Source organism: Corylus avellana, chromosome ca7 (genome assembly GCF_901000735.1).
Source record: "Corylus avellana chromosome ca7, CavTom2PMs-1.0".
NCBI lineage: Eukaryota > Viridiplantae > Streptophyta > Magnoliopsida > Fagales > Betulaceae > Corylus > Corylus avellana.
In genome coordinates, this window is record NC_081547.1 from 10,118,581 (window position 1) to 10,235,354 (window position 116,774).

Below are 116,774 nucleotides of genomic sequence, written 5' to 3' on the forward strand. Positions count from 1 at the left end.
GCCAACCCATAGGGGTTGGGGGGGTGGCCAGGGGTGGTGGTCAATTTTTTTTTTTTGATTTAACTTTTAAAATTAATTTAATAAAAAATTAATATGTTAATAAGGTAAAACGGGGAGTTTTGAGTGGCCCTAACGGGTGTTAAAAATTTTTAACAGTAAGGAGTTTCTTGTAGTTTTGATTGACCTATGGACTAAATTTTCGAAAAAAAAAATACCTAGGGAGTTTTTAATGAATGCGCGTTGACCTAAGGAGTTTATATCTAAATTCCCTTTAAAGTTTAGAGATGCAATTAAAAAATAAGCGATAGTTTAGGAAGTCAAAGTATATTTTCTTGCGAGTTAAAAATGTTTTAGTTTTTTCTGTCTATGAATTATGATGTCATGAGATTGTGAGTGATATAAATTGATTTGGATTTATTGCCTTTTTAATAGGTTACCTTTATATTGCTTGCTGATTAGTGATTGTTGAGTGTTGATTGTTGTTGTTGTTTTTTTTTTTTTGGTTCTAATTTGGATTTGCTGCCTTTTTAATAGGTGATTTGTTGACTTGGTGATTGTTGATTTTGAAGTGCCATTTGGTCACTAATAGCCTGTTTGAAAAATAGAGATTTTAAGTCAAAAAGTACTTTTTGGCAAAAGCTTCATTTTTAAGTTTTTGCCAAAAGTACGTTTTGACAATTTTTAGGCTTTTTAGACCTTTAAAAGCGTTTTTATTTTTTTTACCAAATGAATATTTTTTTCTTCAAACGGACTTTTTGAGTGTTAAAAACACTTTTAGGCATTTCAAACGCAATCTTAAAAAGACCCTAAGTCACAAACCATGTAAGTTAATAATGTTTAGGTGTTTTTGGTAATGAACTTATGATGGTATGTTGTGATATGAACTGTCAAATTGACTTTTGCATTTGAACAAATCTGTGTTTAACAGGTGCAATTTTATTTGGAGAATTATGTTGTAATTATGACTTGTAGACTAAGGTTCGTTTGGTTTGCGGAATAGACCTATGAAATGGGATGACTTCCATAAGAATAGTTATTCATTTGTTTGGTGAGAGCCTATTCCTATGAATGATTATTCATGTGAGAATCACTAATCTCTTACACATAGGAATAACTATTCCTCAAAAAAATTAGAGGAATAGTTATTCCGGAAGGAATAGGCTGCACTTTTCAAAATAATGCCCCGGTTTTTTTCTTTTTATTTTAAACTTACAAATGAAAAAAAGAAAAAAAAGAAAAGCTCCACTTAAAATATGTGTTGTTACCAAATTAAGGAATATGAATAATTATTCAATTTCACTATCCTCTATTCATAGTAATAGCTATTCATTTTTCTAATGAAATACCAATTTTGCAAACCAAATGAGGTCTAAGAGTAAATTTTGAGTAGTTGTAAATTGTAATATGTAAAGTTGTAAATTAGCTCCTGTTTTCAAATTGATGTTCACGTCTAAGCGCTATAATTTGTAAGTTATAAGCTTTAACTTAATTGATTGAAGTTAGCATTTGTATAAACTTGCAGTTGCTTATTCTGAAATTTGTCAGGATTTATTTTTTGATGGATGAATTTGATCACAAATTGTGTAAAAAAAATTAAGACGAGCTCGAGCTTGGTTCAACTTTGACTCGTTTATTTGGCTTTTGTTTTTCGGGTTTGAGCCAAGCTAGAATTCTTTGAGAGAAAAACGAGTTGAGTTCGATTAGGAGGTTCCAAGCTCGAATCGAGATCGAGCTTGGCACGACTTCAACTCGTTTATTTGGCCATTGTTTGCCGGGTTTGAGCCAAGCTGGAACTCCTTGAGAGAAAAACAAGTCGAGTTCAATCAGGAGGTTCCAAACTCGAATCGAGCTCGAACCAAGTTAATGCCATATCAATTTTCATTCAGACCATGCGAGTAGTCTACGATGTACATGCTCAGTTTGGCCCGGTTCAGTTTGAGTACAACTATGTATGTATTATATTTTCAAGAATCCGGCTTACATGCTGTTATTAAAATAACAGCACGTAAGCCGTAGTTTGAGCAACGGTCAATATTAAATCTCTCAAAATATTTCTTCATTTTATCTATTCTATTAAAAGTTTCTCAAAGTAATTCAACTTTGATATTTAATTTTAACCGTTGTTTATACTATAGTATACAAATAACAGCATGTGAGCCATATCGTATTTTCAATGTCCTTTTAGTTAATTAATGAGAAAAAGAAAAAGAAAAAAAGTACATATATCTCCCTCAAATTAAAAGGCAATTTGCAATGTACCCCCTCCCCAAACTATCAATTGAAGTAATGTTCTTCTCAAACTACTAAAAACTTGCAATGTACTCCAAATGACTAAAATACCTTAATAAAAAAAAATAAAAATAAAAACATTTTAAAAATATATTTTTATAAACAAAGCAGCCACTATGGGTCTCGTGGTACTCTGTTTATTTATTTTTTACGGAATTTATAATGATATTTTTGTCTTATTGAAAACTATTTAGTCTTTTTTGTCTTTTTGTAAGACAAAAGGGGTTCAGTCTAATTCCCTAGTAGATTGAGGGAATATTATTTCAATTAAAAGTTTGGAGATGCATTACAAATTGTGTGGTAGTTTAAGGAATATGTATATTTTTCAAAAAAAGAAAAAAAAATTTTAAACCATGATATGAGATTATTTCATATAATCATACCATATGAATCATAAATGAGTTTTAAATTTTTGTGAGAGAAAATTAGAAAACAATTAATTAATAACGTGATAAAAGAAATTTTGCTTTAAAAAAAAAAAGAGGGAGAGAGAGAGAGAGAGAGTCGGAGAGAGTTGCCATATATGGCAAAATTCATAACAAGGATATAACTCATAAGGCCCATTAATGGTTTGCTTAATTAGTCAACAATGACGATGTAACGTCGTCTTTTTGAGTTCACGGAGAAACAATTTAGTGGCGCTCTGGGGCCGTGTGTAGCTGAGTGCTGTTTGCTCGCCACTCTTTGGACATTGCAAACCCTCTTAGCCAAAGTTTAGAGAGAGAGAGAGAGAGAGAGGTTTGGGAGGGAAGAAAGTGTTTTTGTGAATGTATTTGAATTTGAAAGCTGTATTTGATTCAGACTCTCATCTCTGATCTTCTGGGTTTACTGATTCAGACTGTTAGTGCATTGCGTTTGCTTTGGATGAGTTGAAAAAGCAAATGGTAAATTTGCAAAGAATGCTTGTTCTGTTGACTTAATTTGACCCCTCTCTCTCTCTCTCTCGCGCGCGCGCGCTCTCTCTTTTGTGTTGGTGTGCTTGCTGAGGTTCTGTTTTATGTGACTCTTCTTGCTGGGTTTCTACTATGTGTAAATGGGTCTGTTTCTTTTTTGTTAGTTTTGCTTCGTATACCAATTTGTTATGTGCACGAGTAGCTTTCACTGCAATCTCTTATTCATTTCTAGCTTGCTTCTCTTGTTTTTGTTGTTGTGCTTGTTGAAATTTGTTTTCTTTAACCACGTCTTATTGGGTTTACATTTTTTTTTTCCTTCCTTTTTCCTCCTTTTGCTGTTATTTTTTTGGAGTTGAATTTTTGTTTACTTTATGTCGTTTGCGTTTGAGGTACTGGCTTTCTGTTATTTTTCCTAATTCTACCTTGAAGGCTACTCATTGCGATATCTGGGAATATGGTGATAATTTCAGTTAAAATTTGAATGTTGGGTAAATTTCTTTTTTGGGTGAGGAATGTTGGGTAACATTCATTGCAAAGCTTGCTCTGTTTCATTTTCCGAAGACATTTAAGTGACACTCTTGGGTTCAATGTTCTGAAAAATAGAGCCTCAGTTGGCGAATCTATAAACACTGCTGAAGTTTTTGTGGTTATGGTGCTGGTTACCGTTGTGTAATATTGATTATTGTTCTGTGAATGTCTTGAGTAGTAGGTTTATAAATAAATAGGTTTTCTGCTTGGCTATTGCAAGCTGATTTAGGTTTACTTCTTGGCTTTAGGGGTCAAATAAGAAGTTGATCAAGATATTGTTCTACATGGCATGCTCACTCATGAATCTTTGATGAAATGGTTGCTCTATCCCCTTTCTTATGATTCTTTGCAGCAATGTATGTTTTGCTTTCTTTTTGATAAAAATTTCTGTTATGGGATGTTGAAATTACTTTTTGGTGCTCTGTCATGGTTTAAATTTTCCTGTTAACATCATTTTTCATGAAACACTTGTAATTTTCTCTGACTGGTCTTCATTATTTTTCAAAATTTGATGTTTGTTCTGCATTCTTGCTATATGCAGGCAGCACCTGTTAACATAGTTGTAGGTTCTCATGTCTGGGTTGAAGATCCAGTTGTAGCATGGATAGATGGAGAAGTTACTCGGATCAATGGCCATGAGGTTCATGTCAACATCGCCAATGGAAAAACAGTAAGGGCTCCGTTAATTAGTTATTTTTGTATGAATGGACCCTTTCCATTTAATCAACTACTTCAATATGCAAATGGAACTTTCGAGAACATTCTTGGCTTAGGACATCAGTGAGAATGATAAATGTTAAAACAATGTGAAGTTCTAGCAAATCTATTGTACTAAAGTTCTGTCTTAAGAATAGACCTAAAGTATATTGCAAATCCATTGTCATTTTTGGTTTGCATAGCCCAAAGAAAAAAGAAAGCAGTTTGCTTGTCTAAATTTAGGTAATTCCTCCTCTTCCTAGCAAAGACTTGTAAAACAATGTGATGGTAAGAGTGCAAAGAAAACCTTGATTCAGAACATTTTGCAAGTTTCGCTATGTCATGTAACATACTATAGAATACTATATCGAGAAATCTATTCTAGTTGTGCGATCTTATTAAGTTGAATTTGCCAATATTAGCTTCTAGGATTTGCTGTCCTAGTCTAAGTTGAATAAGCAAACAAATCTTATAGAATTTGTCCTCGTGCTTCCTTTTAATTTCATGTTTTTCTTACATATAAGTGTGGTCCTAATCAGCTGGATGGATTTGCACAGGTCATCACAAAGATATCAAAAGTGTTTCCAGAGGATATTGAAGCTCCTCCTGGAGGTGTAGATGACATGACGAAGCTTTCCTATTTGCATGAACCTGGAGTGCTGCAAAATCTGGCTGCTAGATATGAACTCAATGAAATCTATGTGAGTTATTTTACTTCTTATCTTTCCCTTATGACATGTCAATATGCTGAAGTAACTGCTCCTGAAGAAAGGAAGATCTTTAAAGTGTGTTTTTGATGCTAATACTTGTCATTACCTACTCAGACATACACAGGGAATATCCTGATAGCAGTTAATCCATTTCAACGATTGCCTCATTTATATGACACACACATGATGGAACAATACAAAGGAGCTGCTCTTGGGGAGCTAAGTCCTCATGTTTTTGCAGTTGCAGATGTTGCATACAGGTGAAATTCAGAGTAGTCTTCTGTATCTCACAACTTTTTTGTTTCCTTATGGGGTAGTGTTCTTATCTGATGTTATGATTAAGAAAATAGGGCGATGATTAATGAAGGAAGAAGCAATTCGATTTTGGTTAGTGGAGAAAGTGGTGCTGGTAAAACTGAGACAACAAAGATGCTCATGAGATATCTTGCGTACTTAGGTGGGCGATCTGGAGTAGAAGGTCGGACAGTTGAACAACAAGTTTTGGAGGTATGATTAAGTTATTATTAATTGTATTGTATTTCTGACTCCCAAATTTCCCTCTACAAGTGTAGCTTAACATGCTATCTCAAAAATTGAGTAAATCAAGGGTTATGTCCATATTGACCTTACTTTATTTTTTATTTTTATTTTAATATACAGTCCAACCCAGTTCTTGAAGCCTTTGGCAATGCCAAAACAATTAGGAACAACAACTCAAGGTGTGTATCGGTTTGGCATGGTTCATTCCTCATTGAAAGCTGTCTTAGTCATATGGAAATTCACTTTATGGTTTCATTCAAAGTAGGGCTGAGCAAATTTCCAAAAAACAGACTGACCCGACTTGAAACTAACCAACATTGGTTGGTCTTCTATGATCGGGTCGGTGTCAGTTTCAGAATGTAAAAAACTGACACCCGTTAGTTTGTGTCTCAATGGTAGGTGTTAGGGTTTTAACCAGTACAAACTTGATTGAGTCCGTTATATAAAAACCTGTCTCTTCTCATTTCTCACTCTTAAGTAGAACCCCCCTGACTTGACTATACTGACCCCAAAACCTAGCTGTTTTGGTCAATTTTCAATAGCCCATGTCAATCGACGAGTACAAGCGTAGGGTGTTGGTAAAAACTATTTTCAGACCAACCAGCCAACTACTTGAATATATACTCTTTTTTTTTTTTTTTTTTTTTCGGGTGTTACTCATGCTCACACACATACTGCCTCTATTTTTAAAAGCCTCTCATCTCTCTTTCAATGGCATTGACAAGTCGACAAAAAGCAGAGTTAATCTGGAAAATGCTGGGAGCCACAGCCTGTGGTGGGCTCTATGGTTGAAGAACCACACCCATTGATGAGGACGATGATCGCTTGCCACCATTTTGAAAATCCTAAAACTCATTTCAACCTTTGGCTAGCTTAAGTGTTATCTAGTATAGTGTTTGGATGGGAAGAAGATTTTGATTTATTTATTACTCAGATAAAAAGGAACAATGAGATTTGATTTGATTAACATGGATGGGCATAGACCTCTATCCTCCGGATACTTTTCCTCTCTCTCTCTCTCTCTAAACTTACTCAACTGTACTAACTGCCTGAAAACTGATTGGCCCCTGTCGGGGTCAGTGCAGTTTGGTGGCCAGCCACGGTTCGGTCAGCCTTAACTATTAGTGGTCGTCGGTAGTGGTTGAACACCAACTCACGGGGTGGTGGGTGCTAAGCCTACTCCCAACCTGCCAAAGTCATCGTTCAAGACAAATAACGTAGAGTTGTTCACGAGTTCCTCGTTCCTAGATACAATGAATTCTCCCTCCCCTCCCCCCCATTTGGTGCCTATAAAATGCGGGAAAACGTAAAGAAAATCAAAATGGTGTTGACTTGTATACACTTTTAAATTGTTTGGCTCAATTAAATTTTTCTCTTCATCTTACAAGACAAAAATTTCCTCTCTCTCTCTCTCTCTCTCTCTCTCCATTTTGTTAGTTTTTTTCAATAACCAAATGGGCCACCACTTCATGTGATGGGTCCAAGTGGGTGAAGTGAAACTGAAAACCTGATCCAACTGATTAACCAAACCGAAACCAACTGATGGCAATCGGTTTGGCTTGGTTTGGTTTCTAAGGCTGATTGGTTTGGTTTTGGTGGCTGGATTTCACCTACAAATATAGTCGGTTAGGGCACCAAAATCTGGTGAACATTGACCAATGCATGGGAGCTCACCTGGAATAGAAAGTAAAACTTTAAGTAATCTTCTTCATTTGAATTATACTGCATTTTATTTCTTATCATGCATATTTTGTTTGGTATCCTCTTTGAAGTTCTCATTTTAATGTCTCTTTCGTGTCATCGTGACATTATTGTGTAGTCGTTTTGGTAAGTTCGTCGAAATCCAATTTGACAAGAATGGGAGGATATCTGGGGCAGCAATCAGAACGTATCTGCTTGAAAGGTCTCGTGTTTGTCAAATTTCCAATCCAGAAAGAAACTACCATTGCTTTTACCTCCTTTGTGCTGCACCACCTGAGGTATTTTACACAATACTGCTTGTCAGTTCGTGTCTCACAGTTTACTCTTTAAGTCGAGCAAATTAATACTGGTAGTTGCAATATGAATGCTACTTCAAGATTTTTTTTTTCCCACATGTTTGCAGGACATTGTGAGATATAAGTTGGGGAGCCCGAAATCTTTCCATTATTTAAACCAATCAACTTGTTATGAGCTGGATGGTGTAAATGATGCCCATGAATATCTTGCAACCAGAAGGGCTATGGACATAGTTGGAATTAGCGAGCAAGAACAGGTTTATCTTTCTGTAATTCCAGACCATGCATGTTCTTGATGAAGGTTTAGCAAAATTTCTGATCATATATAATTATTTTCAGGAGGCAATATTCAGGGTTGTAGCTGCAATTCTTCACCTTGGTAATATTGATTTTGCCAAAGGTAAGGAAATAGATTCCTCAGTCATTAAGGATGAGAAGTCTAGATTTCATCTTAATATGACAGCAGAACTTCTTAGGTATGTTTCTTCTACTTCATTGTTCAAACCCTGTGTCTTGTTTTGAAGCTATTTAATAGTCATATTTTGCTATTACTCATAATTGTTACACAGGTGTGATGCCCAGAGCTTGGAATATGCTTTAATTAAACGCGTAATGGTGACACCTGAAGAAGTTATTACAAGAACTCTTGACCCTGATAATGCAATTGCTAGCAGGGATGCATTAGCGAAAACAATATATTCTCGCTTATTTGACTGGTAAGGAGACCAGTTGACAAATTCTGTTTTCCCTGGGATGTATTAATTTGCATCATTGTTTATGTTTGGTTATAATGGATTTTACCACTTTTCTTTTTTGACAGGCTTGTGGAAAAAATTAACATTTCGATTGGACAGGATCTGAACTCGAAGTCAATAATTGGAGTTCTTGATATATATGGATTTGAAAGTTTTAAGTGCAATAGGTACAGTGTTACAAGCTTTTTATATCATTGGAATAAGAAATTTAATTTCCTTTAAGGTGTTGTTGGGTTGCCCACGGGGGGAGCACTATGCACATGCGATTTATATCATTATACGTCAAAGTCTACACATGAAGTTTTGCTCTAATAACACTACTAACCACCCCCAGCCCTAACAAATACCGCCAACAAACAAGACTTATTGGTTCTGTGTTGACATCTGTTCTCTTAAAACAGCTTTGAGCAGTTCTGCATCAATTTCACAAATGAAAAACTACAACAACATTTCAATCAGGTCAGCTTATGAATTAGTAATCAAGCAGGTTTGGCTCCTAACTTTTGAGAAGATTATAGACTAATTTTGATTATTTTCAATTGCGCACTTGCAGCATGTGTTTAAAATGGAGCAGGAAGAGTATTCCAAAGAAGAGATAAATTGGAGCTACATTGAGTTCATTGATAACCAAGATGTGCTTGATTTGATTGAAAAGGTTTTTAGCTGTTGCCTTAAGCAATCTTTCAACTTCAGAATTTGGTGTTTCCCATTTTTGGATTGCTCCAAGGGACTTCATGGATTAGTAGTTAGACTCAGACTCATATTGGGATTTAACATTTGAACACTTATCATTACCATAATATGTTGTATGCTGTTTGTATAACAAATGAGTAATTTGATCTTCTACAGAAAGCTGGAGGAATTATTGCACTACTTGATGAAGCCTGGTAATATGTTGTTTGTGCTTAATGTACTATGTTAATTCTTAATTTCTATCTTGATCATAAAACCAACAGATATTTAAATTTAACTTTGCTTATATGGCCGGTCTACTGCATTCTATTACATCTGGGCGTTTCTTCCTTTACTCTGCTGTTCATTTTTGTCTGATTCTTCAATGCAGCATGTTTCCTAAGTCTACACACGAGACATTTGCACATAAGTTGTACCAGACATTCAAAACTCACAAGCGTTTTATCAAACCAAAGCTTTCTCGCACTGATTTTACCATATCACACTATGCGGGGGAGGTAAACACATCTTGTTTTGTTATATTAGCTGTTTTGCCTTGAGAAGGTTTAGTGCATTTTCTCTAGTTTCTGAAAGCTTTCCCAATTTCAAAGGTAACTTATCAAGCTGATCAGTTTCTGGACAAGAACAAAGATTATGTGGTGGCTGAACATCAAGCTTTATTAACTGCCTCAAAGTGCTCCTTTGTAGTGGGTCTGTTTCCCCCACTTCCAGAAGAATCATCAAAGTCATCCAAATTTGCTTCCATTGGATCACGCTTCAAGGTGTTTACATGCATTTCCATTTCATTATCTCTTGTTTGGATGGGGTTAAGGTATGATGTGTGTGAAAGCACGATGTGCAAGTTAATTTAATGCTGTTCTGTAAACCAGCGTACTTGATGTCTGTTTAACTGTCATATGTGATGATGTAATTGAGCTTAATTCTGTCCATATATTTTCTTTTGGCAAATTGCCTCAATTTCTATATTTGTTGGGCTTGTGGTCAGTCTCATGTTTTTTATGCTTCAAATTAGCTGACAACATACCCAGGTCAATTTTTTTCACCGCATGTTCACAATTTTCTTTTGACGACCTAAAGGTCTAGCCTTTCCTTTACAAGAGCCCTTTATCATATATCAATTACTTTTAGTAATGGTATATTGGATGCTTATACAAGGTTATTGATTTTTATGGACTAGTATGCTCTCTTGTTGACGAATTTTCAAGTGTTCATCATGAATATTACTTTGGATTGTGATTATACACCACAAGAAATGATTCAATGGATCAGATTCTGTTAATTGGCAGCTACAACTTCAATCTTTGATGGAGACCTTGAGTGCAACAGAACCTCACTACATCAGATGTGTGAAGCCAAATAATGTCCTGAAACCTGCTATTTTTGAGAATTCGAATATTCTTCAACAGTTACGCTGTGGTGTGAGTATGATTTTGTCGACATGCACCATTTTTTTTTATTACTTTTTTTACGTTATTTCTCATTGGAACTTATGTTATTTTCAATTTTGTATGATGTGAATTTTTTATTTCTACTAGGGTGTTCTTGAGGCAGTTCGGATAAGTTGTGCTGGATATCCTACGAGACGCACATATTATGAGTTTCTTAATCGTTTTGGTATTCTGGCTCCAGAAATTCTAAAAGGAAAGTAAGTCTAAATTTCATTTTTTTTGACCTGAGAATTTCATAATGAAATTTTATTTTTATTTTTATTTTTATTTTTTATTTTTGTGGTACTTACTATTTAGATTGATATAGATCTCTAATGGTACATAAATGGTGCTCTCTCTCCCTCTTTACAGTTATGAAGATAAAGTTGCTTGCCAAATGATTCTTGATAAAAAGGGATTGAAAGGATATCAGGTGATTTAGCTTTTATATTTAACTTCTCAACCTCACCATGCACCTTTTATGATTTTTTTTTTTTTCTTAAAAAAAAAAAAAATTAATGTCCTGTGTTTTTCAGTGGAATCATGTACATTTTCTTTGTATCTGTATATAACAATTATTTTCTGTAATACGTACCGGCAGATAGGCAAGACCAAGGTTTTCCTAAGAGCGGGTCAGATGGCTGAGTTGGATGCTAGAAGAGCAGAGATACTTGGAAATGCGGCTAGAACCATCCAATGGCAAATTCGTACATACGTTACTCGTAAAGAGTACATGTCATTGCGCAAAGCTGCTATTTGGTTGCAATCTCACTTGCGAGGTATCTTTATGTGCTGTTTTTCAAATCTCTGCACATAACATTATCAGTAAGAAATGAGGTTTTATCATGCTCAACTGGTTTGTTTCTTCAGAATGCATGAAACTTGAGCCCATATTAGAAATTAGAATGCACTGAAGTAGCAAAATATGTGATTTACGTAAAAGCAGCAACAGTTGAAAAGAATAATGTGTTAATATTTGTGACATGAAAAGTGTTTATTTATGAAATTATGACCGTCAGACGGAAATTTCCAACCAGGTCTCGTGCATGTGGATTTGTTAGTGAGATATGTGGTTTCTTTACATACAAATAAGATCCAAAAAAAAAAAAAAAAAGGAAAAAAAAGCATAATGTTGAAGCAATCATCTTTTGAAAGTGCTTAATCAAATAATCATATATTTTACAGACTGACTCCTGTCCCGAAACTCTGACGTTTCCAACTTTTTGTAGGTATAATGGCCCGCAAAAATTATCTGCAGTTGAGACAGGAAGCTGCAGCCCTGAAGCTTCAGAAGAACTTCAGGCGATACAGTGCCAGGAAATCCTACCTAATAGTACTGTCAGCTGCAATCACATTGCAGACAGGCTTAAGGGCAATGACAGCATTCAATGAATTCATATTACAGAAGCAAACTAAGGCTGCCATCATCTTCCAGGTATTATCAATATTCAGTGGCATGATATTTTATTCATGTACACTATTATTCAAAGGGCTTGATGCAATTTACCACTGAAGACAAGATTGTGATATTGATTGCTCTTGTGCAGAATCAACGCCAACACTCTTAACTTATGGCATATGTTAAAAGTAATGTCTAGATACTCTTCTATTTGTGTTTTACAGGCAAATTGGCGGTGCCATCAAGCTTATACCTATTATAAGAGTCTTCAGAAGGCAGTTATTGTTTATCAGTGTGGCTGGAGATGTAGAGTTGCAAGAAGAGAGCTCAGACAACTCAAAATGGTATGATCTTATTTGTTAAATATAATTATATCTTTTCAATTTTGTTCAACTCAATGGAAATTTGTGGTGTATAAAGAATTAGAGCACGCGCTTACTGTTCCTTTAAATTAATATAGGCAGCAAGAGAAACTGGGGCTCTTAAAGAGGCAAAAGACAAATTAGAAAAGCGTGTGGAAGAACTTACATGGCGCTTGCAATTTGAAAAGCGATTAAGGGTAGTGATTTTTACTTTTCCATCTATCAAAATATAAAACTTTACTTTGTTTAACTAGTATTTTGGATGCCTACTGAAGGTGCCGTCTGAGTTTACTTGTTTGCTGTGAATACAGACTGATCTTGAGGAGGCAAAAGCCCAAGAAGTTGCTGAGTTGCGGGATGCATTACATGCAATGCAAGTACAAATAGATGAAGCAAACTCCATGGTCATAAAAGAACTAGAGGCAGCCAGGAATGCTATTGAAGAAGCACCTCCTGTCATTAAGGAGACTCCTGTTATAATACAAGATACGAAAAGGGTTGATTCATTGACAGCTGAAGTTGAAAGGTTGAAGGTACAGCTACTTTGTGGGATAATTTTTACTGGTTGTTTGAATGTTCTCTTTTAAAGCATTTTTGGTCCTATTTTATACAACTTAAAAAAGTGTAGAGTTGCTACAATTAGAGCAAGACAAAGACACTAATAGAGAAATAGCAATATTTTTATCTTTCTTATGTTTGCTTCATTCAGTCGAGGAAACATATGCCATCAAGTTGAATGTTGAATTCAAATTGACATGTAGAGTGTTTGAAACCTTTAGAAGTAAATTATAAATTTTCACACGTGGGCACTCTAACCGAACTCAATTCTAACCGGAATTAAGTGGTGTGGAAATTCCCATGGTTGACAATAATTGTTGATTTTATCATAACTACTGGTTGAGTTTATGGGGACAACATATGATAATTTTTTCTCTTGTATAGGCCTTGTTGCCATCAGAAACACGGATGGCGGAAGAGGCGAAGCAGGCTTACGCTATTGAGCAAGCCAAAAATGAGGAATTGACTAGGAAGCTTGAAGAGGCAGGGAAGAAAGTGGATCAGCTTCAAGATTCAGTGCAAAGGTTTGTAACAGAATTTGTGGAAGTTCTCTTAACCTCTTAATTGAGAATTAACTGCCTGGAGAATCTGAACAACTTTCATCCAAATTCCATGAATTCCACCTGTTCTTATTCTTTTAAGTACATGCATAGTATGGAAGTGTTCGAATCTGTGATTTCCATTTAAAGTTCCTTATTACTGCCTTAATATGAAAGTAGGAGCAGAGGCTTAGACAAATAGGGGAAGGCATGGATGAATATAGAGTCACTCATGATGTGTAAAATTTTAAATCATTTTGAAACTTTTCTTCTATCTTTGGTCCAGGCTTGAAGAGAAGCTCTCTAATTTAGAATCTGAGAATCAAGTACTTCGGCAACAAGCCCTAGTCATATCACCAACTAGTAAAGCTCTATTTGCAAGATCAAAAGCAACAATCATTCAGGTAATCTCGCCTGAAAAGTTATTCATTTGTACCACCACATATGTTTCATGGAAATATTTGTTGAGTCGTTAATGAATTGCAGAGAACTCTGGAGAATGGAGATGTTCAAAATGGAGAAATGAGAAAAGCATCGGTAATTTTATTTAGCATATGTCAAATTTAGGAAAAGCCATGTGTATTTGTCACATCATCTTTTAAATGTTTCAGGATTCAATTACTGCCGTACCTAACTCACAGGAATCTGAAACTGAGGATAAGCCACAGAAATCTCTAAATGAGAAGCAGCAAGTAAGTAGCTGCAAGAAATTTATCAGGCAAACATTAATCACAAAGATGTGCTTCACATTTTTTGACATTCCTTTTTGGATTTGTTCTCCAAGACATCTTATTAATTTGCCTAGCATTTGGCTGAACTAACACTGGATTATGGCCTTTTTTGTTTGTTGCCTTTCTCCTGAGTGCAGGAGAACCAGGACCTGCTAATAAAGTGTACTTCACAAGATCTAGGTTTTTCTGGGGGCAGACCTGTTGCTGCTTGTCTGATATACAAATGCCTTCTCCATTGGAGGTCTTTTGAGGTTGAAAGAACCAACATTTTTGACCGTATCATTCGAACAATAGGCACAGCAATAGAGGTATGGCTAAACTCTGTTTTAGTTGGAATAATCTTGTACAGGTTTCATCATTTGCTATTGATGTTTGGAAACAAGGACAATTGCATTAGCCATTCAACAGTGAGACCAGTTTAATAAATGGGCTTAAGTCTTTTGACAGGAGCAGTTAAGAACCTTATAAATTAATCTGTGCTTAATGATTTTGATGTCTTATGCCACTCACTGAGTTCTCTACTGCACTGAAGGTCCAGGATAACATTGACGTTTTATCTTATTGGTTATCAAATTCATCCACGTTGCTGTCACTCCTTCAACACACACTGAAAGCAACTGGAGCAGCAAGCTTAACTCCACAACGGCGAAGATCAACATCAACTTCTCTGTTTGGAAGGATGTCTCAAGTAAGGAAAGAGTCATTTTATCTTTCGTAGTATTGTGCAGTTTGATGTACTTTTAACTGTTTATGATCCTTCGGTTTTTATTTTATTTTATTTTTTGAAATGTCAATTTTAGGGGCTTCGAACGTCTCCACAAAGTGCTGGGTTCTCATTTCTTAATAATTGGATGCTTGGTAGCCTGGATGAAGTACGACAAATTGAAGCCAAATATCCAGCTTTGCTTTTTAAACAGCAACTCACAGCCTTCCTTGAGAAAATATATGGAATGATAAGAGATAATTTGAAAAAAGAGATCTCCCAAGTCCTTGAATTGTGTATCAAGGTAACTGCTAGGCTATTTTCTCTTACCTTTTTTAATTACTTCTTTGTACTTCCATAAATTAGTTATTTGGATATTTCATAATCAACAAAATGACTTTATCCTAACAACAATGCATCTGCCGACAAATGGACTGCTCACCACATGCTTTTCTGTTCCATTTCCATGATTCTCTGGAAAATAATTTATTTTTCATCAAAATTTTGAGTTGTTTCCTGCTATAAACTTATCTCTGGCATAATGAGTAACAAATGAACCATGTACAGATTTCAAGAAACTTAAGTCATGCATCTGTTGATAAACACTGTTTCTTACACACCTTTAATGCATTTTATTTCTTTTTTTCAATTTCTATGTAAAGGAAATATGTTTCTGATAAAAAAAAAATTGGACATCTTCCTCGTATAAACTCATCCAAGTTACAATGGGTGATAGTGTAACCATGTGCAAGTCTTGAGGCATTCCAGCAGGTTAACCTGAGTTCGCAAATTGCAGGTTGATATACATTTGCTTATACTATGTTGTATGTCATCAATGTAAGGGTGCATGAGTACCAAGAGGAAAAAAGTGTGCATGCATGTGTATATTCGTTTTACAAATATTTCACATCTACTATCTGTCTGCTTTGTATTTCACGTCCAAATTATGACACAGGCACCTAGGACATCCCGAACTAGTTTAGTGAAGGGACGTTCTGAAGCTAATGCTGTGGCTCAACAAGCTTTGGTTGCTCACTGGCAAAGCATTGTGAAAAGCCTAAATAACTACTTAAAGATTATGAGGGCCAACTATGTAAGTGGAACTTACAAGTACGATGAGATAGTGTCATTATTTTGATCTTTAAACAGCATAACTCTCTTTAAAATTGTGACAATACAGGTCCCTCCATTCCTAGTTTGCAAAGTATTCACTCAGATATTTTCCTTTATCAATGTTCAGTTATTTAACAGGTAAAATCATCACTCAAGGTTTCTGGAATCCTGCAACTTTGACCCTAAAGTATCTCACTCTATTTTTCCTGAATTTAAAATCCAATTTTGCAGCCTTCTCTTGCGGCGTGAATGCTGTTCATTCAGCAATGGGGAATACGTGAAGGCCGGGCTGGCTGAGTTGGAACAGTGGTGTCATGATGCGACAGAGGAGGTAGGGGCCATCAGTCGCCTGTATTCTTTCTCCTTAGCTCTCTTTCAGAAGACTTAAGTTTAGTACCTTCTTTACATTTAGTTTGTAGGTTCGGCTTGGGATGAGCTGAAGCACCTCAGACAAGCAGTTGGCCTCCTGGTTTGATTCATTTATCTGGTCTTCCATTCGTACTAAACTTTTACTACCGGTTTTTTCTTATTAAGTTTGTTTTCTTTGCAATTTTTTTCTGCAATATTAGGTCATACATCAGAAGCCAAAAAAGTCCTTAAACGAAATAACAAATGATCTTTGTCCAGTGAGTTTGTGCCACCTTTTCTCCTTCCTCTCTCCCTCCCTCCTCTTCTCTCTCTCTCAACTATACTTTGCTGCCTCTTTCAGGTGCTTAGCATACAACAATTGTACAGGATCAGTACAATGTACTGGGATGACAAATACGGTACACACAGTGTATCTACAGATGTAAGTTTGTGTACCGAACTTTTAATCGGTTTAAAGTTGTGTCAGTCTTAATTTACCACTGGGGCCTGTTTGCTAACGAGATGCTGATAAAGGAACATCTTTGGAAGTATCAATTCCATGTAAAAGTTTTATGGAGACTTTTATACACTATTCATTAGCTGTATTTGAGAAAAATTGTTGGACCCAATCTCTTTTCAGCGGTTACATTCTGAATTGGTTTTGGCCCAAGTGCAGCTTCTATACAGTCGCTTGTTGTGTTTACAATTCAATTTGTTTAAAATTCAATCCTGTTTATGTGATTTGACATTTTGAATTTCATTTATCTGTAAACGGTCGATCAAGCTGCGGCAGATTAATTTCTGTCTAAACCTCACTCAAAAGTTTTCACTAAGTGCAGGTTATTTCGCGTATGAGAAATATGATGACTGAGGACTCCAGCAATATTGCTGCCAGCCCTTCTTTCTTATTGGATGATGACTCAAGGTACAAAATTCTAGCAATTGCATGATTTTTTTTTTTTTTAATCATTTCTTGATTTCAAGCCTCCTGTCTGTGGCTAAAACCAAGACCCCATGTTTTCCAAATGCAGCATTCCATTTTCTGTGGATGACATTTCCAAGTCAATAAAACAAATAGAAGTTGCTGATATTGATCCTCCACCTCTTATTCGCGAAAACTCAGGCTTTACATTCTTATTACAACGCTCAGAATGATATCAAGTGGTCTTTTCCCATGTTTTCCAAATGCAGCATTCCATTTTCTGTGGATGACATTTCCAAGTCAATACAACAAATAGAAGTTGCTGATGTTGATCCTCCACCTCTTATTCGCGAAAACTCAGGCTTTACATTCTTATTACAACGCTCAGAATGATATCAAGTGGTATTTTCTCTCCCCTAGCATTACTCTTTGCACCTCCAAGAACCAAGCTTGATGTGCTGCAAAACCCTTGCATGCATTTTATTTCCTGTAGCTCAATGTGTAGTTATATACTTATATTAATCAATTTTTTCACCCAGGCTATAATTTACTGTCTGGGCCAATCCTTTTCTTTTCTCCTTTTTTTTTTCTTCATTGACGTAGCTGGGTATTTGCTCTAGTCTTCTTACTAGTTACACTACATTAGGCTTCTTTTTGTTATTTGTTGGCCCTTTTAGTTTTGTAATATATTTTTTTTGGGCTAATATTTGCTGTAGAATAGTTTGTGCTAATATCATGTAAGCAGGCTTCCTTATGGTCTATTTCCAGTATATATCTTTTGTTATCAAAACACTCAAATACAATGAAAATCCCTTTGTTTTTACTACTGGCTTGTGCAAACTCTTGCTTGCTATGGTTCGTATTCTACTTTCCAAAAAGGACACATTTTTTTTTTCTAGACGATAACTCCCTACAATTGTTTGCCAGAACTGCATACAGTCCAACCGTAGGGGATTCATATCCTTCTTTCTTATTATGATATATTATTATTTTGAATAATGCTATTTAATAGACTACTATACAATTGCATACAATTGAGATGATGTGATAGTGAAATTCAACCTTTGATTTTTCTTACAAGTGTTGATCCAAGGGTTATCTTTACTGCCATATTATCAAGTTGTATAACAGTTTATTAAATAACATTACTCTATTATTTTATACAATTTTTTTGAAATATGACCGGTAAGTTAAATGAAAAAAATTTCTACTCAATCATATGAGGAAGCAAAAAAGTTTTCTAGAGACTACTTAAGAGCAGGGTCGGCTCGGTAGATTTTGAGGCTTAAGGTGATAAATTTTAGTGAGCGTTTATCTTATATTCAAATATTAATTATATATTTTTATTTAAAAATCACTGTTCTCCCTTTTTGGAATGCAAAATTACCAAATTTTTTATATTTTTCTTACATCTTTTTAATTAATAGGGAATTTTTTAGATTAATCTTGGAGTCAATGTGCCATACAAAACACACCTCATTTTTTTATTTTATTTTTTCAGTTTTAACTGCAAAAGTTTTTTGAAAAGGTAAAATAGATCAGTTTGTTGATTTCCGTTCGAAATTGTGGCGTCCATTTAGTGCTATGTTAATATTTTTACCATATCACATTAAAATAATAATTTTAATAATTTAATTAAAAAATAAATATTTAAAAACAAAAACAATTTTTTTATAATGTCTAAAAATCTTATACATGTCTAAAAATCATTAAACCAATATTAAAATCTTATATTCCCATAATTTTATCATCCTTGATAACAATTTATTTCATCGTTACCTTTATTGATTCAAAACCCTAACTAGGGTTTACTTGAATTGATACCTATCATCATGTGGGTAATGCCCACTGATCAGTCTTCTTATTAGGTAATTAAGTTGGGCTATCATAGCTGTCTACCCCTTGGGAGTTTTCGGGGGTGGCATGGGGGTAGGGGTGTATGCAGGCATATATTAACCACATGCGGATGCATATATCGATTTTAAAGTATGCGGATCCGGTCATCCATATACCCTTTATATATATTGTAGTTTTTTTTTCTTTCTATAATATATTTTCAAAACATTAAGTCTTAAAAATAATTTAACAAGCCAAAACACTAAAAATCAGCCAAACTTATGTTCAAAATTGTTTAAAATAGGCCCTAATAGATATCCAAAGAAGGTTCACGAGACTAAAATAGGCCCAAAATGCTTTTTATATAATATACAGAAAACAAATAATAATCTCAATAACTGCGTGGATAGTGTTAGTAAAAACATGATGTAAATGCGAATATCTAAAAGTGATACTGACATTTTGTGAAATAACCACATTTGCATCCGCACGTACACCCCTAATGGGATGAGATACCCTAAAAATAAAAAGCGAGTATTATAGAGAGAATCATACAAATAAAGCACATAGACCCTTATATTAATCCAAAAGCCAATTTAGTTCCATAAAATTTCAAGGGTCTCAAAAGTCAATTAAGGAACCCCACAAGAAATAAATTGAAGAACTCTCTCTCTCTCTCTCTCTCTCTCTCTTCTTTAAAGATAGAAAAGTTAAAAAAGAAGGTTAAGAAGGCCTGCACCAAATTTATTAATTTAACATCGATTTTGGATATTCTTTTATTGATTTAATTTATAAAATTTTAAAATGAGTGTAAACATGGAATTGTAAGCTCATATGTTTGTTGAATGGATTAGTGGAAATTTTTAATTCCTATTTTTTTTTGAATTAATAAAGGAGTTGATAAAAATGTTAATCTCAAAAGACTAAGTTAAAATTTTATTTATTTTTGTCCATGAAATTTAGATGACTGTCATTCTATAATTAGAGCATGTTTGAGATTGCGTTTGAAAAATAGAGCTTTTAAGTCAAAAAAAGCTTTTTGCCAAAATCTTTATTTTTAAGTTTTTGCCAAAAGTACGTTTTAACTATTTTTAAGCTTTTTAAACCCTTAAAAACGCTTTTAATTTTTTTTAACCAAACGAATACTTTTTTATTCAAAAGAACTTTTTGAGTATTAAAAGCATTTTTAGGCTCTTTAAATGCAATCTCAAATAAACAATTAAAAATTCAACTATCACCACCACCAGTTCACCACAAAAAGAAAAGAGGGGTACAAAGTTACAAACATTGTATGGTGAGGGATGTAATGATAACATTTAGGGAAAAATATTAAAAAGCCCTCCAAACTACCAGCCGTTTTCGATTTAGCCCCTTAATATTCTAAAAGTGATAAAGTAGCCCCCCAAACTACCAAACTATTGCATTTTGGCCACTGCGTTAGTCAAAACCGTCAGTTTGAACGAAAATTGCAAAACGACGTTGTTTTGTTACGGGTAAGTTACTACAATGCCCTTTTATGAAAAAAAAAAAATTGGAAAAAATATAAAAAAGCCACCCAAACTACCAGCCGTTTTCATTTTAGCTCCCTATTGTTCAAAAAGTGATAAAGTAGCCCCAAAACTACCAAACAGTTGCAATTTGGCCACTCCATTAGTCATTACCGTCAGATATGATGAAAAATTTTAAACTACGTCATTTTGGCAAGGGTAAGTTACCAAAATGCCCTTTTTGGGGGAAAAAAATCATATTAAAACAAGCAAGCAAAACGACACCGTTTTGCTTGAAATTAAGGTTTCCTTACACTTACCAAAACAGCGCCACTTTGGTAAGTGTTAGGAATTAAAAGAAAAAAACCCTAGACCCCACGCAGCTGACCCACGAAAAAACTCCCACCCCAGTTTATCTCTCTCCCCCAAAACCATTTGCTATCACGTCGTTCTATCTCCGGCACCGGCAGCCTGTAAATCTTACCCATAACTCAATCTTTTTATTGTATTTCATGGTATAGCTGTCGGATCGGTGTTGTTTATCTACGAATGTGGCTTTTTTGTTTGATTTCTACAATGGGTAAGAATTTTTCGGTGGCACTTCGTAGCCATTGGATGGTGTGGCCGGTGGTGGCAAGGGCAGCCAGTTTGGAGAGAGAGAGAGAGAGGGGCATTGAATTTTTTTCACTTGATGGAGAAGGTTGCTAGAGATAGAACGACGTGGTGGCCGGTGGTTTGGGAGAGAGAGATAAATTGGGGTTGGGGGTTTTTTCTGCGTGGAGTCTAAGGTTTTTTCTTTTAATTCCTAACACTTACCAAAACGGCGCCGTTTTGCGTGCTTGTTTTAATATGATTTTTTTTTTCTAAAAGGGCATTTTTGTAATTTACCCTTGTGAAAACGACGTAGTTTTGAATTTTTCATCATATTTGATAGTAATGACTAACAGAGTGGTTAAATTGCAACTGGTTGGTAGTTGGTGGGCTACTTTATCACTTTCTGAACATTAGGGGGCTAAAATGAAAATGGCTGGTAGTTTGGGGGGCTTTTTTATATTTTTCCCAATTTTTTTTTTTTTTTTTTTCATAAGAGGGCATTGTAGTAACTTACCCATAACAAAATGACGTCGTTTTGTAGTTTCCGTTCAAACTGACGGTTTTGACTAACAGAGTGACCAAAATGCAATAGTTTGGTAGTTTGAGGGGCTACTTTATCACTTTTTTAACATTATAGGGCTAAATCGAAAACGGCTGATAGTTTGTGGGGCTTTTTTATATTTTTCCGTAACATTTATCTTAAATTTTTCTTTGAGTTTTTATTTTATTTTATTCATCAAGTGTCAAGTCAAGTTGGCATTTTTGTCGATGTGACATAAATGACTTTTTATATGCATGACAAAAATTTTGTTAAGTTTTTAAACGATTGATGGACAAACATATCAAATAATAAGGGAAAAATTCACTTTACTCTCATGAAGTTTTAAGGGTTTTTCAATTTAAACCCTAAAGTTTAAAAATTGGCAATGTAACCCCCTAATATTTCAAAAATTTTAAATTTAAACCTTCCGTTACTAATTTCCATTAAATTATACGAAAATTAAAAAAAAAAAATGTCTGAGGGTAATTACATAATTTTATAGATTTTCGTCAAATTTGACAAAAATTAGCAACGAAAGGTTTAAATTGAAATTTTTTGAAACATTAGGGGGGTACATTGTCAATTTTTAAGCTTTAAAGTTTATATTGAAAAACCCTTGAAACTTTAGGGAAGTAAAGTGAATTTTTCCCAAATAATAAACTTAAAAAGTATAGGATCACATACAATTTTGTTTTTTTGTTTTTGTTTTTTTTTTTTTCTTTTAAAGGAATGAAACCACATGTCTCAATTATACGTTTAACCCTAATAATAAGGTTGAAAAATTTAGTAATTAAGGCTTTGTTACTTTTGTATATTCGGGTTCGGGTCGATTTCGATTGACCTGAATCAACACGTGTAATAATAAATGGGTAAATATTAGGTCAATTTACTTAACTTATGGGTGATCCGCGTAATTCATCTAAATTAGATTATATTTTTATATAAATTCATAAATTAAGGTGAATTAACAAATATATATTTTTGCATTTAAATTAAATGTCAAAATGGGTTTAAGCATATTAACTCCACCTCCGGAACCTTACTTGGGGTAAGTTGCTTTGTCGGGGTATTGTTTTTTATAATGTCTATTCATAACAATCAACTGTTCAAAAAATAAAAAAATAAAAAAATAACAATCAACTATTAAATATTAGGATTAAATATCTTATTGCCTTCTGGGGTTTAAACTCTTTATTATTATTATTATTATTTTTTATCTCTAGAGTTTCATTGTTATTACAAGAGGTATCTGTAGTTTTTATAAAGACGGAGATGGTATCTCCATTAAAATTATGTCCAAAATTAAACGAAACGCCACGTCAGCACCAATAAAAAATTGACACATGTTATATAATTAATTTTTTGAAAAAAATATATTTTTTTTTAAATTAAAAAATTATATATTTTCAAAAAAAAAGAAAAAAAAAATTTGGGGTAACTGTAGCCATCCCCTTGGCCATTAGGGGGTGATTACGGCCAAGCCAACCCAATGAGCCAAAGAGGTGACTGAAACCACTCCCAAGAGAGTTTCTCGAAACAATATAAAAGAGAATTCTAACTGAAAATAAGCGTTCGTGGAGTAATGATACAATGCACGTGGCGTGCCCACGCACGCCAGTGCAAAATTATTATTATTATTTTTAAATAATAAAATAATAATAAAAAAAATTTTGTGCCTGGCGTGCATTGTATCATTACTTAGCGTTCGTGTGTTCGTGTGTATCTAAATCATTCTCTCGTAACTCGTCTAAGAAAAGCATGAGAAAATCAAGAAAGACATAGTCCGACCCGCCCCGCAAACCCGAGACCCGGTGAATTTTGTTTTAAAATTTCTACCATTCAATCTCCACCATCCATAGCTTCACAGCAGATATACGGTACTTTATTTCACAGCATAGAAGCCGGATCCCCTAAACCCCTAAAACCCTAGGGAAACCCCTGAAAACCATACATCTCATTCTCGTCTGCCACAGAACCAGACGAAGAGGCTTTAATGGCTTTTGGGTTGTAAATTTGCCATTAATACCTATCTTTACAACAATCGAATATCTATACTATATATTTATATATATATATTCAACGAGTAGTGCACTATTGCCGTCGTTTCCTGATTCTTATACAACTTATATGCTAGCCACAGAAGAGATGACCATGGATGGGAGTTTTAGTGTTAAATTTGCACTAGAAAGGTTTCTTGCTCGTTGCCCAAAGCTTCTATCTTTTCCACAGTTCGATGCACTCGCTAAAAAGGTATTCCCTTTGTTTGGTTTCTGAGAAAATTTGAATTACACTTGCAAAACTTTGCTTCTGTTCATGTTGGGTTCTAAAGTGGTGTTTGGAAAGGAAGATAAAGATGATGAAAGGTTCGGATTGGCTTGGGCAAAAATTGGTATATGACTAAGTTTAGTTGTAGGGAAGAGTAAATTTAGTTTCAGAGCAACCAATAGGCAACAGATTGAATATATCAGCTTCAAGTTTTTTCCCTCACAAAATTTAAATATTTGGGTTTGGGTTTGCGCAGGAACATATGTTGACAGAAGAGGAGGTGGTGAATGTGCTGGCAGAGGTATTTCTGCACCCAAACTATACTATTCCTTTGATGGGGTGTTTTCGGCCTATAGCCCGAAAGATAGTTGACAAAGCGGTGGCCTTGCTTCGGATTGTACCCAATTTAAGATCCAATTCGGATGATACATTAGCGGAGGCTGAAGAAAGAAATTTTTTGAATGATGTTGCCAGTGTAATTGAGCTCTACAATCGAGGTGGGAGGGGTCTGGATCTTCATGAGCTTGCTTGTTTGGCAGCATGCCGCGCCCTTGATTTGGCTCCTTTTTTATTGAGGTAAGCTGATGTGCTCACACGAGGTTCTACCTTTGGTTTATGTTATCATTGATTTCCAATACTATTATTAGTAAGTGGCTTGTTTTCTCCTTGTTTATGTCATTCTTTCACCATTGGACTTATAATGATTTTTTTTTTTTCCCTTTATGGCTAAGTATCTTAGTGGATCCTAGTGTTTGGAGAAGCAAAATTTTGCATGGAATATGGGATTGGCAGTGTATTTATATTGTAGAGTTCATGTTATGTGTGTGATAATGTTGATCATGCGTTGTGAATGCATTAAGAGACACCATTTCCTGTGAGTTTGATGTTTCCTTTGGACGCATTTATATCAATGTCCTCCCTTGATTTCTGAATACTATTGAATGTGCCACTAGGTTTCTTATTGGAACTTAGCTAGACAAGTTTAATTGTCATGTATATATGCTTAAGATATGTGTTGATTATTTGGTGCAGGCCTATATTAAATTATTTCAAATTTGCTCCATCTCCTTTTGAACGCATTTCGATGGAAGGAAAAATTTATGACCTCCGTGGTAAGGTATGTGAATGCTTTCTAATTGGACTTTCTTAGAGGAACCACTGTTGATAGTCTTTTCAGAATCTCTGTCACTCTGTGAATCAAACATGCATGTGAAATAATTTGGGTGAGGAAGGGGTCGGGACTATATATGCATCAGTATTCATGCCATCTCTTATGAGCTTCATGTAGGATAGTTTTGTGATTCCAATCTTGTATATCTTTCTTTGAATTGATGGTGCATGTATTTTTTTAGGTCAAATTACATGAATGGATTTCCTGTTAGGCAATGAGGGAGCAGCGGGGAAGAATTTATCTTCCCCCACTTGGATTACATTTTTTATAGTGATCAAATCCTAGGATGAGTACATATTGGCTTGTAATGTTGTGGATTATACCTTGTTCTCAAGTCTTGACGTAGTAATGTTAGCATATTGATTTGCTAATTCTTTGCCATTTCATTTCACCTCCTTTCGTCTTACTGTTCTTGTTACCATTTTTTTTTTCTTTTTTTGGGTAAGGAACCTCATAAATCTATACATTACTGGTAGTGCCCCTCCTTTGACTTGCAATTAGGACAATAACGAGAAATAGTCCTGGCCCTATGTTAACCTTTTTAGGCTCTTGCTTCTTTTTATTTTTTGTTTGGGAGGGGGGAGGAGGGGGCAGGGATGGGTTAGTCCATGTCTGAGAGTCATGTTTGTTGTTTCCACTCTGTTTAGTCAAAATAGAGGATATATTGCATTTTTTTGTCAATCAACATTGACAAATAAACTTATAAATAGTTATAATTGTTTGAGATCAATAGTTCTCATTTGAGCAAAAAACTCAAATATACATATGTGTGGTGTGTGTGAGTGGTGCTAGATTTGTTGATGTATATGGTTCTTATTTGAGTAAACATACCAGCAAACATACATATCTGGGTTGTGTATTTGGGGGTTGGGGTGTTATATAGATATGTGTGGTGTTTGTGGCCGGTTACTAGATTTGTTGATGTCTATGGTTCTTACTTGAGTAAACATACTAACAAACATGCATATCTGGTGTGTTTGTGTGTGAGTGATATTATGATTGGCATGTCTTTGTGCCAGATTTTTTTTAGTTGGTTTCTTTTTTTGGCTGGTGCACTATTCTATACTTCCTGTGTTCATGGTTTGTATCCCTTTGGTGGGTTTTCAAATAACCTTTTTGCCTATCCAAAACCAAGGAAACGTATCTTTGGGAGTTGATGCTTTTAAGACCGTATCCTTTTTCACGCGAGTCAGTCCATGGCATATTACCCATTTTCTGACCATCTGGAATAATTCACTTCTCTGTCATGCTTTCGTTTGTTGTCTTTTCTCATTAAACATCAGCTTATGCGTCGTATGGTGGGACTATTAGCTCCTAAATGGTATTAAGAAGATTCATAAATTGTTTTCTTAAGTTTTTTTCCCCATATTTTGCGCGGCATATGCCGTTGTTTTCTTGGATTCTCTCATTATAAATTTCATGGTCATATATATATATATATATATATATATATATATATATATATATTTTTTTATTTTTATTATTTTAACTTTATGTAGATTTGATTTTGTTTGATCAGGTTGGAACTCGTTTACTACGTGCTGCTCAGACATCTTACCGCCTCCTGCTAGTGGACTCAGAATTATTTTCTAAACTTTGGGACTGGTCCTGTTTCTTGGACCTTGTAAAGCAATCTGCCAATCTTGACCTTAGCAACAGTGGTGGATATGCAGATATTGTTATTGCAGACATTAGATGGTGTGGGATACAGATTTTGTCAGTTGTTCTCAAAACAAGCTGCAGACCAACTACAGACTTTAGTATGGAGACTGAAGAAGCATTTACATGTTTTTTGCGGTTGGTTTTGTTTACTCCTCTGAGAAAATTGCTGTTCTTAAATTAAAATTTAGACAATTTGTAGTCATAAATATTCATCTTGCTTTTTCTATTTTTAGCTGGGAGAAGTTCTGTCAAGATACATCACTGGAGAAGGCTGGCTGGTTTATCGATTCATCTGAACAATATAAGTTGAGTTTTCCCAGTACAAGTATTGATTTCAATCAAGAGACTTGTCTCAAATCTTCTGGCCTTTTAGCTCTGGAAATTTCCTCTTCACAGTTTCGTGAGACTGAGCCGCCAACTCGGAGTAAAAGGCTTGCTACATGGTAGGATTTATCATATAAAAGGAAACAGTCTGTTACAAAAAATTCCTGGCATTTTTTTGCACTTCACATTGATGTTTCTGATTTTTCTTGAGTATAAATTTGGGTGATGTGTTATTGCTTCAACCTAAAACATCCTAGGAAGTGTTTCCACCTACTTCACCAAGATTCTTTTGGCTTTCATATTTATAATCAATATGTTTTTTTTTTTTTTTTTTTTTTTTGTGGTCTTCAGGGATGATAAATCAGTTGGAAATTTGTTTGTTTTAACGTCAGCTGTGAGGAAAAGTTTTGAGATGGTCGTGTTGGCAGTAAGTCAAAAGTGGCCTGTTCTTCTATATGGTCCTGCTGGTGCTGGAAAATCTGCTCTTATTAACAAGTTGGCCATTGATAGTGGGAATCAAGGTATTTCTTTTCTTTGCCTATCCCTTCTTCAGTTTAATGGAACACCTCCTGCATATACCTTTTGGTTAAACCCTTCCCAAGTTTCCAGTAGTGGTTTGGTAAATTAGAAATTTTTTTTTTGCAAGTCAATTTGTACTTGCAACCAATTTGTTCAATTGGACTTCTTTTTTCACCTTTTGAATTTGTTTTAGGAAAAATTACTTATTTAGTCCTTTGGGCGATAAATTGAACTTCAAAAGTATCTTAAAGATCTTTGGGGTAAGTTACCTGTCTACAATAGTTCTTACCTTCATTTATTTGATAGAAATCATTAGATGTACACGTGGATCCACACCACAACCAATTGTCGATTGACGTGTGGCATGGCTGGTGATTCTACCTATTATAATTTATTTATTAAAAAGAGGGTTTGCCTCTCACCATATGAGGGGCAACACTAGGTGAGGGATGGTCAACCATGCCTCGGGCGTTACCAAGTGAGGGGCGGCCCCTTTTCTTTAATTTTGTTTTTGTTTTTGTTTTTTGTTTTTATTTTTATTTATTTTTTAAATTTGAAAATAAAACTGTAGTTTTACTATAGATTGAGCCATTGGTTATACAACATGTTAATTGGTGAATGGTTGTGACATGGATCCACGCGTGCATCTCGTTCAGGAACCGAATGAGATCAAAAGCTCTAATGGTTTATGTCAAATGGCGGATGGCAGTGACCACTTTGGATAAATGTCTTACCTCATGGTTTGTGTCAAATTGTGGATGGCAGGGACCACTTTGGATAAATGTCTTACCTCATGGATGTTTAAGATACTTTTGATTCCCTGGGGATAAGTTCGGTACAATTGTAAACCCAAGGGACCAATTAAGTAATTTTTCCTTTGTTTAATTACGCATATTCATTTATTTATTTTATCAATTAGTTTGCTGTTTTATGTTGCTCATGGTTCCAATGAATGTAGATTTGGCTAATTGTTAAAGAAATTCTCACATTGGCTGGGTGGGCTTGGTTAATAGTTGTTTATGTATGTACAAGTTCTGCCTCATGCCTATTAGCTTACAATTTGGGTTAGATGCTCTACTTTGGTATTGAAGTCTGGTATTTTGTCGGTAGACTCCATGTGGTTGGTCCGTTTGTTTATGTCTCAGTTCAGCTGGGTTTGTTGAGCCTGTTTGGCTTTACTAGATTTCTTCTGTTTCTTTAGTGTCAGAATGTGAGAGGGGTTGTTAAAAAAAGAGCTCCACATTGGTGGGTTGTGAGCTCCACACACACAGAGCTAGAAATAACGTGACTGTTAATTTACACACACACACACAGCTACACATACAACTAGAAAGAACGTGACTGTTAATTTACACACACACACACACACAGAGCTACACACACAGCTAGAAAGAACGTGACTGTTAAATTTACACACACACACATATCTCAGGTAGAAAGAACATGGCTGTTAAATTTATAATTGAGTTCAACTTAATTAAAAAAAAAAAAAAATTTAATTGAGTTCACTTTGATAATATGAAATGACGGAAATTGCATATTGTATTGTGAAAATTCAAGTACATGCTCAAAAAAACATGTTGATGATGCCAAATGTTTGTATTGTATTGTTGATGCCAAACCTCTTTTGTTGTTTTTAATTTTTACTTTATTGCTTATTAAAAAAATCTCTTTCTCTCTCTGTTCCACAGTTCTGTTTATTCATATGGATGATCAAATTGATGGTAAAACGTTATTGGGAAGTTATGTTTGTTCAGAGCGACCTGGTGAATTTAGATGGCAGCCTGGATCACTTACCCAGGTTTGTTTTCTTCTGGATAATTCATGCATACATATATATAGTACAAAGAGTGATATACTCCCTCCGTCATATATTGTACTTTTAGAATATCAAACTTATTAAGGAGAAATCATTCAATAGATTGTTTTCCAAACAAAGTATGCGAGTTTCCAAAATTACCTTGAACTTTAACTCAAATAAAAGAAATGAAAATGGGACATTTACATTGCAAATGAAACAAAGGGTATGGTACGTTATTGAAATTGTATTTATTGACACTTTAAAATGGACGATATTTGTTGACATCTCAATATAGAATAGATGACCAACAATATGGGGTGAAGGGAGTATTTCTATACTACTTTGACTATTAGCATCTTTATGTATGGTTTTGTAATAACATCAGTTTTTCTTTTCTGCAGGCTGTTCAGAATGGGTTTTGGGTTGTATTTGAAGATTTTGACAAAGCACCATCTGATGTGCAATCCATCTTATTATCTTTACTGGAAGGTGCAAGCTCATTTTCAAATGGACATGGGGAGGTAATTATTTGTACTTAGTGTTAAAGTCGCTTGAAAAGATAACATGTAGCACTTCTCTGCTTATGTTGACATTGTAACCCCCACCAATATGCACAATGTGATTGAACCAAACTTAGTGTTTTTGTCACAATATTTATGCCACTAAGCTCTTAATCTGATATGGTTGGTAATAGTCATTGTTTATTAGGTGCTGTTTATGCTTGATTATTTTTACTACAACTTGTGTTTTCCTTGTTGAGTATGTCTGCATAATTGCGTGCTGAATTCTTTCCAATAAGTAAATTAAGTTGAAGGCATAGACGTTTGCTCTGTGGAAGAGTATTTGGAAGGTGAAGGCTTCCTCAAGAGTGGCTTTCTTTGTGTGGACGGCGACGGTAGGAAAAATCCTCACCTTGGACAACTTACGAAAGAGGAATGTTATGGTAATGGAGTGGTGTTATATGTGTAAATATTGTGGAGAGTCCATTGACCATCTACTCCTACATTATGAGGTTGCAAATGAGGTATGAAATGTATTATTTCAACTCTTTGGAGTGAGTTGGGCTATGCCGCGAAAGGTGAGTGATATCTTGGAAAGTTGGAGGGGTCAATTGGGTAATAGGCATGCTTTGCGTATGTGGAGGCTAGTCCCATTATGTGTGATGTGGTGTTTATGGCGAGAATGAAATGTACGCAGCCTAGAGGATAATGAGAGTGGCATGATTGAGTTGAGGAAGTTGGCGTTACATACTTTGTTCTCTTGGAGCGAGACTTGGTCGAACTCGCATGAGTCCACCTTTTATGATTTCTTAGAGCTCTGTAAATCTTTTTCTAATCAATAGGGGCTTCCCTATATATCTCTTGTATACATGGGTTGCGCCCCTCTGCGCATTTTGATAATATACTTATTACTTATCAAAAAAAAAAAATGAAGGTGCTGTAGAGGGTTAAGTACTAATAGCTATAAGATAGAGGTTGTCAGTTGGCAGTCAAGGTAGTTAATAGGTATGCAGAGTCTTAATTCTCATGTATACTTCAGCCAGTCACACTTCATTTTTTCTTATTTATTAACACTCCACATCATCTTATTCATTCATTTATTTATTTCTAATTCTTGCAAGAGTTTTTGGCTTATTTACATAATTTATGGGATCACTTACTGCATAGCTAATGTATTTTCTTGCTGTCTCAAATCCACTCCTTAAAAGATGCAAGGTTAGAATTTAGATTTTGGCTTCGTTTGGCAACAGCCTTGTCCTAGATATTGTTTACTATTTGATTGGTTGACCATAAACTTTGAACTTTCAACCTCAAAATTTCACACACTTTTGACCATATTGCCCCCCTGCGCTCCATCCTTCACTTCCTGAATTTTTTTCCTTGAAAATCTCCAAAGCACACAACCAGCATCCCCCCTGTGCTCCATCCTTCACTTCTTGATTTTTTTTTCCTTGAAAATCCCCAAAGCAGTGAAAGCACAGAACCAGGCGTCCTCCCCCTGCTCCATCCTTCACTTTTTGATTTTTTTCCCTTGAAAATCCCCAGAGCACCGAACAGGTGTCCTCCCCCCCCAACCCCCTGCGCTCCATCCTTCAACGTCCCCCACGCACAAGATCACGATCGAAGGTACTGCATATAGATTTTTGGCTTGTGTACTGCATATAGATTTTGCCTTGTTTGGTTAGATAGAAAAAATGAAAGAAAATTAGAGAAAGAAAGGAATTGAACAGTCTCTACAAGAGACCGGCCACCATTTTCCCATTTTCCCTTTGTGGCCTTCATCAAATTTCACTTCTCGTGCAAGTGAAATTATAAGGAAAATTTGGCTTTCTGGGATGGATTTTTCATGAAAGGGTAAACATTTGGGGTTATTGTTTGAGTCTGGTACTTATCAAAAAAAAAATTGTTTGATTCTGGTGGTGTCGGTGGTAGTGGAGCTGGGGGACACCCCCCTCCCCAAAAAAAAAAAAATTAAAGAGGCGAAGTGTGAATTAATAATTGATGGTTGGATGATTTGGGGGTGAAAGTGTGATGGGCTCGCAGGGGAGATTGTGTGATGGGCTCGCAGGGGAGATTGTGTGAGGGAGAAGAGTTCGTGCGCTGGGAAAAAGGGGATGAAAACGAAGGCTGGTGGCAGAGTTCTTGCCTGGGAAAAAAAGGAAAGAAAACAGAGGTTAGGCAGCCTTCGTGCGCTGGAAAAAAAAAAGGGGAATAAAATGAAGGACAAGAGTGTAATTTCATAAATGGGAGACTGATGAGTTGTGTTGACAAAGCACTATTATCGAGAGTGTACAGTGTCTAGGCTGACTCCAGCCTGTTGCCAAACACCCCCTTTATCACCCATGGACACAAGATTCATATATCATCACATAGTGAAATTCTTTATCTGGATAAAATAAAATGAAGCTTGCAGTAAGTCACTCAAATTATTGAAGTTTGTAGTGGATAGAACTTGAGATTTTGAATAAAAAAGCATTCCCCTACCGCCAAGCGCTTTGGTTGGGGGGGGGGGACATCCGCGAAGAAGAGAAAGGTAGGCTTTGGAGAGCGCTGTCTGCTTGAACAATCAATTTGTTACTTTTTTACTACTGTGTTTTGTTTCATAACTTTTTGTTTTTCTTGATTCATGATTTCAGTTGTATTTTTACTGATTTGGGATTTTTGGGTATTATTTTGTTTAAAAACTCCATTGCTGAAGTGGTGGTTAGATGAAATCTTGTACTACATAAATTGTCATCTACTCTGCTTTTAGTTTAATTGAATTCATTTATTGAAGCATTTTCTTTGCAGGAAATAAGGGTAGCAGAAAGTTTTCGACTATTTTCCACAATTTCAACTTCCAGATTTGATATTTTGCACAGTACAGAAGGTTTGTGTCATCATTTGCAATTCTTGTCTTTGGGTACATGTCTTGGGAAATGTCCTTATCTGTCTTGGTGTTATTTTGCGTTAATTATTTGTGGTTTTTACTTGAATTCTTATGATTCTTTTACCACTGGATACTTTTTTGTTCTGATAAATAATTGATTTCATTGATAAGCATAAGGGGCACAACCTTAGCATACAAGATGTATACAAAGAAAGTTCCCCTTACATGCTAAAAGAAGAACAAAAATCCACTGGATACTTGGTTTAGAAAGAGAGGAGAACCCCATTAAGGAACATATTTGGGCTGCATTTGGGTTTTATTTAATTATTATAAGCTTATTACAAGAGATCATTACTTTTTTCAATTTTTCTCTGCAGCCTGTCTTCTCTACTTTTCATACCCATGTCTCATTGTATGCCATGTTTTGACCTGGTGCCATTGAACTGCCACCATAACTTTTCTCCCATTCTTAATGCAAAGATGACATAGCAGCAGGTGGAAAGGGGGAAGAACACTTTCTTCTTCCTAGATTTCTGTGAATCACGTGAAGAGAAAGACACATAGGAAACCAAACATTCATATTGGAATAATGATATGACAGCCAGCACTGCGGTGCTATTTGTTTACAATCTTTTTGGGTATCTTTCTCTTGTATACTCTTTGTGCTTGGGTTGCGCTCCTTGCACTTTTTAATAAATTGCTTTACTTTATCCCAAAAAAAAAAAAAAACAGAAAAAGAAATGACATGGAGGCATACTCCAAAGTATTACATATTTATAGTCTCAAAGCCCTAGGCCCCTAAATTTAAGAGAAGAAAAGACATAAGAAAACCCTAGCCATTACTTAAATATGGGGGGATAACTTGTCCTACATCAGAAGATTACTTCAACATACTCTATTTCGTGATCCCTGTCAGTTCATTTTCATATTTTTTTCTTCCTTTATCAAAAACCGAATTCCTACAAATACAGATCTGGTATTTGTGATTTTCATTCCTCCCTCATCTCTTTATTGTTCCCAGGGATTACTATTTTTATAGACTGCTTCATCTTGGTCTTTTCAGTTCATTTTTAATTACTATCAGTTTGCTAACTTAATCTTTTGGTTCGTCAATGGGGTGATGTGAGTGGGGGATGGGAGATGAAGGGTTCTTCATGGGGGTGGGGCAGGGATAAATGTACATCATTCTCTTGAGTATGGGGTTGGAAATGGCTATGTGAGGGTGGGATGGGGATAAAAATCCACCCAGCCCCGCCTATTGCCTTTCCTTGTCACTTGATATTTCTTTGTCCTCCATAGTATTTTTATTTTTATAGTGCCTACTGTGTAGATTATTAATAGCTCTTATATTGCTTAAAACCAGTGCAGTTCATATCTGTTAGAGAATGCCTTTCTTTGGTTTCAGGTGGAAAAATTGGTGTTTTTTGGAGGAAAGTGATGATTGTGCCTCCAAATAATGAAGACTTGCAAAATATAATAAAAGCTTGGTATCCGAATTTAGAGCCAATTTGTGAGAAACTCATAGGTGGGTAATATATGTTGTTAATTAATAGCTTCACATAGCTTGATCTCTTACCTATATATTGACCGATTTCTCTGGCAGAAACCTTTGAAAGGGTTAACTCTTCTCCTGTACACCAACTGGCGGGATTTCAATCCAGAAATTCTGCTTCTCCTAGTTATCTGAGCAGGTTCTCGTTAAGGTAACCATAGCTGTTACGGTTGCTATTGTTATGTTAACCTCTGTTGGATATAATAATTGTATCATTTTGTTATGCTTCGTGTGGGTTTCGAGCTTGTGGGCTTTTGGTTTGTGGGTTTCTTTTTGGGTTGTTGGGTTGCTTGTGGGCATTGGGTTTTCCTTTGTTTGTCTTGCTTTTTTCTTGTGTTTGGTGTCCTTGCGTATACTCCCAGTGTACTTAGGAGCGCCTTACGGTTTTTATATTATGCACTTGATTACCTATCAAAAAAAAAAAAAAAAAAAAAATTGTATCATTTTGTTCTTTTGGCAGGGATCTTCTTAAATGGTGCAAGCGAATCTCAGGTTTAGGCTTTAGCTTCTGTGGAGATGGTTTGTCAGCTTACGAGTGTCATTGCATTTATCAAGAGGTATTCTTCTTCTTCAGGCGATAAAGTTTCTCTCTCTCATTTGCTTTCCCTGTCTATTTGATAACTGAAGCATTGTCTGTGTTCCCAGGCTGTTGATATATTTGCGGCCTTTTCAACTTCAGCTGAAAATCGGTTGATAATCATGAAAGACATTGCAAAGCTGTGGGCGGTGCCAACTTCAGAAGCAGAGACGTTATATCCTCATAATAAACCTATGATTCAGGTTATTTTTGTGATTGATTGTGATAAAATTTTATATTTGATTAGTTGGCATTTTCAGTATCTCATTGTCGGAAATGAACTGCAGGATTTGCAAACAGATTTAAGAGTTGGCCGAGTTTATCTTCAACGCACTCATAGAGTTGTCAGTGGGAGACATTTGTCATTTTTCTTTATTTTCTTCTTTGACCTTAGCTAGTGTATTAATATTTTCATGTCAATTTTGCAGTTACACGACCAAAAGAAACCTTTTGCTGAGATTCGTAGTTCTCTGCATGTGCTTGAGAGAATAGCTTCCTCAGTCAAGTGTAAGGAGCCTGTTCTCTTGGTTGGTGAAACTGGTACAGGAAAGACTACACTTGTGCAGTATCTGGCCATGAAGCTTGGTCAGAAACTTACTGTTTTGGTATATTTACTGAGTCCTCTTTCTCTCTAGATGAATTATTGTATGCATGGTACCTCTTACAAGCAATATTGACTGTATCAATTTGATTTTTTGTTGCAGAACTTAAGTCAGCAAAGTGATGTTGCTGACTTATTAGGGGGATTTAAGCCTATGGATGCACAGTTCATATGCTTTCCCCTTTATAAGGAGTTTGAGGATCTTTTCTCCAAGACATTCTCCATGAAGGTTTTCTTTATTTTAAAAAAAATTTCCAATGCTTGCTTGTCCTGTGTTATACATTCTCTGGAGATAACTTATGCTTTTATATGCTCTTATCTTCAGGTCAATGTTGACTTTCTTGCCCGTTTACAAATGCACCTTGGTGGTAAGAATTGGAATATGTTACTATCTGGGTTTCAAAAAGGTGTTGATTCTTTCCAAAAGTTGGTTCAAGAGGAAAGATCTGGGTCTGGAAGAAAGCGCAAGAAACCTTTGGATGAAGAAAGGCTCAAAGCTTGGGAAAACTTTTCTTTCAAGCTTGAAACTGCCCGTGGGCAAATTGGTGCTTCATCTGGCATGATATTTTCATTTGTAGAAGGAGTTTTTGTAACTGCACTTAGAAATGGTGAGTGGATTTTGCTTGATGAGGTGAATTTGGCACCACCAGAGACTTTGCAGAGAGTTATTGGTGTTCTTGAAGGAGAGAGTGGGTCACTCTGTTTAGCTGAAAGAGGGGATGTTAATTATATACAGCGACATCCTAATTTTCGTATATTTGCTTGTATGAATCCTGCAACTGATGCTGGGAAGCGGGATTTGCCCTTCACTTTGAGGAGTAGATTTACAGAATACTTTGTTGATGATGTGTTGGATGATGAAGATCTGACCATATTTATTAATCAGTTTATGAATGACAGCAAAAGTAGTCGAGAATTAGTGAATAAAATTGTACGCTTTTATAAAGCAGCCAAAAAGGACTCAGAAGAGAGGTTGCAAGATGGGGCTAATCAGAAACCACAATACAGTTTAAGGTCTCTCTACCGAGCATTAGAATATACAAGGAAAGCCGAAAGGAAGTTCGGATTTCAAAAAGCAATACATGATGGGTTCTGTATGTTTTTTCTCACTCTGTTGGACAGACCCAGTGCTAAGATAATGAATCAAATGATCTTGTCATATTTGTTGGGGGGAAATATGCCTTCACATGTACCTTTTGATGGTTACTTAACCTTTAAAGAGAACTCCAAGTCTGATGATTTTCTGGAGAACTATGTTTTAACTAAAAGTGTTAGGGAGCATCTTAGAAACTTGGCACGTGCTATTTTGATTAGCAGGTATCCTGTTCTCCTACAGGGACCCACGTCTAGTGGGAAAACTAGCCTTGTTCAGTATCTTGCTGCAGTAACTGGTCACGAATTTGTACGGATCAATAACCATGAACACACTGATTTACAAGAATATTTAGGTACCTACATAACCGATGCTAGTGGAAAGCTTGTATTTCATGAAGGTGTGTTGGTTAAGGCTGTACGTCATGGTTATTGGATAGTTTTGGATGAGCTTAACTTGGCCCCAACTGATGTGCTAGAAGCATTGAACAGATTGCTAGATGACAACAGAGAGCTTTTTGTGCCTGAACTGCAGGAAACTATACAAGCACATCCTGATTTCATGCTTTTTGCCACTCAAAATCCACCTACTTTCTATGGTGGGCGTAAAATGCTTTCTCGAGCGTTTCGCAACCGTTTTGTGGAGATCCATGTGGACGAAATCCCAGAAGATGAGTTGAGCTCAATATTAGAGAACAGGTGTAAAATTCCTGAAAGCTATGCTAAGAAAATGGTTGGTGTCATGAAGGATTTGCAGGTGCGCAGGCAGAGTAGCAAAATTTTTGCCGGAAAGCATGGGTTTATAACTCCACGAGATTTGTTCCGTTGGGCTGATCGTTTCCGGACATTTGGGAGTTCCTATGAGGACTTGGCTAAAGATGGTTACTATCTTCTGGCAGAAAGGTTACGAGATGAGGATGAGAAGTGTATTGTCCAAGAAGTTTTGGAGGAACATCTTAAGGTTAAACTTGTCAAAGATGACTTGTACAAGCAGGTATAATGTGCATGGGCAGTTGTTGCAAGTGCATGTGTTGTGTGATTATTTTCCGCTTTTTTTTTGGATCATGTTTTGGCATATTGGTTGCATCTCCATGCATCCAAATTTATGTGCATGCTACATTCCTTGGCATGGTGGAGGGAATGTCAAGCTACTTCCTATTCTATTCTGCCACAGAAGAATGATAATCATAGTCGTGCTAATGTTGAATAATGAACATAATATCCTCAAGTTTCCTTTTTTTCAGGAACCAGTTGGCGGGAACCTTTCTTTCAACCCTTGTGATGCTGCAGGAGTTTCGGAAAGTCTGCGAAAGTATGAGCTGAGAGCCTCAGATTTTTTTTCCCCCTTACTGTTGGTAGCTTGTAATTTATCTTACAGTCATGTACACTGACTAATAAACCGTTTATTGCAGTGTCGTCTGGACTAAAAGTATGTGGAGACTGCACTTTCTTGTTAAGCGTTGCTATGAATTGCGTGAGCCTGTACTTCTTGTTGGTGAAACTGGGGGTGGGAAGACTACGGTCTGTCAATTACTGAGTATTGATATGGGCTTGAAATTGCATATACTGAACTGCCATCAATACACAGAGACATCTGATTTCCTAGGGGTTGGTTATTTTTTATGGTTTATCCGTGTGTGCTTTCTCTTCCTGCTACAATACCTTCTGAAAATCCTTTGGAAGTATTTAATTTTCTTTGAAGTGACAACTTATGATTGTTTCGCAGGGTTTTTATCCTATTCGAGAGAGGTCAAGACTTGTTGCAAAATTTAAAGAAAAAATTGAACAAGTGATGATATCGGAGGCTTTTATGCACTATCCTCAGGACTTTGTAAGTATTTTATTGTTTATCTTGTTACTTTTGATACATAGTTTTCTGATAAATCTCTTTTGCTCTAGACCATTTCTTCAGATATTAGTCAAGCGTCTTCGACTCTTGATCAGCTGACTAAGATGTTAACTTATTACAAACATGGCCTAGCTTCATGTTCCATTGTCTCTACAGAAGATGTTGCTATTCTTGAGAAAATGGTAACAGAACTCTTAGAGCTGCATCAGAAGTGGCAGACCATTTTTAAGTGGCAAGATGGTCCCCTTGTACAAGCAATGAAGGATGGTGATTTGTTTCTTGTGGATGAAATTTCCTTGGCTGATGACAGTGTACTTGAAAGACTGAACAGTGTCTTAGAGCCTGAAAGAAAACTTGTGAGTAATTCCCTTTTCTGAAAAGTGAATTCTGTTATGCAGCTCAATTCATTTTTGTTGCAGTTGTTATTAGAATACAGATGTTTTAGTGATGATGGAATTATAGCACTATTTCCCCTTTCACTTTGTGGTGGTTGTTCAATTTTTATTGCTTTATTTTGCAAATTTTGATTGAAAAAACTTCACAGGACAATTTTATCTTGCACATATATATACAATTATTCACTTTACGCATGTTCATGTTTGTATGTACATGTTTGTATGTACGAGTGCTTTTTGAAATGAAACTTGTGAGATTTCACGTTAAGAGGATGCTTATCATTTTCACTTACATAATATTATTTTTTGTTTTTAGCCTTATTCATAAATATTGCATTTTTGTAGTTTCAGTCAATTGGTGATTTTGAGATTTTGAATTTGATATTCTTTTAAGTATATGCAACACTTTACATCTTCACAATGTGTGTCGTACACTGGGGTAGTGTTTTGGGATGAATTGGTTGGGATTATGAGCTGGTGGTAGAAGCCATGGTAAATTGGGGGAGATTTTAATTTTATTTAATGTCAAAGTGAGAAATCAGGAGAAGTGGTCGCAGGTTTGCACTCCGATCAAGGAAGGAGGGTTGGGAATTAGGAATTTATTGGTGTTCAATCGCGCTCTTTTAGGGAAATGATTGTGGCGATATGGGACGGAGAGAGTTGCTTGGTGGAGAGTTGTGGTAGATTCGAAGTATAGAAGCTTATGGGGAGGGTGGGGTTCTGTTGATCCTGGAGGAGCATTTGGGGTGGGGTTATGGAAGAACATTAGAAAAGGGTGGGAAACTTTCAAAGGCTTTACGAGATTTGTAGTGGGGGATGGGACTAGGGTTAGCTTTTAGCATGATTGGTGGTGTGGAGATACAACTCTCAAGATAGCTTTCCCGATTCTTTTTAGTATGCTTGTGCGAAGGATGCCTCAGTTGCGGATAATTTGGAGATGCTAGGTGGGTCCAATCAGTCGAATGTGAGTTTTTCTAGAGAGGCGCATGACTAGGAGGTGGATGTCTTTGCCTCTTTCTTCCAGGTGTTGCATGCAGCTTGAGTGAGTCGAGGGTTTGAAGATAGATTATAGTGGAACCCCTCCAAAAGAGGAACTTTCAAGGTCAAGTCTCTCTTTTTCTCCTTGGCGTGTTCGGAAGGGAGGAGGTTTCCCTGGAAGAGTGTGTGGCGGACACAGGCTCCTCCAAGGGCAGCATTCCTTGCATGGTCGGCGGCTTGGGGCAAAATTCTGACCTAAGATAATCTCAGGAAGCGACATGTGATTGTGCTGAACAGATGTTGTATGTGCAAGAAGAGCGAGGAGACGGTAGATCATCTTCTTCTGCATTGTGAGTTAGCGTCTGCTTTGTGGAGTGCCTTTTTTGGTTGTTTTGGGTTATCGTGGGTGATGCCTGGAAGGGTCGTCGAGTTGCTGGCATGTTGGTGGTCTTCAGGTAGGGGGGGGAGTGCTGCAGTCTAGAAGATGGTGCTTGTTTTTTTTGGTGTTTATGGAGAGAGAGAAATAATAGGTGCTTTGAGGACTTGGAGAGGTCCTTTGAGGACATTTTATCCTATTGTTTCCATACTTTGTATCTTTGGACTGTAACGTTTGTCTTTTCGGTGTTGATTAGCTTTGATGATTTTCTTGTACGTTTTTCCCCTTCTAGTTAGGTGATCTTCTTTGTATACTTCCAGTGTACTTTGGGGCGCCTTACGCTTTTAATAAAGTCTGCTGATTACTTATTAAAAAAAAAAAAAAAAATCAGGAGATACCTGTCATTCTCCAGCTATGATGAATTTCTTAGATTTCAGTTTTTTTAATAAGGAATTGAAATTTTGTTTTGGTGTCCTTTGTGTATACATCCTGTGTGCTTAGGGGTACCTTACGCCTTCTTAATGATATTTCTTTGATTACCTATCAAAAAAAAATAATAATAATAATTGAAATTTCATTAAAAGTGTAAGGCGCCCCTAGTTACGCATGAAGTATACAAGACAACCCACCTCTCTAGTAGGAGCAAAAAGAACAAAAAAAATTATGATAGATATAGGGTGTTTAAAAAAATACTTAATCTCCTCAAAAGTCCTCTCACAGCCCCCCCCTAGATTTGATTTTTGAACAGGGTATTATGGACATCATTCTCTTGTGGGTGGAAACTTCACATGGTCCAGCAATCATGATGACCAATGTTGGTCTAGAATTGATAGGTTTCTATTCTCTAATTATTGGGAAGATCATTAGAGACTTCATAGACTCTTGTTAGATCACTTCCTGAAGATGCTCGATTGTGGGGTTCCAAATAGGAGAAGTTGGTATTTTAAGTTTAAGACTGTGGTTGAAGTTGGTGGGCTTTGTGGATCAAGTGAAACACATGGTGGAAGTCATACAATTTTCAGGGCTCCCCTAGTTTTGTGTTGGCACGTAAATTGAGAGTTTTGAAAACTGATTTGAAAAAGTTGAGTGAAGAGATCTATGGCAATGTAGGGAAGCGGAAAAAGAATTTAGTGGATGGAATTTGAGAGCCTGATATCATTGCATAAGGTAGAGCCTTGATTGAGAGGAAAGGTTGAGAAAGGTGGAATTTTCTAGGGCTTTTGAAAGGCTGATTCTTTATGAAGTGAGCTGGAGGCATATATCTAGGGTTGTTTGGTTGAGAGATGGAGGTAAGAACTCAATTTTTTCATTAGGTAGAAGATTCGAATGGTGCTGGAGTCTTCGACGGCTAATGGGTCTATCCAGGTGAGGTCTACTGAATCATTTGTCTTGACCCCGTCTTCTTCTATGTCTACCTTTGGCCCAGATTCTTTTGTGCCAGAAAAATTTGTTGTCCATTCATCAGGGGCTGTAGCTTTGAGAGAAAGATTCCGCTCGCTTCCGGGGATGTCGAAGAATGGGACTTCCTTAGTTCGGTCAGTGTACACGCAGACTTCGAAATATTTTCAGAGAGTTAAGGAAGCCAGAGGAGCTCCAGTGAAAGATTCTCTTCTTCTTGAGGCAGTGGAGTCTCTTAGTGCTCTGTTGGTGCAATATCAATCCACGCCAGTTGCTGGGTTCGTTGCACAAATTTCGTTGGAGGCTACACAGGGCCAGGTATCTGCTTGTTACGTTGGCCGGAAGAATACTTCGTCAGAGCAGGTGCTCTTGTTGCCTCCGCCTTTTTCGGGATCAGTTGGTGTAGAGAAAGCTAAGAATGTCACTTTTTTCGGGGCTGCACAACATTCTACTCTGGTGAGGGGTTTTCTACAGTGGGTGTTTCTTAATCCAAGTCTGACTGTGAAAGGTAGTCCTCCTCCCTCGCCCAGGTTGCCGGTCGCTTCGTCGTCGATTATGGTTGTTAAGGATGATTGGGTAAAAGGGGCTCCCCCCCCCCCCCCTTGTGTGGCTGCACCTCTGACACCATAAGTGCTGAAAAGGTTGAGGACTTCAGGTCGACTAGATTGGCCCAATCTCAAAAGTGGCCAGTAGGCTTCGGCCCGTCTGGGGAGATTGTTGTGTCGGATCAGGGCGGCAAAATTTGGGATGAGGAGGATGGTGTTTCCCCTTTCCCCCTAGATTCTTACTTCCCAGACATGTCATTGGATTGGTTGATGGATAGTGAAGAGGACAAGGATCTGTCTTTGGCGATCTTGGAGGACATTGAGGAGGATTATCATCGGGTTGTAGGGTAGCAACCATTAACTATTAAGGGTAAGAGGGAGCTTTTGAATTTAAAAAGTGCCATTAACTATGGAGTTGCTAGCTCTTCCTCTCGGCGCGGGAAAAGAAAGGCTCACGTCATGTAGTGTAATGTTTTCTTTGTGGGTTTCAGGTTTGAGGGCCTTTGGTGGGTTTGTTGGTTAGCTTTGATTATTCTGTGTATACTTCTTTTGTACTTAGGGGCGCCTCATGCTTTTTAATAAAATCTTCTATTACTTAAAAAAAAAGGGTCTTTATCTTCAGATTCTACAAAAATAAGGGGGCACATAGTGCAACTTTATACCCAAGTTTTTTCAGAACAGTTTAGTTAGAGGCCAAAGCTGGATCGTCTTTCATTCAATTCCATGGGTGCGTATGAGGGTTCTTGGTTGGAAAGAGAATTTGAGGAGAGTGAGTAGGAATTCTCTTTCCTCAAATTTAAGAGATAAAGGATTCTTTAGTAGTTCTCGTGACTTGAGACATGGGATCCTTTATCTCTTCTTTTATTTGTGGTTGTTATGGAAACTCTGTAATCTGCTTTGTGTCTTTTTATGATTTGAAGCAATTTCCAGATTGATTAATTTATTAAAATTAGAGATAATTCCAGCCGGTGAAGTGGATGATGTAGAAAGTTTGGCTAGTATATTTGGGTTTAGGGTGGCTTTGCTATCTGGATTATCTATGGTTATAAGTGCATAGATGGCTTGTTCTTGACATAGTTTGAACTTGCATGAGATTCTGCTTAGATGGCTTCTTCTTGACTTAGTTTGAACTTGCACGCAGTTTTATGACCTCTGTATTATTTATTTATGGAACAAGTTATTTTATCTTAGTTGGTATTATTGACTTATGACTTCATGGTACTGATATCTTGCTACATTTTTCATGTGTAACATCTTCTGATCCATCTGTCACCTGTGCACCTTTTATTTAACATATACTCACGGAGATTTTTTTTTTTTTTTTTTTTTTTTTCCTTTTAAGTCTTTGGCTGAGAAAGGGGGGTCAGTTTTGGAGAGAATTACTGCCCATCCGAATTTTTTTGTTCTTGCAACGATGAATCCAGGGGGGGATTATGGTAAGAAAGAACTTTCACCGGCTCTTCGTAATCGGTTTACAGAGATATGGGTTCCCCCTGTTGGTGACCTAAATGAGCTTAAGAGTATTGCTGTGCAGAGGTATGTTATGTTTGAAGTACCCGTTCATATAGGAGATGTGTTAATCAGCACTTTCTTTCTTGACTTCTCTTAGTTGTTATCTTTGCAGGTTTGCCAACCCAAAACTCTCTCACATTGTGGATGCTATGCTAAGTTTTTGGGAAGTATGTTCTTTTCTAACTTGTCATTTCTGCTTAATCAATATATTGTTTTCTGTAAAATAATGCACTCTTGAGATTTCTGTAGTAGAAGCATGATTTGGCAATCTTGATTAGTAGTTCACTGGTGGATGCTGTATCCATTTTGTAAACTTTAAGTCTTTAGTATTCTCACACATTCTCCCCAGCATTTTTAGAGGAAAGATACCATGAGGGCATCCCTTTTCACTTTTTAGAACTCCTTTTATTCAACATACATAGCTTGTTATCATTACTATTGGCTCTTGGTAATATTTAAGACCACGTATAATACTAGTAGTCACAACTACTAACAGTATGTTTCACCTTCTGTGCTCTACAGTGGTTCAACCAGTTACAACCAGGGCGAATGCTTACTGTTAGAGATCTTCTCTCTTGGGTTGCTTTTATTAACATGACCGAGAGGAGTTTGGGGCCTGAATATGCATTCCTCCACGGGGCATTCCTTGTTTTGCTTGATGGAATAAGTTTAGGTATATTCTGGCTTTATTATAGCAATTCCTTTCCTTATAGTTCTCTTGTTTATCAAGAAGACCTGCGCATTTTTTTGAAACAGTTTGCCAACGTATTCTTGCTATGAACACACACACACACAAACACACATATATGTATATGTCTATATTTCCGATGGTGATGAAGAGTTTTATTTGTTGTCATTCCTAAGTGGCGAGTCATTTTTTTTTCTCTCATTTCAATCTCCTTTTCTAAATGTTTTCTCAGGGACAGGTATTTTCAAAAGTGATGCTGGAGAGTTGAGGGAGAGATGCTTGTCTTTTCTTTTGGAAAAACTTGAGGTGTGTTTGCTTTTATGCACAGTGTCCTGTTACTTCTGGTTAGAAGCATTGTGTACTTTTATTTTTCCATTCTGTAATGCCTAAATCGTGGGTCACATTCTATTTTTGCTCTTTTTTTTTTAATCTTAATTTCTAACTATTTTCTTCGAGTTGTGGTGTGTTTATATTTCTACAATGTCATGAAAACTATCAATCATAATCTCTGATGTTCTAAACACATTTTTATTAAATTAATGTTTGTTATGACTTGTATTTTGGTATAAGTGTGGATAGTACACATGGAAACCTGAGGGAAAGCACATAGGAGTCTTTTTCCTTAAGGGGTTGGTAAACATTGAGAAATTACTTTGAAATGGTTTTAGTCACATTGTTTTAGAGCACTGCCTCTTTGTGCAGCATTGTAATTGTGGACTAGAAGATACATTTAAATTTCTGAGCTTGTTTTGGCATTCGTGGACGAAAAGATACATCCCAACTTTTGAGGGTGGCAATATGAGAACTTAGTCAGCCGTCTTGTGTTCCATATATGTGTAGATTCTATTTTCTCTTGTTAATTTTTGAAATGCTGGGTTTTGTCATTAGAGGTCTAATCTTTTATACTTCATGTATCCTGCTGTTCCACCCCATTCAGGTCTTTAAATAAGTGAAACATATTTCTTTAAGCGTGACTTTCGACCTATCCCAAATAATCCACTATGTTTTCTGCTTGTCTATCCTTTCAATACTACTACTATTTCTTTCCCTGTATTTCAATATAATTATGGTGAATTTTTTTCCCAATTGAAGTTCGTGAACTTGTCCTTTTACTGCGAGTTTATTTGTATGGTTTTTGGAGATTTCCATTAGAAGTTGAATGTTTGCCTGAGTTCATTGCTTGTATTGGCCTTCTCTTGTAAGTGACAAGCTGTCCATTCTCAAGATGTTATGTGTCCAATTATGCATAAGACTGCTTTCTATTTTTGATGCAACAGGTGGAGACTACTAGTTTGACACACACACAACTTTCAAGAATGGAAAATTATGGTTGGGGTCATCTTGGAATAACTGCAGATGTTTCATGCAGTGATAATATGCAATGTGACAATATCTTTGGTATCGATCCTTTCTATATTGAAAAAGGTAACTATATGAGAGTGTAGTGTGTAATTTTATTTTGGATAGAGCCTGCTACTACTAACATCTTCTTTATTAGCTCTTAAGGGTTTTGGTTCTTATCTTAAGCCAAATACCAACTGTTTGCTCATGAATGTTAAAAACTTTTCATATACTTAAATGTTTTTGTCCGTCACTTTAGGTAAAAATTATCTTGTAATTATACTCTTGCAAAGTAACCATAGCATCTTGGCATAGTTTGTAGTCAGCAACTTATACGTTATATCTATAGGCTGTGAAAGTTGTGAGGTTGGGGGATTTGAGTTTTTGGCACCAACCACCCGCAGAAATGCTTTGCGGGTACTGAGGGCTATGCAGCTTCCAAAACCTGGTATGGTTCCTTTCTATTTGACCAAATTCTACCTGTTGATGTTCTGGAATTTTTTGTTTTAGCATTCTCAATTGACCTTTTTTTTTGGTCCAGTTTTATTGGAAGGTAGTCCCGGTGTTGGGAAAACAAGTTTGATTGTTGCCTTGGGAAAATTTTCTGGACATAAAGTTGTCCGCATAAACTTATCTGAACAGGTGAGTAGCTCTTGGTAGTTCCCTATGTCCTTTTTTTTTTTTTCCTCTGTTCTTTTCCTATATATTTCTCTTCCATGCTCTCCTTTATTGATGTGCCGGCGATGTTTTACTATCAGTAGTAGTAGTAGTAGTATTAATCAAGCCTCTTATGCAGACTGATATAATGGACTTGTTGGGGTCGGACTTACCTGTTGACAGTGATGACGGAATAAAGTTTGCATGGTCTGATGGGATCCTATTGCAGGTTAAAATGTATTATGTTAAAGGTACTATTGTCTCTATCTTGCTTTAACATATACTGAATTTCTTTATTCTTTTGCAGGCTTTGAAGGAAGGCTGTTGGGTTTTGCTTGATGAGCTTAATCTTGCTCCTCAATCTGTGTTAGAGGTACTGTTGTGAACTTAAAGGCTTTGCTGAAATCATCTCATTGATGCTTCCATTTGTTTCCATGATTTACTGCTTCAGCATATTTTTCATTTATGTATTTTAGTATCTAATGAGATGAATGTTGATCATTAATGGAAATTCTCTCTTTTTTTAGGGTTTAAATGCAATTCTGGATCACCGAGCTGAGGTCTTTATTCCAGAGCTGGGTCTCACCTTTAGGTGTCCCTCATCTTTCAGAGTTTTTGCATGTCAAAATCCTTCCTGTCAAGGTGGTGGGAGAAAAGGCCTTCCGAAGTCCTTCCTCAACCGTTTCACTAAGGTATAATTGTCTAATCATCATTTCTGCTGTGGATTCATATTTAAAACTGGTGATTGTTAACTTGAAATGCAAGGCATCAACAATGATCTGTTTCCTTGTCATGGGTTTCAGGTTTATGTTGATGAGTTAGTTGAGGATGACTATCTTTTCATCTGTAGTTCACTTTATCCGTCAATTCCCAGGTCTATGCTATCAAAACTGATATTATTTAACAAACGATTGCATGAAGACACCATGTTGTACCACAAGTTTGCACAGGATGGCTCCCCTTGGGAGTTCAATCTTCGTGATGTGATTCGGTCATGTCAGATCATACAAGGTTTATATCTTATTTCTTCTTTTATTTGATTGATGTTTTTTGGAATTTATATATGTATATCTGTTTGTGATATAGCTGGTTTTGTAAGAGTTGGTTTTCATTAATTTAGGTGCACCTGAGAAATTGAGAGATTATTCTTTCCTCAACATACTTTACATTCAAAGAATGCGTACAGCAGCAGATCGCAGAGAGGTCCTACGGCTCTATGAGCAGGTTTTTGAGATGAAGCCATTTATAAATCCTTACCCACGGGTTCAGCTCAATTCTCGGTACTTAATTGTGGGGAATACTGCCATTAAAAGGAACTATGTTCAATCGTCGAAACTTTCAACCAGCCAGCTTAAAATTATGCCTGGAATTCGTCAATGCTTGGAAGCTGCTGCACATTGTGTACAGCGTCAATGGCTGTGCATCTTGATTGGTCCATCATCTGGTAAGACTTCATTGATAAGGTTACTTGCTCAGCTCACTGGCAATGCACTAAATGAATTGAATCTTTCGGCTGCAACTGATATATCTGAATTACTTGGATGCTTTGAGCAATATGATGCCTTCCGAAATTTTCACATTGTTGCCAATCAAGTTGAATGCTATGTTAATGAGTATTTTAGTTTGAAATTGGAGTCCTCAAAGGAAACATATATGAGTGAAAGAAAAGATCAGTTAATTACCAGATGGATTGCGTTTTTATCTAGCATGGACTATGACCATGTATCAGGCTCTACTTGTATGTATGTGGAGAAGTTGAAGAGAATATTTAATTCTCTTAGTTTGTTAGTTGAGATCATTGAACAACTAAAGTTGGATCAAGAGAAAAATGTTCTACCTGTGTCATGGTCAAGCAGGGATCTTGAAGGAGCCATGAAGACAGTTTTAAAGTTGCAAGATGATTATCAGAAAAGGGCTGTTTCAGCAAAGTTTGAATGGGTTATGGGGGTGCTGATAAAAGCTATTGAACGTGGAGAATGGATTGTTCTGGAGAATGCAAATCTTTGTAACCCTACGGTATGTGACATGTTCTTAATATGATGACATTTATTCTTCTGATACCTTGTTATTATGTCTGTGTTTGTGACCAATTTTCCAATTAATGTCTATTACTTAACACAGGTTCTTGATAGAATCAACTCTTTGGTGGAACCATCTGGATCAATCACGATTAACGAGTGTGGAATTGTTGATGGAAAATCAGTGGTTCTCCATCCACACCCTAATTTTAGAATGTTCCTCACTGTTAACCCGAACTATGGTGAAGTTTCCCGAGCAATGCGAAATAGAGGAGTTGAAATATTTATGATGCAGCCAGGCTGGTTACTTGATGAGGGAAGCGGTTATGGTTCCCAGCAGATTGAACTAAAAGATGTGGAGAGATTTCTCATTCTATCTGGTATTCCAGGTGGTAGATTGGTTGAATCAATGGCCAGAGCCCATGTCTATGCTAGGGATGAAGGTTCACGCCTTAATATTTGCATTACATATCTTGAGCTGGCACGTTGGGTTCAGCTACTCCAGCAGCTTCTAATGAATGGCAATCAGCCTCTGTGGAGTCTCCATGTGAGTTTGGAGCATACTTATCTTTCTTCTTTAGGTGAGGCTGAAGGAGGGAATATTATTAGTCATGCTAAAAGTGCTTATTTGTCAGTTATAGAATTGTCTGACTCATTACTGGCACATTCTTTGTGTTTGCCTGGAGGATGGCCAAAGCCATTGAAATTAAGAGACTTTATATGGTACTCAAAAGAAGCTTGTGTGAAACAAAACTGCATGTATCTGGAGTTCCTGGGGGATCAGTGTGCCTCATATGAATCAGAAGTTGCTAGGATCAGGTGCCCTTTGGATGAGGCATTAACTGCTTGTGGCCATGCAGATACTTGCATTATAAATGTGAAGAAGTTAGAACAGTTAATGTTTCCCAGGTCTTCAAATGTTACAGTTTCAAACTTTGATAAGAAAATTGAATTTGATTTGGCATTGGCTAATAAGATGCTACTATTTGCTGCAAACTGGACCATTGAACAGGCCACTGAAAGTGATCTTGAGCTTTATCTTCTCTGGTTTAGCTGGTTCAGTAATCACTTGCAGCCCTTCTGTCAGTTTTTCAGTTCTTTTCTGATCTTAATCAAACAGGTCATGCAGCATCCTATTTGGAGCTACATTTCTCGCCGACACCATGAGGTTGCATCTCTTCACTTGGTAGATTTTGACTTGCAGCCAATGCCAATGCTGTCGTTGGAGTTAGTTGATTTAACTGCATCAAGGGACATGTCTCAGTCGTGCAGTAAATTTTTAAGTAATGCCATTAACTGCCTAGGTCTACTAAAAGTTAGTTATCAACAATGGAATGCGGAGAGCTGCCATGACTATAGTGATGAAGTGCAATGTTTTATTCCAGTGTTGAAATCTCTGCGAGTAATGGAGGAGGAAATCCTTCATAAGTTTGTTGATTCGTCATATATGTTTGTTGAGTCTCCTTGTTTTGATGTGCTGATTCGGTTATACACTAACCTCATTGAAGATCACAAACTGTTCTGGAATGGTGTTACGTCATCAAATGTTGAGCAGTTGCTAATTTCTTGGCGTTCTTTAATGAAAGATGCTGCAAAATTTCAGGAAGTACTGAATGATATCTGTCCAGAAGCAGTTGATATTGTGATGGTAAGCTGACCATCATATAATCTACGTTTTGCCTTCCTTCCTTGTGTCTCATTTTTTTAGCCAGTTCCTGTAATTTGCTTTGAACTTCACTACTTTTTACTTTGTTCGGTATAGAGTGAGAGCAAGAATCTGGAGAATTTGGCTAAAGTTTCTTCTTGGCGTATTCATTCGGAGAAGTCCTTGCTTTGGGTTCATGGTGGTCATCCATATTTACCTTCTTCTGCTAATTTATATCATAAGCAGCATCAGCTTTCATCACTTTGTGAGTTGATTTGGCCTACAAATTCAAAATCATGGGAACAGGGTATGGCATTCTGATCTACTATTTGGGTCTTCTTGTCTATAAGTTTATGACATGTACTTATCGGGAAAGAGATCATTAATATTTTAAGCTGTTGAATTGACTGTTTTCTCCTTCTTTTTTTTGAAAATATGTGCTGTTACAGTGAATAGAAGTCTGATTGAGGTCGTTGCATCGTCAAATCCTGAACTTCGCTTTCTCGCAATGCAAGGTAGACTTTTCACATTATTAATTATATTAGGATATTTTATTTAAATGTGCTGGTGTTGTATTTTAAAGTTTAGTAAGCATTAATATACTGTTTGTTTGATGTTGGGTGTATTAATATACTGTTTCTTTGGTTAGGGTTTATTTTTTATTTTTTATTTTATTTTTAAAAAAAATTGGTTTGTTTTTGTGCTATGACGTGGGGAGTGCCCAAATACTTGGGTGACTTGGTGCTAAAATTACATATCTCAAAGCCACGTACAAGTGTAAGAATAGTTTGCTTCAGCAATTATTTTCTTCTCGATGAAATTTCAGATTACTTATAAAAAAATATTCTTCATTGGATAATCATTTTCTGCAGATTTGAAATGCTAAATTTGATGCTAAAGTTTAATTCGCATAATGTTCTCCAAACGCTTTAGAAGAAATTGTGAATTCTAGGCTCCATTTGCTGGTCATTATTGATGTTGACTCCTCCTAGCAATCGTGGAGGCACTGACAGTGTGATTGTATCATTGTTGTTTATCGATATATCATAGTGACCTTTACTCTTTTCATATTTTCTGGTGATTTATTTATTGTTGTTATCTCTTGCTACTGGCAGTGACTATCATTGTTAAGTTTCTTGTGTTGTTTGCCATATGTGATGTGAGCTATTATGTGGTTCAACACAAATTGTTGCCTTTTTAAAATTGTCTGTGGTATCAGATTGTTGTATAGCACAGCCAAATAGGAGTTTGCAAAAAGTGTGCTTTTAGTTAGAAAGATTTTGCCACTGACTAGGTGATATTACCTTTATATTTTACTTGAAAAGTAGTGGCATCCTTCAGATCCGTAATTATACTGTAGGGATAACATCTTCCTCCTACTATTTTGTGTCTTATTTGTCTGTAAAAGTTCTCATATGGGAAACAGTTTCTGGGCAGAAGAGGAAGGATTTGCTAGGTGAAATAGTTTTTTTTTTTGTTCTCCAAACTCTTTAGAAGCAATTGTGAATGCTAGGGCTGCATTTGCTGGCCATTATTGATGTTGACTCCTCCTAGCAATCGTGGAGGCACTGAAAGTGTGATTGTATCATTGTTGTTTATCGATATATCATAGTGACCTTTACTCTTTTCATATTTGCTGGTGCTTTTTATTTATTGTTATCTCTTGCTACTGGCAGTGACTATTATTGTTAAGTTTCTTGTGTTGTTTGCCATATGTGATGTGAGCCATTATGTGGTTCAACACAAATTGTTGCCTTTTTAAAATTGTCTGTTGTATCAGATTGTTGTATGGCACTTCCAAATAGGAGTTTGCATAAAGTGTACTTTCAGTTAGAAAGATTTTGCCACTGACTTGGTGATATTACCTTTATATTTTACTTGAAAAGTAGTGGCATCCTTCAGATCCGTAATTATACTGTGGGGATAACATCTTCCTCCTACTATTTTGTGTCTTATTTGTCTATCAAAGTTCTCATATGGGAAACAGTTTCTAGGCAGGAGAGGAAGGATTTGCTAGGTGAAATATATATATATGTTTTGGGGGGGGGGGGGGGGACATGAGCTAACATGTTGTATAACTGCTGTAATGAGTGAAATGTAGTTAATTTTTTATATTTGATGTTTATGTTTATCCTGCTTCTGACTTCTTTTTTCTTTTTTCTTTTTTTTTTTTTTTTGCAAATGTAATATACTTTTGCAGTTTATTTCTCTTTTACAAACTCCTATTTCATTCTTTGATATTAAATGCAATTTCTTTTTCGATTTCATATTTATGCAGGTGTTTCCATGTCAGTACATATTATGGGCAAATGTGACTGTGATAAAGATGTTAGCCCTGTCGTTCAGCAGTTGGAGGAGATGCATAAGGTTTGTCCTCCAGCTTCTGTACAGTTACTGCTATGGAATTCTTCTCACACTTGTTTGGGGAATAAATTTGATCTTTGCAGATGCTTTTGGAAAGATTTGAATATGAAAAACAAAAATTGGTGGCAAATTTGGGGTCTAGCGAGCATGTGAATGCTGGGGCAAATTCTGCTGCTTGTTGTACCTTCTTTCCTGAAATATTGTGTAGAGAGTCTGGGTTCGAAAGCTGGCAGGACACTCTTGCTCTAAGTGACAGTACAAGTTTTTTCCTTGATATGGAGTTACTTCAGGGGCTATCATCTATCCTTTTGGTTGATCCCAAAGGATTAGAGACGGTAAATTGAATTAAATTACACCATTCTTTGTATGACTTTGGTACTTGGCTGCTGAATATAATAGAATTGTATCCTATACTTCTAGTTTTGCTGCAACTCATTGAATTTGAAAGGATCTAATACATACTAATGTTAAAGTAGAGTCAATTCATAGATTTTAGAGCCACAGAAAAATGTATTATGATTATGATGTTCTAATTTTTTGGTCCTATTCAAATTATAATATGCACTTCTGTTTTTGGAATTCATTTGATATATTCTGCTTTTTGTCAACAATGTTAGGATCAAATGATTTTCAGTAGAAAAAGAGGCCAGTTGGTAATTAAAATTGTTTTTCTTCCTTTAGACAATTCCATCCTGCTAAATTAGAATGCCCTTATTTTTATTTCTTGCTATTCTTTCTTTCGGCATTCTTTATTTTTTGCATGAGTTCTTTTAGTGATCTTCCACTTAATTTTTATATGATTCGATCTGCTATTTATTTTCTTTTTTCTAATGACATTGCAGGCTTTGGGGACTGTATCCAACCTTCTGGAATATGGATTGAAATTTTCATTGGACTTCTCATCAAGACCCCCCCAAAATTTTTTACCTCATCAAAAGATCTTGTGGACACTAGATGCATGGACTTCAGTGGATGCAGGTCAATGCAGTTTTGTGTTACATATTTATGTATAGATATATGTACCGAATATATATGTAGTAGCATGACTGTTACATGAGCCATAAGCTTATCTCATGTATTTTCTTTTAATGCAGTGAATGCAAGGATTGCTAGTTTTGTTATTGAAATGTGGTCTAGGTGGCATCATTCTTTGTGGAATCATCGACCTGTATTTATCAAGGTATATATTACTTATAGTTTGATCCTAATGTAAGACAATTTTGCGTTCTGAACTTTTTTTGGGAGTGAGGAGACTCCAGGTTTTAAGACCTGCTGATATACATGCAGAACTTCTCAAAGATTGGTGATTACGACATTCCACTACCAGATATGCTTGTTCAGCCTGTGAGGACAGCAACAGTCGTCAAGATTCTGTAAGATAATTAGTGTCTATATGTTTCCTGATGACCATTTGAATTTGTAAGAAGTGTTTATTCCATTTCACTACTGAAATGTATAATCTCATCACTCAAGAAAAAGAAAAAAAAAAAAAAAAAAAAAAAAAAGGCAAATGAAAATTAGGAGACATGGTCTCTATGGAAGTTTGGTCACTAGTGCCTTGCTGGAGAAAAGTTGCCATTGATTTGAGCATTCTGTTTGCACCACAGACTGCTTTATATGATAAGAATTTGAAAAAAATGGAAAAAACTGAGGTGCCTCAGCTTACTAACACTTTGTTGTTATGTGTTGTGTAGTGTGTACATTTTTCAATTATTTACTAAATTATTATATTTTTGAGATGTGTTCTATTATTTGTAAAGTTTTAATTTTGGTGAAAAACTGTATTTATGACTTGATACTTGGATGCTCATTTTTTTTCCCTCAATTTTTGTGCTTCATTCAGGCAAAGTAGATCCACTATCCGTGAATATTTTGTGCGCTGTCTGACGCTTAGAGTTGCTTCTTGTAATATTTGGCGGAGCTCTCCTACAGGGGCAAATATACCTGGTTTTCTTTTATCTATGGCTCGCTCTCTTTTCCAGCAGGTGGTTCATTTTTTTTTTTTTTTTTTCCTTCGAATTGGAGATGCTTTTATTGTTTTTCTAGCATTCATGGACTTCATTCTTTGTGTTGGTCTTCTGCTTCCAGATTATATATGCACATCAAAAATCTTTTCATGCGAATGAATTTGAGGCGATCAAGTCCATTCTTTGTGCATTCCAGAAGAATATGGTTAAGGTGCTCTTTTTAAAGTTTCTATCTCTGTAATTATCTTTTGAAAAATGACTCTTACTGAAAGACAGGTTTTCTTGCCAATCTCATGATTTTTTGATCATTTTGTATTTTAACTCGATTCCCCCCTGGTTCGCCTTCTCTTCCCCCTCCCAAAGAAAGAAGAAAAAGAAACACTTTAAGAGAAGGGAGTTTACCCACTTCCACGCATGGTTAGGGATTGATGTTCAAGCTTTTTGGTTTTCAATGCATTATATTTTGAAAAGAAAAGAAATGTATGACATCATAAACATAGTCTATCAGATAGAAAATAGAATTGCAAATAACATATGGTCATGATTTGTACTATTTGGAAAACTGAATGTGCTGTTTTCTAGATATTATGCATTTCATAAGCAGCAAAATCTCATCAGTGGCTTATTGCCCCTTTTCCTATGCTCTTACTGTGTGAAACAATGGTCTGTATCAGTTGTATCTTAACACTACTTGAAGGAAGAATTCCCTAATAGTTCACATGTTGGTGAATGGTCTGCATCTAAGAAGCCAGAGTACGAAAATTTCTGAAAAGCATTAATTTCCATGTGCCTTGTCCTTCTCAGCACCCTGTGTTTCCTGTAACGCCTTTATGCATTTCTGTCGCAACTGTACTGGTGGTGGACCTTTAAATTATAGTTGGTTCTCTTGCTCTGTTAGCTTCATAATTTACTTGAGAATTGAGGTGAACATATGGAAATTGATAATGTGGCCTTTTTAAAAGATTAGTTCATCATGCTCAGTTTTGGAACACTTGAAAAACATTGAGGCATCCTGTTATGTCCAATGTCATATTTCATCATTTTATTCATTTGTCTTTCTCTTTGGTGACAGCAAGAAAACATCCAGCAAATGAGCTCCCTTCTTCTCTCATCAAGCCATTGCAGATTGAAAGAGTCGGTGCACAAGTTCATTGAGCCGCTGCTTAGAGAGCTCTACCTTCATTGCACATCTACCGGTGGTTATATACCTATTGATCATTTTCTGCTTACAAACTATAGGAGTTAATCCAAATTATTGTCTGTCAATAATTTTGTGTTTAGAAATACATGACTTTATATGAGTGTCTGATTTTTGTTTTGATATAGGGCTATTAATATTAATGGTATTTATTTTTGTTCCTAGCAATGGTCTCTATTTTGTTTGGGGGCTAGCAATATATATTTCATTTCTTTTTCAATTTTGCATGTTGTCTTAATTATGCAATTTTTTTTTTCTTTTGCTTAGACTTCCACTATATCCTTGGTTGTGCGTGGTTACGGATTGGGGGATTGCGCTTTCATCTCTTGCTTAGCTGTGATGATTTGGATCCTGCCATGAAATACTATTGGAAGTCTTCACAGTTATCAGAAAAGATAACTTCGCTTAAGCTTGAGATGCAGGTATCTTGCGAATATACATTTGTTCGATTATCCAGCAAGTCTTCAAATGTTTTTGTTGTGGTGTTTTGTGCCTTAGGTTTGTTCATGTATTGCTTTACTGTATATTTTATGAACCACTAATGCAATGGTTAAGACAGCATCCTTGAACTCATCTGTTCACATCTAAAGCTCGTCAAGCCACCTCTCATCAAATTTATTTCTTCTAACCCATTACTGCTTACTGAGTTCACATATTTGTTTCTTTATGAATGCCTCATTAATTATCAAGTACTTGAACACCACAAGTTGACTGCAGAGTAAATTAACTTTAATATAAGCACATGGAATTTCACTTTGTAAAATCATAACCATAAAGCTTTCACTATATGTGATTGAAGATGCATGCTCACGTGCAGGCGCAAGTGGGTAATTGAGCTTTTTCTTTGTAGCCGTGAGATTAGTGTTTGCAAGATGATAAACTTAAAGCTATTACTATATTGCTTTTTGTAGGTCCGACAAGAATGCAACTATCTAGCAGGATGGTTTTCTACGAGAGAAGCTGATAATAGAGGAGCACATGCATTAGAAAATCTTGAAGTAGAGCTTAGAAGGGCGCAAAGAAAGGTCTAAACATATAAAGAGTTTTACTTGTGTCATTGGATTACTATTTTCCTTTGCTGATAAAGTATATTTTTTTCCAAATAGTTGATAGCATATATGGTCTGCTTAAATGATCAATGAAAATCAAAATGGCATCATTGCCTTATATTTGATTAAGAAAATCAACTATCTATGATGATTATGAATATGAATGGTGCCTCTATTGGTTAACCTTTTACTGGTTCTGATCATATTATTAATTCTAAGGGCGTAAACAGGAGAAATTTTAGGCAAAATGGTTGTAGTGCACAGAAGTGCATGTGCTTGGTAACCTCCTTAATATAGTGACAGTTTTCTACCTATTTTCTATTTTCATTGATGTTGAAATTTCAACCTCCATAATTGTGTGGGGCAGAAGTGGCATGTCTTTGATCCTGACACTTGGAATAAACTAGCCAAAAAAAAAAAAATGAAACACAGAAATCAGGATAAATTAGGATGATGGCAGTATGGTGCAATATCTTTGTGATGGAATTCATCTTTGTAGTCTAAAAAAGAATGAGTTCACTTGCGGTATCCCCCTATCAGGTCGGATTGAAAATCTTAGATGGGCATATGCATCAAGCCCCACATTAGGTGTTCGCTATGTAGAATTGGACTATATAAATGGTTATGGTATCACATAGATGTAGCATGTTCCCTGGTTGTCACAAATAGCATCAAAGTCGACCACGCAAGGCCATCTGGAGCAAGGGCATTGCAATGCAACATGAAGTTTGAGGAAGATATTAGGGATTTGATGGGGTAAGATTGTGGTACATTATATTAGATTTGAGATGAAGGGGTTGTTTGGGCAAATGTATTAAGTCTCAATTTAGTGTGTACTTGATGGCACTAAACTATATAAGTGATTACGAGGTGCCATAATAAGGATTTTTTTTTTTTTTTGGGGGATACTATGTGACTATTGTGTCCCTTGTCTTGACATCACATTTTGTTATTAGGTCTCATAAAAACTCTTTTACTCCAAACTATAAGTGATATACTTCTTTTAATTAGTTAAAAAAACTGTAATCAATAAAATACATTTGTGTGAGATGTACAAACTCATGTTATCGAGCTTGCTTACAGAGGAGAGTTAGAAGTTTTAAGTGTTCTATCTTATAGTGAAGATGGTTGTTGCCCTACTTATTTTCTGCTTTATGTGTTCATTTGTTAATGTGTTTGACGTTACTGCTTTTTACTGTTATTGCAGAATATTTTCTAGAAAAGCACACGATTTGGCTTCCAATATTGTGATGCTTGAATTTTTTTCTGATGACAGCTTTAATCAAATAGCTGTTTGTTAAATAATTTTGAAAAGTGTCCCATTCCCACCCACCCCCTCTCTCTCTCCAAGTCCTTTCCCCAGTTCATTAATAATTTTGCGCTTGCTGGCTAATTTGGGACTTCCATTGGTGGAAGGTTGGTGTCATGGCATGATAGATTGTGGAGGATTGGACTAGCTGTGGAGAAAGAAGATGAAGTGGATTGGGGAGAGAGAGAGAGGGAGAGTAAATATTTTGTTTCGTCTGAGATTTGGTTGTCAACACTAATATCAGAAGTCATCTTTCCTTTTCTATTTATTTTATGATAGATTTTGTTTCCAGTTATTTATCTTATTGTCTTTTGAATGAATCTCATATCTCACTGGTCACCATGGGCGGACAATAAAATTGAGCTCAGACAAAGTGGTTTATAAATAGCACTTCATGCTTCTAGTTATTTCTTCTCTTTTATCTGATGAAAAAAATTTCTTGTGTTCAGATTGTGTTCCGCTCTGATTCTGGGAAATTTAAGAAGTTAAAACATGAATGCAACGACTTTCTTAAACAATGTGATGATTTTCTGAAACTTGTTACATCTTTGGAGGTTATGGTGAGTAATGTTGAAGCCATGGACTTACCACAGATTGTTGACCAAGTTTGCAACTGGCAGGTATGTTAGTCATGCCTGACTTGATAGGCAAAAAGTATTTTGATGATAACCCTTATTCGCTTTTCCATTCCTCACTGCTGTACCATTTCAAGTTGTTATTCTAAATACCTGTTTTTATTTTGGTTTCCAGAACACTGCAACCTGTTTTGTTAACCGATTATCAGATGAATATGCTGCATATATTGATGTAGTCCAGCCAGTTCAAGTTGCAGTATATGAAATGAAATTGGGCTCAGCGCTAGTTTTGTCTAGTTTCTTCCAGAAAGCATTTTTTAGTAGGGTTGAGCTGGATAATATGGATCTTGTTATGGTATTTTCTTCTTAAGTTTTTTAGATATCTGTGCTTTTAGATGTTGTCTTATTGATCTCATTGGCTGACTTGGAGAGTCTGGCAGGGAACAATATATTCATTCATGAGATTTCCCCGTGGATATGCATCCAATTCCATTTCTGTGAACTTGAATAGCAAGCAGCCTGAGCTTCCTTCCTATGATATAAGTATTCCTGCAAACTTTTGTGCAGCCGATATGAGATTGCTAGAAAAGTTGGTTACATTCTCAAGAGATGTTGCTGTTGATAAGAAGGTCCACACTTCATCTGAATCTATCCTATGATTATTCCATTTCACTAGATGTCCATAATATTGTCTTCTTGTACAACTCTATGGAACTATTTGTTCCTTTTTATTATTTACTGTAGAAATTGACATGCATATAGAATTTATTTCCTTTCCCATTTGTAACAGGTCTGTGTTATGCAACTTGAAGCTGCTCTTAATCACAACATTCTTGTGCGTGTAGCACATTCTGTAGCGAATTCAAGATTGATGGATATTGAATCCTTTAAGGTGAGAATTAATTTGAATTGCAATTAACAGAAAGGAAATTACTCACACAGGATTACCATCTGATGTTAAGTTTTATCTTCTGAATCAGCTCTTGGCTAAGATATTTAATGAATTTTCAAATCTTTGGATGAGAATGAAAATTCAAGCAAAAACCAAAGAGGACTATGGTTCTCAGCAATACAAGTTCAGGCCTCGTGCCTTTCAGATCGAGAGCATTATTGAAGTTGATATATCAACACTTGGCGAGTCAATAACAAATGATAACTTTTCAGAATGGAAGGAACTGCTTTCTGAAGAAGAGTTTACTACAACGGTAGTACTTCTATATAATGTTATATTTGCAAATTATATTCGCGAAATATGTGCAAATTTTCGCTTTTTCCATGTTTCATGTTTGATTATTTGGTACTCATAAAATCCCTTCATCCTTTAGGAAGCTCGTGAGGATCAAGAAAGTTCACAGGAAGAATGGAATGCTATAGAGGAGTCCATCCTGGACAACATGGTCCACATTCACAATCAATTATTTGGTTCAAATAATCTTGTCCTTGCTGTAAGTTATCTTCACATATTTACTGGAGATTTACTTAAAGTACTATCATTCATAATGCTGATATTTGGTTGGAGCCTTATGGTTAATATGCAACATTTCACGTTGTACTTATCACATTCTTCTTGTGAAGTAGCTTAATCACATGGTTTAAATTTCATTTTTTGAAATTAAGATTGCAAATTTTAAATCAACAAATAAGTAAATAACATCATAGGAATAGGAAATAATTTCTGTATTTGTTAAAAATTAGTTTGAACACAATGCGGTTTTGGAAAACTAGTTCATTCATTATATCCTTCACTACAAATTGATGCATGGAGAGAAAGTTAAACTGGTCTTCCTGCATCACAATTCCAATACTTTTGGGGATATCTTGTTTCTTTGTTTCTTTTTGGTTGACTATGACTTGCTACATGAGTTTATGCCGTAAACCCTATCCATATTTGTGTCTCTGCTTAAAGTTCTCATGCCTGCACTAATGTATTGTTTCTTCAATTCAGCCTGGAACTTTCCAAATATCTGATGCAGACAGATTGCTTTCCTTCACCGACTCCTACAGACTGGGAGTAGGGATGATTAGTGGTATTTTATTGATATTCTAATTTTTAGATGAATATTTGGTATTTTGTGCCTTCAAGAGATTATCTATGACCTCTTTTTTTTTTTTCCTTCCCTTCAGGTTTAGGAAGTTTGTTTTTGTCCAGTTTAGATGCTAAACTCATGCCAGAGCACTTATTACGTCTTTGTTTGGAGCACAAGCAGACAATTGTTTCATCTAGCAAATCAGCTCAAAAATATAATTTTTACAAGGTTTTAAAATTTTTGGCTCCTTATTATTACAATGTCTATTTTCTTTTTATCTCATTGTATTCTAACCTTATTTACATCCCTTTTCTAGGATTCAAATGCTCCTCTTATGGCTCAAATGGTGAAATTACTTACTCCTCTTCAACAGAAGATTCTTTCCTTTCTGAATGAATGGGAGGATCATCATGGACTCCAGAAAATTTTGGATGTGGTTGGGATGCTCTTGAATATCCCTTTGAGCACCCCCTTAGCTAAGGTAGTGATATGGCTATTTTTTACTGTTTCTTCAGATTACCTTTTATAGAGAGTGATAAAGAAAGATTAAACCGAAAATGGGGCCATTCATTTTTACATGGTTTGTATGATGCAAGAAGAGAATATAGACATTATTAGTCAACAGAATAGGTCCAACAATACTAGTGCACCCATTAACCTCATCATATTGGCCACTCAGCAACTCAAGTTGCTCAGAAGAGTTAGTATTAAATCTATGAAGCAGAATGATTTTCCTGTTCATGCAATTCAATTGTTAGGTTTAATTTTGGATTTGGGGACCAGTCTCATGTGTGTCTGAGACTTGACACTTTATAGGTAGTAAACATTCTCTCCAATAAATGTCTAAATATATGTGCTGTTTCTTCTGGAAGGCTCTTGCAGGATTGCAATTTCTGCTTAACAGGGTCCAGACGTTACAAGAAAATGGCTCAAAATTCTCCCTCTCTGGTAAGAACTTTCCTTCATTGATCCTTTTGTTATGTTCTTGCTGCATTTATAATGAGGGGTTTATGTTTTCTATAAATGGTTATAGATCAATTGGAGCCTATTCGTGCTCTGGTGTCCTCTTGGAAAAAGATGGAATTTGGCTCATGGCCTGCCCTGCTTGACGAGGTGCAGGATCAGTATGAGATTAATGCTGGAAAGGTAAATCATAGTTATTCATATTTGTGAGGACTGAATCCAATACAGTGCAAGGGTTTAGGGAAAATATTGAACATTTGCAGAGGACTAGGGGAAATAACAGCCATAAATGCAAATTATTATAGCCACTTAATACTGAGGAAAACGAATGTCAAAGCAAACCGGCTACTTCTGTTCCTACTTGTATCTTAGTGTATCTATTTCGAAATTAATTGTCTTTTGTAATTTTTGGATCTAATTTCAATTCAGTAAGCTCGTTCCAGTATATATCTATGGCATAATGAATTGTGCTGAGGTACTATCAAACAAGCACAGTCTTGCTGATGCAACTACTGAACTCTAACAATTTGTAACATTGGAAAGCGAACTCCTTTTGTTCTTTTGATTAAATCGAATTTTTAAAGAGTTACAGTATATGTATTAAAACAGCTTGCGGAGTGATATTATGACACAGGTGATATAATACAAGTTTACATATTGGCTGTAATTTCCTTTACTTCTTAAATATAGACCCTCTATGTGATCTTTTGCATAACTAATTTGGTATTTTTTGTCTTCTTATTGTTGCAGTTATGGTTTCCTCTGTATTCAGTTCTTCAACGCATACATTCTGCTGATGTAGTTGGATATAATCTATCCACCCTTCAAAGGCATGTTGTAGTTTAGTCTCTAGTCGGAATTCAGTTTAAGATTGCTTCACTAGGGGTTTTGTAAATTCATCTTTTCTGAGTCACTTTTTGTGGATGGAACTTGCAGTTTGGAGGAATTCATTCACACATCCAGCATTGGTGAATTTAGGAAACGCCTTCAGCTTCTATTTGCTTTCCTTGGTCAATTCAATACTGGTAGATGCCTGAATATTTATTCAAGGTAAGGCTAAAAACCATGGCTTCTCTATCATCCTCTTATTAAAACTAAAGAAAAAATATAGAAAAAATTATTACATGCAAGAGATTATCTGTAACTTTTTCCGTATACATCTCTTCTGGAAGCTGATACATCAAAGCTAAGTGTAGTGCTCCCCACAAAATGTTCATTATCTAGACTTTTTGTTTGTTTTAACTGTACTAATTGTTAATTGATTATGCCAGTTCTTCTGACAAGGAAAATCTGAAGATCTTATATAATGTAATCGGATTTCATGTGCAATTTTTGCCGATGTGAGTTCTTTTCACTTTTTACACTTTGAATATTCATTCCCTCATGAAGATCTTTGAGGTCGTTTCAGTAGGTAATAAAGTTTTTTACTTCAGCGTTTTGGAACACATAAAAGATAATAGAAGAAATATTGAGGTAGAGCTGAAAGAGCATCTCAAACTGTGTGGATGGGAACGTTCTGAGAATTTGCTGTCAATAGAAAACTCAAAAAGGACCCGGCATAAGCTCAGGAAGCTTATTCAGAAGTACACTGTGAGTAACATGCACTCTAGTTTTGTTCACATATCTCCTTGTTTGCCAATTGCAATGTTTGGATCCCTCACTATGGCCAACTGTGTAGGATTAGAGGGACTTACTGAAAAAACAAAAACAAAAACTATTCTTTTTTAGAGGGGAAACTCATGGAAAGCATACTCAGATCCATCACGTCTTTTGCATGGCCAAGGTCACAGCCTTTATTTGTCAAATGTTGTCTAAGATGGAGGATTGTTTGTAATGTCTTACTTATCAAAAGGATTGTTTGTAATGTCTATTTCTGTGCCTAGGTAGCCCTTTTGCACACATACGCAGTAGTAATATGCCTCTGATGTATTTGTTTGTATAGGATTTTCTGCAACAACCTGTAATGCTTTTCCTTAACCAAGATGCACTACAAAAGGGAACAAAAGCTCAATCTCTACATGGTCAAAAGATTCGTAATGAATTTCCAGACAAAAAAATAGGGATGCTGAGTGGTCCTTTTGATCCAACATTGCTTCATGATGAAGACAGGTAATGTTTTCGTCCATTCAATGCTTTTTGTATGCTTAAGTCTTTCTTAAAATACATGATTCTGGAACTTTGGCGTGATTTATCTGGTATAGGTCCATCTGGTATCCTGACTGGAGGAAAAAAGTAGAAGATGCTTTGCAAAAGTTGCACCTTGAGAGAGCTCCTGAATTTAATACTCTATTCTTACACTTCAGGGGTGCTTCTGAAGGTTTTTCTTTGTCTCTTTATTTTCTAGTTATTATCCTTAATTTGTTGTTTCTTCAACTACAGTTCTTTGGCAATTTACAGTCTTATGAACTTGTACTTTATACAGAGCTGACAAGTGTTTTAAGACAATGCTCTGCTTCCCAGTCTACACGCCTCTTGTCTCAGGAACAATGGAAGATTGTGTGGTGCACAATTGAGAAAATATATAGAACTGTAGTGGATTGTGGTGATATATGGAAGGATTCAAACAAGAGTCTGGGGAAGAGAAGGGCCTTTTCTGAGCTTCTAAAGCTGTTAGAAAGCAGTGGATTGTCTAGGCACAAGTCTATATATATGGAGGTAATATCAATTGTATGCTAGAATATTAGTTTTCATAATCCATAATTTAGATTCTTCGCACATTATTGTATAAGCTAAATGTTGGTCTTCTTTCAATGACTGGTACTTTATAGGATCATCATAAATCTTGGTGGTTCCTTGAGCCATCATATGATGTACAGCATCTGCTGCTGACACAAAGTAGACTGGCTTCTGGAGCCTCTGATATTGCTGCTGCCTGCGAATTTCAAAGTTTTCCCTGTGAGACTTTGGTTACTGAATGGAAAACAGCCAATGAATACTACTTTAAGAGCATAGCATCAATGCTGCTTCTGCAGCAGATTTGCCTGAACTCCCACAAAGACATTACTCGTGAACAGGTAGATGTCATCAGCTAATTATCAACTGAAGGATTTTTTTAATCATAGACCAATTTTTCTCATGTTTTTATTCAATTACTTTACTGGGTTGTGTTGCCAAGTTCATACAATCCCCTTTTTTCTTTTCGGTATATCCTGTCAATTGTATTGAATACGTCTCAATGTGAGGGTTCCTTGTATTATATAGAAATTGTATAGCTAATTACTATATCTCAGTGATTACAGCAACCTAGGAGTACAAATAAGGCAACTAAAATCTACCTATTAATTACAAGATACTATAGCTATAATACAAAAACATGTGCCATAACTAGATAGACTAATTATGGCTAAATATATATGATATATCTGCCGTATCTGACTGACATATCCTACTTGACAAGTGAAACCTGATTCATATAGCTACTGGGTAAATACTACATTCCAATTCTATAATTTGGTTGCTTTTCCAATGAGTTCGTAATTTATCCTGATACTCACTAAAAAGAGCAGCATTCTCACACTAGGGGTGCGTTTGGGGTTGCGTTTTGAGGGGAATAACCTGTGATTTCTTTAAAAATACAAAACGTGGAGTGTTTGGTATTGTGTTTTAAGAGAAACAACGTTTTGAAAATGTGCAAAACTCATGTTTTTGTGCAGTAGTACCTTCGGTGCTTTTTTGAAATCTCACCATTTTAAATCCTAACTGTGTTTTCACTTAACAAAATCATAAGCATATGTTACCAAGCAGATTGTCCTCAATAAAACAAGAAAATTCCATACATACCCACCCAGAACAAGAACAAATCTCTGTGGTCTTCTTCAAGCTAAAAGTACTTGGTCAGTTTGGATTCGAGGGATGATCTTTACGTGATGTTACAGAGTAGTAGTATACAATCCTTGCTGCGGGCTAGGTTGAAGAGATCTGTGGGGTCCTCAGTGAGCAATCCGGTGCTTGCTAGGGAGTGGAGGGAGGCATTGGGAAGGATCTTACGCTGATTGTCACCGTTTTAGCACATAATATATGATAAAATGGCAAAGTGAAAGGAGTTTGAGCAGCAAAATTTGGTGCCCAGATCGAATATGGTGCTTCTGCAGACGCTATTTTTCACCAACAAGGAGAAGACCAAGGCTGCCATTTGTGATTTGTTACTGCCGCGCACATGAAATCTTAGTCCTTCCAAATCAATGAAAATCTCTATTACACCATTGACATCTCTAGGGTGTCATGTGTACATCTGCATTAGATTTAAATGTAATTGATTATTATGTCCTTATTAGTAATTTGTGCATAAAACCATACTTATCACTAAACACTGACTGATTTTACAACATTGCATTTTTATAAACTACATTATGAAATCACTATTTTTTAAAATCGTACTTTTTAGAACCGCAATCTCAAACGAACCCTAATATTGTCTTTGGGTGTGCTTCACGCTTTTATACTTCTTGTATACTTAGGTGGACCTTAAGCTTTTAATGATATCTCAATTACTTAACAAAAAAGATATTCTCTCTCTAGTTGGGCCATGCTTACCTGTCCATTTTCTATGCAATTGTTTGTGCATTTGTGAGTTTCAATTTTTTGTCTTGTTTCCTGTAGGTTGACAGGTCTAGCGCTTTTCTCAACCAGCTTGTTGATATACAACAGAAGCAACAGGTTGCTGCCAACGATTTTGCCAAGGAATTGATGCACTTGAGGGAATGCATATCTACTCTGGAAAATCTCTATCCAAAATCCCCAACTTCTGATATTAAAACTGTGGGTGTATGCTTTATTGTTCAAAATCAACATGCTACCTTGAAATGCATGTGGCAGCAGAAGGTAATTTTTCATCCTGGAATCTAATGTGGCATATGTTTTCTTTTAGCTTTCTTATAAGATTGAGATTATAAAAATATTTGTTGATAATTTGTTTTACCTTGCTCTTGAGTCACATGATAAATTTTCATTGCAGCAACTCTTTGATAGTTTGTGTGCCATGCTGTATGAAGAATCGCTTTTGCTAACAACATTTGAAAATACGCATTTGAACACTTGTGAAAGTTTCAAAGCTTCAGCAAATCGGGTTCTTGCTTTCATCGGGAATTGTTTTCCAGATTTTCAGAAATCTAAGGTGCAAAATTTTTGTTCTTTGTGTTTTATTTTGAGTACGGTATTTCCTTCACTGTAGTCATGTCAACTCTGTATTAAAGCCAACTCTGTAACAGGAATCCTTAGATTACTACCTTCTTGGCCGAAATAGAGCGATAACGACACTGGCTGGTTCCTCGCACTGTTATATTGTTACAAAACAAATGGAACAGCTGGTGTCTAAGAACTTCCAGGCCATAAAGGAGTTTGAGGAGCATCTCTTAGCTTTCCGCAAGCAAGATGTGGATAGAAGCTCAGTTAAAGAGGTTTTGCTCAGTCATTTTGAAGAATTATTTGAGAAGGTGTCTGTCTACTTTTTATCCCTTTGTTTTTATTTTTTTTTCCCATTCTTCTCACACTTTCTATTGCTCTTTGCTTGATCTTTGAATCTATCCGTTAATTGGTGCGACTTTTTACTGTCACTAGTATGATGAATAAATTCTTTGGAAATAGTGTCTGATGTAAGAGTGAAATAACTATATCGTCCAAGCTTCCATCTATCCAACTGTCTGACAGAGAACTTATAAATGTTACTTCTTAAAATTTTGTAGGGGAGAATGATGGAGGAAGAGTATAATTCCATGCTGTCAATAAATGCACATAGGGACGGCAATTGTTTTGGGTTTGGTGAAGCCCTTAACAGTACTTTTGAACATATTACAGATGCATTGAAGAAATTAGGTTCATCAAGTACTGGATATAGCCTTCCAGAAGAGTCAGTGGAGAATATTACCTCATGGAAATTTCTGTTTGACTCATTTGTAGCGGATCTGAGATTGGATCTATTATGTGAAAAGATTCTTAAAACTATCGTTTGTGCGGTAAGTTATTTGCTGCATTCTGATTTATTCGCTTGCTGTTCTGTTGTAATTACTAATCTGGTGAATCATTTGACATGCTGTGCTCAGGAACAACTACTGGGTCATTCTGGCAATAATACTAGCAGTACTTTTGAAATTGGAGTACAATTTAAGGATCTACATGTCCTTCTGAGCCTAATTTTGGATTTTGGTGATGCTCTCCTGCAAGATCTTTTAGCTATGAATAGAACAGTAAGATTACATATATACTTCAACTGTATAAATCTTCTCTTTTCTATTTGTGACAAATTTTACATTTTCTTAAACTCATGATTTATTCATGGCAGTGAATTTTCAAATTTGTTAACCACCATGACTCAAATCTGTATCTTGCTATGCAGGTTTCTATGATAACCCATATCCTTGCGAATGTTTTAGCTTCTTTATATTCAAAAGGGTTTGGCATCTCAGCCGAAGATCAGGTGGGTGATGCTACTCGTGATATATCTCAAGATGCAAGTGGGACAGGTATGGGGGAGGGTGCTGGAATGAATGATGTCAGTGATCAGATAACTGATGAAGATCAGTTGCTTGGTGCTTTGGAAAAGGTAAGAGTGCTGAAGCATATTTGAATTTGCTTAACTTGGTATTGCCATTTCTTTGTAATGGATTGATGCTTCAAGTATGTCATTCTTTTCAATTATATGTTTCTACAGCCAAGTGAAGAACGGGATGCCTCAGATGAAGTCCCTAGCAATAATGAGAAAGGCATTGAGATGGAGCAGGATTTTGCAGCTGATACATATAGCATTAGCGGGGACTCTGCAGAAGATAACAATGAAGATAGTGAGGATGTTCAGTTAGATTCTGCTATGGGGGAAACTGGAGCTAATGGTGAAGTAGTTGATGAGAAACTTTGGAACAAGGATGAAGATGAAAATCCCAGTGATACAAATGAGAAGTATGAATCCGGATCTTCCGTCAGGGATCGGGATGGTAGTACGGAGCTTAGGGCCAAGGAAGATTATGCTGCTACTGCTGGTGAACCTGGAGAGCTTAATTCTGATGAAGCTGGACAGCTTGATTCTGATGAAATTGATAAACAAGATGATGAGGTTGGAAGTGAGGACAACCTTGGTGACAGAGACAACACAGAAGACATGAAGCTGGAGAAAGAAGAAGCTTTTGCTGATCCTACAGGGTTAAAGCTTGATGAGCTGAATCAGAGTCCAGATGAAGATATCGAAATGGATGAACAAAAGGGTGCAGATTCTGTGGAAGAAGCAGATCCTTCAGAAAATAAGGAATCTGATGAGAAGGGAAAACATGAGGAAGAAAACACATATCCAACGGATGAAACTATTGGAGAGGCTGAGACAGAACAAATGGATGGAGATCCTGAAAAGGATCTTGGGGGGGATCACGAAGAGAATGTTGAGATGACTTTAACTGAACCAAGTAACAATGCATTCAAGCCAGGAAGTTCTGACTTTGTTACTGATCATGTGCCCAACGCACAATCTGCAACACAACCAAAGGGTGACTCTCAGACATTGGATATAAGAAATATAGCACCAGAATCGAACTGGTCCAGCGGCAATGATGCTCAGAATGACCTTGCTCCTTTGAGAGGCCTGCCTTCCAATAATACCACTGAAGTGGATTTTTCTGTGGCCGACTTGTCAAATAGTGGGAGATTTACTGATGATCAATCAAAAAGTCAGTTGCCTCAACATGAATCTTCATCTACTCAGAAAACCCAACCAAACCCTTATCGGAATGTTGGAGACGCATTAGAGGAGTGGAAAGAAAGAGTCAAAGTGTCTGTTGATCTTCAGGCCGATAATACAGAGGCGCTGGGTGAGATTGAGGATGAGAATGCAGATGAATATGGCTATGTATCTGAGTTTGAAAAAGGAACGGCTCAGGCCTTGGGACCTGCAACATCTGAGCAGGTTGACAGAAATGTCAGTGGCAATAAGCCAGATGGAGATAGTCTCTCAGCGCATAAAAACGACCTGGCTGATATGGAGATTGAGAAGCAAAATTCTGAAGCGCCGCCTCTCAGGAGCTATGCCTCAATCCACAAAAATAAGATTGAAGAACTTATGCATATCTCAGATTTGGAGAAGTTACCTAATGAGGGATCTGAAGAAGCTCAAAGTCATGATGATGGTAATCCTGAAAGCCTATCCGAGAGTTTGGTCTCTGTGAAGAAGTCTTTCTTAAGTGAAGGTATACATCAGTTCAGTAAACTCTCTGTAGCTGAAGATGAGTTCGGAAAGGCCCAAGATCCTGGGGAAGTTTCCAACGATGTGAAAAATAATGCTACTGTTCTATGGAGAAGATATGAACTGCTGACAACAAGATTCTCCCAGGAATTGGCTGAACAATTGCGTCTTGTTATGGAGCCCACTCTCGCCAGCAAGCTCCAAGGTGATTATAAAACTGGGAAGCGGATTAACATGAAGAAGGTAATTCCTTACATAGCGAGTCATTACCGGAAAGATAAAATATGGCTGAGGCGAACCCGACCTAACAAACGTGATTACCAAGTTGTTATTGCTGTGGATGATTCCCGTAGCATGTCTGAGAGTCGCTGTGGTGATGTTGCTATTGAAGCTTTGGTGACAGTATGTCGTGCCATGTCTCAACTGGAAGTGGGAAACTTGGCTGTTGCAAGCTTTGGAAAAAAGGGGAACATAAGGTTACTGCATGATTTTGATCAACCATTTTCTGGAGAGGCTGGGATCAAGATGATCTCTAGCTTGACATTCAAGCAAGAGAATACCATCGTAGATGAACCAGTTGTCGATCTGTTGAAGTATTTGAATAACATGCTAGATGTAGCTGTTGGAAAAGCACGACTCCCGTCTGGACAGAACCCATTACAGCAGCTTGTTTTGATAATTGCAGATGGCCGGTTCCATGAGAAGAAGGAAAACTTGAAGCGCTGTGTTAGAGATGCCTTGAGTAGAAAGCGTATGGTTGCATTTCTGATTCTTGATAGACCACAACCAGGAGAAGATTCAATCACGGAATTCAAGGAAGCATCTTTCGAGGGTACCAACGTTAAGTTTTCGAATTATATGGATTCTTTTCCCTTCCCATACTACATCGTACTAAAGAATATTGAAGCACTTCCAAGGACCCTTTCTGACTTACTGAGACAGTGGTTTGAGGTTATGCAGTACTGGAGGGACTAAGTTTGTTGGATGGAAGAGCTCATGTCTCACATGGTTTTACTTGCAATATGTGCTACTTTACTGAAATTCTTGATCCGGCATAATGGAGGGTTCGAAGCCAGAAAGATATTGATGGCACCTCCTAATCCAATTGAATATAATGCCATGTGCAGTTGCTTGTAATTTTGTCATATGTATATACATATAGGTCACTTATAATGTCGAGTTGCTTGGCTATTATTTTGGTGTTCAAGCAATCTTTCCTTCCTTTTTTTGGGTGAATTTGAAGTGTCCTTACCAAAGAACAGGGTGAGCTCGATGTAATTATGCGGCGGATTAAGTAGTGTTTATTCTTTTTATAAAGTGCCCTTGACTTTCCCTCCAAAATCATGGCATACAACATTCATTTCTAATAGTACTGTTTAGAAATATATCGACATTAAGATGGCAAATTTCTTATTTTAATTATTATTATTTGTAATTTTGGATTTAACCCACCAAGTTGCTGCTGCAATGGTAACTTTGACACAACGAAATTAGCTCCCAAATCAGAATTTGGAAACCCTAGCATTTCTCGTTATAGATTGGGCTTTGTCACTAAGGAGTAATTCTAAATACTCAATTCTTTTTTCATTCACATCCTACTGAGCTGATGTAGTAGTGCCTATCAGCTCAGTGAGATGAAAATATGATGAAAGTTAAATATGTAGTATTACTCATTTATGATACATATCACGATAATGTCAAGACTATAAGCAACAATATTTAGCCCAAAACTGTATATTATAAGGATAACTTTGAAAGTTTAAATTGACTAATGAGATTCTCATGGCTTTCTCATTACATCAATAGGGATGAGGAAGGTGTAACCGAAGTAAATAAGTAATTTTAAAAAATATGACCGTTATGGTAGGATAAATATTCAAAAATTACTGTTAAGAAAAGATAAATATTTAAAAATATGAATGTTAAAGAAATTTGTCTTTTTCTAATGGTCATATTTTTAAAATTACTTTATTGTTTTGTTTTAAGAAACCTTTTTTCTCTGAGTTGTGTTGAAGCTTATCATAACCATGTGTTGACTACATGATACCAAGTGAATTTTTGTTGCCACTTTATCTTTTATTTCATTCTGACGTGGACTTTGTAATTTTCTTACTTTTTTTCTGTAAATGAATTATAATATTCTACAATTATTATTTTTATTGACTTGTTTAAGAAAAGTACAATTATTGTTGTACATGGACTTATTGTCCAGTGATAAAAAGCTTATCTTTCTATTGCTTTTGCAAATCACTCTTCAAAGATTAAAAAATTTCAATTTAGTGTATCACAATTTAAAAAATTTGCAATCACACCCCCCCAGAAAACCCAACTGCGAGAAGTTGAAGACAGGAGAAAACAGTTGAGAAAAATGGAATCTAACTGGTGCAAAATCTGGCCGTGGTGTATGGTTGCAACCCACGCGCTTTGGATTCTCCTCTCAACCTCCATGGCTTTTTTCATAAGCTTCGGTTCTTCTTCACCAACCCTCCCAGTCACCCGTTTCAGATCATTCAATCACCGTCCGATCATACCAGACTTGTCAAAGAAATGAACGACAGAGACAGAGAGAGACAGAGAGAGACTCGTATTTTGATGGGTATTCTCACAAGTGACTTTTCTTTTCTTTTCTTTTTTTGCGCTTTAAAATTAATTTTTTAAGAAAAAATTATACCATTTTAATAACATTATATATATATATATATATATATATATATATATATATATATTAAATAGAGTAATTTTAGAAACTATATTTTTATTCTACTAATTCATTGTCCTATTATTTTTTTAGGTATATTGACATTGTCACATCAACATAGTGAGATAGTAGCAGAATAAAAGTGTGGTTTCTAGCATTATTCTTTTTTAATATTACTATATCAAATGAGCAATATTATATATTACACTCTTATTCTACCCTTATTTCATGGAGTTGATGTGACTATGTTCACCAACTCTGGGATAAGCCATTGAAAAAACACATAGGAAAATATATCATAGGTCTCTAAGTCAAGGTGCCAAAATTAAAAACTCCCTAGGTTTTTTTTCTCAACAATTTACTCTCTATGTCAATTGAAATGACAATAAAATTCCCACTGCACCGTTTTCTGATCATTAGGGCCCACTCAAAAGCAGCAGGTTTTAACTTATTAAAATATTAATTTTTTATTAATTTAAAAACTTAAAAAAAAATTAAATCTAAAAAGTATAAAAATTATAAATAAAAAATGAAGAAGGTAGCCAAGGGTGAGGCGTTGCCTGTATATTGGGTGGCGCCAAAACCACCCACAGGGTGGCTGACCACCCAAGAGGGTGGTTTAAAGGGGTGGCGCGAAACCTGAAAGGGGTGGCGCGACCACCATGGGTGGTTAAAGGGTGAGCCAGAGCCACCCTAGGCTCCTGGGGTGGCTGGGAACCTGCAAGATTGGTTTAAAGGGTAACCACCACATAGGGGTTGGGGTTGGCTAGTGGTGGCACTGGCGACCCTTCAATTTTTTATCTTTTATTTTTTTTTAGACTTAATTTTTTTAATTAAATTAATAAAAATAATTAATATTTTAATTAAGTAAAATGATGCCTTTTGAGTGGCCTTAACAGCTGTTAAAAAATTTTGACGATAGAAATTTTATTGTCATTTCAATTGACCCAGGGAGTAAATTGTCGAAAAAAAAAAACTAGGGAGTTTTTAATTTCGGCACGTTGACTTAGGGACTTATAATATATTTTCCCAAAAAACAAATCTAAGAGTTGATAGACATTGTCACATTAGCCTAATAGGATGGGAGTGAGATGTGGGTGTAGTATTTAGTATTTTTCATATTAAATTTTTTTTTATGAAAAATGTTACACATACTCTAATTTTCACGCTCTCTGACGTGGCAGTAAAAATCACCATTGGATCAAATCATTATTAAATTTTTAATCCAAATGATAATTTTCATTGCCACGTAAGAAAGTATGAGATTAGTAGTGAATATGGCATTTCTCTTACTCTTTTTTATTTTTAACCTCATTCTACCGGTTAGGGGTATACATTTGGATGCGAATGCGGTTATTTGCAATATCCACACCTGTATCCTCAAATTGCAGGTATCACTTTTAGATATCTGCATCCACATCTGTATCATGTTTCTACTAACTGCATCTCGCAGTTAATGCGGTTATTATCCGTTATCCACATATCAATCTCATGGGTCTTTTTTGAGTTCTATTATGACTTATTTTAAACGATTTGGAAACAAATTTGGGCCAGTTTTGTTTTAATTTTTTTTAAGCCGTAATATTTTTAAAATAGAATGACTTCATATTAATTTTGCCTTTTTGCCCAAGAGAATGAGTCAATTGCGAAGAAAAAAAATCTGGTGTTTAACACACAAAAAAAAAAAGAAAAAAAAAGGGATAAATGCAAAATTTGTCCATGTGGCTGGCCTAATTTACAAATAACTCAATGTGGTTTAGAAAATAATTTATAGGTCCATAGGGTAGGTTAAAATAACATTTTACTCCCTGAACTCATTTTCCGTTAAATGACTTAACAGAAACCGTTTCATTGTCACCTCGCACTCAATAAAAATAAGACACGTGTTCTCTTTTATTTATGCTTTTAAAAAATGACAAATAAGTTTTTCCACGTCATTTTGAGGCTTCAGCACACACTTCATGTCAAATTAAATAAACTTAATCCCTCTATATCCCCCTGTGCCACCGTCGTTTTCATCTTCCCCACCGATTCACTGTCCATGCCGTTGTCTTCATGTCTAATTCTCAGAGTTGAAAATCCACAAAAAAACAAAAGCAAAAAATTGACTACTAGCCATCACCCAATTTTTTCCTCCTTTATTTATTCCTTTCCTAAGACACTCTTTTGTGGTATCTACCATTTATACTTTGTGCCTGATGTTACCCCAAAATGATATCTGATATTCATCATTGTGTCTACCAGTAAACAACACAATTTTTGAAGATGCTTTAATGCCCAAAAACAAATTTGAATTTTCATAGAAAGACTGTCCAAAAACACACTACTCAAAAAACGTAGATGTGCGAAAATCTCAAAGTAACTCACAGATCGAAGATGGCCAAAATCTTAAAAGCGGAAGTAAAAAAACTCCAAAGCAAGGTGGCTTAGTTACTGTCGTGACGTTTCCGGTGATTTTCTGGCGGCAATTTCAGTCGTGCTACGAAACCCAACAGCTTACCTAAAGATGGACGCAAGAATCGATGGAGAAGATGAAGACGACGATATAGATAGTGAATCGGTGGGGAAAATGAAGACAACGGCGGCACATAGGGAATAGAGATGGTAGGTTTATTTAATTTGACGTGGAGTGTGTGCTGGAGCCTCAAAATAACGTGAAAAAGCTTATTTGTCATTTTTTTAAAGCATAAATAAAAAAACACGTGTCTTATTTTTATTGGGTGAGAGGTATCAATGAAACGGTTTTTGTTAAGTCATTTAACGAAAAATGAGTTCAGGGAGTAAAATGTTATTTTGGGTTACCCTAGGGACCTATAAATTATTTTTAAACCCACATAGAGTGATTTATAAATTAGATCAACCACATAAACCAATTTTACATTTATCAAAAAAAAAAAAGAAAGTTGATTTTGTGAATTTAATATATATATAAGGGGTAAATTGTTAACAACTTCAGAAGAATCACCAACTTTTACGCATGTCGGTTACCAGAATACAGTAGTCGCTTTCGTCTCTGCGGTCTGCAGGCTATCATCGTACGGACTTCCCGCATAATCTAATTAATAGAGGCTATCTGGTTTCCTGCCGTCATCTATTTTCCCAGTTTCTGAGGATCCGATTCATCCAAAATCCACTGTTACCTCAAAATGCAGTTATGGAATGTGATAAAAAGCTCCCTAATTTACTTCAAATCTCCTCTGAAATTATTATTATTTTTTTTCAATCCTTAAAAAAAAAGTTGATGAAACGTTCACTTGCCGGCACTTGGCTATCTACCACATTCTATTAAATAGTGAGTCCTTTTTGTTTCCATGATTTACAATTGTATTCAAATAAACTCGAAGATCCATAAGATATGTTAAAATAATAAAAAATTTATTTTTTACGGTCAACTTTTATCCACTAATTTAATAAATCACATTAGTGTGATTCTTACTTAAATAGGACATTCATCACAATTTTATTGGTTTTTACGTTTCATGCTATCGGAATCTATTAAAGCAGTGGACACAATTTGGCTTTAGGAAATAAATTATTTTTGTGGCATATCTCATAGACGAGTTAATTGCAAATTAAGTAAACCATAAGGATTGATTTTGTATTTTTATTATTATTATTATTATTGAATGATGCACTTAATATGCTAAAGAATGAATAAATGATTAAATTAATAGAGGTTATTTATGTCTTTTAATATATAAACTCTTCCAATATTGGAAAAAAAAAAAAAAAAAGATTTCTATAATAAATTAGGACTATGGCATAATCAAGTAGAAACTTCCCATATATTTTTCATATAATTTCCTTAATTTCATTGCGTAGGTTCTACGAGAGTATGGTCTGTACACGGCCACAGCCAACCCGATCCCGGCCAGTCATGGATAGGGTTTACACGTCACTCACTGGCTCGGACAACCCGCCCATTACTACCCTACAAAAGACAAAAGAGATCGCCCCAAATCCATCACCTACACGTGTCCGTTTTCCCCTCATCCCCTACAACCCCTCCCTTCCTCTCCATTTCTCCTCTCTTTCCCACTCCATTTTTACCTAAAAAACCTCTGATCTCCGGTTACCCACCTCTCTCTCTCGCTCTCTCTCTTAGTGTACGGACGCCAAGCTTTCTCCCTCTCTCTCTCTCTCTCTCTCTCTCTTATATATACGTGCATATACTGCATGTATATGTGTCTTTGATCCGAATCGGAACCCTAGTTTTTCTCCGGTGAGATCCGAACTTCCGGGGAGCTTCTCCGGCATCCGATGCTCGACTCTCCGGTAAGGTTCTCTGATAAATTTAGTTTCTATATCAAGAAATGTTAGATCAGTTCGCTTTGGTTCGTGTACGATCCAAGACCTGGTTCCACAAGAGGAAAAAGAACCCCCTAACTCGCTAACTTGAATCTCTGTGACTCCGAACTTTTATCGAATTTGTATCATATCTCACGGTTTTGCACTTGTACAGTTCGTATAGTTAGGGTTGGGTTTTTTTTTTTTTTTTTGTTCTATTAGTTTGTACAGTTAGAATCGAATTAGGGCTGAATTGGACTAATTTTGTGGGGAGGGGGGAATTTAAAAGTGGCGAAGATGAATTTGAGTGCGGCCGAGGAAGAATCGTCGGGGCAAGAGATTCATATCCCGGCCGATATCGATTGGGAAATGCTTGACAAATCGAAGTTTTTCTTCCTCGGCGCCGCCCTCTTTTCGGGTGTATCGGCGGTGCTTTATCCGGTTGTTTTATTGAAAACTAGGCAACAAGTAGCTCTAACCCAAGTTTCTTGTATCAAGACTGCGTTTTCAATTGTAAAGAACGAAGGGTTACGGGCATTGTATAGAGGGTTTGGGACTTCTCTGACGGGCACAATCCCTGCCCGGGCGCTCTATATGGGAGCGCTAGAGGTTACGAAGAGTAATGTGGGAACAGCCACAGTTGGATTAGGGTTTTCAGAGCCGACAGCGGCAACAATTGCCAATGCAGCTGCAGGGTTGAGTGCAGCAATGGCTGCACAGCTTGTTTGGACCCCCATTGATGTGGTTAGCCAAAGACTGATGGTTCAAGGTGGTGTTGCTTGTCATGGTAATTCGAGTGCATCAGCATGTAAATATGTTAATGGGATCGATGCATTTAGGAAGATTTTGAGTACGGATGGGCCGAGGGGGTTGTACAGGGGGTTTGGGATATCGATTTTGACGTATGCGCCGTCGAATGCTGTGTGGTGGGCGTCTTACTCTGTTGCGCAAAGGGTGGTTTGGAGCGGATTTGGGTGTTACTTTTGCAAGAAACACGAGGATGAGAATGGATTGAACGCTTTCCGCCCGGATTCGAAAACGGTAATGGCAGTTCAGGGAGTAAGTGCAGCCATGGCGGGTGGTATGTCGGCTTTGATTACAATGCCACTTGATACAATCAAGACCAGGTTACAAGTTTTGGATGGGGAAGAGAATGGCCGTCGAGGAGGGCCGACCGTTGCACAGACGGTTAGGAATTTGGTCAGGGAAGGCGGTTGGATGGCTTGTTACAGAGGATTGGGGCCTCGGTGGGCTTCAATGTCAATGTCTGCAACAACAATGATCACTACCTATGAGTTTCTGAAGCGGATGTCGACGAAGAATCGAGAGGCTTTGACTTGATGAACCACATAGGGACAATGAAAAAAACATAAAAAGAAGAAAAATAGAAGAGGCTTTTCTTTTTTTTCCTTTGATCTTTTGTCTAAATCCTGTTTTTTTCTCCTACTTGTTTCGGTTCTTTCTCGTCTTTTCCCCCCTTGAGGGTAGAGGCGTGACTGGTTGGTTAATCAGTGTAAAGTTGTGGCAGGTCTTTTATATATATATATGAAATAATTTCTTTGCTCCACTACACCTTGTGTATGTTATCTCAATATGATGTTATATATATAATGCAAATCGCAAGAGCATAATTATGGATTTAACATGATTCCAAACATTTGGTTCATCTTCATAAGCTTCCATTTGGGAGCAGTTTAGAATTTTCAAGATTACTTAATGATGCTCTTCAAAAAAAGGTTCCTTAATGATGAAGATTGAATGAGATTTAAGTTTTGGGAGAAAATGAACCCTTGGACTGTAGTGGAGGTCTTTCTTTTGCAAGCATAATGTTATTGGATAAGAGTGTTAGCCACTTCACATCAATCTTTTTCTTTTCGTGGGTTTATTGATTAAGGGGCACATGCTAGCTAGTGGGAAGAAAGTTTAGGTATTTCTGGTTGGGTGTGGATAGTTGTGGATAACTTTAATTAAATGGTGGGGAATACCTGCTTTTTGGATAGATGCGGCCATGTGGGACGTGGGAGAATCTATTAGAAATAATATATAGTGCGACCGTGGAGAACCATATCGTTGTTTGGGAAATATTTAAAGAGGATTGATTTGGAAATCTTTTATATGTCTGGGCACTCTCTACAGATTCTTAATAATATATAATTAACGTATATTATAACGTTATTTATGGGAATTGCTAATCTGACGGCCAAAAGCCTGGAATCACTCGTATCACAACAGAATCTCTAGTGCATTTCCGAGTTGTGGCCGTTAATTTAGTATCTTTTTATATTTCACCAACCTCCTTTTTTTTTTTTATTATTATTATTATTTATAGGCCACCAAACTCAATATTTATCTAAAGTACGAACCCTCTTTATTGAATTGTTTACTCTTGATGTGAATTGTCGTATTTTCACCAAAGAGGATATGCGCGTGCCGGTTGCTTGTAAAGTTGCTTCTCGTGACTCATCCGACCGAGCATTTGCATGTTGCCATTTATCTAAGTTCTGATTACTTGATGCCAACAAGACTCCAAGCTGTTCCATTGCTATTCAGCTACGCGTGGTCCGTCAGTTTTTTTTATTTCAATAATTTTGTTCGAGATTTTCTGAATATAATTGTTTAAAGATTTTTTTGTATCTTTTATCTGCTTCCACCTAATTCACAATTTTTAACTTTTTTTGAGGGGAAAAAAAAAATCGAGGGCCAATATCATCTTCCAGGTTTCTACTATCTTAAGCCTTAACTTTGCAGAACTCGTAGGGGTAAGCATCAACCAAACCCATAATCTGGCGCTCAATATCCAAGCTTAGTCCCTTCTACAATCACCTCACAGGGGGCCAATCTGCTTATATTCTGATCCACAAGCTATAAGCCTATAATTCCAGCTAATTTTCCATGAGTAATGCTAAACACACTCCCACTCCCACTCTCATACAGCCTTAGGTGGCACCCACTCTCACCATTGGATTTGTGATAAATTATTATTAAGTTTTGATCTAATAGTGAGAGTGAGAGCCACATAAGAGTGGGAGTTAAAAGAATGGGAGTGTGTATAGCATTATTCATTTCCCATATCGTTTAATGGGGCAAAATTATCCCCTAGCATAGGTTTACATAAGATGAAGTCAGTACAATTAACAATGGAAAATCAAACAACAGAACACAGATATTCCTCACCTAATTGATGCCAACAGTGCACTCTTGCGGCATTTTACAAGCAAACGATAAGAGTGCTTTCCTTCAAGCCCTGAAAGTCAGATGTTGAAGATGTATTACAATTTATGCAAATGAGAAATCTTGAGACTGACGTGCATGTGTTCATGGGAGAGCCATTACAGAATCAAACAAAGTCAACATCAATCTTAAGACCAAGCAGGAGGAAAACAAGTCTTACACATTCATAAATAGAGAGATATTTCTTAAATTAGACAGGATGGATCAAACTAAACAGGCGAACATCCAAACTACAACTAGATAGCATTATATCGAAAAATGAGATCTACTAAACAAGAGTACACATTCACAAGTTGCATTAATTTTCTATTTTAGAGAACTAAAACTAAACAAAGAGACAGATTGATCAGACAAAGCAGTTAGCAGAGTCCACCAAGAGATGAGTAGAAAGGGAGAGAGATCGCATCCCTTGGGCGATGTCAAGGGCGAGCTCTCTTGTTGCTGCATGATGGGCACTTGTACTGCTTAATATGCTCAGCCCTAGCAGGAGTAATCTTCACACACTTGCCATGGAACCACTTCTCGCAGATGTCACAGCAAATCCAAAATTCGTCTGATGCGTAGTTCTCTCCACAGGCTCCACACAAGGTCTCTCCGTGCTCATCTTCGTCTTCCTCGTCCAAGACCTCATCTTCGTCCTTTGCCTGTGAAGCTTTCGAATATTTCCCCGGAGGTTCTGATGGCCGCTGCTTTGTTGCCCAACAAACCAAAAAAAAAAAAAAACACCTTATAAAGAGAAACAAGGATGGTAGATTCACCATAGCCAGTAGATAAACATAACCTTCGAAGCCAAAGTATGAACTTTTCCTAGATGCATAAATCTAGAAAGCACCAGTGAATGCAAACTCTAAGACACTGCTTGTTTACAACTATCAGGCAAATCTAAATAATGATGCCAAGAAATGCAAGAATGTTAGTAATAGCTCCCCATGGGTGCAATTTTGGAACATGAACCATAACAACCCAATAATTCACCATGACTAAAACATAAACAGAGAGGTAGTTTGTTATATGCCAATGACACCTACATCAACATTCATCTTTTAATCATTGCTTTCTTTTTTTCTTTATTATTATTATTATTATTAAGAGGAGAGAGAGGGGGGGCCGCTTGTCCAACAATGCCAGTGTCACTTCCAAATCATGCTCTCTTGTAATGAATAAGAAATTTCACCGAAAAGAAAACAGAGTCCATCGGTTCATAAGACATGGTGAAACTCTTTCTCTGATCAACTACACTAAACTCTACCAGTTAGTCGGCAATTCCATTTTAAAAGTGCCACAATACAACTTGTTTTTTTCACTATTAAATTATTAGACCAAAATGACTATAGTTGTTAGACAACAAATGGAAACAAAGTCACAATTTATTAGTAAAGGCCTCCCAGTGAATAGTACAGTTCTAGTGACCTTCCCTCAAAAGACCATACCAACATAATACCCACTGTCCACATATCCATTGTAATTTTCTTAAGCAAGTAATAGGATTTATAGAGGAAGTCCTTTTACCGATTTGGAGTTCGACTTGGATTTGCTGCTACCATGATTTGATACAGATGACTTCTCCTTTACTTGTTTCTTGGCAGTACCAGTCACAACTTCAAAAATTGTTGGAAGATCATTCATCATATTAAAGAGTCGCTTCCTGCACCACAAGTAAAAGGACAGTGGCATGGCATCTCATAGAAAATTAGTTGCACAATAACTTACAAATTACAAATATCAGAAGCATCACTAATTCAAATCTAGAATAAACATCCAGCATTGGCTTCATTTTCATGCTTCAACCACTGTGGATACAGCTGGATCTATTCATTTCTACAAAACGGCAGCTGGACCCAGTTAAAGTAAAATACTTTGCTCCCAGCAGGGACCACATGATTAATATATTACATATCACCATACAAGTGGTTTTTACTATTGGTAAATGAAAGTTGCTTATTGGGCATCAAGCAATGACAATTTAGACTAAGTGAAGAGGTATTAGTTGAGAAGTACTGAGCATGTGCTTTTCCATAACGCAACACACAAGGCATTGCAACTCTTCTATAAAGCACCTGCAACTAAGAGGAAAAGTTCAACCTTATTGACCAGATATAAAAATCAAATGCAAGTGGTCAACATATGCTACATGACAGCACATTATTCAATCTAATTAGAGGGATCAAATCTGGTTTTACAACTACTGAAAGCATAATCAATATTGTTTTTGGTAAGTAATAGAAATATCATTAAAAGCCCTAGTACACAAAAAGTAAACAAGAGAAATGCCTATCTAGAAGGAGAAAACCAAATAAGAAAAATCATTAAAACTAATCACCAAAGGAGCTACAAACACAATTGTCCAAGTATAAAGAGAATAAAAAAAATGACTTAAGCTCCTCCAATGTCTTCTTGCAATCCTCGAAGTGCCGATTATTTATTTTTCTCCAAAGGCACCACAAACGGCAAGAGGGCACCATCTCCCACACGACAACACTTGGAGTTCTACCACCAGTCCACCAAATAGCAAACAAATCAACCAACAAACTAGGCATAACCCAGGACATCATCCCAAAGCGATTGGAAAAGGCATTCCATAAGACACAAGCAACCTCACAATAAGTAAGAAGATGATCCACGGACTCCCCATTTCTCTTGTACATGCAACCCCTATCAACCACAATGACATGCCGCTTCCGAAGGTTGTCCATGGTAAGGATCTTCCCTAAGGCCGTCGACCGAGCCAAAAAATCCTCTAAAATGAACATTGGTCTGCCAAATACTCTTCCAAAGAAAATGAATGTCATCATTCTAGACAAGGACACTATAAAAGGAGCTAACATCGAACACCCCTTTGTTTGAAGGGGCCCGCCAAAGCTTATCGTCACCTTCCCTTCTCACTCTAAAGGAGTACAACAAAACGAAGAACCAAGCCAAGACATCCACCTCTCAATCGTGAGCCGTTCTAATAAAGCTTATGTTCCACTGAATGGAACCATTAGAAAGCTTCAAATGAACTGCGACACAAGGGGTGTTGCAATAATGACATCAATCTATCCAATATCATGACTATGATTCCCATGTTAAGCCAAAAATTAAAGCCCTATTTTGTAAAATTTTGCAAACCAACTGAAAAACAATTTTTAGACAATAGTTATCCAATTAAGTTTTCAGTAGTGGCCCCCCACCACTAACACTCTTTTCAAAACAAAACACAAAACACTTTTTAGAAAACATAATACACAACACTTTAGAAAATTTCTTCTCCAGATGAGAATATTTAGAAAGCACGTGCTCGATTTCTAAAAAGAAGTGAAAATATTTGCCGCCCTTTGTGAGGGTTGATCTCCAACCACCTCACCATTGTAAAGGGAAACGGGGGCTTAGCTCTACAATCTTGTCACCCTTTGCAGTGGTGAAGATCCACCCCTGCAGAGTAGAGAGGGTGGAACTCCACCCCCTACACAGGTAGACACTGGAGTGGGGTGATTGGGGGTCGAGACCCACCCCTTCTCCCTTAGGAAAGGGGAAAAAGAGAAACCTACCCCAAGCGCCTTTGAGAGAAGCATGGAAGGGGTGGTTCTCCACCCCATGACCCCTCTCTATGGGTGGATCTCCATTCCAACATAAAGGGAAGAGGGGGGGGAGTGGGAGGGGCAGACCCATCTCCCTCTGTGCCCCTCGCAGAAGGAGACACTAGACAGAAGAGACCCACCTCCCCCCTTTGGTGAAGGGGTGGCAGTCACCATCCCTCGTCTAAAGGCCAGCCTCTAGTAGGCTCAAAGTTTCTTTTTTCTTTCCTTTTCTTTTTTCATTGTTTTCTATGCTTTGAAAAATTATTTTCAGAATTAAACCAAACCCTATTTTTAGATATGGCTCCCAAAGACAATACTTTTTAATTTCCACTTTTTTGAAAATACTTTTCAAGACACAAAACCAAAACAATTTTTGAAACTTTTCTAAAAGGGCCCTAAGGTGCCTAGATGTTCGACTTTCTCTGCTTTAATCACTGAGTCAGCCAATTAGGCTAACTTGCCTAAAGTTTACAATAATGTTAGTAGTAGGGAAGGACCTATTACAACATCACAACACTCAAACAAAGCAAAATACATATAAATGACAATATCTATAATCAAAACTAGAAAGAGTATAGCCAAATCTATCAAGTTTACTGACAAAATTGCAGTATCAGACAAGAATTCAGGAGGGGCAGAGGATTATGACTCTCCATTATCCTCATTAATGTTTTAACACTGATATTGTTTGCTAAGTCAACAAACTGAAGAGGGAATTTGGACAATCGAGTAAAAGTTACCTATCAGCCTTATCAAATCCAAATCTGGCACCAAAATAGAAGGCAACAGAAAGCAGCCACGCATCGCTGTGGACAGCAACCAAAGATAACCAATCCTTTTCTTGCATGCCATCTCTCGCAAAGTTAATTCCCAGTGCAGGCTCTGGGAGCTCGGGAGGCACTTCTTCGGCAGGTAAATTGACTTCCCATTGCTCACTAGGAAAGCCATACAAGCATAGATTCTCCTTCTCTGTAGGTAAAAAATAACACATAAAGTACTAGCTGAAACAAATTTAATAAAATAGCTATGAATTGGAAATAACAAGCAAAAAGAAAAAATGAAAATTAAATGGGGATAGAAAGCGCAAGAGCAAAAACCATTCTTCGCATTAAATAAGGAATACATGTTGTCAAACAAAAACTGTCAATAAAATTGGAAACACCAAGTTATATTACAAATAAGAAAAGATGTTCACACAAAATTATGAGTTCTGTGACACTAAACTAACAAGCGCACAAGTTGATCTTATGGAAAATGAAATTGTACAAGTGACCATATCATACATCACTGAAAAGGTATTCCATAAATGCCAAAACCACAAACCAAATTTATAAAACAACAATGAACTTCTATTAACTTATATGAGGCCCTTTTTTAAGCTTGACCTCAGAGTACCCCTTCTTTATACATTAACCAGACATGATTGAGCAAGTGGTACTAAAAACCTCTCTATTCCAATAACCATTTGAACCTCTGAAGCTTCAATCACAATCCACCTAATACTCTCGGACACATTTTTACAAAAGATAATATCAGACTCACACAACCAAAAGAGCATACATGCAGTGACTATGATATACCACTATGGTACGCAGTTCAACACGCAAATCAAGTCAAAATAGTCAAAAGGAAAAAGGAAGTATCAAGTATACAGTAACCACCATATTATCTATTTTGACAAACTACGCATGGTATAAGCCAATTTTCTGAACACTCACACGTAATGATTTTTCCAAAAAAAACTGTATCTCAAATATGTGAAAAATATATCTACAATACCAGCAATGTATTTCACAAAATTGCTGTTGTTAGCACCACCATTTGAATATATATGGTAAACAAGTACTACATGGGTGGATGTGACTTTTATGTTCCACACATGTACAAGGCCAAAAAAAAAAACTATTCTCCAGATGCCCATGTATTGTAACCATTGACAAGCAACGACACATAAACTCTTAGTCACAACAGAAAAGGGCCCATGCGAACAGGAGAAGGGGAGAGAGAGAGAGAGAGAAACAGAGAGGCAGAGAGAATTGATATGTCAGCATAGCAATTCCAATTCTTTCTAAATATTAACTAAAGTTATAATCCTGAGTGACAAAATTACAGTATTTGGACAACTTCAGGGCCTCTATTTAAGAGAAGCATTGGCTTCACCTTGAAGATGATTTTTACATGCTACAAAGGATACAAGCGCGTACAGCTCCAAATAGGTATAAGAAGTCTAGCAAAATTTAAAACAAGCAGAATAGCAAACCTGGATCACACTGCTGATAGAATTCTTCAACATCTGCAACAACAAAATGAAAACACATAAAAATTCAATACTTCCAAAACCCATATTTCAAACAACAGAAGATCCTATGGTTTTCCAAAAGTAAGAAAAAGTATAAATGGCAATTCCCTGTCTTGTTTGTAGAACTTGGTGAAGAAAAAGAGATAGAAATAATTAACTGAGAATTTCATCATTTATGACCCCCTCCTAAAAAGTACATTAGAAATAACTGTAAGGCATGGCTTATGTCATTTTGTAAAGTTTCAAATTCAGAATTTCATTATTTTCTTCCACAGTTTCTTAGAAAACAAAATATATCCCAACTGATTGGAGACATGCATACGTACAATATATAATCATGCATTTTCATGAAATGTTTGGTTGCCTAGAAAATGTAGGACAATGAAAGAAACTCGATGTTTCTTCTACCAATTTTTCCATTTCTCGAGTCCCGCAAATACAAAACCTGTCCATGGTTTGAGTAAACCTCATTTTTCACATAAATTTATAAAACTACAATAAACAAAACCCAAAATTTAGTAACACATGTTATTGAATCGTCAAAACATATAAACATTTTTTTCGTATGCCAAAACAACAACTGAAGAAACAAAGTGGGGGAAAGACCACGTCAAACATTTTCTTTCGTCTCTTGTTTTGCAATTCTCTTTTCTTTTCTGGAAACTAAACAAAAACGAAAGCTTGTTTTAAAAAAGCATAGTTAATATATTTATTTTTTCTTCGTCTCCTCAAATTCTCGGAAACAAACAGAGAACTATAAATTGCCAAAAACCAAAGCATAGCAGAGAAAAAAGAAAAAAACAACAACAAAAAAAAAAAATCGAACAAAGAAAAACTCTTTCCTATTTCGCACTTCACAGAACGGAACCAAACTCATATACCACTACACAAAACAGTAGAAAGCAAAAAAAAAAGAAAAAAAAGTGCATGTTCCTAGCACAAGAAACGCACTCAAAACGACACAACACACTAGAATTTGAAAATCTCCTCCGTTTTCTTTTCTCGGGAACCAAACACAAAAGCAAGACATTTTCGAACAGAGAGAGAGAGAGAGAGAGAGAGAGCTACCAGTAGTGAGGGCTTTGATCATGCCAGCTCGGCGGCCCTTGAAATCCCTAAAGACCTCCTCCACTGTGCGCGGGTTGTACTGTGTTCCTCCATCCATTGCTCTCTCTCTCTCTCTCAAAGTGCGTCAGTGCTTGAGACAAAATTTTGAACACCAAGTCAAAATAATTAACAAACAATCAAATAATGAGAGAGCTCCACAAGGTTTATATGCGGGAGGACAGGGAGGGAATTTCGAGGATTTGTAGGGGGTGGTTTTGGGCCGGACTTGAATCTGGGTGGATTGGACGGGTTAACCGTATTTGAGAGAGTGGGGACAAGTCCGAGACACCCCAAAAACACACAGGCCCAGATGGGCTCACGCTAGCCAGTTAGGATTTTTTTTTTTTTTTTTTTTTTTCAAAGAAAGATGGTGTGCGGTGAAGTTGGTAGTAGAACGTTGCACTTGGTGACGTGGGAAGATATGGAGACGACACGTCACGGCTGTTTATCTTCGTTCCCACCCTGTTGTCATGATTTGTGGCTTTTTGGATTTGGGTTGCAGGTTGCAAAAGTGTCCGGTCCCAGAGAATTTCTTTGTGCTAAAAATGGGTTTCTTTGGCTCCAAAAAGATGGAATATGATAATTATAATATATTCAATATTAATTTTAAGGGGAAACTTCACTTACCCCCTTATTCTTTCGCGCTTTTTGCAGACACTCCCTATTGTTCAAAACCTCTCACTTTGGTGTATCAAACTTTCGTTTCCTTTCAAATACCATCCCCCCCGTTAGCTTTTGACCTTTCTACCCCTAAATTTTTTTTAAAAAAAAAATTATTTTTTAATAAAAAATAAGGGCACAATTGTAATTTTCCACAATTTCCGTTAGGATTTAACAGAAAATCCTAACGAAAGGGGCAAAGTGAAAGGAAACGAAAGTTGAATACATCAAAGTGAGAGGTTTTGAATAATGGGGGGTGTCTGCAAAAAGCGCGAAAGTATAGGGGAGTAAGTAAAGTTCCCCCTAATTTTAAATACTTTATCTCTGGTCTCACTTTCATACCGATGTGAAAGATAGGTCCTAAAGTTTTTGCATATTTCAAGGTTATTTGGTGATACGGGGGTAGAATAGAAGATGAGTATGTAAAAGTACTCCATGCTCAATTACTCAATTAGTCAATTAGATATCACACAGTTGAAATGAACTACAAGTACAAGTCATACTTAAAATATAATAATAACTTATTAATTGACACTAATTAAACCGGACAATGATGCTTTCCATTTCACTTGAATTAGAGGGGAGCAATTTTCATGATCATGATTTAATATTATTACATTTAACTGTATAAATAATGCCGCATCATTTAAATTTTTTGCATGACGGACCAACATATTTATTACATTGTATCATTTACACTGTTAAATACAACATTAAAATCATGACCATAGAATGGCTCATCCAATAAAACCAGAGTAATATTTTCGAAGTCTATGGCTAGTTATCTTATGTATGCATAAGTAGTCGTTTACTAAAAAGAAAAAACAACAACAACAGCAACAACAACAAAACCATTATATCAACAATCACAAACCAAAGGAAAAACAACAAAACCATTACATCAACAACACAAAGCAAGTATATGTTTTCATTTTTGTCTGATGAACAGCAAGTCACAATAAAAAAAGCCATCTACTAGGCTTGGTTATCTTATACTTGCTCATAAGGATCTATATATTTGACTAGAAAAACTTCTAAAAATAATCATAATAATAATGAAGGCTTAGTGTTATGAACAGCATGTTGGCTAGTTATCTTATGAAGGCTTAGTGTTAATGAAGGCTTTCCATATTTTGTTCTGAGCATCAAGCTTAATTGGGACGATATTGTCTCCGTCTGAGAATCGCATATATGGTATTGTTTTGCATCGACATAAATAGGTTCGGTGTTTGTAAGATCAGGAGGCAGGGGTAGCCAAGTAGGGGCTACCCCTTTCAGTTGAGAATGATTAATCTGTATATATTTTAACCATAAATATCTCACATAATAGTAATAGAGCAAATACATCCTCATGCAATGTATTTATCCACATTAGTCACTTTTTATAAAACACCTGCTTTTTAAAATAGCTTAAATCATTTTCTATAAAAATTCAAATATCAATTTTAATTTATTTTCTAATCAAACATTTGATTCAACTATGGACTACCAAACTTTATATGAAACCCTATCTCCAAACGTTCGATTATGGACCACCGAACATTCGATGACTAGAATCGTTAGTATAGTAGTACACTAAACGGTTGAAGATAGTACACTGAATGTTCGATGAACCTGAAAAAAAAAATAAAAATAAAATAAAATAAAATAAAATATGTGACTTATTAGCCACCTTATTCAGCTTTATCCACCCACCCACTTCTATATAAACCTTCCTCTCACGACCCTTCAGACCACACTATGCTTCTATGCACTTCTCCCACCCCAAATCTAGAGGGAGAATGTGATTGTAGAGAGACAAAGAAGTGTTTTGGGGTTCAACCATCTTCATTAAGGTAAAACCTTAAGTCATACTCGTTTTTCATATTGCTTAGTTCATATGATTTACCATGATTTTTACAAGTGTTGAATTTGACAAAATTGCATTTATAATATATCCATTTTAAAACTAACATGATTTTGCGAAAATGAAGAGCTTACTCTTGTTTTTCAAGTTTTGTCAGGTTGATGTAATTTAACATGTTTTATTTGATTTTAGAAGCTTTGGCTTAAGTATGATATGTGTTAAGAAAGAGTTTTAAAGTTTTGCATGCATTATGGTACCCACTAAATGTTTGACCCTTGCTGACCGAATGTTCGACTATCATATACCAAACGTTCAATATCGAGATCGAAAGTTCGGGAGTGCCCAAAAATGAGTAATTAGGGTTTTAATGGCGGTTTAGCGTTGCATGCATAAAGTTGGTTCATGAAGTTGTGTATGATGTTGGACCATGTTTCGCAGTAATAGGTATCCGAGATGTCAGAATTTGAGGATGAGCGGATAAGGTAAGTAAATATTTACAACTACTTTAAATAAAAACGCCAAATATGTTAGTTGACTGAACATACGCATTTTTTAAGTCTATTATTTTTATGAAGATGAATAAATGTTTAACTAAATAAATAATACTTGTAGTGTATGACATAGTACATTAGTACTTGCGGTATAATTGTAGAAATCCCATATCATGTATTTCCGTTTTTCGCTTATTTTACTTTGTTATGTTTAATGGGTGAAACCATGAGCCAATTACTAGTCAATTGGTATGAGAATATTGCTAGTAGCTCTATGAATTAATTGGCCCAATTGAATAATCTCAAGGCATTTGTTGCATTTCCACTTAAAGACTAAGCACAGATGCTGAAGAAGGTGCTACTTAGCCTACTTTGCCAAAAAGATAGCAGACAATCTAAACTTCAAAGAACCACGAATCTATTCAGTCTTATGTTCTAGAATCTCGAAAAAAAATGACCAAACTAGCATCTATTATTTGTAAATTTGTTATGCACTTGGGATCCATCATATCACATGAAATGATTACTTTATTGCGTGTCAACCATACACTTTAATGTTTCCAGCCAAAAAGAAAATAATCAAATATAGGATAATGCCAAATTTTTAAACTGGCGTAACAGATCGTAAGTAGCAGACAAGTGAAAGAAAATTGCATTTTTTTAATTAAAACCCCTTGTCACATCAATTTGAAAATTTTTCTGAGTTCTTGTTTGGTTCCCTACCATTTTTCACTTACAGTAGCTTGTGGTCCATAAACAATAACCAATGGAAGGGAATGCGAGCCTGAAACAAGAAACATAAAATATATAGAAATCCCTGTTTCCCCTCACAACTATCTAAACGTAATTAGCATCAACTCACAATTGATTGGCTATAATCAAGTAATGAGGGAGGAAAGACAAAATCTTGAGTACCCATTGGTGAGACCAATTTGAAGAAACTTCCAACAGGCTTCCCCTCAGTTTCAATATATCCTCAAAAAGCACAAGAGGTCCTATCAGGAGAAATAGCATAACAATTGTGAATTTTTTTCGATGTTTAAATTCTAATGATAACTGGTGAAATACTGCACAACCCGCAAGATCCTTCAACATATTTAGTCCAACTATATCTCTTTTCTTTCCTTCTTTCTTTTTATCAAAGGATAACTCATATATACACAAAAACATATACGTGTTAAAGTATCAAAACATCCATAGAAACACTTGTCACTTACATGGCACAAAGATAATAAAAATTCAAAAAAAGAAAAGAAAAAGGAATTGATATAAGTTGCACTTGGTGAAAATCTAGAACCACTAACCTCTAGCCGCTTTTAAAAGCGGTTAGTAACAGAAAGCGGTTAGTAGATTTTTAAAAACTGCTAACCGCTTATTTAAAATATATATACTTTTATTATATATATAAATAATATGTGATGCGTAACAAGAAGCATTGTAGTGTATGTAGTGGTAAGTGTTCCCTCTTGTCACTTGGGTTAATATAATATAAACCTTAAGGTGAAACGACGTCGTTTGCTGTTTCTTCTCCCATTTCCGTATTTGGCGAAAACACCCTCGTCGCCGGAAATCCACCATAAATCCCGGCGAAAATGATTGAAAACTCCCAGATTCGAAGATTCCTACTTGTTCACAGCAAGATTATCTAAAGAAAACACTAAAAACTCTCTCTCTCTCCCAATCCGTCTCTGTGTGCTTTCTCTTTCTCACCTCGTTTTTTGGTGTGCTTTTTGAGTTTTTGTGCTTAACCTCATCTCCCTCTGTCTCACTATTCTTGTATATTTACCTCACACTCTTAACCTCATCTCTCTCCCCTCTGTGACCATTTTGATGCCATCTTGGCCATCATATGATAACTGAAGCCTATGCTTTGGCAGTTTGGCTTTGGCCCTTGGGTAAGCTTATGCACCGGAGGAGGTTAGGATGCTTTGTTAAAAAGGGTATTTGTATAATAAGTCGTTGAATGAACCCTCCAAAATTTTTAAATTCTTAAGTTTTTTTTTTTTTGAAAATTTACTCACTGCGTTAATGAAAATGACAATAAAATTTCTACCGTCAAAAATTTTTAATAGGCGTTAGTCAAATTCAAAACACACCGTTTAACCTCATTAAAATATTAATTTAATTTTAAAATAAATCTATAAATTAAAAATAAAATAAAATTGAAGGGGTGGCCACAAGCCACCCCAGGGGTGGTTTGACCACCTCTGGGGTCGCTCTTGCGACCGCCCCCAGGGGGTTTAGGCCACCCCTAAGCTCTAGGGGTGGCCCGCAAAACCTCCCAAGGGGTGGCTCGAGCCACCCCATGGGGGGGTTTAGGGTGACTCACGGCCACCCCTAACCACTCATGGGGTGGCTGTGAGCCACCCCTAGGGCTTAGGGGAGGCCTATGAGCCACCCCAAACCCACTGGGGGTGGCCTCAAACCACCTCAGGGGTGGGCAAACCACAAACCACCCCTCAATTTTTTTATTTTTAGATTTATTTTAAAATTAAATTAATCAAAAAATTAATATTTTAATGAAGTGAAACAATGCGTTTTGAATTTGACTAATGGTTGTTTGACGGCATGAATTTTATTGTCATTTCCATTGCTCCAGGAAGTAAATTTTTTAGATAAAAAAACTTAAGAATTTAAAAATTTTGAAGAGTTGACTCAGGGACTTATTATGCAAATATTCCTATTAAAAACATGTTTGTCCCACATCAAGAAAAGCTAAGAAGATTCCTCCTTCAAATATCTATAAATTGAAGGCCCCTTTGTTTGTAGGAAAGGCGTGGGCCAACTAATGAGAATCATAAATATGCCCTTGATTCTCAGCTAATTGACTTAGCTAAGCCAAGTGGTTGGAATAAAAAACAAAAAATTGAGTTGAGCGAGCCAATGGCTTGATAACGCTCTCGGCTCAAATTTTTTAAGCTAGCTTCTTAAGTTCAAGTTTTTTTTAAAAAGCTGGTTAACTGCTAACCGGTTTAATTAACTGCTAATTGGGCGGTTAACCGCCTAACTATTAGCGTAGGCGGTTAGTAAATTTTATTAACTGCCTTGAAAAAACGCTATGCCGACTCCAAAAGCTTGTTTATTACAATTTATGCAGAATTAATATTATGAAGCAATAAACAATTCAATCACCCAAAATATATAAAGCAATAAAGAGGCAGATACAGATATTTTGGTTACGAAGAGGAAACCTTTTAGAAACCGATCTGAAAGTAAAACCTCTCCAGGGTAGCCAAACCCAGGAAATCACTATCAAAAGATTATCCAGAGATTACAGACACTAGGAACACTTACAACCCTTTGCAAGACCTTGGCTCTGTAAGATCGACAAGCCTACAACTCGTCTCCTTGCTCACAATCTTCTTCAACGTGATTTTCCTTTACCGGACCCTTCCGATAGACTTCTCAACCGTAGATTTATCAAAGGAATAACTAAAACTCTAAGAGATTTAATTTAACGCTCACCACATATGATCTCTCTTAGCACAGCCTCCGACGAACTCTCTTGGGGTAAAAATTCGTACTTCTCTCTTCTATAATGATGTATATATACCCTCGACAAAACCCTAGACCTAACCCACTTAAAATCACGTTTTTGGGCCTAAAACTTACGGGGTGTCCGGACATGTTAATGGGCGGTCTGGACACGGCTTTGCGGAGCAAGATTTTAGTTTCTGGAAATGAGGTCCGGACCCGGGGAATTGCGGTCCGGACCCGGCCTGTCCAGTCTTGATCAACAGCTCCGATCGATAGGCGTTTGTGGTCCGATTGAGCTGAAATTTTGCAGGGACGTTCATAACACATGAATCTACATTATGAACGGTGGAGATTGGATTCTGAGCATTCTATATCAGTGTTTGAGCCGTGAACAGTAGCATCTGCATTTTGGAATTGAATTAAGCCAACACAAGAACTAACAAACTCCCCCTTTGGCAATTCAGTGACAAAACCAAAATGTCGAGCCAATCCCATCATCTCCCCATATTTACTCCCCCTTTTTGTCACAGAATGACAAAAGGTCTTCATGTTTCCTGAAACACTTCACAAAATACATCAAGGCATATGTGGAACAAGAAGACATAAATAAAACTCATGATAAAAAAATGACGTAGAATGCGTGATCATAAAGAAACATCAGCAAAACTCCCCCTCAATGTATGACTCAATTAACAACAGGAAACTGGAAATGCAAAGCATGTTTCTCCCCCTTAAAAGTTAAATGAACACACATGATAACACATCAATGACTCATGTATTGCACAATGAATATCCAAACATGCTCCAAATATGCAAAATATACATGAGACTAAAAATGGCAAGAAACTCATATTGCTTAATCCAAGCAAAGAAAAATGTTCCATTCATCCCATGCTTGTGTGGTGTGTGTGTAAGCCATCCAAAGAGAAAAATTTTTAACTTACAAAATGAGGAGAAAGTTTCACCACCATGAGGTTTTGACAAGTATATCAAATCAAAAGTCAAACCTTATCATACTAGGGCCTAGCCACTCTCATCCTATACATTTCTCTTTGTAAAACATTTTGCACAAGTTTGACACTGTGAAATAAATTCCTTTTGGAATATGATCTTTTGATTTTATTTGTTTCACTATTTTGTTTATTTTTCTCTTTGAGAAAGTGTCCTTAAACTTTTGGTGTTTATCACAAAAGAGAAAGCAGGAATTTTTAAGCCCTAGGTTCAACTAGCATATAGTCAATTTGAAAAATATGACTTGTCAAAAACCTCATATGGTTACCTAACAGACCTCACAAATAAAGTGAAACAAAACCTCAATTTAAGCTTAAATGTGCACAAAAGATAAAGCATAGGCAAAATGTACCACATAAGCTCAGGCTTTAGGTAACCACAAAAACAAGTCCATTGACACAAATTTTCATCTCATGCATATTAAGAACATTCCAAGACGTAAGGAATTAAATCCATAAAAAGCAACATGAGAAATTAATGGACTATCTAGGTGCATAAGACAAAATAAAGAAAAGGAAACAATCAAAGTAACATATTTTTGTCTTTTTGAAATTTTTCACAAAAGAAATGCACACAAAAGAAAACAAATGCAAAACAAAGAAAAATGCAATGCAAAACAAAACAACATGCTTGAATTGAGATTACAACAGGCAAGACATGAATGTCCTTTAGCATTAAACTTTCATCACATCTTATAGGTCCAACTACAAAATAATGATTTGATTTAATAACTACTTCTAGGTCTTCACAAGACATTACACATTCCTGAACATTTGATTAGCAAAGTAGACAAAAATCTTGGTGGTTCGCACACAACATCTCATCTATAAGCTTTTCAAAGATCATGATATATAAATTTTTTGAAAAATCCTTTATGAATATGCCTCAAAACATGAATCTCAAAACAATCATGTATATACTCTTCATACAGAAAGTGTAACAACAAAAACAATGCAGTGCATAAACAATAAAGCAAAAACAAAAAAAATGCAAAACAATGAAAAATAACACGCTCTAGGATATTCAAAAATAAGCAAAACAATCAATCCTAGGCATGTTATTGACTCACCTAACTTTAGGTGAGATCACTACCACTCCCCCTCAATGGGTGAATGGTATAATTTTTCCTAACCCAAACCTTCTTGAATAAAGGTGTAGAGACGTGAACATTTTCAAACTTGTCTACTCTAGACACACCTCCCATCATCATTACCAAATCCTCATAATCTTTCCTAGAAACAGAATTTTTATTTTTATGCACATGAGGTTTCAATTTAAAACAGTTGGGTCGAATGTGACCAACTTTTCCACAATGATGACAAGTAGGGATAAACCTTTTAGGAGATAGATTCCTAGGATGATGGACGACTCTATATATGGGGTAAGATACACATGGTTCAATATGAATTTTCTTAACTTTCTTACCTTGTGATGTCGAGGCAGCTGCTGTTTTTCTTTTAACCAAAGAGTCTTCTACTTTTTCTGATTTAACAAATATTATCTCGGAAGTAGAATCATTGTTAGAAGACAAAGCAACATGACAATCAAAACTTAACTCAGATTTATCACAATTAGAATTCTGAGTATGTAACATATTCTCAAGGGAATTTCTAGAGAATTTTTCCAATTGAGTTTTTGACTCTTTTAATTTATTCTCTAACAAATCAACTTTAGAACCTAAAACAGAATTTTCAGATTTTAAAGAATCAATTAAAGCATGTGATTCAGACAATTTCGTAACAATAGATTCATTCACATGTTTAAGATCTTGAAACTCCCCCAAACAATTTGTGTATTGATGTCTCAAAAGAGTGAATTTTTCCAACAAATTGTTGAAGGAGTTTATAAGATCATATTCCCCTTAAGAAGTATTCATAGCAAACAGGAGTCAACAGATCTCACTCAAGAATTTAATCCAAACAGAGTGAACCCGCTCTGATACCAATTGAAAAAACACTATGCCGACTCCAAAAGCTTGTTTATTACAATTTATGCGGGATTAATATTATGAAGCAATAAACAATTCAACCACCCAAAATATATAAAGCAATAAAGAGGCAGACACATATATTTTGGTTACGAAGAGAAAACCTTTTAGAAACCGATCTAAAAGTAAAACCTCTCCGGGGCAGCCAAACCTAAGAAATCACTATCAAAAGATTATCCAGAAATTACAGACACTAGGAACACTTACAACCCTTTGCAAGACCTTGGCTCTGTAAGATCGACAAGCCTACAACTCGTCTCCTTGCTCACAATCTTCTTCAACGTGATTCTCCTTTACCGGACCCTTCCGATAGACTTCTCAACCGTTGATTTATCAAAGGAATAACTAAAACTCTAAGAGATTTAATTTAACGCTTACCACATATGATCTCTCTTAGCACAGCCTCCGACGAACTCTCTTGGGGTAAAAATTCGTACTTCTTTCTTCTATAATGATGTATATATACCCCCGACAAAACCCTAGACCTAACCCACTTTTTTTTTTTTTTTTTTTTTTTAGACCTAACCCACTTAAAATCACGTTTTTGGGCCTAAAACTTACGGGGTGTCCGGACATGTTAATGGGTGGTCTGGCCACAGCTTTGCGGAGCAAGATTTTAGTTTCTGGAAATGAGGTCCGGACCCGGGGAATTTCGGTCCGGACCCAGCCTGTCCAGTCTTGATCAACAGCTCCGATCGATGGGTGTTTGTGGTCCGATTGAGCTGAAATTTTGCGGGGACGTTCATAACACATGAATCTACATTATGAACGGTGGAGATTGGATTCTGAGCATTCTATATCAGTGTTTGAGCCTGTGAACAGTAGCATCTGCATTTTGGAACTGAATTAAGCCAACACAAGAACTAACACGCCTAGGCAGTTGCGGTTAGTGGTTGTAGCCACTAACTGCAAACTGTAACCGTTTTTTCACCCCTACATCTTTGTGTGTGTGCCGGCACCTTTATACACATATAAACAAAACTATAGATTCCTAGATACCGAAAAATGGAAACATTGAAACTAAGGAAACTTAATTCAAAATAGGAAACAATAAAGCAAATAAATAATCTTGACTTAATTATAGAAGCTAACATATTCTTTTTAACAATATTATAAGAAGTCTACAAGATAGACTAGTAAAGTATATGCCAGTTTGAGCATACCCAAAAAGGTTAACCAACAACGGTTGCTAGCAGCAATTAATCAGTGAAGATTTAGATTAAACATTTCAGTATTCCCCCACTCCACTCAAAGGACAAAAAGAAGTTGATCTAGAAGCTTCGGTATGAGTATACGACTTCACAATCATTAAAGGGAAAAAAATTAGGATACGGGAAAAATCATAAACGATCTCAAAGGAATTAGAGATGAAAATATGGTTACGGTTAGTGGTTATTAGCTAAAATCGCTAATTGTGATAGGCGGTTAACCGGCTGCTAGATGTAGTAATCTTAATAACCGCTTTTTAAAAGAAAAAATTTAAACAAAAAGTTAATAAATTAAAAACAAAAATGATTTTTCTTAACCGCCTTCAAAAGCGGTTAGCGGGTGGTTAATAACCACCCGCCTTTATTAATAACTCGCATTTTCACCCCTACACGAAATGCGCTTTATTACTGCAATTCCAGTGCATAATTTCTAATCTTAGATCCATTTTCTAATCTTAGGAAATGAAAAACAACCAAGTTGTAAAAATCTTGACTAAGTAGCCCCTTCCGAAATTAGAAACCATTTAATATATTAAACACCTAGATAACAAAAATTTTAGAGCAAAAAGGAAAACAACAAAACTTCACACCCCAAAAGAGGAACAAACCCACAAAATAACGTCACATGTAACTCTTATCCAAAACAAGAAACATCAGCAATAACCCCAAAATTCACTCCCACCATCCTAAGCTCCACATGCCATCCTATGAAATGTTCACTAACATTATATACCAATTAAATTAAAACCAAAAACAAAATAAGATCAAATAAACCAACCTAAAAAACGAAAACCCAAGAACATAGCACAGAGAGAGAGACCTTTGAAATCTGGGTAAAGTGGAGAGAAACAAGAAATAGTAGTTGTTGTTGCTATTTTTTTTTTTTTTGATTGCTTGGATTTGTGCATGTTTTACTTGATCCTTCAAACCCCACAAAACATATCTCTCTCTCTCTCTTTATATGTGTGTTGGGTTTTGTCTTTGGTTCTGCAACTAAGAATGATGTTACGTTGTTCCTAAGGGGTAGTTCAATATGTCTTAAATATCTTTAGTCGCCCTTAGCTTCCACAAAGCATGATATGGACTTCGAGATTAAACGAATAACTACTCTTTGTTGGACGCTTTTGATGCATGCTGGGTCGCATTTACTCTAATTGAACGGATAGTTCTGTACCATACATCTCCCAATTCGTATACTTGAAAATAATTTATTTTGTCCCTCTTTTAATTGAAGAATTTAAATCTTTCATCTTTTGTTTTAGTATTAACGATATACATCCATCAAGAATTAATATGTTATATACTTGATTTAAAAAGTAATTCAATTGTACTGGCTTTTAAGATATACCATTGACCATTAGCGGTAACAGAGATGTGGATGGTGAGGGTTTAAATATCTCCATCATATTTATTAATTGGTTTATAGTTAATTCATACAAACTTATTTAATAAAGTGACATGGGTCTCATAACAGAGAAGTACATTTTTTTTTTAATAACATGTGCTTCTCACATGTTTTTTTAATAGTTATAGGACACATGTCACTTTATTAGATGACTTTGTATAAATTAGGAAAAAATATATATAAAAAAAAAAAAAAAAAACATCACAAACTACCAGCTGTTTGCGATAGAGCTCCACAATGTTCAAAATATACTAAAGTAGCCCATCAAATTACCAAAATGTATCAAAAATGCCACTTATTTTTTTATATTCCCATAATACCCCTATTCTTTAAAAAAAAAAAAAAAAAAAAAAAAACATGTTATCTTATATGTTAGTTTATGGGGCATTTTTTTTATATATTTTTTCCTATAAATTAGCTGCAAACCAGTTTGTAGTTTGTAAAAAAACATATATTTCTCACATGTTAAGGGACACATGTCACTTTATTATATGGGTTTGTATGAATTCAATTTTCAATTAAAAAAAAAAAAAAAAAGACGTTGGAACAGAGTGGCCAAAATTTTAGATTTAATCTAAGGCAATGCATTTAATAATATAAGTAGGGTATAGATTTGGTCTTATGGTAGATTTGCAAGAGTTGGATGGGGAAAAAAGAATAATTTGTCTATCAGAGAAATATGATTATAGCTACTACAAGGATAATCATCATTCCCAGAACATTATTTATTTATTTAAACTGGAACGAATGAGAAGAGTAGCCACATTTTCCCGCCAACCCACTTCAAAGAGGAGGAAAGGGGAATACATTTTTCCAAGAGGTAACTCAATCAGTTGGGACTACACTTAATGAAGCAGAGGTCACTAGTTCGAATCCCCCTCCCCACTCTTATGCAGACATGTAAAAAAATAAAAAAGAGGAAAGGAGAATACAGTTGGCAAAAATAAAAATAAAAATAAAAATAAAAACAAAAATAGGAGCCGCAAAAAAAGGGAGATCTTCTATAGTATTTTCAACCATTGATATTTAATTTTAGAGATATGCTATAGTGCAATAAAAAGACTATTTTTTTCCCATAAAAGTCTTAAGTGGCAAAAGGTCACAGGCTCCATCAGTGGGTGGGGCCACAGAAAGTCAGAAACTATAGATGGGGTCTTAACCTCTTGCCACCTAGCACTTTATGGACAAAAAATGCTCATTTTATTGCATTATAGCATTTCTCTTAATTTTATTTATTTATTTTATGAAAAAAATTCTAATTAAATTTAAATGGTTGAAAAAAATTACAAAAGATCATTTGTAATTTTTTAAAGCACCCAAGCCGAATCTCTCAAATATGAGTGTATTTGACATTGCAATTTTATAAACAAAAAATACAATTTAAACTAAATTACAAAAAAAAAAAATTGTATTGTTTGGGAATGCATTTTTTTTTAAAAAAAATTACGATTTGAAGATTTAGAAAAAAAGATGTTTTCAAATTGCAAGCAATGAAGTGCATTTTTTTAAAACACATGATTTTAAAGGTTAAAGTGCGTTTTTAAAGTCCAAATTGTTTTTACTAAACGTTTAATTGTGTTTTTAAAAATCACACGTTTTAAAATCCCTATTTTTAAATCATAAATCCAAACGAAAGTTACATTATTTTAGCATATATATATATATATATATATATATAGTCGAGTAATGCTATATACCATCATTTTATTTTCTTTTTATTCCTCAAAATTGATGTAGTTTTTAAAATTATCATTGTATCAAAATCGAGTAATTCTAGGTGGCCTACTTGTGCTCTACTAAGAATGATGTGGCTATTAAAATCACATTTTGATCGAAATTCAATAATGATCAATTACAAGTCCAATGGTGATTTTAATAACCACATCATTCTTAGTAGGACACAAGTAGGCCACCTAAAATTACTCATCAAAATCCAATATTGATTTATCCTAAATTAAATTCTGATTTTAAAAGTTAGCATGAGAATAAACCAGGTCATTTGTGTCATCCAATAAGAAACAGACACATAAGCATATCACACCAAATAACATAAAGACAAAAACACAAGATCAAAACCTCGTTTCCCGATTCAATCAACAAGCCCCTTCCCCATTCAAACGAAGCCCCCATGCGTGACTCTTTCATCACCGTAGAGACAACCACTGATTTTATGATGGAAAGGGCTCGAGGACACAGAGGATAACTGGGCAGAAACCATTCCCACAAGAAATATAAATACAATGCAAGATTTTGTGGTTTTGAACAATCTGGTCTAGATGTTTTGATAATTGAGCATACATGTCCCTGTCCATGTCTCTCTCTCTCTCTCTCTCTCTCTCAACTTTCTCTAATTTTCCCTCACTTTCTCTCTTTCCAAACAGGAAACAAAGTGTGCTACTGTTGGAGATTTCCACCATTTACGACGGCGGTGCTTGAATCTTCGATTATCGTCTTTGAAAGCCTAAAGAGAAGAAAATTTAAGGGGCGAATCTCTCTATCTTGTTTTGCCATTTTTCTTTGATTTCATAACACGTTGTAGATTGAGTAGCCTTTTTATTTTTATTTTTACTTCTATCATTTTTGCTTTTGCGCATTCACAATTTTCTGTTCATTTTTACACCAAAGGAAAACTATAATTTAGAAATTTCTTTCCCCTCCTTTAGGATTTGATTTAACAGTTTACAGAAACTCCGAAAAGAGGTAAGAAATTGCAAATTTTGTAAAATTTGATACACTAAATTATAATTTTTGAACTTTTTAAAGGAAAGAACGCCAAAAAGCAATGAAATTCAGGAGGGTTGATTAAACCTTAAAAATAGCTTTGCAAAATGAATGTCAATTCGGAGCAAGTGTAATTTAAGAAGTATTCTGTGAATATAAACCCACCTAAAATCCATGCCCACACTAAATAAATAAAAGATGGTAATCCTGTCCATATTAAAAATGCAGAGGTATACATTGCTATGACATAATCAACTTGTACACAATTAAAATCTCATTTATTTAGTTACTGATGCTAGACTTTCATTAAAAAGCATTGTCATTTCAAGTTTTTGGCCACCGATATAACACAAGGAACAATAATTATTTTTGGGATTTAATATCAAGAAGAAGAAGAAGAAAAAAAATCAATAAACAACCATTGTTCACCGACTACAGTAGTCAGGAATTAGAAAACTTTTTCTCAAAGTTAATAAAAAGCAGCATAGTTGCGCCCCAAGCCATCATGTCATGACCATTTGTGATGTTTGAGATGAACGGAAAATTTAAGCACTTTTGAGCCATGACTTGATAAACCTGTCTGTAAATTCGCCAGCCAAACAGCTAAAAATCTCGGCCTTTGTATGGCATTTCCTGTAAAAGTAAAAACAAACGATTCCATTACTTGCCTAAAATCTACCCTAAGCATACTGGATGCTCCAACAGTGTCCCCCCATGGCAAGGGTATATGCATCAACGTAACACATTTATAAAGAGAGATTAATTTTCAAGGCGATGATCGGAATTGCTTACATGTTGGTAGCTTGGCATGTACAAGACTTGCTGCCTAGGGTGGCCAACAAGCATTTGTGGCCCATACTGCAAATAGAGAGATATAAAGTAACCACTAGCAAGATTTTAATTTAAATAATAAGTTAACGTCTTCATAAGAATTAAGTTGTGAATAATGTCAAACCTGAGGCCCATTAGCATGGAAATATGGCGGTGACTGCATTGGTGCAAGCTGTGGATTAAATATAACAGGCTGGTGCCCAGGATATGAGGGTCCAATCTGTTCACACCATGGAAAGATAGCCATAAGCATAAACAAGTAGAACCAAATGCAAAGAACAATTATCATATTAATACCAATCGTAGGGTGTTTTGAAAATAAATTCTTTGATCTTAAAGAAGGAAACAGACAGAAGCTTAAATTGTTTAAATTGATATAAGATGAAACTTTCTTTTTTGGGAGGGGGGGATTTTAAGTTGTACGAAGTGCACTTACTCCAAGTGGCATGCCAGACATATGCGGCACAGCAGGAACATTTGGTGGAAAATAGAAAGAACCATCAGAAACAGGGGACTGAGGCCTAACAGGCGGTTGAGATGGAACAAAGCTCTTTGCATTAGGATTAAGTTTAAATTCCTGATAACAAAATTGAAAAACACACCTTAATTAGCAAAAGAACAAGAAACGTATACAAGCAAGCATTAATAATACAATCTTTATATTTTTACTAAAAATCCCATGTGTTTGACCTACTCCATGTCCTGTCGTCAATTAAGCAACTAAAACCTTCAAGATCTAATCAATTATACCTTAGCATGGGGATTCAGGGTTGACTTTTCAGAAGATAAAGAACCCACTGATGAACTTGGTGATAAACCAGGCCCACTAAAAGCCAGGGCACTGCTTGCACAATCGGAACTGGATGATGCAGAACTACCTGGTTGTCCACGAGAGTTTAGAGATTGTGGTTCTCCATGCAATTTCCCAGATACATTACTCTCAGAATGTTCACCAGGAAAACTCATCTTTTCATGACCCTTCGATAGAACACCAGATGATGCAGCGTAAGAGGTGGCATCAGGGGATAATCCCCCTATATCAGAGCCGTCTTTCTTCTTAATCAGTGATGGCCGTGAATCTACATAAAACATGTGTCATAGTTTAAGACTATGTTTGAGACTGCACAAAAAAAACCATTATGCAGCATGCAGAAGATAATATAACCGATTTGGGGAAAAAGTTGAGAAAGCACAAGAACTGAATAAAGTAAGCTCCCTTCTTAGAAAAGCAATACAGTAAGAGTAATTGTTGATGTGAAAATTTGTTTGTCACATCCTTATAATGCTAACATGACATATTAGGCCATACTCATCTCACAATAATAGAACATGTGGAAACACATAATACACACATTAAGGACCACAATGCGCTGTTTCTCCAAATAATATATTCATGTTCCCAGATCTTCTGATTTTGTGAAACCAGTATGTGTCCTGACGTGTCATGTTAGCATTTGAAGAACACATGTACAGAAAAGTGTATCAATAATTATTGTTGTTTGCATAGTGATACTACGGCAAAATAAGGAATAAAGTGTTTTTACAACTTCAAGGATTAAATCGAAACAATCAAAAGTTCACAAATGGAATTGAAATCTAACACCGTTCAATTGTCAAAATCACATTTTGAGTTGGATATTAATGTCTCCTGAACATTATTTTCATGCTTAAACTTAAGTAGCCAGATATTTGAATAACTGCATTTGGAATTAATACTTGGCAGGCATATATGGGCAAGAAATTTCACTCACCCTCAGACTTTGACAAGTGTGCATCCTCAGCTAGCTGCATTAGGATTAACAAAAAACACAGCATTTTTTGATGAATAAAACAGCACAAAACATGTACGCTGAAAGCATGTAAAGCAATCATGAGGCACCTCCAACCACGAGGAAAAGATATTAGTTAAGGAATTTCAGCTCACCATCTTCTTCTCTTCCAACTCCTTTGCATTATTATTGTCTCCATGTTCACTGACTCGATTCTCATGGACCCTGCAATTTTTAAATGCTAAATTTAGTAAACAAAAAAAGGACAAAACCTAAAGCTTAACATTTGGGAAACCCATTCTTATGAAGCCATATGCAATTAATACCTCAAGGAAACAACTAATTAAGAATACAACATATAACAAGCAAATATGAAAAACCTGCGTTCGCCGTCTGAAGCAGGAAAGCTTTTAAAAGGAAGTTCAGATGCCAGCTGTTTAGCATGATCATGAGAACCAAAGCGGCATACATCCAAGCCAGTACTTGATTGGGAAGAATGTGCTTGATCCTGCACACAAAAAAAAAAAATCATCCTTAAAGACATCATGGCCAGCTAAACAGCAGAAATATCTTTGGAAACTCTTGAGAACCGCAACAAAAATATTAAAAAAAAAAGGGAGAGAGAGAGAGAGAGAGAAGAAGAAGAACCTATTGCTGTATTGGATTAAGATTCAGAAGCCCATAACAAATTTTGATTGATTTAAAAATTGGATGGCCTCAGAATAAAGGATCATAGGAGTATATTTCGGGGTAAACTCTACTATGTTTTGAGCAGAGAAATTCATACTTGGACGGCAATAGCTACTAATAAAAAAGCCACAATACCAAGCACTACATATTCAGAGTAATGGTTAGATTCAAGAAAATTGTAGTAGTAGCAGCTGTTGTAAGAACCTTCTAGATACGATGTAACAAAAGAGAGAAAATCCATGTATCTCCCTAATAAGTGTGAGTTGCCATGCACACCTAATCGCTTATCTAAGACCTTGCATTTTAACTGAGAAAATCATAATGAAAAATAAACCAATACTTCAGAGAGTGCAAAAGAGAATCTCTAATGTTTATGAGACTATGAGCCTCTCTGAAAATAGCCAACTCGAACATTGGGGGAAAGGTGAGGGGCACCATGACTGTCCCACATAGATACATAAATGACAGATCATTCAAAAATCAATCTTATCAAGCTTGGTAAGGCTATTAGTACATCGTTGCTAGCAATCAACCTGGCACTACAAAAATCACAAACGTGGGAAGTAAGGCAGGAATAAAAGCCCCAAATTCATAAGAACAGTGCTGTAGACACAATTTACACTTCAAAGATGAAGAAACATCTACATATTACAAGTTTCAAGCAACTAAATTGACCATGAAATTACCATATAGGATGTCTTATAAACCTGAAACTCCTGGATGCACCTGGGTTAATAATGTAGAGCGAAAACCCCTAATACCAAATTGGCATTGGACAAAAGAGTTATAATACCATATCTGACATAGGAAAAGTGAAAAGGGAGTGTTTGTCAACGATTAATTAGAATAATTCTAAAGAAAAACAAAAGGAAAAAGTCAGCCCATGCACATGGGGTATTATTTTTGGTTGACTTGTGTCATTAAGTGCTTATATTTGGTATTTATTTGTTCTAGGATTGGGCTTGGGTATCATAGTTTTAAGTTTGGAGTCCACGTCCTACTTCAAAATCTCTTTAGGTACTCTACCTGCTCATGTTTCATAGAGGTTGAGTTATCATACGAGTGGAATATTAGAACCAACCCTAGAAAAGAAACACATAGCATGTAAGGTTAAGCAGTTTAAATTTGAAATTCCAAACAAATCACCTTCAGACAATGGGTCCACAAATCATCAACATATAACCATCTCGAGTATAATTGATCAGAACATAGTCATATTACAACAACTAATCAAGATAGCATAAAATTAAACAAAATAAAAGTAATGAGGAACTACCTTAGACGAAGAGCTTGACGAAGTCCGAGCTCCATCATTGCTTTTCCCAATAGTCAAATCAATGGAACTCTTAGTGGCAGAATCAGAACCACCAAAGGTTTCCGTATTACATGAATCTAACAACATATCTTCATGTTCTTCATACTCACTATCATCAACCCCCTTACCCCTGTAGACAGAAGAGAATCTAGTCTCCTCATCAATATCAAAATCTTCATGCAATGAAACGCCTCTCTCCTGTTAGAAAAAATCAACATGAAACATGAAAGGAGTTTGGAGAGACCTTAATGAAGAAAATAAATTATAGAGGCAGAAAATGATTCTAGAATAACCTCACCTCTGCTAAATGAAGATCTCGGGTTTCCTCGCCCTCAATTTCTCTAGCTATTCTTAAAGCTCTCTTTTCCAACTCATCCATATTAGGACCTCTCTCAAGTTTTGTTGTATAGATTTCCTCATCAAAGGTGCTTTTTACTCCAAATAATGTTTCATTGGTTTCAAACTGATCCCAGCCCCTACGAAGAAAACAATATAAAACTCATCAAGTAGCCACTAGCCACAAAACATAAGTGCTAAAAAGACAGTCAAAAAATTAAAAAGAAAAAGATCCTGAATGCTTAAAAACTTAAATATTCATTACAATATCAACTATTGCTCAATTAAGGCTTATTCCAACCATTGGGAAAAGCAATGCCACTTTTCCACCATTTTATGCCATATTCATTGCTAAATCAGATGCCTACAGTCGAATCAAAACTCCTCAAGCAAAATTTCTTAACTTTCATTGGTTCTCATGGCGCCTAATGCAGACCTCATTGCTTCCTCTAATAAGGGAAATAACTAGCCACTTAGCTTCGCTTTCTCCTATTCAAGCAGCAATTTGATATGACTGAGGTATGGAAACACACAAAAGGAGGAAGACATACAAATGCATGTATTTAGGTATTCAACTGTGCGTGTGCGCGAGCGCTCATAAGTGTATGTCTGGTATGATATAACCTGGTGCTCTCAATTAAAATCCATCAGACCAAAGTTACATCTACAGAATAATATCATGTTAAACAATTCCAAATAGCAATCTAATCAGGGTAATCATAAATGGAGGAAGAACAATTTAAAACTTAAAAGAAGCAAGTTTGATGCCATAATATAAATAAATGAAGAAAAGCCTCGTAACGAAAAAATAAACAGTCCTCATGTGATCCTATTCAAGAAGAGAAGTTATCAGAACTGTAGAACAATTACCAAGATATTTGGGGAAAGAAATAGTTATTATAACAACCTATGCCAAGGGTCATCAAATATATTATCCAGTTCAGGAAATTGAGGATCATCTTCACCAGGGACCCAGGGTTCTAGTTCTCTCTCCATCTCAACATATCGAGATTGTGATATGGAGGAGTCCAGCATAAGCTCCTGCTGCTTTTCATGTTGGACTTCATGCGATAACTCATCCCTGGTTACAGACACCCCCTGGCAACATCAACATTAAACCCAATTAGATAGATAAAATACAAACTTAGCCACAACATCTGACACAAGGCTAAGATTTCTCTATTACACAATCATGATTATCGACTTTCTATCATACATAACAAGCCATTCAGAATTTTAACAAAACAACAACATATCAACTAATCATCTTTTTTTTAATAAGTACATATCAACCAATCAAATCACTAGTAGAAACAACATTTGAGATTGCAGAGTTTCAAAAACAACTATACAAGAAATGCAGCAGAACCTTTGCAACAACTTGTACAAGCTCTTTGCCAGGTATGATAAAAGTCTTTGAAGGAGCCTTGCTAACAGACTCTGCAGTAGCCTTCTGCCCTCGTACAGAACCATCCTTTGTCAAGCGCGCCATTTTCAAGATGATTCCTGAGGGTTACAAGCAAGTGAATGTTATTGACGATGAGAATTGCATGTGTTCTAGAAAAGACTTCCATGGAAACCAGGAACTGGATCCATTTACAACACTAAAAGTCAAAAGCATAATCTCTTAAACAAACCAAATCCAACAAAACATACCAAAATCTTTTTCAGTAGTGTTTGTTGCATGAAATATTCCAGAGTATATAGACCCATCTTTCACCTGGACTTCCACTTGATGCCCAATAAGTCTAGTAGTTACATATACTACCCTGTCGCGTGAAGGACTCCCATAACCACCAGCTTTGACACCAGTCATTGCCCCTATACCAGCCACTGAATAAGAAGAATATAATGTAAGACTGAAAGCAATCCAGGTCTGAGATGTTCACCAGTATTTGTTGATCTGCTGGGATTTGATTTTCCAGACTGTGACTTATTCTCCAGCCTAGTGCCTAATTCTCTTTCACCTCTTCGACGGCCAAAACCATTAGCAGATAATTTAGGTTGCACAGCTTGTTGTAGATTCATCCTCAGCAACAGCCTTTGACCTATATCAGAAAATTCCGAAACCAGCTCAAGTCATTTGACTGTAATAAAAGGAATCAGATACTAGGTAGGTATTTCATATATCAATTAACGATTGTCCACAAAAAGAAACACTAATGATGAAATAGGGAGCTTGTGATTAGTCATTACATGAAAAGTAAAAGAAAGAGTAATGCCAGACCATTTTGACGTGATCAGAGGGCCAAAAGAGGAAGTAATTCATTCAACTATTGACTCCTGAATCAAAATCTGAGAGAATCTCTTTCAGCTTAATCAGAGAAAGAAACTGATAAATACTGGCGTAAAAGGGACTCTCCATTGTGATATACCAAGTAAATGCAAACTTTCTAAGAGGCTGGTCTTCATTGAGCCATAACCCCTTATTAGACTAATGCACTGTTGATTGTCTAAGCCCACTAAGACACAGCAGTCTACAGATCTTTCTACCACCATGTCTATACAAAAAATTTCTAAGGTACATCTAGGATTGTGTTTGAGTCCAAATTCAGGAATTGCCATGTCCACTGTCCAGCAACCAAGGCTTTTTTTTATATATAAATAAATGAAATATCATTAAAAGTGCAAAGGCGCAACTCAAGTACACATGAAGTATACAAAAGAAACACCTAGCTAGAAAGAGAGAACAAGTCAAAAAAATCATGAAAACTTAAACCAATTAAAATATAAAGCAGATATCTGATGAAAAAGAGATTTGAAAAAAAAGACTTAAGTTCAGCCACCGTTCTCTCATTGTCTTCAAAACTTCTTTTTTTTGATAAGTAAGTAACTGATAAGTAAGTAACTTCATTGTCTTCAAAACTTCTATCATTTATTTCCCTCCAAAAACACCACAAAAGATAGGACGAAACCATCCTCCACATAGTTTTGCTCTAAGGACTGCCTTACAACCCTCTCCAACAAGCAAAAAGGTTTACTACTCTCTTAGGCATGGCCCAAGCTAACCCAACATGACTAAAAATAGCACTCCACAAGGCGCTGACAATCTAACAATGAGAAGTAGGTGATCCACAAATTCTTCACTCCTCTTACGCATACAACACCAGTCAACCACAATAACGTGTTGTTTCCTTAGGTTATACATGATGAGGACCTTCCCTAGGGTGGTTGTCCAAGCAAAAACACACCGGTATCAAGGGGACCTTATTCTGCCAAATACTCCTCCAAGTGAAGAAGGGGGGGGGGAGCTATCGTACAAGGATGTTGTAAAACGATCTATCGTCAAACTTCCCCATCTTCGGAGGGATCCCATCGAAGCTTGTCTTCACCTCCCTATTTCAATCTAAACGAGTACAACCAGTTTAAAAACGAAGCAAAGACATCCACCTCACATTCCACTAATGGGAATCATTGGAAACTCCAAGTAATCTCCCAGGAAAGTATCCTTCACACAAGCAATACTATACAAATCTGGGAAAATATCCTTAAGGACCTAATCCTCATACCACTCGTCATGCCATAATTTAATTTTGGAACCATCTCCCACCTCAAATATGGTATGTCTAGGAAACTCCCTCCAAACCCTCCTAACATTTTTCCACAAACTCAACCCATACGACCAATGAACCTCATTAGAACACCACCTGGAAACAAAGGTTGTTAGGCACACAATTCCCACAACCATGGACATCGGAACATGGCCAAAATATATCTTTGTAGGTTCATAGATGAGAACGCATCTTAAGCTATTATTAGGTTTGTGACATGCAGAAGAGCACAAAGAGGAAAAACTTATAAACTTAAATAAATGAAATTCGTTGGAAACAAGCATTATACATTTGTACATCTGCAAGCTTCTACAAGTTGTAAACAGGATTATATGCATGCACAAATATATGAAAAAAAGATAGATATATGTCTGATCAATGATTTAAAAGAATCGCTTCTCTTTTTTTTTTTGATAAATAATGTTGTATACGTATAGGCATGAATATATATATTTATCAAAGTGGTGTTACTATTGGCACATGCATTGCCACCAAGGCTCTAACTACCAAAAAATTGAGTAAACAAAAAGAAAAGCTACAAGCAATTCAAATCAATGTACAGCAAAAGTAACACTTAAACACGAGTAATTCTAGAAGTCCCTCTTGTGTCACTCAAAAAATGAGGTGGCTTTTAAAATCACCACTTGATCAAAATCTAATATTGATCAATCACAAGCCCAATGGTGATTTTTTAAGAGCCACATCATTCTTGGAGCGACACAAAAGTGACACAAGAGGGGCTTGTAGCATTACTCCTAAAACACATCAAATAAGACTTCCCAACCATAGATGATAAAATCAAGATTACAGCATTCAAGACACAAAACTAATTAATACACATATACGAAGTGCTAAAAGCAGTTACAATCAATGTACAACAGCAAAAGGAGCACCAAAACACATTACATAAAAGAAATCATGATTATAGCATTCTACACATAAACAACATATATGCATATAGAGATACATGCCTCTCTATCCCCCTCTCTCTTATAAACAAACTATCTATATATGTCTTCATTGAGCCATAACCCCTTATTAGACTAATGCACTGTTGATTGTCTAAGCCCACTAAGACACAGCAGTCTACAGATCTTTCTACCACCATGTCTATACAAAAAATTTCTAAGGTACATCTAGGATTGTGTTTGAGTCCAAATTCAGGAATTGCCATGTCCACTGTCCAGCAACCAAGGCTTTTTTTTATATATAAATAAATGAAATATCATTAAAAGTGCAAAGGCGCAACTCAAGTACACATGAAGTATACAAAAGAAACACCTAGCTAGAAAGAGAGAAGAAGTCAAAAAAATCATGAAAACTAAACCAATTAAAATATAAAGCAGTTATCTGATGATAAAGAGATTTGAAAAAAAAGACTTAAGTTCAGCCACCGTTCTCTCATTGTCTTCAAAACTTCTATCATTTATTTCCCTCCAAAAACACCACAAAAGATAGGACGAAACCATCCTCCACATAGTTTTGCTCTAAGGACTGCCTCACAACCCTCTCCAACAAGCAAAAAGGTTTACTCCTCTCTTAGGCATGGCCCAAGCTAACCCAACATGACTAAAAATAGCACTCCACAAGGCGCTGACAATCTAACAATGGAGAAGTAGGTGATCCACAAATTCCTCACTCCTCTTACACATACAACACCAGTCAACCACAATAACGTGTTGTTTCCTTAGGTTATACATGATGAGGACCTTCCCTAGGGTGGTTGTCCAAGCAAAAACACACAGGTATCAAGGTGACCTTATTCTGCCAAATACTCCTCCAAGTGAGGGGGGAAGGGAGGGAGCTATCGTACAAGGATGTTGTAAAACGATCTAACTTCAAACTTCCCCATCTTCGGAGGGATCCCATCGAAGCTTGTCTTCACCTCCCTATTTCAATCTAAACGAGTACAACCAGTTTAAAAACGAAGCAAAGACATCCACCTCACATTCCACTAATGGGAATCATTGGAAACTCCAAGTAATCTCCCAGGAAAGTATCCTTCACACAAGCAATACTATACAAATCTGGGAAAATATCCTTAAGGACCTAATCCCCATACCACTTGTCATGCCATCATTTAATTTTGGAACTATCTCCCACCTCAAATATGGTATGTCTAGGAAACTCCCTCCAAACCCTCCTAATATTTTTCCACAAACTCAACCCATACGACCAATGAACATCATTAGAACACCACCTGGAAACAAAGGTTGTTAGGCACACAATTCCCACAACCATGGACATCGGAACATGGCCAAAATATATGTTTGTAGGTTCATAGATGACAACGCATCTTAAGCTATTATTAGGTTTGTGACATGCAGAAGAGCACAAAGAGGAAAAACTTATAAACTTAAATAAATGAAATTCATTGGAAACAAGCATTATACATTTGTACATCTGCAAGCTTCTACAAGTTGTAAACAGGATTATATGCATGCACAAATATATGAAAAAAAGATAGATATATGTCTGATCAATGATTTAAAAGAATCGCTTATCTTTTTTTGTTGTATATATCAAAAATATATCAAAAAGAGCAGAGGGGCGCAACCCTAGTACACAGGTAGAAAAGAATCGGTTATCTTTTAAACAAGATTATAAAATGCTGGGAACCACCCACTAAGAAGCCCTTTGAAGTTCCAACCAACACCTTCATAATGGAGAACAATGAATACAATTTTATTAGTCAAAGGAAACCAAGAACTACCCAAGTCCAAATAACCATAACCATAAACATAATAAGTACCTGTGTCCACGTATATATATATATATCAAAGTGGTGTTACTATTGGCACATGCATTGCCACCAAGGCTCTAACTACCAAAAAATTGAGTAAACAAAAAGAAAAGCTACAAGCAAATCAATGTACAGCAAAAGTAACACTTAAACACGAGTAATTCTAGAAGTCCCTCTTGTGTCACTCAAAAAATGAGGTGGCTTTTAAAATACCACTTGATCAAAATCTAATATTGATCAATCACAAGCCCAATGGTGATTTTTTAAGAGCCACATCATTCTTAAAGCGACACAAAAGTGACACAAGAGAGGCTTGTAGCATTACTCCTAAAACACATCAAATAAGACTTCCCAACCATAGATGATAAAATCAAGATTACAGCATTCAAGACACAAAACTAATTAATACACATATACGAAGTGCTAACAGCAGTTACAATCAATGTACAGACAGCAAAAGGAGCACCAAAACACATTACATAAAAGAAATCATGATTATAGCATTCTACACATAAACAACATATATGCATATAGAGATACATGCCTCTCTATCCCCCTCTCTCTTATAAACAAACTATCTATATATGTTTCCTTGAATGTATGTATGTACGATCACATTTTGAATTTTTACCAGCTGGAAGCCCAAAATAGAAACTAAAACCTCTAGTTTAGGAAGTCAACTAGAACTGCTTTACTTAACGGCCTTGAAAAAAAGGCCAAAAATGTCATATTCTCCAACAGTTTTTCTCAACAACCAAACAGGGGACAAAGCTAAAGAAATAAATTTAAGTGAAAAGTATCAAAGAGTGTAAACTAAACTCGACCGTAAAGGAAATTTAGCATTAAAAAACGGGCTTCGAAATAGGATCCCTTCTTACCTCAATAAGCTTAAGCCAATCTAGCCTAAAATTACGTTGATGCCGCTGCTCCGAGTTAGAATCAGTGAGTTAGGGTTAGGAATAGGGGGGATTTTGGTGGGGGAGGGGTTCGAAAAGCAGGAGAATTTGAGGATCAGGGCGTTGAATCACGATATGATTGGAGATTGTGGGGGAGAGAGAGAGAGAGGGTCTCGGTCTCGGTCTCGCTGTGATCGAGAGAGAGAGAGAGGGTTTGATTTTGAAGAGTTTGCGAAAGGGAGAAAAGGTAGAGTTTAGAGCGCTATATTATGCTTCCAAATGAAAGGGTGGAGCAATTTCGTGCGTGCGTGCGTAGGATATAACCTGATTGACTATTCCACAATCGTATTGTGGGAATGTCAACCAATGGTTAAAATTTCCTTTTAAAACAAACTCATCCAAATGCTGCCACATTAGTATTTCTAGATAAAAATACAGTTTCTAATACTATTCTTTTTCTTTTTTCTTTTTTTTTTTTTGAGTAATACTGAAAAAATACATTTTTATTTTAGAACAATGCTACAGTTTTTTCTGGTTCTCCTGATTCAACGTGAATATTATTTTCTAAAAATATAAAATACAAAATAAAATAAAATAAAAACTTACCCCACCATACCTCGTGTGTGTGTGTATATATATATATCCACATGGGATCAGGAAAACATCCGAAAGAACCGTAACATTCTCTTTCATGGTGTTCCTAAACAATCTGATTGGTAAAAAAAAATTAAAAGTTAGTTAGAATTGCCAAGACAAGATAAGTTGTCATCAACTTTAATCATAAGATTTATAGGATTTTAGCTTATATGCAACTCAAATTGCAATAAAGCAAACTTATATCAACAAACAACTTTGAAAAAAATTGGTAAATGTTCAATTTTTATTAAAGCTAAATTATCCCAATTATGCAAAATGCTTTCTAGATCAATTTTGAAGACCTTGTTTTAGTTTCTGTCAATTCAATTAAAATATTAAATATTTAAGCCAATTTTTAAAACGTGGTCTGATTTTTGAGCTATTTTTTACCCTATTAATTCACATTACCAAAAAAAAAAAAAAAATGCATCTAATTACGTCGGTAGTGTGCTGCAATTTACGAAAGAACCCTCTTGTCAGAAAAAGTGCCACGCGTCTGACCAAAGCAAGAACAAGCGTGTACCAGATGGTCCAGATGTTGCTAATTAGAGTCCCCACGCCACATACAAGAGAAGATGTCTCGCAATTTTTCATTTATTTTTGTTTTCTATTTTTTTTGAAAAAAAAAAAAAAGTACGGCTAGAAATTAGATTTTTAGCTCCAAAATATTTTATAATGTTGATATTGCTACATTTTGGATAGTTGTAAAATAAAAATATTATTTCTAACATTACTTAAAGAAAATATTAATTATAAGACTAAAATTAATCAAGCACATTTTGGGGTTTGAAATTGTTTAAATATTAATTAAATAATTAAATTCACACATTCTTATCGACTTAAGTTTTGAAGGAAAAAAAAAAAAAGTTAGTAATTTAACATAATATCAAAATAAAAATTATGAGTTCGAACATTTACTCTGTAATTTACCTGTCCCACTTAGAGCATTTCCAAGAAAATAGGCAGATCCTTCGTAATAGTCAGATTTTACTATTATTAACCTTTTTTCCTCTCCAACAGAATAGCTATTTTGTAGTTTTTGTTTCTAGTATGAATAGTAAATAGGCTTATTATTCTCACTATTTACACTATAAACTTTGTTTATTATTGTTTTCTCTCCCTTTCTTCCTTTTACTCTCTCTCTCATCCCCTTTTTTTTCACTCTTTCCCACAGAAAATAATATTTAAAAAAAAAATAGATAGTAAAATAGAGAATCAATTGGAGTGTGTACGAAAAAAATGAGTAGCTAACGAAAAAAATTGTACTTTTTCAATAGTTATTTTGCTTACTTCTACTAGAGATGCTCTTATAGGATAAGCATTGATAAAAACTGGTCTCTATGATTAAGATTTTGGGTGATTTTTTTTTACTAAGAGCATCTCGAGCAAGAGTTTTCATTTTACTACTCAAAATACAATTTTTTTATTTTTTTATTTTAGCTACTAGTTTTTTACTACACACTTCAACAAGAACATCTATTTTAACTATCTACTCTAATTAAATATTAATTTTCAGTATTGTTTTATTAATTTTTTATCATTTCCTCGTCTTTCCCATAAAAAGAGATAAAGAGAGAAAATATTAAAACATAAAAAGAAAGAGAAAATATAATAAAATATTACTTACAAGTTATTACAGTAACTTGTAAATATGAAAGTTTATTGTAGCAGTAATAGAAAAACCTTCAATTTTACGGTATTTGTTATAACAAGAAAAGTTAACTAAAAAGCTAGTTTAGAAATACTGCTAGAGATGCTCTAAAGAGAAGTTAAAATCTTGCTGAGCTTGAGTAATAAACGACAGGGATTGCATCTCAATGGAGGCAAGGCAAAATCCTGTTTATATAGTTACCTTGTTCAACAACCATTATCATTATCTGAAATCTGTGAATTAAACATACTGAAGGAAATACAAGGTTATGACAAAAAAGTATGGTGTATATGTCTCTTTGAAGAAATCTAAGATATTCCGTACGCAATATATTGCACATTGCCAAAGATAAAAGCAATTTAGATGCATGAAAACGATCAAACATTATAAAGGTACCTTGAACCTGCAACTTCTTTCTGCAGAGCATCTAAAATGGCATAAAACTCTTTGTTGCTGTCTCATCTCTGGTTGTACATCTGACCAATTTCGTACCATACCCAAAACATGAATATACCGACATACATACATCATCCATCAGGAAAAGTTACAACTTTTTTACGTTGACGGGTCCATTTAGGATTCGTTTGAGTTTACAATTTAAAAGCACACTTTAAATATTTGATAAAATCCCAGTTTAATCTTGTTTTTACAAATCGTATGTTTTGCTTACAATTTAAAAATACAATTCCAACCAAAAAAAGCTACGACTTTTTGGACGTCAAATGCTCAATTTCGGGTTCGTTTGAGTTTGCAATTTAAAAA

General features: G+C 35.9%; 5 protein-coding genes across 9 annotated transcripts; 3 read left to right on the top strand and 2 right to left on the bottom strand.

Moving 5' to 3' along the window:
• The first annotated feature begins 2,944 nt into the window (after nt 1–2,944).
• LOC132186037 (myosin-17-like) lies at nt 2,945–17,573 on the top strand. Of its 3 annotated transcripts, none has more exons than XR_009440692.1 (39): nt 2,945–3,173; nt 4,252–4,380; nt 4,931–5,107; nt 5,231–5,376; nt 5,467–5,623; nt 5,777–5,835; nt 7,476–7,635; nt 7,761–7,910; nt 7,993–8,129; nt 8,223–8,369; nt 8,474–8,575; nt 8,810–8,867; nt 8,962–9,063; nt 9,258–9,295; nt 9,472–9,598; nt 9,692–9,862; nt 10,388–10,519; nt 10,637–10,746; nt 10,901–10,961; nt 11,130–11,307; nt 11,758–11,963; nt 12,152–12,271; nt 12,388–12,486; nt 12,601–12,822; nt 13,232–13,371; nt 13,673–13,790; nt 13,873–13,923; nt 13,998–14,078; nt 14,255–14,425; nt 14,650–14,805; nt 14,918–15,124; nt 15,776–15,913; nt 16,001–16,071; nt 16,165–16,264; nt 16,346–16,402; nt 16,503–16,559; nt 16,643–16,723; nt 17,105–17,206; nt 17,313–17,401. XR_009440692.1 is itself a non-coding variant. In XM_059599814.1 (39 exons), exons 1-39 carry the CDS (start codon nt 3,171–3,173, stop codon nt 17,434–17,436), a joined length of 4,629 nt encoding a protein of 1,542 aa, XP_059455797.1. In that variant the 5' UTR covers nt 2,945–3,170; the 3' UTR covers nt 17,437–17,573. The 3 variants fall into 3 exon arrangements, 2 of the variants coding, with proteins under 2 accessions (XP_059455797.1, XP_059455798.1); XM_059599814.1 differs by having other exon boundaries at nt 17,121–17,206; nt 17,313–17,573; XM_059599815.1 differs by lacking the exon at nt 2,945–3,173 and having other exon boundaries at nt 4,246–4,380; nt 4,964–5,107; nt 17,121–17,206; nt 17,313–17,573.
• A 6,218-nt stretch (nt 17,574–23,791) lies between these two features.
• LOC132187415 (midasin) lies at nt 23,792–70,988 on the top strand. Its single transcript, XM_059601716.1, has 72 exons — nt 23,792–23,911; nt 24,183–24,502; nt 24,959–25,043; nt 26,617–26,894; nt 26,993–27,202; nt 27,435–27,604; nt 29,294–29,403; nt 29,805–29,924; nt 32,694–32,772; nt 34,178–34,297; nt 34,376–34,475; nt 34,785–34,881; nt 34,970–35,104; nt 35,189–35,245; nt 35,330–35,506; nt 35,606–35,731; nt 35,828–37,588; nt 37,839–37,906; nt 38,007–38,202; nt 38,321–38,425; nt 38,494–38,799; nt 43,478–43,671; nt 43,760–43,814; nt 44,170–44,320; nt 44,568–44,641; nt 45,613–45,760; nt 46,026–46,124; nt 46,218–46,318; nt 46,473–46,562; nt 46,641–46,706; nt 46,861–47,025; nt 47,137–47,344; nt 47,454–48,349; nt 48,455–49,999; nt 50,114–50,303; nt 50,446–50,511; nt 52,275–52,363; nt 52,444–52,695; nt 53,203–53,338; nt 53,455–53,540; nt 53,648–53,733; nt 54,204–54,345; nt 54,449–54,538; nt 55,400–55,526; nt 55,793–55,947; nt 56,437–56,550; nt 58,333–58,503; nt 58,634–58,813; nt 58,899–59,087; nt 59,249–59,350; nt 59,439–59,663; nt 59,784–59,903; nt 60,404–60,485; nt 60,583–60,713; nt 60,802–60,966; nt 61,358–61,433; nt 61,519–61,631; nt 62,199–62,278; nt 62,385–62,498; nt 62,720–62,788; nt 62,882–63,038; nt 63,391–63,557; nt 63,650–63,765; nt 63,871–64,103; nt 64,217–64,462; nt 66,048–66,269; nt 66,403–66,561; nt 66,656–66,880; nt 67,130–67,399; nt 67,487–67,630; nt 67,780–67,986; nt 68,095–70,988. Exons 1-72 carry the CDS (start codon nt 23,807–23,809, stop codon nt 70,582–70,584), a joined length of 16,503 nt encoding a protein of 5,500 aa, XP_059457699.1. The 5' UTR covers nt 23,792–23,806; the 3' UTR covers nt 70,585–70,988.
• A 5,307-nt stretch (nt 70,989–76,295) lies between these two features.
• Nucleotides 76,296–78,161, top strand: LOC132188514 (uncharacterized). Its single transcript, XM_059602995.1, has one exon. The coding sequence runs from the start codon at nt 76,892–76,894 to the stop codon at nt 77,933–77,935; it is 1,044 nt and encodes a 347-aa protein (XP_059458978.1). The 5' UTR covers nt 76,296–76,891; the 3' UTR covers nt 77,936–78,161.
• Nucleotides 78,162–79,445: 1,284 nt separating this feature from the next.
• LOC132188388 (PHD finger protein ALFIN-LIKE 4-like) lies at nt 79,446–86,905 on the bottom strand. 3 transcript variants are annotated; one of them, XR_009440880.1, is made up of 6 exons: nt 86,750–86,905; nt 85,643–85,675; nt 84,123–84,351; nt 81,335–81,470; nt 79,769–80,514; nt 79,447–79,690 (listed from the first exon to the last, which is right to left on the bottom strand). XR_009440880.1 is itself a non-coding variant. In XM_059602823.1 (5 exons), the coding sequence occupies exons 1-5, from the start codon at nt 86,844–86,846 to the stop codon at nt 80,245–80,247; spliced, it is 765 nt and encodes a 254-aa protein (XP_059458806.1). In that variant the 5' UTR covers nt 86,847–86,905; the 3' UTR covers nt 79,446–80,244. The 3 variants fall into 3 exon arrangements, 2 of the variants coding, with proteins under 2 accessions (XP_059458806.1, XP_059458807.1); XM_059602823.1 differs by having other exon boundaries at nt 79,446–80,514; XM_059602824.1 differs by having other exon boundaries at nt 79,450–80,511.
• Nucleotides 86,906–101,850: 14,945 nt separating this feature from the next.
• Nucleotides 101,851–113,985, bottom strand: LOC132186778 (polyadenylate-binding protein-interacting protein 3-like). The gene is made up of 15 exons (XM_059600840.1): nt 113,708–113,985; nt 108,425–108,583; nt 108,192–108,356; nt 107,905–108,041; nt 107,443–107,633; nt 106,498–106,675; nt 106,161–106,397; nt 104,575–104,702; nt 104,350–104,419; nt 104,177–104,210; nt 103,176–103,504; nt 102,862–103,002; nt 102,550–102,645; nt 102,387–102,452; nt 101,851–102,227 (listed from the first exon to the last, which is right to left on the bottom strand). Exons 2-15 carry the CDS (start codon nt 108,561–108,563, stop codon nt 102,198–102,200), a joined length of 1,941 nt encoding a protein of 646 aa, XP_059456823.1. The 5' UTR covers nt 108,564–108,583; nt 113,708–113,985; the 3' UTR covers nt 101,851–102,197.
• Nucleotides 113,986–116,774: the final 2,789 nt, after the last annotated feature.

Bases quoted from the DNA above. Each gene is read 5' to 3' on its own strand.
- LOC132188514 (XM_059602995.1), top strand. From the start codon at position 76,892: ATGAATTTGAGTGCGGCCGAGGAAGAATCGTCGGGGCAAGAGATTCAT.
- LOC132187415 (XM_059601716.1), top strand. From the start codon at position 23,807: ATGACCATGGATGGGAGTTTTAGTGTTAAATTTGCACTAGAAAGGTTT. The intron at 50,512-52,274 runs GTAGACTTTTCA...ATATTTATGCAG, and splicing joins TCGCTTTCTCGCAATGCAAG to GTGTTTCCATGTCAGTACAT. The intron at 60,714-60,801 runs GTTTTAAAATTT...TCCCTTTTCTAG, and splicing joins AAAAATATAATTTTTACAAG to GATTCAAATGCTCCTCTTAT.
- LOC132188388 (XM_059602823.1), bottom strand. From the start codon at position 86,846: ATGGATGGAGGAACACAGTACAACCCGCGCACAGTGGAGGAGGTCTTT. The intron at 84,352-85,642 runs GTTTGCTATTCT...TTTTACCTACAG, and splicing joins CTATCAGCAGTGTGATCCAG to AGAAGGAGAATCTATGCTTG. The intron at 80,515-81,334 runs GTAAAAGGACTT...TGGGCAACAAAG, and splicing joins CCAAGTCGAACTCCAAATCG to CAGCGGCCATCAGAACCTCC.
- LOC132186037 (XM_059599814.1), top strand. The intron at 15,125-15,775 runs GTAACTGCTAGG...ATTATGACACAG, and splicing joins TCCTTGAATTGTGTATCAAG to GCACCTAGGACATCCCGAAC. The intron at 16,265-16,345 runs GTAGGGGCCATC...CTTTACATTTAG, and splicing joins GTCATGATGCGACAGAGGAG to TTTGTAGGTTCGGCTTGGGA.
- LOC132186778 (XM_059600840.1), bottom strand. From the start codon at position 108,563: ATGAATCTACAACAAGCTGTGCAACCTAAATTATCTGCTAATGGTTTT. The intron at 108,357-108,424 runs GTGAACATCTCA...TGGCTGGTATAG, and splicing joins CAGCAGATCAACAAATACTG to GGGCAATGACTGGTGTCAAA. The intron at 104,211-104,349 runs GTGAGCTGAAAT...ATCCTAATGCAG, and splicing joins AGTTGGAAGAGAAGAAGATG to CTAGCTGAGGATGCACACTT.